The sequence below is a fragment of the Manis javanica genome, chromosome 17, assembly GCF_040802235.1.
Source record: "Manis javanica isolate MJ-LG chromosome 17, MJ_LKY, whole genome shotgun sequence".
NCBI lineage: Eukaryota > Metazoa > Chordata > Mammalia > Pholidota > Manidae > Manis > Manis javanica.
The window spans coordinates 17,440,028-17,559,741 of record NC_133172.1 but is presented as its reverse complement, the minus strand read 5'-3'; the positions used below and the strand labels follow the sequence as shown (position 1 = coordinate 17,559,741).

At 38.4% G+C, this 119,714-nt stretch overlaps 2 protein-coding genes, 1 long non-coding RNA gene and 1 pseudogene across 35 annotated transcripts; 1 reads left to right on the top strand and 3 right to left on the bottom strand.

Moving 5' to 3' along the window:
* Positions 1-14,714: 14,714 nt before the first annotated feature.
* Positions 14,715-48,222, bottom strand: ZNF565 (zinc finger protein 565). Of its 14 annotated transcripts, none has more exons than XM_037021404.2 (7): positions 47,819-47,956; positions 30,166-30,327; positions 29,062-29,324; positions 27,818-27,899; positions 22,621-22,747; positions 21,835-21,927; positions 14,715-16,156 (listed from the first exon to the last, which is right to left on the bottom strand). In XM_037021404.2, exons 4-7 carry the CDS (start codon positions 27,824-27,826, stop codon positions 14,889-14,891), a joined length of 1,497 nt encoding a protein of 498 aa, XP_036877299.1. In that variant the 5' UTR covers positions 27,827-27,899; positions 29,062-29,324; positions 30,166-30,327; positions 47,819-47,956; the 3' UTR covers positions 14,715-14,888. The 14 variants fall into 14 exon arrangements, with proteins under 14 accessions (XP_036877299.1, XP_073082366.1, XP_073082369.1 ...); XM_073226265.1 differs by lacking the exons at positions 21,835-21,927; positions 22,621-22,747 and adding exons at positions 40,553-40,616; positions 46,653-46,703 and having other exon boundaries at positions 47,819-47,936; XM_073226268.1 differs by lacking the exons at positions 21,835-21,927; positions 22,621-22,747; positions 47,819-47,956 and adding exons at positions 46,653-46,703; positions 48,080-48,190.
* ZNF146 (zinc finger protein 146) lies at positions 48,030-70,043 on the top strand. Of its 20 annotated transcripts, none has more exons than XM_073226292.1 (5): positions 48,236-48,383; positions 50,220-50,285; positions 57,459-57,550; positions 64,740-64,782; positions 67,021-67,378. In XM_073226292.1, exons 1-4 carry the CDS (start codon positions 48,302-48,304, stop codon positions 64,743-64,745), a joined length of 246 nt encoding a protein of 81 aa, XP_073082393.1. In that variant the 5' UTR covers positions 48,236-48,301; the 3' UTR covers positions 64,746-64,782; positions 67,021-67,378. The 20 variants fall into 20 exon arrangements, 19 of the variants coding, with proteins under 19 accessions (XP_073082391.1, XP_073082387.1, XP_017524409.1 ...); XR_012126795.1 differs by lacking the exon at positions 64,740-64,782 and adding an exon at positions 63,162-63,297 and having other exon boundaries at positions 48,248-48,383; XM_073226285.1 differs by having other exon boundaries at positions 48,260-48,390; positions 67,021-70,043.
* On the bottom strand, positions 62,399-105,456 carry LOC140843032 (uncharacterized). Its single transcript, XR_012126803.1, has 4 exons — positions 105,056-105,456; positions 103,397-103,610; positions 85,187-85,276; positions 62,399-62,496 (listed from the first exon to the last, which is right to left on the bottom strand). It is a non-coding gene; the product is annotated as an uncharacterized lncRNA (long non-coding RNA).
* Positions 105,457-106,273: 817 nt separating this feature from the next.
* Positions 106,274-111,386, bottom strand: LOC108389543 (uncharacterized protein C2orf78-like; annotated as a pseudogene).
* Between the last annotated feature and the right edge of the window lie 8,328 nt (positions 111,387-119,714).

The following is a 119,714-nucleotide window of genomic DNA, read 5'->3' as shown; positions in this document are numbered from 1 at the left end:
CTAGCATCCTTTCCTTTCAACCTGAAGGATTTCCTTTAGTATTGATTGCAGGGCAAGTCTAGTGACAATGAACTTCAGCTTTTGTTTATCTGGGAATGCCTTAATTTCTCCTTCATATTTAAAGAACAATGTTGTGTGATACATAACTTTTGGTTGACGGGTTTTTTTTTTCTTCAGTACTTTAAATATATTATTTAAAGTACTTTTGGCCTCCAAGGTTTCTGGTAAGAAATCTGCTGATAATCTTATTGAGGATCTCTTGTACATACAAGTAATTCTCTCTGGCTGCTTTCAGGATTCTCTGTATTTTGATAGATTATATCTCATTTGTGGGTCTTTTTTTGGGCGGGTGTTGATGATCATTTTATTTATTAAAGTATCATTGATATACAGTCTTATGGAGGTTTAACATGAACAACATTGTGGTTTCAACATTCACCCATATTATCAAGTACTCACCTCCACTATTGCAGTCACTGTCCATCAGCGTAGTAAGATGCTATAGTCATTACTTGTCTTCTCCATGTTGTACCACCTTCCCCTTGACCTACCTATATTGTGATTGCGAATTATAGTGCCCCTTAACCCCCTTCTCCCTTCCTCCCACCCACCTTCTCCCACCTCTCCCCTTTGGTAACCACTAGTCCCTTCTTGGAGTCTGAGTCTGCTGCTATTTTGTTCCTTCAGTTTTGCTTTGTTTTTATACTTTAATGGGTCTTTTTAAGTTCATCCTTTTTGAAGTCCTTAAAATTCTTGGATGTTCATGTTTTCCACTGAATTTGGTAAGTTTTTGGCCATTATTTCTCCAGAGAATGCCACTGCTCCTTTCTTTCTGCTCCTCCTTGGACTCCCTCCCATAATACATTTTTGGTCTGTTTAATGTTATCCCACAGGCCTCATAGGCTCTGTTCACCTTTTTTTTTTTTTCTGTTCCTCAGACTTGATACATTGTCCTGTGTTCAAATTCACTGATTCTTTCTTCTGCCTGCTCAAATCTGTTTTTATACTCTCGTGAAATTTGCAATTATTGTAGTTTTCACCACCCCATATTTATTTTTGTTCCTTCTTGTATTTTCTGCCTTTATTAAAATTTCCATTTTGCTCATATGTCATTTTCCTGACTTTGTCCCCATCTTGATTTAGCTATTTGAGCACTTTAAGACAGTTTAAAATATTTTTCTAAATTAAGTTTGCCATCTGGTTTTCCTCAGGGATAGTTTCTATTTTTCTCCTTTATTAAGAATGGGCCATAGTTTCCTGTTTCTATGTACATCTTGTAATTTTTTTAATTGTTAAAACTGGACATTTGGATTTTATTGTGTGATAAATCTGGAAACCAGATTCTCTCCCTCCTCCAGGGTTTGTTGTTCTTTTGATGGATGTGGGGTGTGTCTGTGCTAAGGATCAGCCTGAGGTGTCAAGTTAAGGTCTTCTCAGGTCTTTTCTGAGCCTGTATTTTTCCCTGGGCATGTGCAGTGCCTTTCCAAATTCCCTTATTTATTGGTTTGGTTTTGAATGTCCTACTCCTTGAATGTCTGGCTCCCAAAATGGGGAAAAAGGGAAAAATAAAGGGAACAAAACCAAACAAAATAGGCACTATCTTTTTAAATCTCTTGGAAGCCACTTCAGCTGGTGAGTTTGCAACAATGTTGGCATGCTTTTATATCTGCACTTCCAGGACCTGAAGTAGTAATCTGCTGAGACCACAGACGCCTGATGTTTGGGGGACAAGATACTTATTGCCCACCCTGGCTCCCTAAAGCTGCTCTAGGAACACTGGTATGTCTGCCTGTCATGGGGAGATAGAGGATGGGTAGCTGATACTACACTAACAACTGAAATTGATCAAAATTCACCACAATTTGCTTCCTCTTAAAGCCTTTGGCCTTTAAATAAACTCTAGAGCTCCAGAATAGTTACATCAGAAAGATTCTGCCAGTACAAATTGTTGTCTATGTGGAGAGTCCCACCATTTCTGACTCTTGTCATCTTCCTTGATATCACCTGACCATTCTATATTCTGTCTCTATGAATTTGACTACTCTAGGCATCTTATAGAAAGTGGAATCATATGATGTTTATTCTTTTGTATCTGGTTTATTTCATTTAGCATAATCCATGTTAAAGTATGTCAGAATTTCACTCTTCTTTAAGGCCGAATAATATTCCATTAAGTGGATATACCACTTTTTCTTCATCCATCTATCCTTTCATCCATCCGTGAGTCCTTTATTGTTGATTTGTGCAAAGACGAGAATCCTGGTTCACACAAATAAATGGACTGTGATTGAATTTGAGGAGAAATTAATATAATAATGATAGATGCAATGACTCTTGGATCAGTGTATCTCCGCATTTGGGGGAAAGGGTGAGAACTTCATTTGTAAGAAGGGTAGATGTATTTTGTTAGGGAAAAAGATAAAATGATTTTTTTGTTGTATAGTTCAATGTATATATAGGGTACATATGAGTGTTGATTAAAGGGGAAGATTGTGCTGATTTTTTAATTTATTGTCTCTGAGCTCTAAATTCACCCTTTTTGTCTGCTCTTTGAAGATGGGTCTGGGTCTATTAAATTTGTTTTCCTTTGCCTCTGGCAGAATGCTAAACTTCATCAGTAGAGATTGATGGAAAGAGCTGCAGAATGAAAAATGCTTTGCTTGCTGTTTCTGGTGTGCTTAATTATCAGGCTCCTGTAGCATTCTTGGCTTCCCCAATACCCAGCTCCTGCAGTGTAGGTAGTTTCTGTAGCACCAGATTCCTATAGGATTCTCGGCTTCTCCAGAACCAGCATCCTGCAATACATGGCAGTCCGCAGCACCTAGTGGCCAGCTGCTCCCCTCAGCGTCCGCCTCGGTTGGTTTTGTAATAGAGTCCTTCAGGTGACACACTGTCCTTTGAACAGCTTTCCTTGGCACAGTAGAGGTGGGTTTCCAAAGGGCAAGATTCCAAAGGGAGGATTTTCATCAAGATCCACCAGCACAGTACCAAAGTGACTTCTCTGCCAGTCAGTGAGCCATGCCCTCTCCAACAAGGTCTGGATCTTAGCCCTGGGAGGGTTTCTTCCTTGAGTTCTCTATATCAGCCCTAGGGGAGCTATGGAATTTGGATGGCTCCACCGAGTTGCCCAAATGGGATGGAATCTATAGTGTCAACTAGGAATTGGATATAAGCTGCCCTTAGGAAAGGGGTATTACACTGAAGTCTTCCTCTAGCTGAAAGCACTCACTGGGAGGAGGAGGAACGTAGCTGCAACGCATCACCTGCCAATGCTCCAAGAGATGAAAGGCTGAATGCCTTGGTCCTGAATCAGTGACCCAGGTAGCACATCAGTGTCCTACAGACATACCAACAGGTGGGTGTGCCATATGTCCAGGTATCTTTAACTAAAAATGTTTATAAGGATATAATTACAGAGAACATATTGTAGCATATAATTTTCATTGAGTTCCATACATTTGAGAAAGCCGTATTTTAAATAATCCTCCTTATAAAGTCTTGCATTTATTTCCTTTTATAATGCAGCTCAAAAAAGTCTGCTGAATCAACATTTTTCTCAATATTTCCACTATTTATGCTTCCAGATTCAGCAGTGGAATTTGAACACATCTTCATTTCATTGTTCTTTTTTCTTCTGATAATAAAACCATCCTTCATAAGGACAATTAATATTAGTTCAAATAAGGTATATAGTTGGATTTTTAAAGTCTCATATGACAATGTCCTTTGCAAAAATTTCACTGAAAGTCTGTAACTGAAACTCCATTGAAAATTTATTTTTCCAAGAGCAGATAAAATTCTCTTGCATTTCACTTCAAAACTAAGTAGAAGTGCCGATATGCAATTAAACTCAGAACTTTGACTAAAGGGGTGAACTTTTCTGCAAATTTCCTAAAAGCATATTACTAGTCACCATTCCTTCCTTCTCTTTCTCCTCATACCAAGAGCATGGTTGTGAACCTTGTGGTCAAAGATAATATGAAAGATAAGAGTAAAGTGCGGTGCCAAGAGAGTCCCATGGGGGAAAGAATAAGTCTTTTAGACAAATGGTGCCACTAGAAATCCATGTGCAAAGAATTAAGTTGGATCCTACCTCACATCATATACCAAAATTAGCTCAGAGTGTATAAATAAAGTTATTTATTATAAGGAGTTAAAACTATGAACCTTAGAAGAAAACAGGAGGAAATCTTCATGATCTTGGATTAGGCTATGATTTCTTAGCTATGTCATTAGAAGCACAAGCAACAACAAACAAAGTTGAGCTCTTCAAAAATAAAAACATTTGTACATCAAAAGACACTATCAAGAAAGTGAAAAGATAATTCACAGGATGAGAGAAAACGTTTTCAAATCATATATTGATAAGGGCATGGTATCCAGAATATATAAAGAATTCTTACAACTGAAAATAAAAGACAACAAGAAGGCAAATAAATCGAGGTTAAAAAAATGGGCAAAGAATTTAGATAGATATTTCTCCAGATTAAAAAATATTTAATTTTTAAAAATGAAATTTCAAGAACTATTAATTTATAAAAATCTAGGTCTCTGATTAATACCACTTGAACCTCAATAGCACATAAAGCTTTGCTCCTATGCAGCTCCATCTTCTTATGCTGTTATCACAAATTACATCTTTATACAGTGTTCCTATCAACAGATTTATAATCATTGCTTTATGTAGTTGTCTTTTATATCAAATAGGAAAGAGGAGTTATAGACAAAAAATACATGAATACTTTTATATTTATCTTTACCAGTGAACTTTACCTCTTCATGTGGATTTTAGTTACTCTAGTGTGTTTTCATCTCAGCCTGAAGCGTTTCTTTGGCATTTCTTGCAGCTCGCTCAGATTTTGCTTACCTAGGAATGCTCCTTTCTCTCTTTTGCTTTCAAGATTTTCACTTTGTCTTTGGCTATATTTACCAAAGACCTATCTGTCTTGCAATTTTGTAATAGCCAATGTTCAAAATTTATCAGGATTTTGTATATTAAGTTTATATTTCTGATTATGTGTGGTTTTAAACATATCTGATGCTTTTCCAAGACAATATTACTGTTTCCTAAAGGCAGGATTTCCATTTTTACTTAGGAATTTTGAAAATAGAGTACAAATTTAGTTCCCTTCAGTTTTTTCCTTGTTTTCTTATTATGCTTCTTGAAAACATGAAATATATTTAATTTTGCAGTAGCATTTGTGATCATGTAAGACATATATTTTTAATGTTTGCTTCCCAATGGTATTCCAAAAATAACATAACATTTTATCTCTTAATATTATATTATAGTAATTAATACAATATATAGTATATACTATATTATTGTAATAAAATAATATTATTACTCATTAAGGAATACACTCCTGAAAATTTGCCAACCAAATATCTTTTAACCTTGTATACTGTATCCATCATTTTTTATCGCTGCTGTTACAAAATACAATAGTGATTTAAAACAATGCACATTTATTCTCCTACAGTTCTGGAGATAAAAGTACAAAATCAATCTCACTGGGCTAAAGCCAAGATGTTGGCAGGGCTGGTTCCTTCTGGAGGCTCCAGGGAAGACTCTCTTTCTTTCTTTTCTCTCATTTAGAGGCCTTCTGCATAACTTGGCTTGTGACCCCTTGAGGATCACTCCAATCTCTTGCTTCCACTGTCACATTTCTTAATACTCTGATCTTCTGCCTCCTTAGAAGAACCCTTGTAATTACAGTGGGTACACCTGGAAAATCCAGGATACTCTCCCCAGCCCCAAACCCTTAATTTAATCGTATCTGCAAAGGCCCTTTTGCCATTTAAGATTCTAGGCTCAAGATGTGGTCATGTTTGGGAGCTATTGTTTGGCCTAAGAGCCACCTACTTCGGTATGGTGCTGCCTGTAACCCTGTCATTAAATGTGAGTGAAAATAGAAGCCTGTCACAGGGACTGGCATTGGCAAGGGCTTATATAATGTCAAAGGACTGTTTTGGCTTTTAAGCAACTTCAGTTTTGCTTTTCCCATTCTGTTAATATTTTGGCTCTTCCTTTCTGACTGAGTGAGGTACCTTTTCAGGATCTCTAATAAACCCAGTGTGAATTGAGATTCTGGTTCTGCTCCTTCCTTATCTCACCCCAAGTCTGTTTCTTCATTTGTAAAATGGGGCTCTTACAACATCCCCAGACAATGTGTGTATGAGAGAGAGGGGGCTGAGTGTGGGTATGAGGGGAAAGGGCTGCTGGAGTGTCTGGGTGTCAGAGGGGTGTATGGGTACCACAGAGTGAGGACTGAGCCCCCAGATAGTCAGATAGGTGTAGACATATTCGCAGTAGGGGGCATAGTCTGTTGAGTCTGGGGGCCTTTTCTCTGTCCTTCCCTAGCTAACGTGTCTCAAGACCCCGGCCATCCCCAGGAGGAGCCCAGGCCAGGGGATGCCCTCTGGATTTCAATGGCTCTGTCCTCAGAGGCTGTCCATGATCCACAAGGGTGAACATGGGTTTCCTTGCTAAAGCTTGGAGCATCTTTCCTTCCAGGCCCATATCAGGACTCTGGGCATCTAAAGAAGGGTGAAGGACTGCCCTGGAAAATCTATCTTTCCTGGTACTTTTCCCTTTCCTTCAGATTATTTCAGCAAAGTTAATTAAGCCAGGGATGTTCTAAACTGCCAGAGTCACTTTTATTTCCATTGAAGTAAAAAGATGAGCAAGTAGATTGATGACCTTGATACCCTCTCTTAGGAAGTCTACGACTGGATTGTTCTGTCAGGTGAAACAATAGTCATGATTAATTTTCTAACTGAACATTATCTAAATAATGTTTCAAAAAACTTTGGTGACTAAAAGGGACTCTGATATCCTTTTATGTCTGAAAGTATGTTTATTAGCACTAAACTGTTCTTATTTTTACCTTGGGTATCCGAAGCTGTGACGGTCATTACCCTGTACCTTGATGTTTCGGGGTTTTTTTGACTATAGCATTCCTCTTTCAGATGAGATCAAGAGTGAGCCTGTCCTTCTCTCATTTCATCACGTCCCAGGAGGTAATGTGCTGTGAGGATGAAGTGCAAGTGGCTTCGGAAGTTCCAGAGGGAGGGCTGAGATGGAGCCAATGGCTCAGCAGGGTGTGGGTCCCGGGTGGAGGGGCAAGGGGGCGCTTAGTGGTAGCTGAGGGAGCTTGGCCTCTTTTCCTTAAGCGAGGGAAGGCCACTGATGTGATAGAGTAAAATTTCAGGACATTTACAGTATTGAACACTGACTATATGCCGCACGCTATTTTCGGCAGTGTGAAACTAGTTCAGGGTCACACAGCAAGTGAAGTAGCAGCACTAGGATTTGGCTTTAGACCCAGCTCTCTGGTGGCAGGTAAGAGATGATGAGTGCTGAATACAGTAATAAAAATCATGATAAAAAATGATTAGAATATACTGACTAAGAATCATCACTTAATAATTATAAATAGTAACACAACAAATGTATAAATCATTAAGGAATATAATTAATGAGGTAATGACGATAACTAGTAATAACTGTTTTTGCAACCTTGCTCATGTTCTTGATCTCCTTTACCTTGCCGTTTTTTACCTTCATGCATACTACCTGCCAGATTTACCCATTATTGTTGGTCCCTCTTCCCCTATTGGAATACAACCACCATAAAGGTGGGGCTTTTTGTTTTGTTCACCAGTGTATCCCCAGTGCCTAAAATAGCGTGTGGCATATAGTCAGTGTTCAATAGATACTGTTGAACTGAGTTGAAGTAAATGTACTGAAATTTTACTATGTTCCACAAATGTTCTAAGAATATATTATTTATATCTGTACAAACAAAACTACTGCCTAGATACAAAGTATGAAACTAGTTCAAGGTCACACAGCAAGTCGGGTAGCAGCAGCACTAGGATTTGAACTGGGGCAGAGCCTGTTACTCTAATAGATACCTCATTATTGCCCCTCAGGGTGTGCGTGTGTTCCAGAACTGTCCTAATGATCGAAGCAAAGTCTATTTCAAAATTATCAGCAGGAGGGAAGCCAAGGATGATCCCTACGTGTCTGGCCAGGGGAACTGGATGGGCAGTGGGGGTGGGGGAGGGGTCATTTGCTGAGAGAGAGAACAGAATTAAAGGAATTTATTTATGGGACTAGGAATGGCTCAGTTTAGGTATGCCTGAAATTAATTAGGCAACTTTTGAGTTGTTAGGTTAATATCAAACTTTCCATTCTGATTTTAGGCTATTTGCTGGAAACTCAGCTAGGTACTTCATAGTTAAGTTTTCATGGTAGCTCCATGAGGTGTTGTTATGAACCATGAGCCCCAAACTAAAGTTTAGGGAGGCCAGATTATCATCATCAAAGTGTAAAAGTCCAGACCTGATTCTAAAGCTATTATTTTAAATGTGGAAGATAACGTATCCGAAGTCTTAGCTGACAGTCTGTTTCTGGCTTGGAAGACCAGGCAGACTGTGCCATCATTAAGCAAGATATATTAAAATATGGAAGGAAAAGAGGATTCTGGAGCTATAAGGTAGGGAGAGTGGAATTATAAATCTGGTTTTAGATACTACACCTGAGATACCTGATGGATTGCTAGGCGGAGTAGTACAGCAAGCTCTTGCATCAATTTTGCTTACAAATCTGACAAAGGTGAAATATCAAACTTTATTTCCAAAATTAAAATATGTGAATTCTTTGGAATGACTTCTGAAATTCTCCTTTAACCAGAATTTAAGGCTTGGTGACTTCTAAGTGGAAGTCACCTATATCTATACATTTCACCTCTATTCTAAATTTTTCCTTCAGTAAAAGGTTCCCCACTTAGATGTTCTCCCCACAAAAATGTTCTATCATTCGCCTAATTTATTAACTCAAATTTGCTATTATTACTATTATTTTTTCAGCAAACATCTGATTGCCTCCCAGAAACAAAGTAGCAGATAACAATTCTCAACATGTCAAGGATTTAGAATTATGGTAAGAATTGTACCAATTCAATTTTGTTTGGTACAAACTGCAAAAAGACCTTCACATTTCACAATTCCACCTGAAAATTATTCTTTTTTGAGAATAGAATTTGGAATAGAATGTTGTTCTTAGAAGAACCTTTTCCTAAATTCCTAATTCTCCTAATATATAGGACACAACTTTTTTTGCAATCACAATGAGAATCCTATTTTCACAGATTTGGTAGAAAATTGTCTTCCCTATTAATGGTTTGGGATTACAAATTTTTACTGACATTTTTTAAAAAGTACCTTTTAGAGATAATTACTGAAATATTTGTAGATATCACCATTAGATATCTGAGTTCTGCATTCAAAAGAATGGAGCAAAAGGGAAAGTGGATGTGAAAAGAGACAAAACAAGACTAGCCATGGGTTGATGGTTTTTACAGCAGGCTGATAAGAATATAAGGGTTCACGGTACTGTACTTTCTACTTTTGTGCATGTTTGAAATTTTCTATGCATTTTTAAAAACTCAGAAGCTAGAAGTAAGTATGCAAGAGTGATAACATTTATGTTTGAGTGAAGGTACTAAAAATGTTTTTCCCTTATGTTTTTCTCTATATTCTCTGTATTCTTTTATTTGAGCATTTTTACTTTTTATAAGGACAAAACAAAAACAATTTTAAAGATTCTTACTGAGCTCATTCCTTTGTTCCTAGCTTTGCCCCTTTCTGTGTTAGGACAATGACCTGTCTGCATTTTATAAATTATCTGAAACAATACTGATTTGTCCTTTTCACAGTTACACATTCTGAAAGCTGTATACATGAAACTCTATCTTGCCCTTGTCCTTGAATTTAGGATTGTCCACTTAAGAGGCCTCGGGCAAGCAATTTAGCCTCTTTGACTCTCAATTTCTCTCTTAAAGAAGAAGAAAAAAGGCAAATTAAGAGACAAGTGACCTAAATGACAGATCCTATAAAGGGTTCACATCCAAAATATATAAAGAGCTCACACACCTCAACAAACAAAAAGGAAATAATCCAATTAAAAAATGGGCAGAGGAGCTGAACAGTTTTCTAAAGAAGAAATTCAGATGGCCAACAGACACACGAAAAGATGCTCCACATCGCTTGTCATCAGAGAAATGCAAACTAAAACCACAGTGAGATATCACCTCACACCAGTAAGGATCGCTACCATCCAAAAGACAAACAACAACACATGTTGGCGAGGTTGTGGATAAAGGGGAACCCTCCTACACTGCTGGTGGGAATGTAAATTAGTTCAACCATTGTGGAAAGCAATATGGAGGTTCCCCAAAATGCTCAAAATAGAAATACCATTTGACCCAGTAATTCCACTTCTAGGAATTTACCCTAAGAATGCAGCACTCCAGTTTGAAAAAGACAGATGCACTCCTATGTTTATCGCTGCACTATTTACAGTAGCCAAGATATGGAAGCAACCTAAATGTCCATCAGTAGATGAATGGATAAAGAAGATGTGGTACATATACACAATGGAATATTATTCAGCCATAAGAAAAAAACAGATCCTACCATTTGCAACAACATGGATGGAGCTAGAGGGTAATAAGCCAGGCGGAGAAAGACAAGTGGAGTATAAGATTTCACTCATATGTGGAGTATAAGAACAAAGGAAAACTGAAGGAACAAAACAGCAGCAGAATCACAGAACCGAAGAATGGACTAACAGTTACCAAAGGGAAAGGGACTGGGGAGGGTGGGTGGGAAGGGAGGGATAAGGGCGGGGAAAAAAGAAAGCGGGCATTATGATTAGCATGTATAGTGTGGGGGTAGTCATGGGGAGGGCTGTGCAACACAGAGAAGACAAGTAGTGATTTTACAGCATCTTACTAGGTTGATGGACAGTGACTGTGAAGGGATATGTGGGGGGGACTTGGTGAAGGGGGGAGCCTTGTAAACATAATGTCCTTCATGTAATTGTAGATTAATGATACCAAAATAAAAAAAAAAAAAAAGAGACAAGTGACAATGCAAAACAACAAGGCAAGGATCTAACACTTGGTGATTCTGAGGCATGAACTTTACACGCATTTATTCCTTACAAAAATAGCTTTTTTAAGTAAGAAAAACAGGACTATTCTAATATTAAATGAACAAAGGATACAAAATACAACTAATTAAATATTTATTGAGCAGCTGTTTTCAGCACCATACTAAAAGCAATACCAATGGTAAACAAATATGTGAAAAATGGTCACCTATATTAACCATAATCAAATGAATTCAAGTGAAAACAAAAGTGACTTTTCCATTTTTTACCCATCAAATGGCCTATGTGCAAAATAAATGTTTTCTCCAGGGTTAGATGAATGTGGTGTTTTGGGATCTCTTCTGTGAGTATATGCATATATTCATAATCATCCTGAAGGCACTTAAGCAATGTATATAATAAAGAGCTTAAAATGTATACATATATCTAAAAAGTCCAGCCAGGACAATGAAGTACTCCTAGCAAACTAAGTCTGGTTTCTAAATACCATTTGAGAAAGTACCAAAATGAAAGTACTTTCCTTTCCAAAGAGCACCTCATTTCTTCATTTCCGTGACCTCCAGAGTCCTCATTTCCAAAGAGGACTCCTTGGAAAATGGCTACTTCAAGGTGGGAGGTAAGAAATGAACAAGATGAGCCAGGAACATCTTGTTGTGGCAAACAGCAAACAAGTGATCGAAGACTGCTGGGGTCATATCAAAAGGACTGAGGAGCTGACTAGAAAAGGCTCCCACATACTAAACATGGAACAACTTTGAGCGTCAATGAGGATACAACTTAAATGTATTTAAACATACTAAAGGGAAATTTTTCTTCATGAAAGCTTCTAGCTAATAGAGGAATAATAGGATTTCATCATTTTGCAATCCCAGATGAAGATATATTAATCAAATATCAATGGCTGCTGTCATAAAAAGAAAGATCTAAATATTGTGTGTCAATATTAACCACCTATAAGCAGTCTTAGTAAAAAAAACAAAACAACACAAAAAATCTAAATCTGATCAAGCCTCTAGATACCAATTACCAATTTATAGGAAATACTAAGGATAGAAAGCATGTTTAACTACACCATGGGGATGCAGCCAGCAAAAACTAGGCTCTCAGAAATTCAGTAAGGCAATTAACCTAGTTTCTTCAAAAAATAAGTTGCCAGCAAAAACAAAAGGGATGAGGAAGAATGCAGATTGAGACTTAAGAGACATTAACAATCAACTGCAATTTGTAGATATAATTTGGATCCTGGTAACGTTTTCTCAATTGACATCTATGAAAAAGTTAGGAATTGGGACACTGGCTATCAGATATGTTGATAGCATTAAGCATTGTCCATTTTGTTAAAGCAGTTAAAATCTTTTCTAAAGTTGTGAAATATTTTAGAGATACATACTGAAATATTTAGATGAGATAACATATCTGGGATTTACTTCAAAAACAACATGGAGTGGGGAGTGGGTGGGATAGATAAAACAAGACTGGCCATGAGCTGATAATTACTGAAGCTGGTGACAGGGGCATAGCGGGTACATTATTAGATACTGTGTGAGCAGAAAGTTTTAAAAAAGTATATACATCTTGATCTTATATTTCCTCTAGGAATTTATGTTAAAGATATATCACACATATACAAAGGTATTTATATACAAAGATATTTATTACAGGATTGCCTGAAAGAGCAAAAAATAATTTTAAAAACCCAAATTAATAAAGTCAGATTATGAAATCATGACGGAATACTATTCAGCTGTCAAAAATAGTAAGACAGCTCTATGTGTGTGTATATACATACACATACATATATGTAGTTTGATCTTCAAGATGTATGGATAAGGAAAAATAGCAATATATGGAAATTTGCTACCACTTAAGTGAATTTTTTCAATAATGTTATGCATATTTCCATATTTAAGCAAACAGAAAAATAAGGAACAACATATAAGAACTTGATAGCAGTGATTGCTACCTAAAGGGTAATAGGATGGGAAGGGGCAGAGATGGTGCGGAGATTCACTTATGTCTGTATACCAAATATTAACTTAAGAATTTTTATCCTGTGTATGTGTTTTAGCTATTCAAAATGATAATTTTTAATATAAAGCTTTGAGCTCCCCAACTGTACATCCTAGTCATTAAATTATTTAAAGAAAAATGACATACAGAAGGCTTTCTAATCCTTTGTAGGCAGATGTGAAGAATTCAGGTGCTTTTACTCAACACTCAGGAAAAGACTAAGATGGATGGCATTGGGGCACAACAGACTCCCTGCCCCAGACACTGCCTGGCTATTCCACCGGCTGAAGGGATCCATTTCTTAAGATTCCTTAGATTCACTCATGAGCCCTGATCCAGATGTCACTGGGATTGGATCAAGTCTTTTTATCCTGTCATTGTTATCTCCTGGAGGTTACAATACCAAAATTCTGAAAACATAATCCAGAACAGGTGAAATTCCAGACATTTCATTTAAAATTTGCTTGATTTGAACAGATTGGATTAAATTAGCAGAAATTTTATTTATATTTATCTTCACATATGATAATCATCTATAATTTGTCTTTTTGGGAGCTGTCCTTGTTGAGTTTTTATCATAACTTTATTTAGCCTTAAAAATAAACTAACAAGCTTCTCTCTTGTGGATTATCTGTTCCTTGAAGTTTTACAGGTTAGACTGTTTTCTTTAAAGGGACAGTTCTTGGTGACATGTTTTTCTACATTGTTTTATTCAGGTATTCCACATCTTGAAGCAATTTTGGTAGTTTTGTAAAAATCCATTCTCACTGACTTCCAAATATATTAGAATAGTCATGCATGGTAACGAGTTTTTAAAAAATCCACTCCTTCCTCATTCATAATGCTAACTTTTTTTCTAGATCAGTTGTTATTTATCTACCTTACTATATTGTTAAATAAAAACTCGTTAGATTAAGTCTGCTGTTATTTTCTTTTTCATTAGTTTTAGTTTTAATAGTCATTTTTACTATTTGACTTGGGTTTATGTGCTGATTTCCCCCTAACTTTTAGAGTTGACTATTCATTCATTGAACATGTTTAGTATGTGACTGGGAATGACTAGGTGCTAGAGATTCACATTTGAAGAACAAAGCCCTTATCTTCAATCCTTGGGTTGACAGCAATACAGCTTTGGCTATATTAAACTGGCTTTCATATGCAGAATTCACTGTCATTCATTTCTAGTTTATAATTTTAGTTTTGATTTCTCTTGAAGTTATACTTGGAGGTGAATTTATTTTGGTTACTCTAAGGCCACTTGATAATTATACTTTACTCTTATTTTTCAGACTTGAATTATAACAAGTGGCAATGAAGGCTTTTTGACATTCATTACATTCATAAGGCCTTTCACTCACATGACCTCCTTAACAGTAATACTGTTATTAATGACAATAACTAATATTTACTGAGCATAGGCTTTATATAAAATATCTGGTAGTACTCAAGAAACCCGTTAGGTAAATATAATTATCACTGCATAAAAATAACTGAACTGAGGAACAGAGAGATTGCATAATTTGCCCAACGCTATACAGTCAGCAAGAACTGAGATAACGTTAAGCAAGGTGTATGCCATGGCAGAAGGCACATTCACAAAGTATTTTAATAGGGCCATTTCCTATGAGGAATTCTTAGAAGTTTAACACTTAATTTTGAGTGGCAATAGGTTGTTTTTCTATATCCAAATTGTTTTTTTGAGCATAAGTTCTCTGATGTTTAGTAAACAGTGAGTCTAAGACAAAAGGAATTCCCACATTTATTGAATTTTCTTCTGGTATGCATGATCTGATGTTCCATAACAGAAGTGACAAATGAAGGTTTTCTGACATTAATTACATTAAAAATTATCTAATCTTGAGTCAGGTGTGAACTTTACATAAAGCTTTCCTATACCCCTAATATTCAAGGCTTTCTAACCAGTATGGATTCTGTAGTGTTCAATCAGCTGTGAGCCAAGAATAAAGGCCTGCCCACATTCTCTACATTCATAAGGTTTGATACCAGGATGAATTCTCTGATGTTCAGTAAGTTGTGAACTACGAATAAAGGCCATTCCACATTCCCTACATTGATACGGTTTCTCACAAGTATGAATTTGCTGATGATGAGTCAGTTGTGAAACACGAATAAAGGCTTTCCCACATTCTTTACATTCGTAAGGTTTGTCACCTGTGTGAATTCTTTGATGTTCAGTAAGGTATGAACTACGACTAAAGGCCTTCCCACATTCCTTACATTCGTAAGGTCTGTCACCAGTATGAACTCTCTGATGTCGAGTAAGCTGTGTGTGCTGTCTGAAAGCCTTCCCACATTCCTTACATTCATAGGGTTTCTCCCCAGAATGAATTCTTTGATGTCGAGTAACTTCTGAGCTATGAATAAAACCCTTTCCACATTCCTTACATTCATAGGGTTTCTCACCAGTATGAATCCTCCGGTGTATAGTCAGTTGTGAATGCTGTCTAAAGGCTTTCCCACATTCTTTACACTGGTAGGGTCTAGCACCGGTATGAATTCTCCGATGAACAGTAAGTTGTGAGCCACGAATAAAAGCCTTCCCACAGTCTTTACATATATAGGGCTTCTCACCTGTATGAGTTCTTTGATGCAGAACAAGTGGTGAACGCTGTCTAAATGTCTTTCCGCATTCTTCACATTCATATGGTTTGACACCAGTATGGAGTCTCTGATGCAGAACTAGTTCTGAGGTACGACCAAAGGCCTTCCCACACTCCTTACAGTCATAAGGTTTCTCACCTGTATGAATTCTCTCATGTTGAACAAGGTGTGAGGCACGACTGAAAGCCTTCCCACATTCCTTACATTCAAAGGGTTTTTCACCAGTATGAGTTTTCCGATGTTGAATAAGATGTGAGCCACGGCTAAATGCTTTCCCACATTCATTACATTCAACCAGTTTCTCGCCATTCCTGTTGTTCTGGTGTAGAGTGAGGGATGTATGACGCTCAAAAGTGGGGATGTTTTCATACATGTTTTTCACTTGCTTGAAAAAGCACTCCTGAGTAACGTGTCTTTCAAACTGGCCTTTGTATTCCCAGTCATCTCTAAAACTGGAGCCCTCCAAATCACAGCATTTAAGGCTTTCCATTATCTCCCACCTGAATGACTCTACATCAAATATATCCTTTTGTGGAAATTTCTCACAGCTGGACTCCAAGTCTGGAAAATTAAAAAAAAACATTTAAAGAAAGAAAATTCAAGCAGTTTTCTTTTTTAAGAGAAGAACTTCTATAGTGGACCAAGAGTCAAAATAAAAATAACTTAAAAAATGAATGGCCTTACTACACAGATGGACAGTGACTGCAATGGGGTATGGGCAGGGGGAATTGATAATATGGGTGAATTTAGTAACCACATTGTTTTTCATGTGAAACCTTCATAAGAGTGTATATCAATAATTGCTTAATAAAAAAATGTGAATGGCTTATATAAGTCTCAAATATTTCTGTGCAATTTCTAAAAAGCACATGAATGCACAAATATGATGAGAGCTCACATGGTGACAGAAGGGAGCAAGAAAAAATTAAGCCAGGTTTCTCAATTTTAGTATAGATAGAATCATCCAGGAAGCCTGTTAATATAAATGTCTAAGAACAACCCCAGACGGAATCAAAATCTATAGTAGGGCCAAGGTATGTGTGTGCGTATGCCTAGGTGCACATACACATCTGTATCCATATATTAGAAATAATATGTATGTATTTTAATTGAGGTAAAACTTCACAAAATATAAAATCCCCCACTTAACCATTTTAAAGTGTACAATTCAGCAGTCTGCAGTATATTCCCAATGTCACACAACCATTTGCAGCATCCAGTTCCAGAACATTCTCATCATCCCAAACAGAAACCTTGTGTCCAATAAGCAGTCACTCTCCATTCCTTCCAGGCCCTGGCAATCACAAATGGCAGAGAAACCACTAATTCTCTCTTTGGATTTGACAGTTCTGTGCATTTCATATCAATAAAGCATCTATGTTTTTAACACTTTCCACCACGTGATGCTGATGCCAATCAAAATGAAATGTCTGCTTAAAATTTTTCACAACCTTCTCACTGCACTTAGAATAAATTCCAAACTCATTGCCATTATTCACAGACTTCACAGACTCCTAGCAACGAGGGGTCCCGCCTGTCTTTGTTGACTCAACCAAGGACAATGCATCTGGATATTGAACACTCTCCCCTTTTCTCCCTAGGCACCAAAGCATAGGCTTCCTTTGGGCAGCTAGAATAAACATAGGTCTTTCCATCTTAGACCTCTCATCAGGTTCTTCCATCTATCAGGAATTCTGTCCTGAGCTCTTTGTATGGCTGCTTTATCCTTCAGGTGTCGGCTTAAAACTCACACTTTCAAAAAAGTTCTCTGCTTGATAATCCTAAGCATACAACCTTGATTGATTTTCTCTCCCACATTTTGTGCCCTATCTTCGTAACACTTTTATCAGTTGTAATTGATTTTCATTTACTTATTCATCTCTTGATCTTTTGTTTTCTTACTTCTAGATTTCCCCAAAGGCAGAAATATAGCCTTTCTCACTAGCCATGTAACCAAATCCTAGCATATATAGCAAGCTTTTAATAATGGATTGTTTGATGAATAAATATCAGATTCTAGAGACAGACCAATGGAACTCAATAGAAAGGACAGAAATAGATTAAAGTTTATATGGAAACTGAGTTTATTATTAAGCTGGTGTCTCAATGGGAAAAAGGATAGTTTTTGTAGTAAATAATATTGGGGCAACTGAACAGCCGTTTGGAAAAGGATAATAGTGGACTCCAAAGTAGAAAATAATACACTTGCAGTGTTTTCAGCCACTATGGCTGTGGTAATTTGTTACAGAAGCCATAGAAAACTAATACACACAGAAAGAAAAACCTGAGTAATTCATCAATGTATTACATGTGTTCAATATTAACCTTGGAGTCCACCTTCCAAGAAAATGTAGGTTAGAGCCAAAGTACAAAGAAAAGCCAGAAAGTTGGGTCTTTGTTTTTGAGCTTTGAAGTGTAGATGTCTTGGTGATTAAGACTGGTTTAGGTGCATGGCAAGAATAATTTTCATTATATATATATATATATTTCTCCTCAAACATGGATTTGCAACTCTATCTTTAAATCGGGCTGGCAAACTTTTCTTTAAATGGCCAGATGGTAGATATTTTAGTCTTTGTGGTCCAAGAGGCAAAATGAGGATATTATGTAGGCACTTACATAACTAAGAGAGAAATAAATAACCACAAAGTGTTTATTGAGGAAATTCAAAAGTATAATGCCAACTGAGTATAACTTTTTTTTAAATATAGGATTATGGATGAGAAGAACATAATTCATTTCTGGGTGAGATGACATTTTACTTAACTGGAGCTCAAAGTTAGGGTTCTCCAGCAGCACAACTGAGGGCGACTGATCACCTGTCAGTGCCGATCTGTAAGGATATTCTATGTGTTAATTTCATCTTTGAAAATGTTTCATATAGACAGTACTGCCAAATACCGGTACATTCCATGAGCATGGGACTTTAACCTGCATACCTTAAGAGGCATTTACAGAATTTAACAGGCTCACAGGCCATATAAAAACAGGCAGCTGGCTGGACTTGGCCCACAGGCTGTCATGTGCAGATGACAGATTTATATTATTAATGTTAGTGAAGAATGATGCATACTATAAATGAATGAAATATGAGAACAAAGATAGTATGGAACAAATTCCAGATTGTTAAAACAAAATCAGAGTGGGGTGATGGTGGGGGTGAATCTAGGCAAAGGTCTATAAACTTTTTCTATGAAAGACCAGATAGTAAATACTTTAGGCTTTGTGACCCATAAGGTCTCCTCTGTAGCACATATATATTTTTAAATCTTTTCAACATGTAAAAACCATTCTTAGATTATGGGTGGTAAAAAAAACTGGCCATCGGCTGGATTTGACCAACAGATTGCAGTTTGCCAACCCCTAGTCTAGGGCATAGGGAAGTAAAAGGTGGTAAAGGTCTTACTTTTCTCAGAAAAAGAGATTTAAAGGTATTATTTCATACTATTCTCCAATAAAAGAAACTAGGGCCCCTTTGAGGAATGGCTGATTTCAGGGCTGGGACAGAAAAAATACAAGGTGCACTTGTAACATGTTGTACCAGAAAATAAGGAATACTCACAAAAGAATAGGGCACGCTGAAGAGACCCCAGGAGCAACCTGAAGGAGTTCCCAGTGGGCAGAGCTTGAGCAATGAAATAAACAATGACAGTATTGGGCTACAACCCATAGAATACAATAAATACCCATGAGGCTGTACTAATAGAAACAGATCACTGAACAAATAAATGAATGTTGGAGGGGGTAGAGACAGCTTTTCCCTACAGAAGAATTCCAATTAATAATATATAAGGAATAAGGGACATAGAAAATCAACACTAGGCGATTCTACTGTAATAACTGTTACAGACAAGGTTCACCAATGGCTGCTAAAATCAGTAGGCAACATGTATAGTCTCAAAGTATCTCTCCCCAAGATAATTACCAATTATAGTTGGAAAAATAGTAACTTCACAGGGAAAAACATGAGGGACACTACCTTAACCAGGTGATCAAGGTTAACACCACCAGTAACAAGCCATATTACCATCGAGTAACCAGAGATGGTGCACAGAGAACACTGCTTCTGTGGTATTACTGCCAGAGATGCATAATCTCAACCTAATCATGAGAAAATACCAGACAAATACAAGGTGACAGATCATTGTCCAAAAGAATACTCATCAAAAATATCAAGGTCATGAAAGACTGAGGAACTGTCAGATTAGAGGGTGCTTGGGAGATACGGTAACTAAATGCAACATGGGATCCAAAATTGGATCCTGGAACAGGAGAAGGACATTAGAGGAAAACCTGACAAAATTCTAACATGATCTGTAGATTAGTTAATAGTATTGTATCAATAATAATTTCATGTTTTTGATAATTGTACTATGGTTATGTAAAACATTAACATAAGTGGAAGCTGAGTGAAGGGTAATATGGGAACTCTAATAATTTTGCAAGTTTTCTATAATCCTAAAATCATTTCAAAATAAAAGTTAAAAGAAACTTCATTAATGGGAAAAATGCTATTTAAAGTCTTGAGGTGGGGAGAGAAACATAGGTTTAAGCAAATTTTTGAAAGTCAAATTAAAGACTATTCTACTATAAAGCAATAGAAAACACAACTTCAAAATCACTTGAGGGTAGAAAAGAGTGGTAATAAAATCTAAGTAAAAGAGGAATAGTTGGAAATGAGAATGCGAAACATGAAATATAAAATAAAATGGCAGGAATAAGAATAGACACATAATTATCACAATAAATGAGAATAGACTGAATTTCATTATTAAAGTCAAGGAATCTTATTTTGATTCAAAAAGGAAAATATCTTGGAATCCTGATTACAATGGACACACTTAAAACAGCAATAATTTTTAAAAAAAGGTTAAGCAAAGCTATGTCATCATTTCTTAAGCCAACAAAAAGAGGGCATTTGGTATTAACATCAGAAAAAACAATTCAAGGCTAAAAGCACAAAGTGGGAAAATAAAGGATGGACTGTACTGATAAAAGTACAGTTTCCAATGAGGCTCTGTATTTCATCTTTACAAAAATATAAAATGTAGTAGCAACATATATAATACAGGAAGGAGTTCCAGAATTTGGCAGCACCTAGTACAAAGGAAGTCAAAAGCATATGCAGATTTCTAAATAATATAATCAAAAGGATTATAGTTAAACAAAGAGGTGAGTGCCCTATCCAAAGAACACTAGTTTCAAATGTATCTGGGACACTTTCCAAACAACTTGACTTATTAACACTGGAAGAGAAAATTAACAGTGGAATGATTTCTTCTTTGGGCTGAGAAAATTCCTGCCAACACAGAATTCCATACTCAGGGAAAAATATCCTACAGGAAAGAAGGTAGAATAAATAAGAATGAGTAAGAAATACCCTCAGTTTTCATGTGGCCAAAAACAGAGCATTTGTCAGGAGCAAACCTGCACAAAAGGAAATTTTAAGGGTGTTCTTCAGAGAGAGAAAAAATGATCCCTGGTGAAAATAAATAATGACAACAAGAACAGAGAATCAGGAGATGGGTGGCTGATAATTAAGTATTTAAAAGTTCCAATCTTGTCCAGCAAGTGCCAATTAAAAATACTTGGTGACATTTATTTAGTAGTTACTACTGCTGGCATTGTTCTGGGCATTTTCACATTATTAACTCATGTAACAACCACAATAACTATATGATTAAGGTACTAGTTTCATCTCATTTGCAGAGGAGAAAGCTGAAGCACAGAGAATTTAAGTAATTCACCTAAACTCAGATCTAGCGAGCAGAAGAGCCAAGATTCGAACTCAGTCTGTTTGTGAAGTCTGTACCCTTAGCCATTACACAAGTTTACCTCTCAAAAGTTAAGAGAATAAATGAATTGCTAAGGTAGGTAACGTGAGAAGCTATTTTAAGAAAATAAGTATTTTTCTAAAGGGTAAAGTACTTCCAGGAAAAAGGATCCAAAATACAGGTAAAACGGTGGCTTCTGGGGAATGAGGGAGCACATCCCTTTTTGAAGTGGGAGAAAAATGTGAAAGAAGAAAAAACAGAGAGGAATTCACTGGGGGAAGGGCAGGCTCCCTTGGGAGTTGATGCTGACAAGGTTTTTGCTCTTCATGTCTCAGGCCATTATTCTGCAGTTTTCACTTTGGCTTTGAGAGACGCCTCTCAGCGATAACTCATGTTACTGTATCTGCTGACTTACGCTGGGCTATTATTCCCAACAACCTCAGCCACTGATCAGCCCTGGCTCACCTGGGCACCAGGGTCCTGTCATATTTGCAATCATCCAGGGTTCTCTCCCTTGCTCCAATAAGGAAATGACATCAGGCTTAGAAATGCAAAGTCCTGTTTATAGGAAAAGAAATGGGATATGATTATACTGTCTCAAAATTCAAACCCAGTCCCTTGGTCACCAAGGAAGAGAGGCAATTACATGAAGGAAGGTGTTAAGGTTGTCCAGGGGTTTGGAAGACGGAGGTGCCAATGGAACTACCCATTTTCACATTCAGAAAGCACCAACAATTCCCTTGGGAACAGAGAACAGAAATTTAGCCAGAAACTACATCTCCCTGGAAATTCACCAAGAAGATATCAGAAATTCCAGAACACTAGCCCTGACGTACTTAGGGTGGATAACTATGGTGGTTATTCTCCATTTAACCTCTCCCCAATCCATTCCTTGCTGTTCCTGACCCGGCTGTGTCCCAAACAGCTTACCTCTAAGGACAGTATTACCCTGGCCCTGTGTTTCTCATTTGGTTTGGCAGATGGAAAGCATCAACAGGAGGCCAGTGGGCAGGATGAGAGAGAGAGCCCAGGTATTTCTTATCCCGGTTGTCCCTCCTTTCACCCAGGAGCTCTGGAGGTGGCTACAGTTGCTACTGACCAGGCTCGTCTCCGTGACTCCAGCTCTCCTCATCACCCAGTGGCAGTGTTTTTCCTCCTTTACTCCTCCAGGCCAGAGGGGGCAGCCTCTCACTGCTGGAGTCCCTGGGAGCCCTGTTTCCTGGCTGGCCCTGTATTATACCATATCCTTACCTAGTGAGACCAAGTTACTGAAGTTCTCCAAAGTCACATCCCTGTACAGGTCTCTCTGGGCAGGTTCCAGGCTCTTCCATTCCTCCCGAGAGAACTCTATGACCACATCCCCAAATGTCACCAATCCCTGAAATAATAAATCCATGTATTACTAGCAAATGAAAGGACTTTTGCGTATTTTGAAAATTTTTGTAACAAATGAAAAAAAAAGTATACAGAGTAGTATAATGACCCTCATGAATCCATCACTATGTTTCAACAACTAACAAGAATTTTCAAATCTTGCTTCATCATTTCCTTCTGTCTTTTGACCTCTGGTGTGTTTTGAGGCAAATCCTACATCCAAACAGCATAGTATTTTACCTACTAAGACTTTAGTATCTAACAGATTAGATTTTTTAAAAAAATAAAAAGTACAATAACTAGAATATCACTATCATACTTAATTAACAGTAATTTCCTAATAACCAGATCAAGTTTCAAATTGCCCCAATTTTCTTGAGAGCTTTTATATACTTGGTTTATTCAAATCAGAATTCAAACTAGATCCATACATTACATTTAAATGGTTGACTTCCTAAAGCCTCTCAAATTTCTAACAGTCCCTACAAACCCTTAAAAACTTTTTACTGCTATTAATTTATTAAGAAACATTTGAATCAGCAGAATTTCCCACATTCTATATTTGGCCAATTGCATCTTCATTTTGTAGTTTTAACATGTTTCCATACTTCCATATTTTCTGTAAAACATTTCTCCAAGTCCTATATTTTAAGACAAAGATCTGAGGCCTGATTCACCTATTTTTGGAGAGCCATGGATATGTCAGAGATGGTACTGTGTACTTCCTATAGCATCCTCCTAGGAGGTATATGACTGGTTGTCCCATTTTTAATAAGGTTACAACTGATGAGTAAGTGCAGGTTTTAACAACCTGACTAATCCAGGAAAATGTATGTGAAGTGGAAAGAGAGGAGACAGAGAAGGGTGCTGTAGGAAGGAGGCGATGAAACAAGCAAGCCCAACTAGGGCTGAGGCTATGTCATGAAGGAAGTACATTAGCTGTTTTATCTGAGTAAAGGCCTACATGCTCTTAGATACTCCTGTGGCTACAGATAAAACCTTTCATACAGCAGGACTCTTACTTTCCACAGGGGTCTGGGAATAAGCAAAATCTAGCTAAGTGGGGTCTAATAAATAAACAAAACAGCATTATGTGAAACACACAGCAAACATGGGCCTTGCAAATCATAAAGAATTTATTTTTAAGCTTTAAATTTTTTTATACTTTAAAAAGGGATTTTTAAATTACTTTTACCATTTCTCCTTTGAGATAATAAAAAAAGATAGAATCCAAAATGTCTCATAAATTTTTATCTTAAAACATAGGACTTACTGAAATTTAAAAACTATCCTGAAGACAAAGGGTCATAATTAGGCTGTGGATCTCAACCCAGATTATACCTTCACCTTCAGGACCTATTGAGGATCATGCAGGGATAGTCCAGTTGTCACAGTGTTGGGGGAGGTTGGGCTGGGAGGGCAGTGTGCTACTGGCATTTAGTGCCTGGCATCAGGAATGCTAAGGGTCCTAAATTATCTGGGCCACATACCCAAAAGTGTCCCATACAACAAAGAATTGTACTGTTGAAATCAACAGTATCTTCACTGAGAAGAGTCATTAGACATTACAAGCATTTTTTTAATGGAAAATTTTATTATAAACACAAGGATTTTTATTTGTTACATAATTATACACCTTATATCTTGTAAGATATAATCATTCTATTATTTGAGGGCATTTAGTTTAAACAAGATCTATAACATCTTCAATGTTTATTATTATATTTGTTAATAATCTATCCTCCTTCACTGTTCACTTTTCCTTGTTGCTGAAATAAGAAAGCTAATGGAGGGTGTACCTCAGTCACACAGCTGTGGCCCACAACCAACACATACCATTAATCTCAAAATGGACTATTTTATGGTTATTCATCTGTCATAAATTCTCCTGCAAGACTGAATAACTTTCTGTAAATTAGTCCCCAATCACATCCCTCATCCTGAGGGTCTCACAAAACAGGAGATGTCACCACATACTGAGACCAAGACTAACCTCTCCAGCTCTGACCATGTCTATATGAAAGAGGTACGGCTGGCAGCTTCTACTGCAAACACCTAGGCACTGGATAAATTGTAACAAACACCCTATTAAATGCATTTCTAAGCTCTGGAGAAGGTAAGGAAAATTAAATCCCAGAGCTAACAAAAGAAGCAACACATGAACACACATACCCAGGTTGAACCAAGAGAGGTAAATGACTATGTCAGCAAGGCTACAGTGCAGTCAAACATTTTGGGGATCAGCCTTAGCACGGGGCCTGGGACACATAGCAACTGGGGTGTGAACAACCCATGGCCCGCACGTAAAGCTTGGATCCTAGGGGAGTGAAATGCTGGGCTCCAGTGAAAACCTTGCTGGCAGAGTATCAAGGAACTTGCTGCACTCCATATAGAAAGAAAAGGATTATCACTTACAATAATATAACTATCACTTATAACCTATTACTCCTACTAATATAATTTCCTTTGCCAATCTATAACAAAGGTCCTTTTTTCCAGTGAGTCAGGAATTCAAAGTAACATCATTCATGTAGTTGGGGGAAACCCAAAAGAAATATTAAAATGTTCTGAGTTTGAGAACACTTTTAGGTGCAAAACCACTCTGAAGGATGGCATCCTCTCTACCCAGTTCCCTAAGGTCTATCACATACTAAGTCAACAAAGACAATTTAATGGGGAAAGATTAGTCTTCTTAACAAACAGTGCTGAGACAAATGGATATCTGAATGCAAAGAATGAAGTTGAACACTACCTCACACCATATATAAAAATTGACTCAAAATAGACTGTTGACCTAAATGTATAGCTAAAACTGTAAAACTCTTAGAAGAAAGCATAGAAGTATATCTTCATGACCTTGGTCCGGCAATGGTTTCTTAGATATGACACCAAACACAGTGACAAAGGAACAAAAGATAAAATTAACTTCCTAAGTAAAAGCTATTGTACTATAAATAATTGCACCAAGAAAGTGAAAATACAACCCACAAAACTGGGAGAAAATATTTTCAAATCTTTTATCTAGAATGTAAAAAGAGCTCTCACAACTCAAAAATAAAAAGATAATACAATTAAAAGCTAGGCAAAGAATTAATAGAGATGTCTCTAAATACACAAATGGCCAATAAGCATATAAAAAGATGTTCAACATCACTAACCATTAAGGAAATGCAAATCAAAAGTACAATAAGATGGCACTTCATATCTATTATGATGGCTATTATCAAAAAACAAACAACAAGTATTGATGAGGATGTGGACAAATCAGAAACCTTATATTGCTGGAGGAACATAAAATGGGGCAGGCACTTTGGAAAACAGTTTTGACTGTTTCTCAAAATGTTAAACAGAGTTATCAGGTTAACGAGCAATTCCACTCCTAGATACAGAGAAATGAAAATGCATGTCCACCTCAAAACACCCCAAGGTTCATAGCAACATTCTTCATGACAGCCACAAAGCAGAAACAACCAAAATGTCCACAGAATGATGAGTCTCAACAAAATGTGATTTATACATATTTCCATGGAATATTATTTGGTACAAAAACAAATGAAGTACTGATACATGCTACAACATAGATAAACTTGAAAACATTACACTAAGTGAAAAAAAATACAGAAATAAAAGATAAAATATTATAAGCTTCCATTTATATGAGATGTACAGAATAGGCAAATCCATAGAGACAGAAAGTAAATTAGTGGCTGCAAGTGGACGAGGAGGGAGCGACTGGGAATGACTGATGTAGACAGGATTTCTTTTTTGGGTAATGAAAATGTTCTAAAATGGACCATGCTGATGGTTGTACAACTCTGAAAGTATACTAAAAACCACTGATCTGTACACTTACATGGGTGAATTTCCTTGTACATGAATTATATATTCAATAAATAAAACTGTTAAAAATGTTTTACAGAAACTTTTGTTAATGCTGGTTAAATGTATCAATATTTACCAAATTAAAAGTGAGAAATTTAAAAAATACTAACTTATGAAAATGACCAATAATAAACCTGCAACATGTAAACAACATATATTTTATGAAAAATAACTCTATTGTCAAAAATTAATAGCCTTGTTTTATAGTTTTGTAAATCTCTTTAATGACTGGCTGAATAAAAGTTGGATTTTTACATCTGCTTCTGCATTCAGTGTGTTGGGGTAACACATACCACACAGCTTCTGGGAAACTCCATAATACACTCATTGAAGAATGTGAATGAAAAAGGCAAATAACATGGTTCTCAAAATAATACATTATTATAAAAATAATTTTGACCCTCCCCAACCCCTGAAAGGGCCTCAAGTTTTCCTGGGTCATACTTTGAGAACTGCTGATCTAGTGTTACACAATTTAATATGAATGATTTGAAAACATGTTGTATTGAGTGAAAAATGTCTGATAAAAATATAACTTCATGTCAAATTTGAAAACAAAACTCAATAGTATGTTGCTCAGTATGCATTCATATATGGTAAAACTATTATAAAAATCAAAGGACTGCTAAATACAAAATTAAAAGTAGTCAATACTATTGGTGGGAATGTTAATGTGATATGGGAAGGGGTATCACCTGGGAAGGGAATGTAGGATGCTTAGATGGAATATTAATCTGGGTGATGAATACATTGATATTATTTATTCTTCATACCACATATGTTATAGATATGTTTTTGTATATATTCTTTGATAATATGACATGTTTTATGAATTTTTAAGGCTGGTGTGACATTTAAAAATACAAGAAAGGAAACCACCTAGGTTAGTGGAAAAGATTAAAGTTATCTCTTCTTTGGCCCCACTCAACCATGATTCTGATAAGGAAGGCTCTCAGATTATATTAAGAGAATATGTTTTTGATCCACTGGCACTCTGATACGGGCATTGTGCACATATATCTATACTGTTGGAGAAGAGAGAGCCACTAAGTGAAGTGGAGCACCACCATTCACTCCCTGGAATGAAGAAACTGAAGGGATCAGCAAGACAGGGAAGTCTCAGGATAAAGAACACAAATGCTCATACAATGTGGAAGAGATTATTTCAAGGATGGAGGAAATTTCAACTTACCTGCGCCATGGCTTTTAGAACTCCCTAGCAGCTCTGATTTCTTTAGATGGTTCTCTTGGACAAGGGCAGTGTCCTGAAAAAGCTGAGTAGGGGTAGAAAGGGGAAATCTCTCATAAACCAAGCTCACCTCCGCGCCCCTTAATAGACAAGCTTAAAACAATTGTACTTCCAGTGTCCCTGTTCTCCTTCCCTTGCCCTCCCCTTGTCCCTCAACACAACACTAATATCAAGAACTAGAGAGTTAACAAAAGTCAGACCCTCCCTACACTCTAGGGGAACCAAAAGATGGATTCAGAGGAAGTGTACTCCAGCACGGACACAGAATCCATGCACCTCAGCAGGAGGAATTCTAGCCTTGAGAGCCTCCCATTTTGCTGATGCTGACCCTATACCCTAGCTGGCTCCCACCTACTCCAAATAATTTTCCCCTGCAGCTGCAGCAGGGAGGATCACAATTCACTCACTTTACTCTCTGTAAAGATGAGGACAGCACCTGCAGGCTAGGAGTACAGCATTATCTGTCCTGAAAAAACACAGCCCTAAAAACACTCTTAGCTTCTCTGGGCTCACCAGGAAAACCACCTGGGGCACCTCCCTGGCTCTATTTCCTTCTTCATATCTTTGCTGATGTTAAGATGTTAAACAGAGTTGGGTGAAAAAGGTAGGTGATAGAACAGTATGTAACCCTATTTTTATAGGAAGAATATACATGTACACACATGCATGTGTGCAGGCACAGATGAACTGAAAGGATTAATTAAATTTTTATATAACATTTTTCTCTAGATGTATAATTACAGGGGAATCTTCGGTTTTTCTGTATTTTCAAGTTTTCCCTTAAGGCTATGTTTTATAATCACAAATAATCCCTTCCTCCTCATTGTGGAGGGTGGATTATTAAAGGAAATATGAATGGAGTGACTTATGAGTGACAGTGGGGTGCCTTGTATGCTGAAGGAGCTTGATTTTCTCCATAGTTTTAGAGCCTTTGAGGATATATTCTCAAACACTTTTCACGAGGAGTTAAGGTTTCATATCAAAGTCTTCCTGTTTCCTTAGTCCCCTCACTCAGCTGTACAGAGACCTCTCTCAACCCTCTTTTCACAGTCCAGGATGTCCTTCTTGCTCCAAAAACAAATCATAGCTAATTTACAGAAGTAACTCTTACACCTAGAAAAAGAAATGAACTTTAGCCAGTGTCATTAGGTTAGTAATTAGTTTAATTACTAATGTTTCACCATTACCCAGTTTTCTTCTCCTTTTGGGCACATAGAACATAACATTTTCCAGCCCTTTGCAGTTAGGTAGGGCCATAAACTGGTTTTAGCCAACAGAACATGAGCTGAGGTGATGTGTGTGACTTCAGTCTGAGGCACTGGGAAGATGGCACAGTGCTCCAATCTTTCTATTCCGATTTGGTGGCCAAGGAGGCTGTGCATTTCAGATGCTGCAGCTATAGGATGGTGGAGTTTCCTTCAGTCTGGGATCCTACCTATGCTGATGCCTACTGGATACATAACATATTAGGAACAAGAAATGAAGTTATTTTGGAAGTCACTGAGATTTGGGGGGTGTTTTGTACCAGTATAACAGCCTGTTCTAAGTTAAACACTAATTCAGTTATACTCTGACTACATTAAAAAAAATTTTTTTATTTTATATTTTATATGACTCAGGCCCTTGCTCAATGTGAGAAAGAACAATTAACAACAAAAAAAGAGGAAGCTTTCAAAAATAACAGAGCAGAACTGTCCATTTCCAACTTTGTATAACTCAAAGGGAAATTTTCAAACCCACAGTGTGAAACCAAAGACGCTGAAAAGGCAGATTATGAGTAATGGGGCAAGTTGATCTTGACCTAGCAAAACCATGTTCCTCTAGATCTCTAACATCAAATCTTTGTATAAATCCTTCTGAGCAAAGTTCAGTCATCCACACACCATCTGGTAAAGCTTGAAGCTACGTCCCTGGATTTCCCTACTTCTAAATTGACAAGATATTCTTATTCTTTAAAGGCCATGGGTCTCACCTCACACATCAACTGGGAGAAGCTGCCATGGCATGAGAAATACATCTGTATAGGTTATAAAAGTGATGGGCAATTTGTGGTCCTACTTGTAAAATATACACATATATCAATAAAGACGATATAGATAAATTAGATGGAAAATGTCTAGGACGTTTTATCCTTAAAGGCTACTTTGGTTATCTCTGGGTTATGATCTTCAATTTTCTTAGTTTTACTTAAGTATAGTTTTTTCAATAACCATACATTGATTTTTAAATATATATTTTTAAGTTCTGTTAAATGTAAGCTACTCCCAAATAGTAGATGAAAAAGAAAATACCTTTTATTTTTAAACAATCTTCTGTTGAACATGAAATAATAGCTTAGGATAAGAAACAGTTGTATTTTCACTGAATGGCTTTTGTTGTTTCTGCTTTGTCAGCTCCCAATTGTCGCAAACTTCTTGATTTGGTAACTATATTCATGTGTGCTGGAGGTTTGCCTGGAAAAGAACTAAAAGTCACTTGGGCCACATCCTGCCACCAAATGAAATGGTGTACTTTTGTTTCTACCTGTACATATAACAGTAACAATATTATACACACCAGTAATAGTAGTATAAATTCAGATACTTGTACCCGATTCCAATGTGTGTAAGTATGTGTGTGTGGGGATCTTCCTACACATATTACACCAAGCAATTCTCAAACACCAGCAGAGTGTTGGAGAACTCAACTCAATTCTGATGCCATCTGCCTGGAGACAGCACCTGATTCCCCAGGTTAAGGGCTCCATCCTACAAGACTGCCCTCCACCCTGCACTCCAGATGCCTGTCGCAAGCCCCAGGCAGTTCCCTGTGCTTCTGACCTACCGGCTACAGATTGGAGGTTGCTGTGACCTCCCCCTTAGGTTGGATTAATATGCTACTGTGGCTCACAGAACTCAGGAAAACGCTTACATTTACCAGTGTAATAAGGATACCATAAAGGATACAAGTTAACAACCTGATGAAGAGAGACATAGGGCAAGGTTCCAAATAATGGAGCTTCTATCCTTACGGAGCTTGGGGCCTGGCTCAGAGGCATGTGGAGGCGCTCTGGTTCCCCAAGCTTGAGGGTCTCTCTGACCAAGAAGCAGGATCCAACCAAGCAGAGCAGGCAAAGCAGAGCAGAGAGAGCGAGCTCTTCTCACGGGTTTTTATAAGGGCTTCACTGCATAGTCATGACTGATTAAATTACTGGCCATCGGCTGATTCAGTCTCCAGTCCTGCCCTTGGATGGGGGCGTCCAAAAGTCTAACATAACAAAACACCCGTAAGACTCTTCAGTGTTCTCAGGAACTGTGGATGAAGACCAACAATATCTGGGAAATACATATTTGGTCATTCATATGATATGACATGACAATGACTGCTCTGGTCATGCAATATCTCCTTCTTATGAATTCTCACAGCGTATTACCAGGATAAACTAGTGCTTTTTATCACCCTTTATGTTGGAAATTTGTATACTAGTTTTATCTCCCTGATTACATTATTTGTAACAAAAATAGAGACTATAACTTTTTAAAAGCATTTTGTCTCACCTAGTTCTAGATTAGGAATTTGCATATTTACAAATTCTTAATAAATATTTAATATCTCAGAGGAATTCATTATAAAAATACATGCAGTATACTCAAGAATACTTTTAGGACTATTTTACAACTAAAATTATAGAAATATAAATATCCTTTAGTAGGCAATAAAATTAATAAATTAAGGTACACTTCAGTAATAAAATACTATACAGTGATTTTACAAATATAGTATTACCATAACCAATGCATAATTAAATGAGGCAGGCAGGTTATAGAACTTATACAAAAGTGATAACACTATAGAGAATAAAGCAAGATAGGATTAAAGATGGTGGCATGAGAGGAGAGACAGAGGCTTCCTCCTAAAACTGGATACAATTAGAAAATATAGTTGGTGCATCTAATCCTGAGAGAGCAACAGGAAAGAGGACAGCACCAGACTGCATACACCTGGAGAAAAGGGCAGACCTAACAGAACAGGATAACATACCAAAGCTGTGGCTGGGTGGGACCCAAGCCCTTCCCCTACCCCAGCTCATCAGTGGGAGGAAGAGAAACGGAGTGGGGAGGGAGTGGAAGGCCTGGGACTGCTGAGTACCTAGCTCCGGAGATCTGCTCTGGAAGCATAAACCTACATTTCATGGTGCTTGCATGGTACTCTCGTGATCACCGGGTTGGAAAGTTAATACAGGCAGAATTCCTGAGGAGACTGAGATTCCAGCCACTTGTGGAAAGCAGGAATCCATATCCAGCTGCTCTGGGACAAAAGCTTATACCTGTGTGCTTGGCCCACTGGTTAAGGTAGTGGAGACAGGCACAGCAGCCGAAAAGCGTGGAACAGCTCTTTCCTCCCCCCAGGCACCAACACTGCTCCCCTGCAACCCCTGACATTGCTTCAGGGGCTGAGTAGCTCCAGAGTAGAGCTTCTGGACACTAGAGGGCACCATATACAAATATGAAACGCCAAAGGAACCTGGTCCAGAGAAAAATTAATATAATTCCGGAGATAGATTTAAATGACATGGTCCTTATGACTCTTCCTGAAAGGGAGTTCAAAATAAAAATCAACATGCTAATGGAGGTATGGAAAGATATCCAAGAACTCATGAATGAATTCAGGTCAGAGATCCAATCACTGAAGAGCATGATGGGAGGGTATTAAAAGCAGGTTGGATACAGTGGAGATGATACATGAAATAGAAACTAGAGAAGAGGAATACAAAGAAGCTGAGGCACAGAGAGAAAAAAACGATCTCTAAGAATGAAAGAATATTGAGAGAACTGGGTGACCAATACAAACGGAACAATATTTGCATTATAGGGACACCAGAAGAAGAGGAGAAAGAGAAAAGGATAGAAAGTGTCTTTGAGGAGGTAGTTGCTGAAAACTTCCCCTGTCTGGAGGAGATAGTCTCTGAGGCCATGGAGATCCACAGATCTCCCAACACAAGGGACCCAAGGAAGATAACACCAAGACATATAGTAATAAAATTGGCAAAGATCAAGGATAAGGACAGACTATTAAAAACAGTTAGAGAAAGAAATAAGATCACATACAAAGGAAAGCCCATCAGGCTAACGTCAGACTTCTCAGCAGAAACCTTACAGGCCAGAAAGGAGTGGCATGGTGTATTTAATGCAATGAAGCAGAAGGACCTGGAACCAAGATTACTTTATCTGGCAAGATTATCATTTAAATTTGAAGGAGGGATTAAACAATTTCCAGATAAGCAAAAGCTGAGAGAATTACCTCCCACCATTTCTACAGTCTATTTTGGAGGGACTGCTACAGATGGAAGTGTTCCTAAGGTTTAATAGCTGTCGCCAGAGGAAATAAAACCATAGTAAAGAAAGTAGAACAGCTAATTACTAAGCAAATGCAAAATTAAATCAACTATCCCCAAAGTCAATCAAGGGATAGACAAAGAATACAGAATATGATACCTAATATATAAAGAATGGAGGAGGAAGAAAAAGGAGGAGAAAAAGAAAAGAACCTTTATATTGTGTTTGTAACAGCATATTAAGTGAGTTAAGTTAGACTCTTAGATAGTAAGGAAGTTACCCTTGAACCTTTGGTAACCACAGATGTAAAGCCTGCAATGGCAATAAGTACATACCTATTGATAATTACCCTAAATGTAAATGGAATGAATGCACCAATCAAAAGACATAGAGTCACTGAATGGATAAAAAAACAAGACCCATCTATATGCTGCCTGCAAGAGACTCACTTTAAACCCAAAGACATACACAGACTAAAAGTGAAGGGATGGAAAAAGATATTTCATGCACCTAACAGAGAGAAAAAAGCAGGAGTTGCAATACTTATACCAGACAAAATAGACTTCAAAACACAAGAGAGTCACAAGGGACAAAGAAGGACATTACATGATAAAGGGGTCAATCCAACAAGAAGATATAACCATTATAAAAAATATCTATGAAGGCGGAGCCAGGATGGCGGCGTGAGTAGAGCAGCAGAAATCTCCTCCCAAAACCACATATATACATGAAAATATAACAAAGACAACTCTTCCTAAAATAGAGACCAGAGGACACAGGACAACATCCAGACCACATCCACACCTGTGAGAACCCAGCGCCTCGCGAAGGGGGTAAGATACAAGCCTCGGCCCGGCAGGACCCGAGCACCCCTCCCCCCGGCCCCTGGTGGGTGGAGAGGAGTCAGCAGGGAGGGAAAGAGAGCCCAGGACTGCTGAACACCCAGCTCCAGGATTCCAGACCAGAGCACAGACACAGTGCATGCGTGGGGTACTGGACACTAGGGAAACAGGGCGGCAGGACCGGTGAGCAGGTGCCTGAGGCTGATGCCGGAGAACAAAGAAACGGGAGCGGTTTTTTTTTTGGCGAGTGCTTTTTGGAAGCCTTAAAGGGACAGGGACCCCAATACTAGGAAAACAGGGCAGCAAGACCAGTGAGCGGGTGCCTGAGACCGGTGCCTGAGGACAAAGAAAATCATGTTTTTTTCCCTTTTTTTTTGGCAAGTGCTTTTTGGAAGCCTTGAACAGACAGGGACCCCAATACTAGGGAAACAGGGAAGCAAGACCGGTGAGCGGGTGCCTGAGACCGGTGCCTGAGGACAAAGAAAGTCGCACGTTTTTCCTTTTTCTTTTTTTTGGCGAGTGCTTTTTGGAAGCCTTAAAGGGACAGGGACCCCAATACTAGGAAAACAGGGCAGCAAGACCAGTGAGCGGGTGCCTGAGACCAGCGCCTGAGGACAAAGAAAATCGCGTGTTTTTCCCTTTTTTTTTTTTTTTCTCTTTCATTGTTGCTGTTGGTGTTTTGGTTTGGAGAGTGCTTTTTGGAAGTCTTAAAGGGGCAGGACAGGACACTTAGTCCAGAGGCAGGGAATCTTGGGATCTCTGGGCACTCTAAGCCCCTGGGCAACAGGGAGCACAGAGGCCCCTTATGGAGATAAATAGCCTCCTGGCCACTCCCCCTCCAACGGGGCTCCACCATTTTGGAGGAGCAGCCCCAGCCAGGCCACGCCCACAGCAACAGCCGAGATAAACTCCAAACCAACCGGGCAGGTAGCTGAAGCCCTGTCTGTGCACAGCTCTCAAGCATAAGCCACTAGAGGTCGCTATTCTCCCAGGAGAGGAAGGCCACAAACCAACAAGAAGGAAAGCTCTCCCAGCTGTCACTCGTACCAGCTCTGCAAACTGTCTCTATCACCATGAAAAGGCAAAACTACAGGCAGACAACGACCACAGAGACAACACCTGAGGAGACAGACCTAACCAGTCTTCCTGAAAAAGAATTCAAAATAAAAATCATGAGCATGCTGACAGAGATGCAGAGAAAAATGCAAGAGCAATGGGATGAGATGCAGAGAAAAATGCAAGAGCAATGGGATGAAGTCCGGAGGGAGATCACAGATGTCAGGAAGGAGATCACAGAAGTGAAACAAACCCTGGAAGAATTTATAAGCAGAATGGATAAGATACAAGAGGCCATTGAAGGAATAGAAACCAGAGAACAGGAACGTATAGAAGCTGACATAGAGAGAGACAAAAGGATCTCCAGGAACGAAACAACACTAAGAGAACTATGTGACCAATCCAAAAGGAATAATATTCGTATTATAGGGGTACCAAAAGAAGAAGAAAGAGGAAAAGGGATAGAAAGTCTCTTTGAAGAAATAATTGCTGAAAACTTCCCCAAACTGGGGGACGAAATAATCGAACAGACCACAGAAATACACAGAACCCCCAACAGAAAGGATCCAAGGAGGACAACACCAAGACACATAATAATTAAAATGGCAAAGATCAAAGACAAGGAAAGAGTTTTAAAGGCAGCTAGAGAGAAAAAGGTCACCTATAAAGGAAAGCCCATCAGGCTAACATCAGACTTCTCGACAGAAACCCTACAGGCCAGAAGAGAATGGCATGATATATTTAATGCAATGAAACAGAAGGGCCTTGAACGAAGGATACTGTATCCAGCACGACTATCATTTAAATATGATGGCGGGATTAAACAATTCCCAGACACGCAAAAGCTGAGGGATTTTGGTTCTCACAAACCACCTCTACAGGGCATCTTACAGGGACTGCTCTAGACGGGAGCACTCCTAAAAAGAGCACAGAACAAAACATACAACATATGAAGAATGGAGGAGGAGGAATAAGAAGGGAGAGAAGAAAAGAATCTCCAGACAGTGTATATAGCAGCTCAATAAGCAAGCTAAGTTAGGCAGTAAGATACTAAAGAAGCTAACCTTGAACCTTTGGTAACCACGAATCTAAAGCCTGCAATGGCAATAAGTACATATCTCTCAATAGCCACCCTAAATGTAAATGGACTTAATGCACAAATCAAAAGACACAGAGTAATAGAATGGATAAAAAAGCAAGACCCATCTATATGCTGCTTACAAGAAACTCACCTCAAACCCAAAGACATGCACAGACTAAAAGTCAAGGGATGGAAAAACATATTTCAGGCAAACAACAGTGAGAAGAAAGCAGGGGTTGCAGTACTAATATCAGACAAAATAGACTTCAAAACAAAGAAAGTAACAAGAGATAAAGAAGGACACTACATAATGATAAAGGGCTCAGTCCAACAAGAGGATATAACCATTCTAAATATATATGCACCCAATACAGTAGCACCAGCATATGTGAAGCAAATACTAACAGAACTAAAGAGGGAAATAGACTGCAATGCATTCATTCTAGGAAACTTCAACACACCACTCACCCCAAAGGATAGATCCACCGGGCAGAAAATAAGTAAGGACACACAGGCACTGAACAACACACTAGAACAGATGGACCTAATAGACATCTATAGAACTCTACATCCAAAAGCAACAGGATATACATTCTTCTCAAGTGCACATGGAACATTCTCCAGAATAGACCACATACTAGCTCACAAAAAGAGCCTCAGTAAATTCCAAAATATTGAAATTCTACCAACCAATTTTTCAGACCACAAAGGTATAAAACGAGAAATAAATTCTACAAAGAAAACAAAAAGGCTCACAAACACATGGAGGCTTAACAACATGCTTCTAAATAATCAATGGATCAAAGAACAAATCAAAATAGAGATCAAGGAATATATAGAAACAAATGACAACAACAACACAAAGCCCCAACTTCTGTGCAGCGAAAGCAGTCTTAAGAGGAAAGTATATAGCGATCCAGGCACACTTGAAGAAGGAATAACAATCCCAAATGAATAGTCTAACATCACAACTATCGAAACTGGAAAAAGAAGAACAAATGAGGCCTAAAGTCAGCAGAAGGAGGGACATAATAAAGATCAGAGAAGAAATAAACAAAATTGAGAAGAATAAAACAATAGCAAAAATCAACGAAACCAAGAGCTGGTTCTTTGAGAAAATAAACAAAATAGATAAGCCTCTAGCCAAACTTATTAAGAGAAAAAGAGAATCAACACAAATCAACAGCATCAGAAATGAGAACGGAATAATCACAACAGACTCCATAGAAATACAAAGAATTATTAAAGACTACTATGAAAACCTATATGCCAACAAGCTGGAAAACCTAGAAGAAATGGACAACTTCCTAGAAAAATACAACCTCCCAAGACTGACCAAGGAAGAAACACAAAAGTTAAACAAACGAATTACGAGCAAAGAAATTGAAACGGTAATCAAAAAACTACCCAAGAACAAAACCCCAGGGCTGGACGGATTTACCTCGGAATTTTATCGGACACACAGAGAAGACATAATACCCATTCTCCTTAGAGTGTTCCAAAAAATAGAAGAGGAGGGAATACTCCCAAACTCATTCTATGAAGCCAACATCACCCTAATACCAAAACCAGGCAAAGACCCCACCAAAAAGGAAAATTACAGACCAATATCCCTGATGAATGTAGATGCAAAAATACTCAATAAAATATTAGCAAACAGAATTTAACAGTATATCAAAAGGATCATACACCATGACCAAGTGGGATTCATCCCAGGGATGCAAGGATGGTACAACATTCGAAAATCCATCAACATCATCCACCACATCAACAAAAAGAAAGACAAAAGCCACATGATCATCTCCATAGATGCTGACAAAGCATTTGACAAAATTCAACATCCATTCATGATAAAAACTCTCAATGGGAATAGAGGGCAAGTACCTCAACATAATAAAGGCCATATATGATAAACCCACAGCCAACATTATACTGAACAGCGAGAAGCTGAAAGCATTTCCTCTGAGATCGGGAACCAGACAGGGATGCCCACTCTCCCCACTGTTATTTAACATAGTACTGGAGGTCCTAGCCATGGCAATCAGACAAAACAAAGAAATACAAGGAATCCAGATTGGTAAAGAAGAAGTTAAACTGTCACTATTTGCAGATGATATGATACTGTACATAAAAAACCCTAAAGACTCCACTCCAAAACTACTAGAACTGATATCGGAATACAGCAAAGTTGCAGGATACAAAATTAACACACAGAAATCTGTAGCTTTCCTATACACTAACAATGAACCAACAGAAAGAGAAATCAGGAAAACAATTCCATTCACAATTGCATCAAAAAGAATAAAATACCTAGGAATAAACCTAACCAAAGAAGTGAAAGACCTATACCCTGAAAACTACAAGTCACTCTTAAGAGAAATGAAAGGGGACACTAACAAATGGAAACTCATCCCATGCTCATGGCTAGGAAGAATTAATATCGTCAAAATGGCCATCCTGCTCAAAGCAATATACAGATTTGATGCAATCCCTATCAAATTACCAGCAACATTCTTCAATGAACTGGAATAAATAATTCAAAAATTCATTTGGAAACACCAAAGACCCAAAGACCCTGAATAGCCAAAGCAATCCTGAAAAAGAAGAGTAAAGTAGGGGGGAATCTCACTCCCCAACTTCAAGCTCTACTACAAAGCCACAGTAGTCAAGACAATTTGGTACTGGCACAAGAACAGACGCATAGACCAATGGAACAGACTACAGAGCCCTGATATAAACCCAACCATATATGGTTAATTGATATATGATAAAGGAGCCATGGACATACAATGGGGAAATGACAGCCTCTTCAACAACTAGTGTTGGCAAAACTGGACAGCTACATGCAAGAGAATGAAACTGGATTATTGTTTAACCCCATACACAAAAGTAAACTGGAAATGGATTAAAGACTTGAATGTTAAGTCATGAAACCATAAAACTCTTAGAAGACAACATAGGCAAACATCTCCTGAATATAAGCATGAGCAACTTCTTTCTGAATCCACCTCCTCGAGAAAGGGAAACAAAAGCAAAAATGAACTCATGGGACTACATCAAACTAAAAAGTTTCTATATGGCAAAGGACATCATCAACATAACAAAAAGGCATCCTACAGTATGGGAGAATATATTTGTAAATGACATATCCCACAAGGGGTTAACATCCAAAATATATAAAGAACTTACACACCTCAACACCCAAAAAGCAAATAACCTGATTAAAAAATGGACAGAGGATATGAAGAGACAATTCTCCAAAGAAATTCAGATGTCCAACAGATACATGAAAAGATGCTCCACATCACTAATCATCAGGGAAATGCAAATTTAAACCACAATGAGATATCACCTCACACCAGTAAGGATGGCCAGCATCGAAAAGACTAAGAACAACAAATGTTGGCAAGGATGCAGAGAGGGGATCCCTCCTACACTGCTGGTAGGAATGTAAGCTAGTTCAACCACTGCGGAAAGCAATATGGAGGTTCCTCAAAAAACTAAAAATAGAAATACCATTTGACCCTGGAATCCCACTTCTTGGAATATACCCAAAGAATATAACTTCTCAGATTCAAAAAGACATATGCACCCCTATGTTCATCGCAGCACTTTTTACAATAGCCAACGTATGGAAGCAACCTAACTGTCCACCAGTAGATGAATGGATAAAGAAGATGTGGTACATATATACAATGAAATACTATTCGGCCATAAGAAAGAAACAAATTCTACCATTTGCAACAATATGGATGGAGCTGGAGGACATTATGCTCAGTGAAATAAGCCAGGTGGAGAAAGACAAATGCCAAATGATTTCCCTCATTTGTGGAGTATAACAATGAAGCAAAACTTAAGGAACAAAATGGCCGTAGACTCAGAGACTCCAAGAATGAGCTAGTGGTTACCAAAGGGGAGGGATGTGGGAGGGTGGGTGGGGAGGGAGGGAGAAGGGGACTGAGGGGTATTATGTTTAGTACACATGGTGTGGGGGATCACGGGGAGAACAGTGTATCACAGAGAAGGGATATAGTAGATCTCTGGCAACTTGCTGCACTGATGGACAGTGACTGCATTGGGGTATGGGTGGGGACTTGATAATGTGGGTGAATGCAGTAACCACATTGTTTTTTCATGTGAAGCCTTCATAAGAGTGTATATCAATCATACCGTAAAAAAAAAAAGAAGGAATAAAGCAATTATTAAAAAAAAAGTGGTAACACTATAATATCTCACAGAAAAATACTTGAAATATATCCATCAAAATATTAAGAATATCTTGGATGGAGGAAGTACATTTTTAAAGTTTCTAGATTTTTGCATTAAGTTTATATATTTCATAATAAAAATCATAATATATTCTTTCCACTTAAAAATAAATTACCAGAGTTGCAGTTGGTATTTATTTTCTTGGCAGTAGAAAAATTATTCAACAATTGAGCCAATGTCTATGACATGAATGGGGACAAAAAAAGGAAATTAGTGCAATGGAAGCAAATAACAATGGAAAGTTCTTTAACAGTCCTTTAAATGTTGACTCATATTCACTGGTACACTGAGATAACTTCATTATCAAAAACATCCTGTGAATGACCAGTTTCCAAGAAAGTGTAACTTCCAGATTAAGTAAGACCGTGCATGCAAAACAGAAAGCTTGGTATCAAATAAACAGCGAGTTTCTTCTCCAATCATAATTAAACATTTTTTGGATGGGATCTTTGTAAAACCTGAACATGTTTTAATTTACAATTTTGATCATTATTCAGACTCATCATTGATCATTATTTGATTCATCAGATCATTTCACTGTTCTGGTTAACTCTTTGTAAGTATATTTTTTAATTAGCTGGATAATATTCTATCACATGAATGTAATAGATGATGGAACATTCCTCTTCTGTTTCCCTGTTACAAATTTTGAACATCTCAAAGGCTATTACTAGGCTTTCTTTGATTTTAGACTTGTGGCTTTACATTGTCAGAGGTCACAAATCTGAAAATTTTATAAAATCATATATCTTCTTGCAAGAAAAATATTAAACGAATCAGTACCTGCAAAAATTGTGCATTAAATTTCAGGGTATCTGCAGAGCCTGACATTTAAGAGTAGAGACCAGGACCCTCTTTAAAACTTTGCTATAACCACTGACTTACAAACATCAAGTACTACTAACTGTATCCTTTTACTTTTCATGATTTAACCAAAGAACACAGGGATTTGGCCTGGAACAAATTTAAGACTAATGACCCAAATATCAAAATGCCAAAATAAAATTGGATCTGGTCACTGAGACAAACTTTTATCTGAATTCATGGTGAATTCAGACTTCTGTGATAGATCCTCAATCACACTGTTACTCCTAAAAGCCAGGAACAGCAGATCTTGTTTATCAACCCATACTGTGAAAATGAGAGCTACATGAGCTGGGCTATCTGCATGCAAATGTGCAGGGCCATCACTCATGAATCAACAAATCACAACCTTCCAAATGATGTAGATCTATGCTGCCAGAACTCTTGAGCACAGAAATAGTGAAAAGGAGAAACTGAACAACTTGATAATCAAAGATGAATTATCAGAGAACTAGATGTACCAGACTTTAAAATATACAATAAAGCCTCTATAACTAAAACAGTGTGGTACTGCATAAATAGACAAACAGACCAGTGGAGTAGAACAGAAGGCCTAGAAACAGTACCAAATATATAAGGAAATTTAAAATATGATTAAGATGGCATCTCAAGTCACTGGGGCAAAGACAAAGTTTTTAATAAATGGTGCTGGGTAGCCATTTGGAAAATATGAAATTAAATCCATACCTCATACCCCCTCAAAATTAAACTCCAAATGAACTGTAGATCTAAATGCAAAAGATGAAACCATACAGGTATTAAAAAACACAGGTAAATTCCTCTTTAATTCTTGGGTTGGAGAGGCTTTTAAAATCCAGAAGGAATAAAAGAAAATACTGGTAAATTTGACTACATAACACTACAAAAGTTTCATGACAAAAAATAACATAAACAAAATAAAAAGACAACTTGACAACCTGGGAGAAATACTTACATCATATATCACAGATGAAGGACGAATATTCCTAATATGTAAAGAATTCTTAAATATTCAAATAAAACACACACCAAAAAAAAAACAAAACTGAAAGAAAAATAAGAAAAAGATATGAAGAGAAAATTCACACAAATGATGTAAAAATGGCCTGTGAGCATAGAAAAGATGTTCATTGACATAGTACTAGAAGCAGTTAGACAAGAAAAAATAAGTAAAAGGCATTTGGTTTGGAAAGGAAGAAGTAAATTTATCTCTGTTCACAGATGATATGATTTTATAAAGTGTGTAGAAAACCCTACAGATTCTACAAAAAAACTGTTAGAACTAACAAATAAATACAGCAAAGCTGCAGGATACAAAATCAACACACAAAAATCAGCTGCACTTCTATACACTAACAGTGAACAGCTTGAAAAGGAAATTAGGAACATAATTCCATCTATGATAGTGTCAAAAACAACAAAATATTTAGGAATAAACTTAATCAAGGAAGCAAAAGACTTACACATTGATAACTATAAAACATTGCTAAAGATATGAAGAACAGAAATAAATGGACAGATACCCTGTGTTCAATGACTGAAATGCTTAGTATTGTTAAGATTTAATATTGGTCAGCTATGGATTGAATTGTGCCCTCCCCCCGCACCCTCCCCCTACCAAATTCATATGTTGAAGTCCTAACCTCTAGTGTCACTGTATTTGGAGATAGGGCCATTGTGGAAGTAACTAAAGTTAAATGAAATCCTATGGGTGGGGTCCTGCTATGACAGTACTAGTATCCCTATAAGAAGAGACAGCAGAGTGCTCACTTTCTGCCACGTGAAGACACTGTGAGAAGGTGGGTATCTGCAAGCCAGGAAGAACTCTCACCAGAATCCAAATATGCTGGCACCCTGATCTCAGACTTGCAGTCTGATTTGACCAAGATAGATGTCAATACTACCTAAAGTGATACACGGATTCAATGTAATCCTTATCAAAACCCCAACAATGCTTTTGCAGAAACAGAAAAATCCATCCTAAGACTCACATTAGAATCTCAAGGGATCCCAAAGAGCCAAAACAATCTTGAAAAAGAACAAAGTTGGAAGTCTCATACTTCCCGATTTCAAAACTTACTACAAAGCTACAGTAATCAAAACAGTGTGGTACTGCCATAAAGACTGATATCTAGACCAATGAAATAACATGGAAACCCAACATAAATAGTTAAGTGATTTTCAGCAAGGGTACCAAGACCATGCAATGGGGGGAAAGGACAGTCTTTTCAACAAAAGGTATTGGAAAAACTGGATGTCTACATGTAAAATGAAGTTAGACCCTTACCTAATACCATATATAAAAATTAACTCAAGATGGATCAAAGTTCCCAATATGAGCTAAAACTCTAAAGCTTTTAGAAGAAAACACAAGGAAAGATCTTTACAACACTGGATTTAATAATGACTTCTTGGATATGACAAAGCAACAAAAGGACTCTATCGACAGAATAAAAAGACAATCCTTGTAATGGGAAGAAATATTTGTAAATCATATATCTGACAAGGGATTGGTAGTTAAAACATAAAAAGAATTATTACATAACAACAAAAACAAACAACCTGAATAAAAAATGGGCAAGGGGCATGCATTTTTCCAAAGATATACAAATGGCCGGCAAAAATAAGAAAAGATCCCTAACATTGCTAATCACTAGGGAAATGCAAATCAAAACAACAATGAGATACCACTTCAGACACATTAGGATGGCTATTAAAAAGAAAAAAGTGTTAATAAGAATGTGCAGAAAAATTGGAAACCTTGTGCATTTTGCTGGTGGGGACGTAAAACAGTGCAGCTGTGGAAAATGGTACGGGGATTCCTCCAAAAAATTAAACACAAAATTACCATGTGATCTAGCAATTCCACTTCTGGGTATATACCCAAAAGAAGTGAAAGGAGGAACTTGAAGGTATTTGTAAACCTATGTTCACAGCACTATTCACAACAGTCAAAAGGTGTAAGCAACCCAAGCATCCATTGATGGATAAATGGATAAACAAAATGTGGTATATATGTGTACAGTGGGTTATCACTCAGTCTTAAAAGAAAGGAAATGCTGACATATGCTACGTGGATAATTCCTGAAGGCATTATGCTAAGTGAAATAAGCCAGACACAAAAGGATAGATACTGTATACTTCCACTTAAATTTTTAAAGAGACAGAAAGCAGAATAACAGTTTCTGGGGAGTGCAGAGAAAGGGGAATGGAGAGTCATTTGATGGATACAGTTTCAGTTTTGGAAGAAAAAAAGATGTATGGTGGTGATGGCTACACAACAATGTAAATGTACTTAATGCTACTGAATGGTACACTTAAAAACAGCTAACATGGTAAACTCTATGTGCATTTAACTTTTATGTATATTTAAATATAAGAAAACCCAACAAAATAAAGAGATTAGTTTCTTACAATGGGTGAGTGGGAATAGTGTGGAAAGAATCAGGGAACAGGACTGAGAAAGAAGGAATGGTGAAGGAATGATTGAGTAGATCTTTTTGTCTAATTCTGACTGTTAGACTCATGGTATGTTTCATATACTCAAAAAATAATTAAAATCAACCAGGATGTGTGTGTGTGGGAATCCAAAGTAAAATCCAAACAGTAACAAATGAACCTCCCTGCATTACAAGTGACTTAACATTACCATACAAAGGTTGTAGGGAAAACTACTTTCACTGTATACTGTATGACTAAAGACAAAAAAGAATTGTGTGAGGATATGGTAGTATGGGTTAGCAATTCTTAAACTACTTTCTACTCAGGACAGAGCAAAAAAAAAAAAATATATATATATATATATCTCTATATATATAGAGATATAGATATACACCATGGTTAATGTGAGTCGTTTATCACTGTCAGAGAAAGGAGCTATAAAAAAGTAAATAGAAAAAACAAAAAGTAAATGAAGAAGGCTAGAATAAACCCTGTGGTGTTGAATTGGAATTGGAGATATCATACAAAATCATGGATTGTCTGTATAGGTATACATACAAATAGATACAGATGTGTGTTTATTGAAACACAGATGTCATAGTTGAGAGGGACTGAAAGCAAGGACATCCCAGTAGCAATGAGCATATCTAATCTTGGTTTCTAAATACCATTTTCTAATAAATGGAGCCAGTGCTCCCTTGGAAATTTGGTGGTTCCAGGTCTGGGGCTGAAAAAGTACAAAATCAGCCTGGAACATCTTGTGGTGCCAGAAAATAAGAAAGTATTTAAAGAATAAATAAAAGGGACACAATGAAAAGACAGGAATCAACTTGAAGGGGCTTCCAAGGGCCCAATCTGGGACAATTTGAGCAACAAAATGGTAGTAATGGATTACAACCTATAGAATAAAAAAAGAGCCTCTATTTGTATAAATAATTTAGTAAATAAGTAGGGGAGAAGGAAACTCTACACTAGGATTCTAATTAATAAATGTAGAAGGAAGGATGGAAACAAAAAATCAACATTTGCAAATAGCCAGTAGTAACATTTTTAGGCAAGAATTATTATCAATGGATGTTAAGTGGGATGAGAAACTGGGTATTTACATAGGCTTAAAGTATTTCTCCACAAAACATATTAATTATAAGAAAAACAATGACTTTGCAGTGGAGAAATCTGTCAGACACTATATTAACCAACTGATTAAAGTTAACACCACTAATTATGAAATAAATCAAACTCATGGGCTCCTGATATGATGCACAGAGAAGAACACATCACTTTTGGGGTATTCTTGCCCCAAATACATACTCTGAATTTAATCATGAGGAAGCTTAAGACAACCTCAAATTGAGGAACAGTCAGTGCTGCAGAATCTGCAAATTAGACTGCCAGTTCTCTTCAAAAGCATCAAGGTCATGAAAGGCAAAGAAAGACTGAGAAACTGTGCCAGATAAAGAAGACAGAAAAGACTTATCATCTAACTGCAGCATATGATTCTGGATTGGATCCTTGTTCAGAAAAAGGGCACAAGTGAAATTTGAGTAAGGTCTGTAGATTAGTAGTAGTGTATCAATGTTAATCTTCTGGTTTTGATTATGTAAGGTGATTATGTAAGACAGTAATATAGAGAAGTTGGGTTAAGACTGTCTGGAAATTCAATTTTTGTAACACTTTTAAGCCTGGAACTAATTTAAAATGAAAGTTAAAAAATTTTTTTTAAATGAACATTAGGTGTGCAAGGAACAGGGTGGATATGGGCCTTTCAGTTCACCTCCAAGGCTCTCAGTAACTTACTCCAATGGCAAATACAGGAGACCAGGTCACTTTGGCAGGAGTGGAGTCTCATGCAGGAAGTTTCAGAAGAAGGCAAAAATAACATGTCAAGAAAAACCAGAAGGGTTTTAGGGAAAGAAGAAAACTTAGTGCACCTTGAACTTGGCTTTGGATGTTCAACAGCAATTCTTCCCTTTTCTCAAGGTCTTTCTTGGAGAAGAGTTCAGAAAAAGGAATCATGAGTCATGAGGACATTCTTCAAAAGTCATCCCCTACCCTCTTAACACAGTTGGAGGGAGGTCAGAGAAGACTGGACATGATGTCCAATCCCAGTGTCACAGGAAAGGCTGAGGTTAGCACTTCCCAGGGCCACAATCTAGCCTAACTTCACAGATTTTTACAGGGTCTGAGCACTGGAGCCACAGGCATGCACAATGGGCACTGAATGAATGGCCAGTGTCATATGAACACAACCACACATCCACTCTTCAGATACACAAGGACACAACCACACAGACACCTCCACACTCTCATACACAATCACAATCTCACACCCACGAAGAAGACACAGTCACACGATCCCCCACCATGACACACAAAGTCACTCTCACATAGTCCCAGACTTCCTACCCCAATACCCATAAATGCCCCATACATACACAATAACACACCCACTTGGAGAACCCATACAATCATTGGCACTCTACTCTGGCCCACTCAGTGCTAACCAGTCATAACTGAACGTAACTCTGGAAACACACACATAGGCAGACACCTCACAGTTGCACACACAGCAAACATTTCACAGACACACCCTAAGGAAGACAACAGGGATATACACACAGTGTCACCACACCAAGACACACAACTGCACACAATACCATATATGGCCACAATATAATGCAAACAAAACCAAACACACTCCTTAGAGCCATGTAATCATAACCGCACAGACGTCCATACCCGTCGTGGTCACAACTACACTCACACCCAAGAACAAGAAGTACAGCCACATACACAAGGCTACAAGCAGTGATCACCTCCACAGTCACAAGGACCCCACACGCCAACACACAGTATCACACATGGTTGGTTACACAAACACAAGACTTACCCCCTGGAGATAAGCAGTCACAACCCGTACACGTACGTACACACACACACACACACACACACACACACACACACAGGCACCCACACCTGGTCACAGCCACAAAGACTCATTCAGAATGTGGCATCCTCAGCCCACTGCTGCCTGAGCGCACAGACCAGAGACTCTGGACACGCACTCGTCCCCGCCCCGGACTCCCAGACGCCTCACCTTCTGCCTCCCCTTGGTCGCGTCCGGGTCCCTGCGGAGCTAAAGATCTCGCCACGACGTCAAAGCAGACGTCGGGCCGCTGGGGACTCTGGGAGACGTAGTCCAAAGCCAGACAAACCACAGACAAGATGGCGTCCTCGAGCCTCAAAGCCTAGGTTTGGCCCGTTTGACCATATGCCCGGGAGGCTTCCAAGACGGAGCACACGCTCCAAACCTCCCACTAGGCTTGAGCTGATCTTCCCCCAAGGCAGGACTACTCACCCCGAGAGCCCCATAATCACAGGAAGAGGCAGCCAAGTTCGTGCGGGAGAAACAGAGACAGAGACTGTATCGACCAGCAAAGCCTTAAGGGAAGTGTAGTCCAAGGCCGGAAAAGCGGCGTTGCTGCTGACAGAAGGTAATCAGATACCACCCTGGGCCTGGTCGCAGTGACCGTGCGGGCCGCGTCGCGAAGACTTATGGGAGTGCTCACTCACTCTCTGAATGCGCAGGCGCAGCGCACCGAGTGGACATTTTGGTCTTTGTCCGCGGGTCGATCCGGCCCCTGGGTCCACGTGGCGCAAAAGTAGGAGGTGGGATGTGGGCGTCTTGGGCCGGTGGGGTCGGGGAGGTTGAAGGGGAGGATTCCGGATCTGTTGGGGTGCGGCGCGGGGGCGGAAAGTGGGTTTAAGACCGTCTGGCCTACGTGTAGAGTGGGGGTGGGAGCCTCTAAGGAGGGTTCGAGCTCGTGTGACCCGAGAAGTCTGACCGGATGTTCGGGATTATCGAGTGAGAAACTGTGTGGGTGCCGAATTGTGTACGGCTGCGTCTGTGCGGCAGATGTAGGAGACCAGCACTGAGATAACGTCTGAGCCGCACTTCCCTTGTCGAAAGTGCTGATAACGACGTGCCATCTTCCTGGATTGTCCGTTTAACTTGAAGATTAGAAGGGGGAAAAAAGCTAAGTGGTAAATAATTTAAAACTGGCTTTTTATATAAAAACACATTTCTTCTTAATTGGAGCAGAATGCAAATCACCGTTTTTTCTTCCTTTTTTTTTTAAACAAGTAAGAGTATTTCAAAGGAGCTTTTTGTTAGGGGGAGCCTGCTTCAGACGATCGCAAATCTTTGGAGGTGTTTTAAAAGGGCTGCTTTTAAGGCCTCGGCTAAAGATAAGTGTTATACTTTGAAAAGCAGTGTCGTATAGCGTAGAAAGCCCACGATTAGGGAGTCAAGGGTTTGGGGTTCTACGGGAGGCACAGTTATTCTCATTTGAAGAAAATTTCGTTGCTGGAATGCTTACCCATGAGTTTGGACTACATTCCAGGTGTCCTAATCTTAAATGAAACCCAGTTTGTATGGATTTTGTGCAATAATGAAAAAATTGCTTCTATCTGCAAAAATCCCTTTTTTAAGGAATCCATCCACAGTCATTCTTCCCATCGTTTTAAATGATAAGTGAGTTAAATAATGGGGTAACAAGTTAATATCTACAAATCAATAGCCTTCAAATACATAAACAGCCGGGGAGAAGACATAATATAAAACCACTACTTAAAATAGCAATAAAAAATATTGAGGAATAAACTTAAGAAATAAACTTAAGAACTTTTAAAAAGTGCTGAAGGTCATAATGTGAACAAATAGATAAGCCAGGTTTTTCAGTAGGAAAACATAAAAAAGTGTGTGCAAACTTAATTCAATTGATTAATTGTGGTCCAATAAAAAGTCCAGTTTTTTTCTTTTGGAATTAGATAAGCTTATTTTGCACTATATATGGACAAGTAGACAAACTAGAATAACCAGTAAAGCTGAAAAAGAAAGCATTTGGAGTGTGGGGAGGTAGGAGCTCAATGATAAAATTTTTAAAAATAAGTTCTCAGAAATTAAAAGTGTTACTGCCAACACAAAATAGGCCTATGAAGAAAAGTTGGGCAATATCTAACTACAGATGTATTTTCTTTTTAACCCAGCTATTTCACATCTGGAAATTAATCCTACACATGCACCTGTATTTTGCTTGAAATTGTATGATGTACAGGGTTGCTCATAGGAACAGTTGGTGCCTATTAGTAGGAGATAGGTTCGAAAAAATGATGGTATTATCAACACGACAGAGTAATATGCCGCTGTACAAAAGAATGAGGAGGAAGCTTTCTATATACTGACGCTGAAAAACCTCCAAAAATGTATTGTTAAGCGAAAAAAGCAAGGTATACCATGCATGGTATGCTTGATTTGGAGTAAGAAAGGGGAAAAATATGTATTTTCTATTTAAAAAATAAAGAAAGATATGCAAGAAACTAAAAAAAGTGGTTGTCTTTGTAGAGGGTAGTGGTACTAGAATAGATGTGGTAAGGCAAATATCTTTTTGTTTTATAACTATATGAGTTTAGGGTTTTTTTTTGTTTTTTTTTTAAAGATTGTAGGCCATGGAACCAGGCTGCCTCTGTTAACTCCTGCCAATTTCAGCCTCAGGGACCTTCAGGTATTTCAACTTGTACCTTATTTCTCCTCTAGTAATGTAGAGAAAATAACAGTATCTGATCCACAGGGTGGTTGTGCAGATAAGTGAATTTTAAATTCTAAAGAATAGTGCCTGGTATGTAGAAAGTACCAGGTAAATATTAAATAATAGCATTATTACTATCTGTAAAATAATACCTTCTCAGAAAATAGTACAGCCATTTGTACTGTTGTGGTAGAAATTTTTGAACAATTCAGATATGTAGATGCTCTTTCATGTTTATAAACTTTTTTTTTTACATTTACTTTTATAACGCATGAGGAAGTTAGATTTCTGTGTTCAGGTTACATTCATCTTTAGAAACTTGTCATTACCTCCTTCATGAGATTTGATTTGTATCATGGTTCTAATTCATAAACTCTGATGATATTTTTACAAAATTCCAATTGTGACTTATTTTTGGTCAGAATGCATCAGAGATATCTTCAAATTGTACAACATGAGGAGAGACATACTATAATGACTGATCCATCATTAGTGATTGGTTTTTTCCCCTTTATGACCTAACAGTAATCTGGTTTTATTTATAAACTGTAGTAATGGTTTTATTTTGGTACATACAAAAGTCTCCCCATCAATTATTTAATGGATAGTTTTAACCTAAATAAATAATCTTTGGTGAATCAGTAATTTCTTCAGGGATTGCAAAGTGATTTTCTAGTTTTTCATTCCTTTTACATTTAGTTGATTGCTACCTTAAATTTTCCTGGTTTTTGCTTCTCGAAGCATCATTTTAAAGTTGTGTTCTAATAACTGTAACTACTGTAGTTGTATTATCTATTCTATATTAGAACAGTATTAGCTGGTGAACTCTCCTTCAAGCTGACTCCTCTGTCTCAGTTTAACTTGCTACCATTTAACTTTGAAAGCTTTCTTGCACTGCAGGCCCACCCACCTTTTACCTTCCCTCCCAGACTTAGAATTGGCCATTTCTCCAAGGAGCTCTGGTTCCTTTATTGGAGAATGGTATTAGAGACCAAGATCTGGGTGCTGGATGTTCTCCTTGCTTAAGAGGTAACACTGTTTCAAGGCCATTTTAGTGACCAAGCTAGAAAATCTATTTTTTAAAAACATAACTTCATGTTAGTGTTTCTAATTCAGTTTAAATGATAACAGTAGGTTTACCTAATAATTAGCTCCTAATTGTATTTGACAGTAAAAATTTTGAAACATGTTTAACAGAAGTACTTATTTTCTTTGTTTTATATTGTAGTATTAAGAAAATGTTTTCAAAATAACAATACTGATACTTGTAGTAACCATAAACACACTGTATCATGTTACTTTTTCATGGATCTAATTGAGAACCTCTTGAAGACATTTTTGCAAAAGCCCAATTTTGACTTAATTTTGGCCAGAATGCATCGGAGGTGATTGTCAAATTGCATAACATCAGGAGAAACATACTGAAAAATTTCTTTGTAGCTGTTTTTGTCCCTGGAATGCATCCCACTAAAGCATGTGTAGTCAGAGTTGTCTGTTTCAAAGTCATTTGAAATCCTTTCTTTGAAGAAAACATTATCAAGTTAATGTACACTTGGGTATGTATGTTTCAATTTGTTTTCAAGTTCAGGGACTTTAAAAAAAATGAGTGATTATTTAAAAAGTAATGCATTTCTATGATTTAACAAAAAAATGTATCTCATAGATACCTTGTCTCTGCTCCCCCCTACCCCTTGCAGTCTTCTTGTCCCAGTTAAGTATATTATGGGTCACTATATTTATTCTCTCCTATCCCCCACCCTCTTTACATAAAAGGTAGTATACTATATAAATCTGTTTCTCACTTCCTTCACTTAAGAGTATGTCCTGGAGATCTCCTAATTATTCGATGTTTTTTCCTTTTTAACAACAGTGTAAATAAGATGCCATTGTGTGCATGTACCATAGTTGAGTCAATTATACATTTTGTTGTTTGATATTTGGCTTGTTTCCAATCTTTTGCTATTACTAACTGCAGTAATAATTGTTTTTATCTGTCATTTTGTACTTAAGCAGGAGTATCTCTAAAGTGGATTGCTACAAGTGCAATTGCCCATATAGCTAGGTACTTACTAGCAATGTACAAGAGCACCTTTTCTCCTGGAACTTTGCCATCAGAGTTCAGTGTTGAAGATTTGATCTTTTGCCAAAGGCATGAGTGAAAATTGGTATCTCTAAGTTTAATTTATATACTTTATTATGAATTGTGGTTGAGTATCTTCCATGTGTCTAATGGCCATATCCTTTTCCCCATTTTTCTATGGCTTCCTTTTTCTTTTTGGAGCTGTTAATGTTACGTTAGAAAGGTTAGCCCTATGTGAAATGATTTGGGATTCTTTTTCAAGTTTTAAATTGTGTTTTGATGTTCTTTACAGTCATCTTTTTTAAAAAGATGCAGAGTCAGGAGGTTTTTATTTTTATGTAGCTAGGTTTATCAGTCTTCATATGTGGTTACAGTCAGACTTAACCACTCCAGGTTTCACCTCTACTTTCAAATTCTTACAAGGTTATGTTTTTTATAGGGTTTCATATTTATAATCCATTTAGAGTTTATTCTGGTATATGATAATTAGGTGTGCATCCAGGTTTATCTTTTTACAATTGGCTACTCCAGTTCTTCCAGCACCATTTATTAAAACATTTTGACTTTACTATTTTAAGATTGGATTGTAAACTCAATTCTCATATGTATTTGGTCTATTTTGGTCTTTATAGTCTCATCCATCTTCTAGTCTGTATTTGTGTGCCAGTACTTCTCTTTTTATTATTGAGGCTTTGTAATTACGTTTAGTATCTGATAAAGCTAGTCTCCTCTTACTGTTTGTCCTTTTCCCAGTTTCCTAGCTGTTCTTGCTTTTTATTTTCAACACAAACTTTAGAGTCAGCTTGCGCAGTTCTAGGGAAAAAAATTATTTTTATTAGTATTTTATTACATTTACAAAATAACTTAGGAGAAAGGGACATTAGATCTTTATGATTTTATATGTTCCGGTTTCCTTTAGGGTCCTCTGGAGTGTTAAAATTTTCTTCATTAAAGTTTTATATACTTCTTGCTAAGTTAATTTCTAGGTATGTTACTTTTCTGTTGCTATTAGAAATGGAGTCATTGTATATATGATTTCTATAAATTTTATTTCCTGCTTAACTGAATTGCTTATAATTATATTTAATAATTAAGGCAGTGGATATCCTTATTTTTATTTAGAATTTAATAGAAATGCCTCTGATGCTTTGCATTAGATATGATGCTGGCTTTTGTGGTCAGATAAAGATAATGATTACCTACATATAGATTATCCATGCACCTAGGTTTCTTGGGATTTGAGTACAAATTTTCAGGCTGAGTTCACTGTTGTTGCTCAGGTGCAACAGCTGAGAAAGATCATGTTAATCAAGGAAAACAAAAATCCCTGCAAATTCTGATACTTCAGTCTTTTAAAAAACAGAACAAAAACAAGATGCCTGGTAAGATGTCCATTCCTATTGTTTTCTTTCCATTCCTTCTTTTTGAGTGACCCTTTCTTTGCACAGTTCTTTTGTTTACTTTTGTGTTTTTTCATAGCTTTGCTTCTTGAAGTTCTTGTGTTTTTTTTAAATTCATTTTGTTACATTTTTTCATTTTTTTATCTGCTTTAGCAGTATTTTCAAGGTGAATTTACTTAACTTTTGGAAAATTACCTGTTGTTTTTCACTATTTTTCTTATAGTATCCTTGTATGGACACACAAAAATATTACTTTATGTTACTTAGTGTTTGTATGAGATAGGTTTTCCTAGACAAGTACCAGGAAAAAGCAGGCACAGTAGCATTCTGTGCTTCCAAGCTCTTGTGCCTTTTCCAGTACTTAAAGCAAGGGACTTCCCCACTTCTGGCTTGATGATCCTAACCTGGGTGAGGCTGACATTTATCTCCATCTTTCTGTTTTCCATAATTCTGCACAGTACTTGCCTTCCAGGATGATGCATGCTTCTAGAAATTGCTAAATCTGAGGACACCTCACTCCCAAGTACTTTTTATTTATATTTATATTTATTATTTTTATTTTGCTATCATTAATGTATAGTTACATAAACAACATATTGGTTACCAGACTCCCCCTATTATCAAGTCCCCACCACAAACCCCATTACAGTCACTGTCCATCAGCTTAGTAAGATGCTATAGTATCACTACTTGTCTTCTCTGTGTTATGCTGCCTTCCCTGTGTTGAGGAACCTCCATACTACTTTCCATAAGAACTATTTTACATTCCCACCAGCAGTGTAGGAGGGTTCCCCTTTCTCCACATCCCCCCAACATTATACATGCTAATCATAATGCCCCCTTTTCCCCCTTATCCCCCCCTTCCCACCCATCCTCCCCCATCCCTTTCCCTTTGGTAACTGTTAGCCTATTCTTGGGTTCTATGAGTCTGTTGCTGTTTTGTTCCTTCAGTTTTTTCTTTGTTCTTATACTCCACAGGTGAGTGAAATCATTTGATACTTGTCTTTCTCTGCCTGACTTTTTCACTGAACATAATACCCTTTAGCTCCATCCATGTTGTTGCAAATGGTAGGGTTTGTTTTCTTCTTATGGCTGAATAATATTCCATTGTGTATATGTGCCACATCTTCTTTATCCATTCATCTACTGATGGACACTTAGGTTGCTTCCAATTCTTGGCTATTGTAAATAGTGCTGCGATAAACATAGGGGTGCATATGTCTTTTTGAAATTGGGCTGCTGCATTCTTAGGGTAAATTCCTAGGAGTGGAATTCCTGGGTCAAATTGTATTTCTATTTTTAGTTTTTTGAGGAACCTCCATACTACTTTCCATAAGAACTATTTTACATTCCCACCAGCAGTGTAGAAGGGTGCCGCTTTCTCCACATCCTTGCCAACATATGTTGTTGTTTCTCTTTTGGATGTTGGTGATCTTTACTGGTATGAGGTGATGTCTTATTGTGGTTTTAATTTACCTTTCTCTGATGATTAGGGATATGGAGCATCTTTTCATGTGCCTGTTGGCTCCCTAGTACTTTTTAAGCCTACTTTTCTGCTTCGACCTACAGTCCTTTTCTATTTAATCTAGGTCTTTCATCAGTTCCCTCTAGGGTGAGGCCTCCTCGTGCTGTAAAGAAATATTAACTGCAGGTTTCTGAACTCTTTTAAGTCCTTGGAAACCCCATCAGCATGGCCAGTTATTCCTAGGCTTCGTTGCGACTTCTTGTTTTGGCTCCCTGTTTGGGTCTGCATTTGGTAGAGTTACATGGAGTTTGTTTTTTTATTAGACTCAGTTTTAACAGTTCTCTCTCAGTGTGAATCCCTCATTCTGAGAATGAATATGTTCTGAGATCTATTACCTCAAAGACGTCTCACCGTTATCTAGTCTTAACTGTTATACCTACCACACTGTTGCAGTGCCTGCACCACTTCTGCTGTTTGGGGTGTTTGGGCTACACTTAGCTGTAATTTAGAGTGAACATATATTCTCTATATTAGTTTCACTAAAGATGTAGTGTATGGATTGGCTGCCTGTTGTTCCTTCTCTTCGGCCATTATTCTTGATGTTTTGTATGGTTTTCAGAAGTACTAGAAAGAGTCAAAACTAAGCCACCGAGCTCCTTTGAAACCTTTCCTGACTCCTTGACTGTTGGTATTCCTAGGATTCTGGCCTTGACCATCTTCACGTACTGTGTATATTCTCTATAAGCAGTCATAGTTACTGTGACTTACATACTTATATTCCACCTATGTATTCGGCAGCAGTGATATTCTGACAACTGACAAATTCCTATTTCCATTCAAGGCCTGTTCTGAATTCCTCATGTGTATGTGTAGTTGCCTACAGATTCTGCCTCCATGTTCCCCAGAAACCTGACACTCTCAATCCCTGGAGTATCAAACTTGATCTCCTTTCTCCTGAAGGTTTTCTCCAGCCAACTCACCCCTCATGTTTCTCTCATGTTTAAATTATTCTCTAGGCATTCCATGTCTTCCACATCCCAATGCAAACTGGTGACTAAGTTTTGTCAGTACACACAATATACATTGTATATGTGTTGGAAGTAACATGTTTAGGATTTTACATTTTTTATGATTTCAGCTTTATAGAGAAGTTGGGATAATACACAGAGGTTCCTTATATTCTTTTTTTATTACAATTTTTTTTATTAAGGTGTTATTGATAAACACTCTTATGAAGGTTTCACATTTAAAACAATGTGGTTACTACATTCACCCAAGTTCCTTATATTCTTTTAACCCAAATTTACCAATCATTTTCATTCTGGTGGGGGTTTTTTTTTTGCTTTATTTTTCCTTTTCTCATTCTCCAGATATGTGTGTAATTTTTTTTCTGAACCTTTTGAGACTAAGTTGCACACATACTCCTTTTATCTGTAAATACTTCAGCATGAATTTTCTAAGAACAAAGACTTTTTTTTTATAACCACAGTACAGTAATCAAAGTCAGAAAAATTTTAACGTCAGTACTATTATTTGATCCAAAGCCCATATTCAAATTTTGTCAGTTGTCCCAATAATGTCCTTGAAATTTTTCTTAATGAATGGATGGACATATGTTTACAGGACGTTTCTAATACATAGTTTTCGTTCAGAGTATAATATAAGCAAAGTAAGTATTAGGACTCCAGGAAAACTTCTTGAGTTTTCCTGAATACTGTCAGAACAACTTCCTATGCATTGTATCCTTGTGGCTTAGTTCTGATAGGCATATGTTGCTGTAGTCACAGATATTTCATATGGGAATAAGGGGCATAGTTAAAATCTCAGGAATCTATGCAGGGGTGTCATCCTGCATATAAGGTATGAACAGTTTTCCTGTGTAACTAAAATTCTGAAAGTGAATTCCTTCCCCCACCCTCCCATTTTTGTATGTGTGGAGACCAAAATGGCGTAATGAGGGTATGGCTTTGAAATTCAGAATTCAAATATTCTTAGTTCCTTTGCTCATGTAATTGTGGGTGCTTTAATCTCCGGGCAAAAGGTCATTACTTTGTTCTTCTTCACAGGGTCGCTTCCTTGTGTCCCCCTGGAAACTGCAGTTTCATCCTTCAGAAAGCCAGAAGCCCCAGGGCTCAGCCTGGGTTACAGAATGACACTTTGGCCCCAGCATTAACATTCTAGTGATGTCATTTCCCCAATTGCAGGTTATAAACTGACCAAGCTGTATGTGAGCCTCTGTTGGAATAAGAAGACAAACTGGATGGTGGAGAAAGAAGTGAAAAGGAAATTTGTCCAGGTGAGTGAGTGACAACCTGGCGTCTTGCAGTTGTTCAAGTCAGCCTTGATGCCTCTAAAATGCTTTTAAGGGTGTTTTTTACAAGCACTAGTCTAGGAGTATTACTTGGTATGAATTATTTCGGTAACTGAATGACATTTTGAGTCATCATTTTTTTTATATTTTAGTACTCTGCTTCTTTAATCACAGTATAGAAGGGCCAGGTTCCCCTCTAATCTCTATTCTGGATGTCAGTACTTTGTACTTCAGTCTTCATTTGTACTGCATCTGTGTGATTGTTACCTTCTGTTGATAATTTCGTGCTCACATCCTCTAATGTGTGTAGATTGCTTTTCTCATGCATTGTCTCTTACAGGTCTTAAATCTTTACCTATTGTCTGACATTTAAATTCATTTTATTATTTAACACATTCTCTCATTTTTTCAGTGGTTAAAGCCTCAGAATTACATTTTATATCTGTAATCATGCTTTCTGTTATCTTTGTATCCACCTCCCACATGACACATCAGCAGGATGCTCCCATACCTCTCTCAGAAGTTGTTGCTTTTGAAATCACTTCTGCCTTTCTGCTGTGTGTGTGTGTCTATATAAATGTATTAGTCTATTTTGTCTTTCATATAATATATCAACGTGTAAAAATTTTGAACACCAAGGCATATGGTAAAAAAGTCTCCTTTTACCTCTTCCTACACTGTAAAGGAGTGCTGAGAGCATCAAGAGTCAGGAAAAAGAACTAATGAACCTTAGCCTGACCCTAGAGCAAGAGCCACCCAGTTTTTGTATAAACTACCAGAGGCTAAGTTAAGGAATGCGCCTGCCCTAAATTAGATAACTAGAAGTGGGTAACAGCCTGGGGACGTAATCCGTGATAAGCCACGTAGACAGGCTTGTGTAAGCAAGAGATAACATCTGGAGCGGTTAGGCAACTGACACGCTCCCTAAAAGGTTACAATGTTTTCCATTGGTTACAATATAGAATGTGTTTTGAAATTATTGGTTGTAGAAATGCGCAGGCTTCGGTGCAACGGCTGTGAAAACCCTATATAATCCATACCCAAAGTTGCCTGGGGGTCGGCAGCTCGAACTCGGTCTGCGTGTCAGGGGAGGTGCTGTCGGCCCCAGCTTGCTGGCTGAATAAAGACTTTGCTTGGATTTACATCTCCGTGTTGGTGTGGCTTGTTCTCTGGGGAACCCCGGAGTCCTGGACCCTAACAACAGTTCTTCAAAGTTCTAGTTGCTTTTAAGAATTTCACATGTATCCTTCTTGAGGTAGTCTGTATAAATAAACCGGCGCACATTATGTGTCTGCTGCAAATATGAACATACACAAGTCCTTGTTTTCTTCTTACTCATATAAATAGTGGTATGTATTCTGTTGTGCACATAGTTTGTGGGTTGTTTCATATTTTGTATTTTTTTGTTTCTGGGAGAGATTCTCTATCAACACATAATTTATTTAACCTATTTCTAATCTATGGACATTTAGGTTGTTCCCAGGCTTATGCTATTAAAGATACAAGTACATCCATACTTGTTTATATTGCTTTGCAGAGAGATGCAGATACCGCTACATAATAATTTACTCTTCAGTGAACATACTGAGTAAAAGTTATATTTATTTATAGATTTGATGGAAATGGGCACAATGTTCTCAAAAGGAAAAAATCAATTTATATTTCTACCAACATAGTGTTTTCATACATTGAATAAGTATATATTGAATATGTATTAGGCACCATTTCAGGTACTGAGGAAGTCAGTGATCAAAGCATTCAAAACTTCTTCCATTCTGAGGCCTGTATTCTAATTGGGGAAGACAGACTATGAGTAAATAAGTAAAAATATATATTCTGTTAGATGGTGAGGTGAGTGCTATGGAGAAAAATAAAGTCAGGAAAACTGGCATAGAGAGGGCCAGTTGGGGTTATATTTAAATAAGTTGGTCAGGGGAAGAACTCATTAAGAGGATCACATTGGAAAAAAAGAAGTGTGTGAGAGTGGGGCATACAGTATTTGATGGGAGAGCATTCAACCAGAAGGGACAGACAGTATTAAAAGCCCTGGGGCTTGCTGTTCAAGAATAGTTATCAGGGCTGTGGGCTGGACAGAGTGAGCAAAAGAGAATAAGAGTAGGTTTCGTTAGGTGATGGGCCAAACATAGATTTTGGCCATTACTTTAAGTGATTTGAGAGACCATAAAGAGGTTTTAGTCAATGGAGTGAGGAGATCAGAGTTAACATTTTAGTGGCTGTATAGAAAATAAAGTATAGGAGTCCACAGGTAGGAGATTAGTCAGAGGCTTTTGTAGTAATTTAGGTAAGAAAATGGTAGTTGAGCTAGTGGCAGATAGATTGTTAAGATATTGTAAAGGAATTCCTGACATGATTGGCTAATAGATCATATATCAGTTATGAGAGAAAAAGGAATCATTGATAACTCTTGAGGTTTTAACTAGAAGTGAATAAGATAGAAAGACATCTACTGAGATAGAAACACCAGGAATTTTGGGAGCTTGATCAAGAGTCTTCTTTGGACTTAACTAATTTTGACGTATTTACTGATCATCTAAGTGTATGTTCACAGAGGCAGTGGATATACAACTCAAGAACTTAGGGAGTTAGAAAGTTGTGACCTCTTCTGCTTTTTATACTCGGGAGCTGCTTTATTAAAAAATGGTGTCTGCATTTCCTTGCTCAGTTCTACTTTATCTACCATTCAGGGATTCCAGTGAGTTTACCACATGTGCATCCAGCCTACGTTTCTGGATTGTGTTATAAACAAGGACATGGTGATTTGACCCTGGAGGCTGTGCCTTATGTTTTAAATAGATTATGCATGACAGCTGTTCTTGAAAATGAGTGGCAGCTGCTCACCCACATCCTTTCTCATAAGACATTAGAATTATAGCTACTTCCTACTCTTACCAACAATGCATTTTCCTTTTTTTTCCCATTTCTCTTCTTCACCAACATGAAAAGTAGGCAGAGATATCTTTATTTTACCATTATAGAAGAAAGGATCTGTTTATGTTATGTTTGAGTCAGTGCTCTAGGAATTCACTCCCACTTTCTGTTTGATTGGTGCTCTGATGATCTGAGATGTTACCTTTTTAAGTTTTTTCTCATTCTCTGCTTTTTTTTCCCTCCTTCCCTCTGTCCTCTGACTGGAGGTGACTTCTAGAATACCGCATTCTGCCTTTCCTCCATCCCTTTATAAATTAATTCCCAGAAAGGACTCATCTATTCTGAAGTTAGAAATCACTTTTTCTATAATATTTTTATTTTGGCACCTCTAGCTTTTCTGTCTTGCCCACTGTCATTTTACCTGTTTATCAATAGCTGTCTGACTTTTTCATTCTTACTGTGTCAGACAGTGAAATCATAATATCCTGTCCAAATCAGAGATTTCAGCACAGTATTTAGGCCCAGAGGTTACTTCAAACCAGTTTAATATTAGGTTTGGGTTATTTATTTTCTTACGGTCCTTGTAATATGGTCAGTCAAGCCTTTAAAAAGATATGCTTCAACATCTTGTCCAAAAAGAGGACATATTACAATTAAAGAAGAGTACAGTGATCTCCTATATACCTACTATGTAGATTTGGTAATTGATGTTTTGCCATGTTTATTGTTTATGTGTGTCTAAATCCCTGTGCATGCTCATTATATTTGCTGAAAACACTTTACTCCTAAAAAATTAAGTATGTGTTTTCTAAAAATAATGACATTCCTTGCCTAACTAAAATACCATTATCACACCTTAGACAAATAGCCATAATGCCCTAATGTTATGTAGTATTCAGTCCATATTCAGATTTCCTCAGCTATCTCCAAAATACCTTTTATACCTTTCTTTAAAATGCCAGAATCCAGTCAAGGTTTAAACTGTAGATTTGGTTTTGTGTTTTTAAATCTTTAAAGTCTAAATGGTCCTCCCCTCCTTTTTTCCACCTTCACATTGCCCTCAGTGTTAAGAGAAAAAAAAAAAATATGTTCAGCCATTCAAAGGAAAGAGCAGAGCCATTAATGCTATCCAGCATCTCAGGTTATAGTTAGGATGTTAAGATCCAGGTACATACAAATTTGTGTTTAAAAGTATTTCATATGAAACATACATTAGGGAAAGTGAATCTGACTGTGATTAGAAGTTCAGGGAAAGGTACTTAAATGAGAGATAAGAATGAAGAAATCTTTTTAGACATATGTTATTGGAGCTGCTTTCAGGAAGTTCTGTAGATTGTGAGATGGTTAAAAAATAGGAGAGGTCAGGCTAAGCCATGAGGAACATAATATATGTAATTGTGACTCTGGTTGCATATTTAACATGTTTGGCATGTTTCTTCCTCAGGGCCTTGTGCACTTGTTTAAATTCTGCTTAGAATGCTCTTGCTCTAGATATTGGTAGGGATCACTCTTACTTGCTTCATGTCTTGACTCTTTCTCAGAAGCCACCCTATCTAAAAATTAAAACTTTACCCTTTCCCTAATTTTTTTTCCAGAGTATATATAACTTTTTAACAAACCATCTCCTTTGTTTATTTAATAGTCTGTGTCCACTGGAATGTAAACTTGAGGGCAGAGAATTTTGTCAGTTTTGTTCAATACTGCTTATCCCTAGAGCTTAGAACTGTGTCAGAAATATAGTAAGGAGAGGGAAAAAATTTGTTGAATGAATAATGAAATGTTTTGAGTAGGACTTTTGGTCCTAGGAACTTCTACATTTATTTTTTAATAACAGCTTTATTGAAATACAATGCACATAACATAAAATCCATACTTTAGGGTTTGGATAAAAATCCAAATTCAGTGGTTTTTAGTATACTCACAAGTTGTACATCCATCACCACTGTCTAATTCCAGAATATTTTCATCACCACAAAGGAAACCCAGTACCAATTAGCCATTATATTCTTAATACTTGAGGACCACTTGGATCTTAAAAGTTCCTGTAACAAGAAAAAAAAATCTGTAAGTGTATATGGTGACAAATGTTAGCTAGACTGACTGTGGTGGTCATTTCACTGTTTGTATATTTGCAGTGTATACAAATATTAAATCATGTTGTATACCCGAAACTAATATTATATGTCAATGATACCTCAATTTTAAAAGGTTTTAAAAGAGGATTTATGGTAAATTTTAAGTTTGATGGATTTTACCACAATTAAGTATAAACAAACAAACTCGAGGACCCCCACAGCTGGTTTATGTGGACATTAGTGATATTTACCTTATTTAAAAGGAAAATGGAAAACTTGTAAGAAATACTTATTTAAAAATAACAATAATAATCCTATTACATGTAAACTTAAATATTTTTCTTAATAAAAATAATCTTCCAAAATTAAAAAATTTAGTGAGTAGAATGACCATTGTTTTTCATATTTGTAAATATCTTTACTATTTGAGTTAATAGAAGACAGCTTGATTATCATTTCTGATGTTGGGATATGGGTCACCTAAGTGTAGAGATTCATGACTTAAGAAAGTTTCTTTGTTGTTTGAATATTTTCTTAATTATTTTTCTCCTTTCCTTTCTAGAATTTGTTTTACTCAGCTATCATATTAACTAGGTTTATCCTTTGATTTTGTCCCTTTTTGTTTTTTTTAGGTATAATTGAAATACAACATAAATGAAAAAATGTGGCTTCACACAGAAGTAGTTAGAAAGGAGAGAAGTATTTCTGTAGCCTTTTCAGATAATTGTGGATATATTTCTTTGGTACTACATCAACACCTGAAAAATGGTAATTTTTTTCAAGATTAGCTGCAGTGTGTGGAATCTGAAACTTTATCACTATATTTTTTTGTTTTCTTACATAAAATCCACTTGTCTGTCTGAAACTGAATGGATCTTTTACCCATACATGATTTCATACCATAATGCATTGGTCGATTGAGTTAGGCAGATCTTTGAAATGTTGACATATCTTGTTATATGATATCAAAACAGCATATCACCACCACCAGTCGCAGTAGATAAGTCCTTTAAGTATTGGGAACTTACAACTCTCATGGCAAAGGATACAGGTTTTCCAAAATTCTAATTTTTGCTTTGTTCCAATTTTTGCTTAAAAACTCAAATTTTATCATTCTTATCAATTGTTCTTGAAATGACTGTCTCCTTTCTGTCTGAAGAAAGCACCTGCCAAATAGTATCCACCTGAAAAATCAGGTGTAAAGCAGTTGTTTATTAGTTAGTAAATTAATAGTGCTCCATGAAAAAAATGCCCATGAAATAAAATAAAAATGGTGCTCCAAGAAAAAAATGGCAATTTAGCTTACAACTTAAATGATTTGACCAAGTGCTTTTCTTTGAGGCAACTATCATTTTTTGGTGTACAACAGAACTTTATGTGAGATGCATAAAATTTTATTCTTATGTACATTTTTTTCCTTTTTGTGGAGTTGATACTTGTTTAGTTTTCTGTATTTACCACACACTCCCTTGTTCGTCCTCAGAAGAGTTAAAAGCCCTCTCAATACTAGTTTCCATGTGGTCAAATGTATTGGGAAATTTCTGGTTTTCCCTGTGGAAATACTACTCAGAATTTTTATCCTCCTGCTCCAGTCTGGACTGGCTGTACTTTTCATCTGATAGTCAGCTTTTGTAGTTTTTTATATCACCATTCTTAAAGAAATTTTCTTCATTGTTTTCTCTATGTTACATCTCTTTTTTGGGTGCTGTATCTATTGTCTTCTCTGTCTACTAATTTTGGTGGAGCACATCATCTAATAGCATCCTGAGAGGAAAGCTGTATTTGAGGTACCATTTTTGAGTATTTGCCTATCTGAAAAATGCCTTTGACTGTTCCATTAAATTGATAGGCTAAGCTTAGAACTTTTCGCTCAGAATTTTGTCTTCTAGCTTCCCATGTTCCTGTTGAGAAATTTGATGCTATTCTTACTTCTCTTCCTTTGAGTGATAAATGTTTTTTCCTGAAAACATGGCCTCTTTACTCTTTTGAAATGTAAACAGTAATGTGTCTAGGTATGTGTCTTCTGTTATTCTTTGTGTAGGGTACCAAATGGGTCACCTAAGTGTAGAGATTCATGACTTAAGAAAGTTTCTTTGTTGTTTGAATATTTTCTTAATTATTTTTCTCCTTTCCTTTCTAGAATTTGTTTTACTCAGCTATCATATTAACTAGGTTTATCCTTTGATTTTGTCCCTTTTTGTTTTTTTTAGGTATAATTGAAATACAACATTATATTAGTTTCAGTTGTACAAGGTAATGAGTTCATATTTTACGTATTGTGGAATAACCACTACAGTAAGTCTAGTTAACATCACATAAGTAATTACGTTACATCCTCATGACTTATTCTATAACTGGAAACTCATACCTTTTGATCCCCTTTAACCATTTTGCCCACCCCCCACCCCCACCTGCCTCTGGCAGCCACCAGTCTATTCTCTGTATTATGAGCATGTGTGTGTGTGAGTGTGTGTTTAACATTCCACATAAAATTGAGGTCATACAAGTATCTGCTCTCTGTCTGACTTGTTTCACTTAGAATAATGCCCTCAAGGTCTATCCATGCTGTCACAGATGTCAAGATTTTATTCTTTTTTATGGCTAAATAATAATACATTGTATGTATACCATATTTTCTTTATTCATCCATCTGTGGACACTTAGGTTGTTAATATACCTTGGCTATTGTAAATAACGCTGCAGTGAACATGGGTGCATAGATCTTTTTGAGTTACTGTTTTTGTTTTCTTCAGATAAATAACCCAGAAGTGGAATTGCTGGCTTTATATGGTAGTTCTGTTTTTAATTTTTGGAGGAACTTCCATTGAATTTGCTTTGTTAAAGCATCTACCAGGAAATTACACTTGTCATTTGTACTAATATTTTATTGGCCAAACAGCCATGCCAGAGTTTGTTAGGGTGAAATAGTGTAATTGCTTCTGCAGTAAGAAGACTCTGTTATTGGTGAATGATAATACAGTCTACCTTCCCCGTCCCAACCCAGTCTCAATTCCTAAGTGAACTTTTTGTTTCCTGCCTACAAAACTCTGTTATTTTTCACTGATAAAATAAGTATCTTCTCATAACTATGATTAGTTTTAGGGTTCTGTTTGCTGTGTATTACCTTTATTTCCTCAGGCTTTCTTTTTTCTCTTGACGTTGATCTTTCATGTTAGTGGAGTTTTTCAGATGTGTATGGAATATTGGCTATATAGTCATATTTAAGGATGATTTAGTAAAAGGTGACTGATAGCTCTTTTGTTTCTAGATACTTCTAGTCATCTGGTAGGCTTCAATGGATCAAAGTAAAATGCCTCATGGACCCAGGGTCTCCTCCCTGCAAAAGGGTTATATTACTGCCTTACTCCCACTAACTCAGGCGTGTCTGGGTCATTTATTTCAAGAGAAAAAAAAAAGTACAAGTGACAGTTGTCAATTTGGGGTCATTCTACTGATATTTTTCATGGGCCTTTCAGCTGCTCCAGAAAAGGATCCTTTCAGAGCCTGCTCACAAATATATACACTGGTTGCCAACTTTTGGCCTCAGCTGCAGAATATGCTAGAAATCTCACTATATTATGTATAGACTTAATCCCATTGATTTCAGTATAGCAGTCTTCCTCTGTCAGTCATTTGCTGGCTGTTCTTGAATCTGGAGTTTCTCTAATTAAATTTCTGCAAAGAATAATCTCCATTTCATACAAAGGAGTAGTCTTTTCTCCTCCTGACTGGGAGGGTAGAGGTCGGATTGCATCTTGTACAGTCTTTTTTCAGCCACCATCTTTCACTCTTTTTGAGGTGCTTAATTCCCTCCATTTCCTGAGTCTTTCTGACATTTTGTTGCACAAATCAGCTTGCTTGACAGTGGCATCCTCTTCTGTAGTACCGTTACACATTTGAACTTCAGCTCTGCTCTCTGTAGAAAATCTTCATGTGCTTTACGTTACTGAAAAATTTAACTCCTGTGTGTATTGATGTATGTCCCTTATCCTTTTTATTTGTGAGCTTGTACATTTTACCTTCTGTTGTCATTTTAATGGAGCTCTGGGATGAAGCAGTTGTTGGTTATTCCTTTCCTTTTCTTAGGCATCCCAGGTAAACATTCTCAATTTTATGTTTTTATCTTTTTATTCGATTAGCTAATTGCTCAGTGTTTGTTAGAATTTGCTGAATTATGAAATGAGAAGTTATTTTTCAAGAGTAATCTAAGCTTTGTGTACCCATGAATGTTAATTTTCTACCCAGATATTTTCCACAAGAGTTTCCTTCTCAAAATTTAGTTGGAGTTATTGGTCATGAGGATTCTTTAATAGTGTGAGTTGGGCTACCAGAGTTAATCCCAAAAGCACAATCTGTACTTTTACTATTAGTAAAAGAAATAAATAACATAAAGCTAACATTTATTGAGACTTAACATTTGCCAGCCACAGTTCTAAGTGCTAATTTATATATTAATTCTTTTGAATGATGGTTCTTTGTACTCCATTTTAGAAGAAGCCTGAGAAGATGATGAGCAGATAGAGAGGAAGCAAGACTTGGGAGGCAAGTTGCATCCATCTCCAGTAAAGTACAGACTGAGAAAAAAAGCAGTGAATATAAGAAAATTGGAAAAAATACTTCCTCTTATGTCAGACATTGTATATTTTAAGACAACACCTTCTCAATATACCTAGAGTTTGAAACATAATTTAGACTTAATCATAAAGGAAGTTGTGTAGGAAAGAATCATCACTTTAATTAGTTTGTAAGTCCTGCTACAGCTTACTTTATGGTAATCTCCTTGAATTTTAAATCAGCATGGAAATGCCTTCAATTAAAAAAAATTGAACCCCATCTGATATCTGAGCATTCACACTGGAGAGAAACCTTGTGAATTTACTGAATGTGGGAAAATTTTTACTCACATGTCACACCTCATTGTATGTAGAGATCAGGCTGAAGAGAAACCCTGTGCTTCTAAGGAATATTGAAAAGCCTTAAGGTAGGTGAAAAATCTCATTGAGCAGAAGAAAATTGGAGACAAACCAGTGAATGTAACAAAACTTCGTTGAATATTAGAAAATTCATACTCAGAGAGAAAGCTTTGTGCCGCATATGATAAAAGTTTTCTCTTGAACCTTGTCCCTCTCAGTACCTTTGAAAGGCCATACACAGAGAAGTCCTATAAATGTAAGAAATGTGGAAATACCTTCAGCCAAAAGTAAATCTTCATTCAAGAAATTCATACTGGAGAGAAACCTTGTGAATGTGGGAAAACTTCCATTCAGATGTCACACCTCAGTCATCAGAGAATTTGTAGTGGGGAAAAAAACTCCTTTGCTTGTAAGGTATGTGGGAAAGTCTTCAGCCACAAATCAAATCTCACTGAGCATGAGCATTTTCATAACAGAGAGAAACCTTTTGAATGTAATGAATGTGGAAAAGCATTCAGCCAAAAGCAGTATGTCATTAAACATCAGAACACCCATACAGGAGAGAAGCTTTTTGAATGTAATGAATGTGGAAAATCCTTCAGCCAGAAGGAAAACCTCCTTACCCATCAGAAAATTCACACTGGAGAGAAACCTTTTGAGTGTAAGGATTGTGGGAAAGCATTCATTCAGAAGTCCAACCTCATCAGACATCAGAGAACTCACACAGGAGAGAAGCCCTTTGTATGTAAAGAGTGTGGAAAAACCTTCAGTGGCAAATCAAACCTTACTGAGCATGAGAAAATTCATATTGGAGAGAAACCTTTTAAATGTAGTGAATGTGGTACAGCTTTTGGCCAGAAGAAGTACCTTATAAAACATCAAAATATTCACACTGGAGAGAAACCCTATGAATGTAATGAATGTGGAAAAGCCTTCTCTCAACGAACATCGCTTATTGTACATGTGAGAATTCATTCAGGTGATAAACCCTATGAATGCAATGTATGTGGAAAAGCCTTCTCTCAAAGTTCATCTCTTACTGTGCATGTAAGAAGCCATACAGGCGAGAAGCCCTATGGTTGTAATGAATGTGGGAAAGCTTTCTCTCAGTTCTCAACCCTTGCTCTCCATTTGAGAATACATACAGGTAAGAAGCCTTATAAGTGTAGTGAATGTGGGAAAGCTTTCAGCCAGAAGTCACACCACATTAGACACCAGAAAATTCATACTCATTAAAAACCTTGTGAATATCTTGAAAGTTGGAAAGCAAAGGAATTTGCACTTCAGAAATAGCCATTTGGAAGGAAAGCATCACAAGTGAGTGAAACAAGCTAAAAGCTAATGGGACATCAGAGGATTTATACTTTAAAGAAAGACATTTGTATGATAAAAACCCTGTGCCCAACAACAACAAAAACACAGGTAATGCTGGAACTGTGGGTATGTTTCCACTAAAATTGAGAATGGAAGACATGCTTATGATCATTGCTATCTACATAGATTTGTAGATCTTTACCAATGTGATTTAAAAAAATAAGTTGCAAGTACTGGGAAGGAAGAGACTTATTGAATTAACAGAATAGAAGAGATTCTGGAAATATCTATGCATTTTAGAATACAGTAGATAAGGAATCAGGAGGTGAGAAGATAATGGAACTATTTAAAAAATGATTTGGAGGCAATTTATCCTCCAAGGAAAAAAAATGAACCATGAACTATATACAAAGGTAAGATCCTGGGGGATTAAAAAACGAATATGAAAAAGCTGTATACAAAAATGGTTATTATCTTGGGAGTAGGAAAACAAATCTTATAACAATTTACCTAGTGGTTCTATGCTGTTTGTATGCTTAGAAAATAAGTACCAGGCTATTTACTGTGGCATGATTTATAGTAATCATAAATCAGAAACAAATGCCCACCAGGAACAAAATGGTAAATGCTTATGATGGAATGAATCTGTGTATCTGTAAAAGGTAACATGAGATCTACATGTATTACAGAGAAAGATCTCCAAAATCATGTTGAGGGGGGAAATGAAGTTGCAGAATGACACATGACATTTTTGTAAATTTGAATTAAATCTTTCCTCGTAATTCAGTACTATATTATTAATAATAGATATATATGTATGTATGTTTTTAAAATGTTTTTGAGATGGATTGGAAGGATACAGATTAAACTCTTGACAGTGGTTGCCTGTGACGACTGGAGAAGGGAAGGGGATGAGTGGGAGGCATAGGGTAGGGATTAAGGGGGACTTAACGTTTTATATATAAACATCCATTTCTCTTAAAAGCTAAGACTGAAGGTAAATATAACAAAATACTGGATAACTTTCAATTGGTGGTATATGGATATCTTGTCTTATTTTTTGTACTTTTCTGTATTTTAAATTTTTTCTCATTACTAAGAATGGGGGTGAGGATGGGAACACTGTACCTGTAGAAAACATGTTCTAATGGATTCATTCCCAATTAAATACTAAGCTTTTTATAGAAAATATTTCTAAAATTTTATCAATGATGAGTGGATGGATTTGCTTTGTGTAATTTGAAATTATCTATTTTACTAAAATTAAAAATGGCAGAATAACCCAAATCTGTTTTTACATGTTATTGTGTACACTATATGGTCTGCATGTTTCTGACGTTATTTTGCAACATAATCATTCGAGTTCAGAAATTTTTAAGAACTTTAAGGATTTATGCACAAACTTCATACAATTATTGGTCTTTTTCAGATAAACTGATACTGGAGTGTCAGTTTTCCTGTCCTGTAAATTTCCATGGTCTGCATGTGAATTAAAAATAAGGTTTTGGTCATTTCACTTTTAAAATATTAAAATAGGTTCCCAGAATTTCCACAGTTTTAGATAAATGTCAATACCTATCTCAGTTTTAACTTGCAAACTATTTCATTCCTCTTACTGCTTCTGAAAACACACCATTTTTCCCCATATTTTCTTTCCAGCTTTATTAAGATAAAATTGGCAAAATTGTAGGATACTTAAGGTATAAACATGATGATACATATAAATTGTGAAAGCATTCTCCCCATCGAGTTACTGCTTGTGTCTTTTACAGAGGTAAAAACAAAGAGATGGGCATGAGGAACCTGGTTCAGATTGTGGACAGAATTGAGTTTTCTTGTGTCAACCAATCCTTTCTGAAAATACTTTTATTTGGTCCCTTAATTACCTGATAATAGTGTTATTAAAGGTTGTCTTGAATAATGGTGAACATCGGCAATACAGCATTTGAGGTTGATCTCAAAATCTGGTTTAAAAAACTCTTAAACTCACTGGTTAAATGCCATGAGATTACTGTTTTTATTAGCCTTTTTGGAGGAATAACCATGAACTGTATACTTAAATAACTACATAAATCTTAGTTCTTTTTAATAGGAAGTCCCCCACCCCAACTTTAAAAAGGTTATCTATACTACATTAATGAATCAACACCAGATGTGTGTAGTTTTTAAATTGCCTCCATTTACCACTGATAGGTAAAACATTGTAAATATTTTAGTCAAAAACATATTTTCCCAAATCTGTCATTTTTTTCTCCTTAATGTCATGCTTCACTTAGCTCTTAACTGTGCTCCTGTGTTTGTGCAGCTTTGGAGTAAATCAGGCTGATCCCAAGATAAAACCAGGGGAGTACCTTAATGTGTCTGTTGGTGACCCCCTCTCCCCAAACCAGCAAGATTGGCTGTGTTCTCAGAGGAAAGTTGAATCTGAAATTCAGAATTATTTCATAGGGCATGTTCAGGAGGTAGATGAACCCTAAGTACACCTGTCTTACTCCATCCTAATTGGTAAGAATGTAGATAGATATGACTTGACTGTTGGACACCTGGATCATTAGTCAAGGTTTATAAGTTAAATCTTGGTCAATTCCACAATGCCTGGGTACATATTAATTGCTACCTTATATATTGCTACCTTATATAATATCCAAGCCACATGAGGGCCCACAAAACCTTACCACAAGCCCAGCAGAATCTCTAAAATGACTTTAATTTGCAGTCATAATGTGGCATATACTGTTTTAGGGGTTCCTTAGTTGGATCTGTTACATAAGGAATACTATGTCAGCCTTTCTTGACAGCATATGTATTTCATATTTAAGGTGTTCTTTGTTAAAAATACTGTAAACCAACAGGCTATTTTATGAAAAACCTGGCTTTGTAACTTCTTTGCTTACCGCTAATGATTAACAAAGATAAATGTGATTTTTGTTACACAGGCAATTAACCTAGCATTTAGCTCCTTTTCCCCCTTCCAGTGTTTTCAGTGGTTCTTAAGCTTTAGTGTGCATTAAAATCACCTGAGTGGCTTGTTGCTTGGGCCCCACTTCCAGAGTTCCTAACTCAGTAAATCTGGGATGGAAAGCTGAGGATTTGTATCTCTTAACATTGTTAAGTCTTAACATTAAACTTCCCAGATGATGCTGATGCTGCCAGGGACCAACCACACTTTGAGAACTGATAATATAAACCTACAGTCTATTATACGCCAGACATTAGATATATAATAAATAAAAACAACATGCTGCTTCTCTTTTGAGAATATTACTAGTGCTCTCATGTGTGGTTGGGAGAATTTAAATGTTCATTTTGTGATGAACATAATGAAAGAGAACAATGCGCTATTAGGAAAGGACAAAGTGGTTGAAGGTACAGGCGTGGAGCATGTGATATAGGGTCCTAGGTCATTTGTGCCAAAAACATGCTATTTTTAAGTGCAGAGAGAATCTACCAAAGGAGACTTGAGTAAGGCCTGGATATGACTGACAGTTTGACAAGGTCATGTGATGCTTTGTGATGTGTGGACTGAAAGGAACGAGTAGAGGCAGAGTGATGCTTTAGAGGCTGGATAGTGACTGAAGCAAGTTTAGGACATGTTGCATTGGGGATGAATGGAAATGGATAGTTCTGGGATTTATTTGGAGATGAGTTGACAGGACTTACTGAAGTAATATGATAGAGGAAGACATCAAGTAAAATTCAAAAAAAAATTTCTACAAATAAGATGTTGGTTGTGGAGAAATAGTTTGGGAGTGAATAGAATCAAGAACTGGTTTTGGGTACTGTCTTGCCTGAGGGTTTCAGCCTCCGGCAAGTTCACTCTGGATTCATAGAGACTGTGAAATGACAAAGGAATGTTCTTCGGGTAAAAGGGTATCATATACCCAGCTTTATTCTTGTGGCGGTTGGTCAAGCACTAGAATCACATCTGCATCCAGAGGTCTGCAGGTCTATAATCCATCTCTGCCTCTGCCCAGAGCGCACTGGGTGGAGTGCTTTATATACTGACTCAATCAATAATAGCTTCTTGCCAATGGGTATGGAAGCATTAGCCCGGCATTAGGCCAATTACATCATCGAATAGTTTAGGGTCAAGTGAAGAACCTGGCAATAGGAACTTCCTTTTTCCCTACAGGTACATTAGATTTGAAAACTTTGTTTGACACAGAGTGGAAACAACTCGGTGAAACTGGCATCATAAGCCTTCAGATAGTATTAAACATAGGATAAGGTCACTTAAAGTATGTATTTAGAGAAAACAGGAAAGCCTAGATTTGAGCCTTGGCACTCCCCAATATTTAGAAGTCATAAAGGAAAAGCAACCAATCTCCTATGCTAATGACTAGGGGGAAGTTAAGAGTATGGTGTCTTAGCCGAAAGAGCAAAGTGTGTGAGGCTGGAGGCATTCGATTGATTGCCACTACAGAAGTAAGATGAACCCAGTGTCCTTACTTTTGACAATATGTAGGCTATTGTAGCCCTTCTCAGAAACTCTTTTTGGTGGAGGGCTGGGATCATAAACCAGATGGAAGCGGCATAGGACATACTGATAAAGAGCATGACTGCTGATCAGCTGCCCTGGTTTTGAAGTCTGGTCCTACCACTATTCTTGAGGCTTTCTGCAAATTTTGTAGCATTTGTTCCTCTGCTGAATTATCTCTGGTACATAATCTCAGAGTTTTGAGGATTAAATAACTCATTTTTAAAACAGTACTCAGCGCATAATAAATGATCGGGAAATATTTCATCATTATTAGACTGAGTTAAAGAGCATAAAGTGAGGAAGAAGTGATAGCAAGTGTAGACAACTTTAAAATTTTTTGTTGGAATCCAAGAAGTGAAAGAGCTTGAGGCAGATGTGAGATTAAAGATATTTTTGTTTTTTTATTAAACTAAAGATGGACTATTTATATTTGTAAAGTAATGGTAATGACCCAATAAGATAACTTTATGAAAAAGTATTTGAGAAAAGAAAATAAGCTGTTGCATAGATAAACCCATTAGTGGTTGATAGGAACTGGGTTACTTTCTCTGAACAGGACAGGTGAGAGAATATAAATGTCAATGTAAGCAGATCAGGGAATATGATGGTGAGGGGAAAAAGTTCCTATCTGATTACTGTACTTCCTCAATGAAATATCAGATAAAGTTTGGTTAGAATGAAAGAGGGCTTGTGCAGTAATTGAGATAAAAGGACATTGTTATGCTTTAGAGTTGAAGCATTGCTCATCTGTTCCCAGTAAAATGTATCTTGAGTAAAGCTGAAATTTTTCAGTAAAAATTCCTTTTTCTTCATCAGGCAACCATCATTTAAGACATTCCTAAAATGTGTCCAATTCAAACTGCATGCAGTGGGGATTTTGTGGAGTTCACATGTGGATGTCTTTTCTCCAATGATTATTTTTCTACCCTAAGATGAGTATCACACCTGAGAGAGACTTTTATTCAGATATCCTCCACAAGAAAGGGAATTTTGAGAGTATGTTAAATTGAGTGAAGGGGGTGAAGGCTCAAGATGGCAGAATAGGAGGTCAAAACAAATCTCCTCCCACACACAGAAAGCAACTACAGCAAATACAACAAAACATGAAAATGAACTGAAGACTGCAGAACATACCATCTCTACCTGGGGAAGAAGAGAAGACCACACAGAAAAGGGTAAAGAGGCAGAGCTGCGAACAAGTGGGATCCAAGCCCTCACCCACCCCAGCCCACAGGGAGGGGATAGGTGCCCAAGAACTCTGCACACCTGGACATGGAGATCTCCAGGAATGTGAATCCACATTACATTGGGTTCTGGTGACTAATGGGACTAGACACCAGGGACAGTGGGACACTGGGAGGCTGAGAAACCAGCCACCTGTGGAGGACAGGCACACTCTGCTAGTCCCATGGAGACCCAATACAAAGGTAGCAGTTTGAAAGACTTGGCAGCAGTGGGAGGGGAGTCAGAGAGGTGAGGGTTGGATGGGGCTGTTTCTTCAGGAGAAAGAGCAGGTGGATGATAACCTCCCCAGTCTTTCCTCGGCCCAGTGGGTTAAGCACTCAGGAACCACAGGTGTGCCATCTCCCTTGGTGATTCAACCCCAAGGTGCCTCCCTGTGCGCCACTACAAGGCCAGACCACTCAGCAACTTTAGACTTGGCTGCCTGACAGGCAGAGGGAGACTCCCAGCTTTCACAACCCTGTTTCAGCCCATCTAGGGAGGTACCTGCAGGGGTCAGCTCAAAGAGTTACTTTCTTCCCACAGGTGGTCAAGCTGGGTGCTGCATGCCTCAGTGCTGCTAAGGGGAGCTGGTGGGACTCACTGCAGCAGCAGCTATGTGCTGCCATGGCATGGCCTCCCACTGTACAACTTGCTACAGCCCCTAGCCCACATGCCCCATACTGAGCATGTTGCACCACCACCTTGATTCCCTGGGCCCTTCCACTGTGCAACTTGCTGCCTCAGCACACCTGCATGCCCTCCAAGTGAGCAATTTGCCACTGCCTCTGCTGCTGCATGCCTACACACCTTCCTTTTTGACTTGCAGCCAGAGCCGAGGATTCAAGGGCTCCACACCAGGTGACTTGCAACCACTGGGAGCCCATGCACCCTGCCATTGTACAACTCGCCCTGTGATGGCCCCGCCGTCTCCATTAATCCAGGAGCCCCACTATTGCTGCAGGGCAGGCAGAGAGCAGCCCTGCTCACAACAATCCCAGCAGAAACCCCTTCTCTGGTCACATAGGCCAGGCTGAGGCAAACTAGCCTCAGCAGACAGATAAACTGCTGCAAGCAGAAAGAAAGGCAACTCTGCCCATTGCCCACCAACAGAAATGGGCTCCACAACAAAGGAGAAGCAGGCACTGGAGAGGAAAGACTCCTTAGCTTCTGGGCACCACAGGATGCCTTCCTCATAAAGCCATTACTCTCTAGACCAGGAAGCATAGCTGATCTATCTAATACAAAGGCAGAAACAGAAAACCTGACAAAATGAGGAAGCAGAGGAATATGTTCCCAACAAAACTGCAGGACAAGACACAAGAAAGAGGGTAAATGAAATGGAGTTCACCAATCTTTTCAATAAAGATTTCAAAGAAAAAGTCAGAAATATGCTCACTGATCTGCAGAAATGTATTAAAGATCTCAGGGAGGACTTCAACAAAGATACAAGAGCTGAAGAATACAGTAACTGAAATGAAACACAATGGAGGGAATGAACAGTAGACTGCTACAAGTAGAGGAGACAGTCAATGAGATGGAAATTAGAGAACAGTAACACAATGAAGCTGAGGAGCAGAGACAAAAAAGGATCTCTAGGATTGAAAGAATAAGAGAGCTGTGTGACCAATCCAAATGAAACAATATTCACATAATAGGAGTACCAGAAGAGAGAGATAAAGGGATAGAAAGTCTCTTTGAGGAAACAATTGTTGAAAAATTCTCCAATCTGGGAAAAGAAATAGACACTCAAGTAATGGAAGCACAGAGATCCCTAACAAAAGGAATCCCAGGAAGACACCACCAAGAAGACATAATAATTTAATATGGCAAAGATTAAGGACAAGAAGAGAGTATTGAAAGCAACCAGAAAGAGAAAAATGATTACTTACTTATAAGGGGAACCCCATAGGCTATCATCAGACTTCTCAGCAGAAACTTTCCAGGTCAAAAGGAGTTGCATGAAATAATGTGCTGAAAGAGGACCTTCAACCAAGAATCCTCTACTCAGCAAGATTATCACTTAAATTTGAAACAAATATTAATTTCCAGATAATTGAAGGCTCAAATAATTTATAACAGCTAAAACAGCATTACAGGGTATGTTAAAGGGACTGGTGTAGATGGAAATGTTCTAAGGCTAAATAGTTTTCACCAGTGAAAATAAACCTATAGTAAAGGTAGTACACCAATTAATTACCAAGCAAGTATGAAATTGAAACAAAAGTAGCAAAACCAACTATACACAAAATCAATCAAGGGATACACAGAGTGCAGATTATGACATATAATACATAAAGTGTGGAGGAGAAAGAAGGAAACAATACTTTTAGATTGTGTTTGAAACAGAACAATCAGCAATTTAATATTAGACTATTATATAGTCAGGAGGCTATCCTGAACCTTTGGTGACCACAAACCTAAAGCCTATAATAGATACACAAAAATTAAAGAGAGCTCCAACCACAACACTAAAGAAAACCATCAAATAACAAGAGAAGAAGAAAGGAACAGAGAGAAGGTATAAAAACAAACAGAAAATAATAAAATGGCAATAAGTTACATACCTATCAATAATTTAAATGTTAATGGACTGAATGCAACAATCAAAAGACAGAGTGGTAGAATGGATAAAGAAACAAGACCTCTCTATATGCTGCCCTCAGGAGACGCATTTCAGACCCAAAGACATACACAGACTAAAAGTGAAGGGATGGAAGAAGATATTTCATGCAAACAACAGGGAGAAAAAAACAGAAGTTGCAGTACTTAGACAAAATAGGTTTCAAAACAAACAAAGTAACAAGAGTCAAGGAAGAACATTACACAATGATAAAGCTATCAGTCCAAAAAGAGGATGCACCCAACTTAGGAGTACCTAAATATGTAAAACAAATATGAACAAAATTTAAGGGGGAAATAGATAACAAAACATTCACTGTAGGAGACTCGAACACACCACTCACATCAATCAATAAATCAGACAGGAAATAAATAAGGAAACAGAGGCACTGAACAATACATTGGATCAGATGGACCTAACAAACAGTTACAGAACACTCTACCTAAAAGCAGCAGGATACACATTTTTAATGAAACTAAAAGCTGGTTCTTTGAGAAGATAAACAAAATAGATAAACCCCTAGCCAGGGGAATCAAGAAAAAGGGGGAGTATGAAAATCAGAAATGAAATTATCCTCACTGTGGATACCAAAGAAATACAAATATTTATTAGAGAATACTATGAAAAATTACATGTCAGTTAATTGGACAACCTAGAAGAAATGGACAAGTTCCTAGAAAATACAACCTTCCAAGACTGACCCAGGAAGAAACAGATAATCTGAACAGACCAATCACCATCAATGAAATTGAATTGGTAATCAACTCCCAACAAACAAAATTCCAGTACCAGATGGTTTCACAGATGAATTCTATGAAACACATTTAAGGAAGAGCTAATACCCATCCTTATTAAAGTATTCCAAAAAGCAGAAGAGAAAGGAATACTTCCAAACTCATTCTATGAGGCTAACATCACTCTAATGTCAAAATCAGGCAAAGACACTACCGGACCAATATCCCAGATGAACACAAGTGCAAAAATCCTCAACAAAATATTAGCAAACTAAATTAAAAAAATACATCAAAAGGATCATTCATCACAACCAAACAGGATTTATTACAGGGAAGCAAGGATGGTATAATATTCATAAATCAATATCATACACATTAACAAAAAGGATAAAAACCACATGATCATCTAAATAGGTGCTGAAAAAGCATTCAACAAAATTCAACATTCATCCATGATGAAAACTCAACAAAATAGGCAAAAAGGTATGTACTGAACATAATAAAGGCCATATATGATAAACCCACAGCTAACATCATACTCAATTGCAAAAAGCTGAAAGTCTTTCTTCCAAGATCAGGAACACAACAAGGATGTCCATTCTCACCATTTTTATTTAACATAGTATTAGAGGTCCTAGTCACAGCAATCAAACAACACAAAGAGATAAAAGGCACCCAAACTGGTAAGGAAGAAGTCAAACTCACTATTTGTGGATGACATGATATTATACATAGAAAACCCTAAAGACTCCACCAAAAATACTATTAGAACTAATAACTGGATTTAGCAAAGTTGCAAGATACAATATTAATACACATAAATCTGTTCCTATATACTAACAATGAACTAGCAGAAAGAGAAATCAGGAAAACAATTCTTTTTACAATTGCATCAAAAAGAGTAAAATACCTAGGAATAAAACTACCAAGGAAGTGAAAGACTTATACTCTGAAAACTAAGACACTCATGAGAGAAATTAAATAAGACACAAATAAGTAGAAATCTATCCTGTGCTCATTGATAGGAAGAGTTAATACTGTCAAAATGACCATCCTGCCCGAGGCAATTTACAGATTCAATTTGATCCCTATCAAAATTCCAATATCATTTTTCAATGAACTAGTTCTAAATTCATATGGAACCACAAAAGACCCCAAATAGCCAAAGCAATTTTGAGAAGGAAGAATAAACCTGGGGGGATTCCACTCCCTGACTTCAAGCTATACTACAAAGCCACAGTAATCAAAACAATATGGTACTGGCACAAGAACAGACCCATAGATCAATGCAGTAGTATAGAGAGCCCAGACACAAACCCATGCATATGTGGTCAATTAATATATGATATAGGAGCCATGCATAAATAATGGGGAAAAGGCAGCCTCTACAATAACTGCTGTTGGGAAAACTGGCCAGCAAAATGCAAGAGAATGAAATTGTGTTACTGCCCAACTCCATACACAAAAGTAAACTCAAAATGGATCAAAGACCTGAATGTAAGACATGAAACCATAAAACTCTTAGATGAAAGCAAAGGCAAAAATCATAAGTATGAGCAATTTTTTTCTGGGCACATCTTGGGCAAGAGAAACAATGAAAAATGAACAAGTGGGACTACATCAAATTAAAAAACTAAAAGGCTTCTGTACAGCAAAGAACACCATCAGCAGAATAAAAAGGCATCCTACAGTATGGGAGAATATATTTGTAAGTGAGTATCTGATAAAGATTAACATACAAAATACAAACAATGCATATGCCTCAACAACACAAACAAATAAAAGCCAAATAACCTGATTAAGAAATGGGTGGAGAACCTGAACAGACATTTCTCCAAAAGAAATACAGATGGCCAATAGGCACATGAAAAGATGCTCCATGTTGCTAGCCATCAGGGAAATCCAAATCAAAACCACAGAGAGCTATCACCTCACAATAGTGGGAATGACCACTGTCCAAAAGACAAGAAATAGTAAGTGTTGGTGAAGATGTGGAGAAATGGGAACCCTTCTACGCTGTTGGTGGCAAAGTCAATTGGTGCAGCCACTGTGGAAAGCAATATGGAGGTGCCTCAAAAAAACTAAAAATAGAAATACTATTAGACCCAGTAATTCTACTTCTAGGAATTTGCCTGAAGAAAACAAAATCCCTGATTCAAAAAGGTATGGGCACCTTTGTGTTTATCACTGCACTATTTGCAATATCCAAGATATGGAAGCAACCTAAGTATCCATCAATAGATGAATGGATGAAGAAGAAGTGGTACATATACACAATGGAATATTATTCAATCATAAAATGAAAACAAATCCTCACATTTGGAACAACATGGGTATTATGTTCAGTGAAATAAGCAAGTTGGAGAAAGAAATATCAATTTCTTATTTGTGGAATATTAAAGCAAAACAGAATGAAGAAAGCAGCAGTAGTCTCAGACACTGAGAAGTGACCAGTGATTATGAGGAGGGTGGGGTTTTGGTGGGTGAGTGGGGAGGTTGAATGGGACAAAGGGGAACAATACTCATTCACAATATAAGTTGGTCATAATGATAGTGCTACAGAATGGATAATATAGTCTGATTTTGTAAGATCTTCCTATGTTGACAGATAGTAGCTGTACTGGGGGGGTAATAACATGGGTAACTGTTGAACTAATGTGTTGTATATGCGAAACTAATGATTGTATATCAACTATACTTCAATTAAAAAATGATATTGAATGAGAAAATGGGAATTCAAATAAAAAAGTTATAAGAACATAAAAATAAACCTAAAATGAATGTATATGAAAAAAGTGTAAAGTAAGAGAAAAAATATTAATCAAATAAAGAACAAAAACGTAGACTCAATTCAAATATATTTCCAAAATTCAGGCTAGATTTTGGCAAGTCTGATTAGAGATGGAAAAAAAACTGATACCTGTAATACATTATTATGAAGGAAAAGGGAATGTGAGCATAGAGTTGTATTATAATTAAAAGTAATAAAATAGCACCATGTACTGTTTTCTCTATTCACAATCTCTCTATTCTCACATCAATAGCCAAGACTCACAGTCTATGCCATTTGGATTATTTTATGAACCAATGTAAAACACCAAGATAAATTCAAGAAGATGTAGAATGTCAGAGGAGAAAAACTGGAAAAATCTGGACAAGAATTTTACAGGCGAAACCTTGGATAAACTTACTATTCATCTCGACAGTTTGTAAGTTCATACATCTTATACCAAAACTGGGTGAGGATATCCCCTCAAAAGAAATGTGAGATCAATATAACTTACTGTTTATAAAGCCTAAATATTAGCAAATAAATCTAGTAATTTATTGAAAGATTCATTTAATAGCAAATAATTTATTTAGTATTTTCATAATCTCATGTTTTCTCAATTGGTTTTTCCATAGTATAGGAATCCTAACTCTAAGGGATCACAGTGATTAAAAAGAAAAAAGAAAAAGACTTGATCTAACCCCAGTTTATAAAGACAAGTATAAGTTATGAATACATGCCCATGCACCAAGAACTGAAATTCAAACCCTTTAAAAGAGTTATCCCCTGCTTCTAGGTAATCACTGTGAAGTACAACATGTATAATATCAGCCAACCTGATCTGTGCCTCCTTGTCCATTTTGCCTCCACACAACTTTTTCATTTTCAGGACCAGTCTGAAGAAAACACTCCTACATTGCCGCACATTTTGGAAATTATTGTTTTTAAAACTTTGAATAGCAGAATATGCTGTATTCCATGCTGTAATAAAATTAATCATTGATAACAGGTCATTGCTATTTTCCAAGCACCATATTTGTCTATTAATAGGAACCTAGTTTCCTTTTGATAACATTTAATCTCCATACCAGCCTCAGACAACTTAACCTCAAATGTCTTTTTACATGAAGTAAATTAAATGTGTTTGTGGTAGTTTTCTCTTATAGGCAGCTGATTTCAATCCTGATTTAATGCCTTAATTTAGCATTCCCCAGAGTGTATCTCAAGAAACACTAACCCCCAAGGTGGTTCCTGGTAGAAAGATTCTAAGAGCAGTATATACTATATGCCCTTCTAGAAAAAAATAGTTGTACATGGTCTCATCAAAGAGCTATGAGAACTGCAGGAAAAATCTATTTTGCTTAACTCAGTGTATTACCAAATTATGTGACAACGAAAGTCATTTATTCTCCAAATATACATTAACATCTTTGAGAAATTCTACCTTTATTATCATCTTTACTAGTTCTGGTGTAGTAATAACTCCAAGGCCTCAGTGATTCACAAAACGAAGGATTTTTTTTTCTCACTTCTGCAGATTGACTGTGGCTCTGCTCCACATAACTTCTTCATTTTCAGGTCCAGTCTGAAGAAAAGTGACCTATTTGGGGCATGCTCTAATGGCAAGGAGAAGAAAAGAGGAAGAGCTGGCAAAAGTATATAGTGACTATTAACGTTTTTGGTTGGACTTTTGCACAATATTTGCATTCTCATATCAATAGCAATGGGGAAATGACAGCCTCTTCAATAGCTGGTGTTGGCAAAACTGGACAACTACATGTAAGAGAATGAAACTGGATTATTGTCTAACCACATACACAAAAGTAAACTCAAAATGGATCAAATACCTGAATGTAAGTCATGAAACCATAACTCTTAGAAAAAAACATAGGCAAAAATCTCTTGGACATAAACATGAGCAATTTCTTCACGAACATATCTCCCCGGGCAAGGGAAACAAAAGCAAAAATGAACAAGTGGGACTATATCAAACTAAAAAACTTCTGTACAGCAAAGGACACCATCAATAGAACAAAAAGGTATCCTACAGTATGGGAGAATATACTCATAAATGACAGATCTGATAAAGGATTGACATCCAAAACATATAAAGAGCTCACGCACCTCAACAAACAAAAAGCAAATAATCCAGTTAAAAAATGGGTAGAGGATCTGAACACACTTCTCCAAAGAAGAAATTCAGATGGCCAACAGGAACATGAAAAGATGCTCCACATTGCGAATCATTCAGAGAAATGCAAATTAAAACCACAATGAGAAATCACCTCACACGTTAGGATGGCCACCATCCAAAAGACAAACAACAAATGTTGGCGAGGTTGTGGAGAAAGGGGAACCTTGCTACACTGCTGGTGGGAATGTCAATTAGTTCAACCATTGTGGAAAGCAGTATGGAGGTTCCTCTAAAAACTAAAAACAGAAATACCATTTGACCCAAAATTCCACTCCTGGGAGTTTACCCTAAGTTTGCAGGAGTTCAGTTGGAAAAAGATGCACCCCTATGTTTATCGCAGCACTATTTACAATAGCCAAGAAATGGAAGCAACCTAAGTGTCCATCAGTAGATGAATGGATAAAGAAGATGTGGTACAAATACACAATGGAATATTATTCAGCCATAAGAAGAAAACAAATCCTACCACTTGCAACAACATGGATGGAGGTAGAGGGTATTATGCTCAGTGAAATAATCCAGGTGGAGTAAGACAAGTGTCACATGATTTCATTCATATGTGGAGTATAAGAACAAAGAAAAAACTGAAGGAAAAAAACAGCAACAGACTCACAGAACCCAAGAATGGACTAACAGTTACCAAAGGGAAGGGACTGGGGAGGATGGGTGGGAAGGGAGGGATAAGGGAGAAAAGGGGGCATTACGATTAGCACACATAATGTAGCGGGTGGGGTACAGGGAAGGCAGTATAACACAGAGAAGACAAGTAGTGATTCTATAGTATCTTATGCTGATGGACGGTGACTGTAATGGGGTATGTGGTGGGAACTTGATAATGGGGGGAGTCTAATAACCATAATGTTGCTCATGTAATTGTACACTAATGATTCCAAAATAAAAATAATAAAAATAAAAATAAAGAATTTAAAATAAGTGAAATACTCAATTGTATTCAGTAGTGTTCTATGTCAAGTTTTGAAGGTGAGAAGCATTTTTCTAAGTGAGTAAAACATGCACAAATTACAGAGTTAACAGAAGTTTGCAAAAGTAGCTACAATTGACAGTACCCTAGTTTCTAACTTAGCAGTTTTTACTTATATTAAAAATTAGGAAATATGTTATTAAATTTCTCTTCCCAAATTACATAACTCATGATTACTGAGACTAGTGACATTTTCCAAAGGTATTTCAGAAAAATTCTCCACAGTGCCCAAAGCAATCAATTTTAAGAGTCTGGTGAGTGTCCTTTCTTACCCCTTTCCTTGTTCAAACATGCATATGTATGTATATTCAATGACTTTTGTTTTGTCTTTAATAGATTCATAAATACTACTTTTCTGCATTTTTCTTTCTGGCCAAAGATATGGACATCCTTCCATGTTAACACTGCAATGAACACTTGAGTTTTTTCCACTTTTTAACTATTGTAAATAATACTGCAATGAGCACGGGCATACAAATATCTCCTTAAGTTCCTGCTTTCAATTTTTTTAGTATATACTCAGAAGTGGAATTACTGGATTGTAAGGTAATAATATGTTTAACTGATGAACTGCCATGCTGTTTTCCATAGTGGTTTTGCCATTTTACATTCCGACCAACAGTGCACAAGGGTTCTAAATTCTCTTCATCCTGGTCAATGCTTGTTTTCTGTTTTTTGATAGTAGCTATCTTAATGGGTGTGAGGTAGCATCTCCCTATAGTTTGATTTGCATTTCTCTAATGATTAGTGATGTTCAGCATCTTTTCCTGTGTTCTTGTATTTGTATATCTTTTTGAGAAATGTCTATTCAAGTCCTTTGCCCATTTTTGAATCAAGTTGTTTTTGTTGTTGTTATTGAGTTTTAGGAGTTATCTATAAATTCTGGATAAAGATCCCTTATCAGATAGATGATTTTCAAATGTTTTGTTCCATTTTGCAGGATGCCTTTTTACTCTGATGATAATGTCTTTTGATGAGCAAAATTTGAAAATGTTCATGAACTCCAGTTTTTTTCCTTTGTTGCTTGTGCCTTTGTTGTCACATTCAAGAAATGATTGTCAAGTGCAATGTCATGAACCTTTGTCCTATGTTTTCTTCTGAGTTTTATAGTTTTAATTCTTACATTTAGGTCTTTGATCATTTGAGTTAATTTTTATATATGGTATTAGGTAAGGGATAACTTACCTACTTCATTTAGTTAGATGGAAACTATAAAAAAGAATCAAATGGAAATGCTAGAAATGAAAAACACAGGAACAAACATGAATAATATCTTTGAAGGGCTAATTAGTTTTGACACAGCTGAAAAAAATCCAGTGAAATTAAAGATATATCAATAGAAATTATACAAATTTAAATTGAAAAAAAACAGTGAAAAATACAATAAATGCATGGTTTTATGCACAAACACCCCCATTTAACTCACCTATTTGGTCTTTCAAAAGTCAGAAGGATCTTGGATCATGACTGCTGTCTTAAAAGTTTAATCGGGTGATGTATTAGTTTCCTGTTGCTGCTGTAACAAATTACCACTGTTAAATTAAACAAGGAGGCCTTTAGACCAAGGTGGCTTTAACACTTTGGCAGCCTAGGCAGGCAAACCAAAACCTAAGCTAGAGTCAATTCTTGGAAATGCTCTAAGGCCAAGAAATTGAAGCTTTAGAATGAACAATCACAAATAGCCAACTAGGTTTTCTCAAGTAAGGTGACTTCTTAAGTTATAGCCGAAGAATTTCCTTGCTTTGCTTTCACATCTGCTCTACAAAAGTCCTTCCCTCAGCCTCTGCCAGTGGAGCACTCCTAACCACTTGCAGTTTGGCACTGCCAGATTCAAATTGATGTTTGTCCAAATAAACTCCTAATTGCCTCAGTTTACCTATCAACACCACACATTTACAGGTTTAAAACAACACAAAATTATTATCTAATGGTTCTGGAGATCAAAATTACTAAAATCCAGTTGTCAACAGAGCTGCATTCCTTTGGGAGTCTCTAAGGGAGAATCTGGTTTTTTTTTTGTGTGTGTGTGTTTGCCTTTTCCAGCCTTTAGAGGCTGACTGCATTTCTTGCTCATGACTCCTTCCATCTTAAAAACCAGCCATGTAGTATTTTCAAATCTTTCTCTTTCTCCTCTGCATCTATTGTAACATCTTTTCTTACTCTGATTTACACTGGGCCCATTTGGATAATACAGGATAATCTTCCCATCTCAAAATCTTTAACTTAATGGTATCTAAAAATTCCCTTTGTCATAATAGAGTAATATTCACCTATACTGTGATTCCCCCTTGCCCTCTCAGATGCCCTGGGCTTTAACCAACACCTCTTGCTTGTCTACCCATCTCACAGAAATTACAGCTCAGGCACTGCAAGTCTGAGGCTGCTGCCCTGCCACAGAAGCCAGCTAATGACCTAGGCTAAGCAGATAGATGTCAAATACCACCTGGGCTAGAGAGTCTTGGCTCTGAGTTAAGAGGTGTAGTGTTGAGAGGCTTTTTGCATGTACCAGGATAGGGCTGTGGCCACCGGACTGATGGACTTTTTATTGCTGGGCTAAGCCAGTGGTGTCTAATAGGGTGGGCAGCACATGTGAACAAGGAAATCAGTGATGGAGCTTTCTTTATTCAGTGAGAGGTTGGATTTGAGAACAGTTTGTAGAAACTTATGGGCAAGCCCAGTGTGACTGTGCACTTACGGAGAATGAAGTACAGGTCTATGGCATAGATGTATTTTCTGGCCTAAAAACCACCTGGTCCTTCATCAGATGGGACCCAATGTCCTAACCTAAGCCCCTCTCATGCTCTAGTGTTGCAGTCCAATTGTGACCATTCCCTTCCCACCTCCCCCAGATCTGCATGTATCTAGACAGGATGGGGAAGCAACATGACACCCTCTTCTGTCCTGAGAAGTGAGCCATTTGGCCCATGGTCACCTCCTCCTGACACATAAATTAATCTCTGACTAGGCAACCATATGCTCTTAGCTCCCTCTAACATTAGAATGGGGTCTACTGTTGTCCAGACAAAGATGGGACACATCTCTGCTGTATCTACTCCCTCCTCCATGCTCCTTCTACCCCTGTAAGTGTACACAGTTACACTGGAGCAAAGAGAGGCAGTATGCTTCAAACAACAACTTCCAGCTGTTAGTATCTGCATCTTTGTGTTTAAGGAACATTTTTATAGCTGTGAAATACTGCTCTGGACATGAGTGCACAGCAGGTCACAAGTGAAGGGGAATTAATACACCCTGGGCATCATTGGTTTATAAATATCCCAGCTTCCTCACTGTTGAGAGAGATGGAATAATTCTGAAGCATGTGCTATTTCAGAAAATCTTAGAATTGTTTGAGAAAAAAAAATAGTCTGTAAAGTAAGATTTAAGCTGAGATAAATGGGTTGACATTTAAATGGTTGACATTTTATTAAGTGGCTTAAAGGCAGGCCTAGAAAGTAGAACTATTTTATTCATTTAAAACATTATAATAAAACACTATTTCTGAACATTTACTATTCAAATTAAAGAGAACAAATCAGGAAATGCATACCTCAAAGTCAGTTTCTCTGAAATACTGAATTCTCTCCACAAAGACCCTGCATCTATCATTATTTAATGATAAGTTCAACCAATCTGCTGCAAAACAATGCTGGAAATGATGAGAAAGTAGACTATGCATAATATCCCATGACAGCAAATTGTTTTATTATACTGCTACTCTGATTTCATTTTAAATAAGTAATTTAATTTTATACAGTAAGCAGTTAAAAGTTTTAATAAATGCTTCCTATTAGAAAAAAACATTTTCTCCCCCATTAAGAAACATAACTGCATATAACTGAATCTAACAGTTTTAAGTTACCAAACTTCACCACTATAGGAAGCATTTAGCTACTATGAGCTAAAACTCAAAAAAAAAAAAAAAAGACTGTAAACAATCATACCAACAATGTCAAAGTTATCCCAGGAGACAAAAGGAAGAAAAATGAATATAACAGATACAGAGAATAGGGATCAGAAATATAAACTAAATAATTAGATATTCATAAGGAAGGTTCTAGAGCAACTGCAACAGAAACAGTTGAAGAAAACTTGTGAGCTGGGGGAAAAAAAACCCTTTGGATACAAATTTTAAAACATCAACACAGGCATGATAAATGCAAACATAATCACAATTAGTAAATCCTAGAATTTGTTTTTAGAAACAAAACACAAAAAGAAATGATTTGGTGTAAAAATTGTGAATCAGTAGATAATACCTTAGTGTCTGCGCACTGCAGAGTCATTAAATAAAAATCACAATATAAATGAAACCATACCAGTATAGAATATAAAGCATAGGACTTCACAACGAATGAGAAATCCTGGTGTGTCCTCCAGTGTGGCACGCTCCTCTGCTGCCTAGTAGATCTAAAAGTGGAGAATCACTGAAGGAGCAAGTCCCTCACATAAATTATCTCCAGACTTGCTGACTGGGAAATCAGGTGGTGAAGTGCCAAAGATTTCAGCTTTTCTCCCTTCCAGATTTAGCTTTCTAAATATTTTTTACCCTCCATCTCTACTCAAAAAGGTTAAATTTTTCTGCCATTTATTTCATTATGTACTATTTAGTTACTGCCTTTTCATTGATCCCAATAAAATAATGATAAATAATAAATACAATTAACTGATGTAGATGCTTCACTAGTATATTTCACTTCTTTATGTTATTTTTACAAAAGCACCCAGCGCACGGATCACTCAGCTTTTGGACATCTAAGACATTTGTTATAATTCTTACATGCGTTAGCAGTATTTCCCATCTTGCTGCAAGATAGCTAATTTTTGTTCCTAAAATAACTATCCTCAATCATAGTAAGCTTCATTCGTATTCTTGCCTTTACTTAATGGCATTATATTTATGTATTCTTTCCAGTATATTATTAAAACCTATAAAATAGTATAGGACTCTCAATTGGCACGTCACAATTAAGTATATCTCCTTGTAAAAAATAGTTTAGCAAATACATATCTTTGATATAAGAAGAAAAAGAGAAAATTGTGTTTTTAAGATTTCCCAACACTGTTAAGATTATCCTATGTCATGTTTCCAAATTTCTTTCAAAGCTTATGGTTTATACTGTTCAATAAACATGATAGCTTACAAAAACTTCTCAAAAAAAAAACAAAACACCTTCAGTATCTGCCTGAAAATGGAGACTACTGTTACATTATTTCTATAGGTTCTATAAAGTCCACCATTTTTTAAACTATGAAAAACCTTACAAACATAAAAGATAGTTAAGACAGAGAGGGGATTAAGAATGGTGGTGTGAGAGGGGAGACAGAAATCTCCCAAAACCACATATAATATGAAAATATAGTTAATACAACTAATCCTGACAGAGAAACACAAAAGAAGGCTGCGCTAGATTGCATACACCTAAAGAAAAGAACAGACCTCACAGAACAGGGTAACATACCAAAGCCATTATCCAGTGGGACCCAAGCCCTTCCCCCACCCCAGCTCACTAGTGGGAGGAAAAGAAATTGAGAGGGGAGGTGGGTGGAGGCCTAGGACTGCTGAACACCCAGCCCTGGAGATCTGCTCTTGGAGCCCAAACATACATTAAATGCTGCCCTGGAGATTAGTGGGGCTGGAAAGCTAAGACAGGTGGAATACTTGAAGAGATTGAGATTCCAGCCACTTGTGAAAAACAGGGATCCATATCTTGCCACTCTGGGACAAAAGAAAGGCGAACAGTCTTGACACTCTGGGACAAAAGAAAGGCGGGCAGTTTGAGAGACTTCCTAACAGCGAGAGAACTGCTGAATGGGCAAGGATTGCACAGAGCTTGCTGCTCAGGAGAAAGGACAGGTGGACAAAATTGTCCAGGTGCACTCTGCCCAGCAGGTTGGGAACTTTTAGGAGCTTCAGGTGCTGTATCCCCATGGCTGGCTACACAGCTCTGAGGTCCCCCATTGTGATACACAGCCTGCTGCACCTTCCTCCAGCAGCACCAGCTCAAAAACAGTATGCCATTGCCCTTGCGCCAGGCCAGCCAGAGGGAGGGCCCACCTATGGCAGCTACAAATGCAAAGCATAGAGGCCTCTACCTGTGTGCTTGGCCCACTGGCCCTGGCAGTGGAGACAGACACTGCAGCAGGGAAGAAGGAAATAGCTCTTTCTTCCGGCAACACCACCACTCTCCTGTGACACCCCAATTGCTCCAGGGCCTGAGCAGCTCCAGAGAGTAGAGCTTCTGGGCAGTAGAGGGAGACACATAAAAATATGAAAAGTCATAGGAACCTGGTTCAAACCCAAATCTTACAAACACCAGAAATAGGGCCAAGTAAAACTGAATTCAAATCTTCCCACAAGAGATTTCAAAATAAAAATCAGGAACAAGCTCATGGAGGTACAGAAAAATATTCCAGAACTCAGGGAAGAATTCCAGAATGAGTTTCAATCATTAAATAATACAGTATCTGAAATGAAACATACAATGGAGGTATTTAAAAGCAGATTAGATATAGTGGAGGAGATGGTAAATGGAATAGAAATTAGAGAAGAGGAATACAAAGAAGCTGAGGCACAGAGAGAAAAAAGGATCTCTAGGAATGGAAGAATATCGAGAGAATGGTGTGACCAATACGAATGAAACAGTATTTGCATTTTTGGGGTACCAGAAGAAGAAGAGAGAGAAAAAGGGATAGTAGGTGACTTTGAGGAGGTACTTGTTGAAAAATTCCCCAATCTGGGGAAGGATATAGTCTCTCAGGCCATGGAGGTACACAGATCTCACAACACAAGGGACTCAAGGAAGACAACACCAAGACATATAATAAAATGGCAAAGATCAAGGCTAAGGACAGAGAATTAAAAGCAGCCAGAGAGAGAAAAAAGATCACATATGAAGAAAAATCCATCAGGCTATCATCAGACTTCTCAACAGAAACGTTAGAGGCCAGAAGGGAGTGGCACAATATATTTAATACAATGAAGCAGAAGGGCCTCCAACCATGAATACTCTCCACGACCAGATTATCATTTAAATTTCAAGGAGGGGTTAAACAGTTTGCAGATAAGTGAAAGCTGAATTTACCTCCCACAAACCATCTCTACAGTGTATTTTAGAGGGACTTCTATAGATAGAAGTGTTCCTAAGGTTCAGTAGCTGTCACCAGGGGAAATAAAACCACAGTAAAGAAAGTAGAACAATTAATTATTAAGCAGATGCAAAATCAAATCAATTACCTCCAAAGTCAGTCAAGGGATAGACAAAGAGTACAGAATATTATACCTAATATATAAAGAATGAAGGAGGAAGAAAAAGGAGAGAAAAATAAAAAAGAACATTTAGATTTTGTTTCTAATACCATACTAAGTGAGTTAACTCAGACTGCTAGATAGTAAGGAAGTTACCCTTGAACCTTTGGTAACCATGAATCTAAAGGCTGCAATGGAAATAAGTACATACCTATCGATAACCACCCTAAATGTAAATGGTTTGAATGCATCAATCAGATGTAGAGTCACTGAATGGATAAAAAAACAAGATCTGTCTATATGCTGCCTATAAGAGACTCACTTCAAACCCAAAGACATACACAGAGTCAAAGTGAGGGGATGGAAACAGATATTTCATGCAAGTAATAGGGAGAAAAAAACAAGTGTTGCAGTATCTGTATCACACAAAATAGACTCCAAAACAAAGAAAGTCACAAGCAACAAGGTCATTACATAATGATAAAGGGGTCAGTCTAACATGAGGATGTAACCATTATAGATATCTATGCACCCAACACAGGAGCACTTACATATGTGAAACAAATACTAACAGAATTGGAAATATAATGCAATGCACTCATTTTAGGAGACTTCAACACTCCACTCACTCCAAAGGGCAGATCAACCACACAGAAAATAGGTAAGGAGACAGAGGCACTGAACAACACATTAGAACAGATGGACCTAACAGACATCTACAGAACTCTACACCCAAAAGCAGCAGGATACACATTCTTCTCAAGTGCATATCAAACATTTTCCAGAATAGCCCACATACTAGGCCACAAAGAGAGTCTCAGTAAATTTAGAAAGATTGAAATTGTACCAACTAGCTTCTCAGACCACAAAGGTATGAAACTAGAAATAAAACAAGGAAAACGAAAAAGCCCACAAATACATGGAAGCTTAATAACATGCTCCTAATTAATCAGTGGACCAAATAAAAATAGAGATCAAGCAATATATGGAGACAAATGACAACAATAACTCAACACTGCAAAATCTGGGGGACGCAGCAAAGGCCACAACTCAGAGCGAAGTATATTGCAATACAGGCCTACCTCAGGAAAGAAGAATAATCCCATATGAACAGTCTAAACTCACAATTAGTGAAACTAGAAAAAGAACAACAAATGAGGCCCAAAGTCAGTAGAAGGAGGGACATAATAAAGATTAGAGCAGAAATAAAACTTGAGAAGAATAAAACAATAGAAAGAATCAATGAAAGCAGAAGTTGGTTCTTTCAGAAATTAAACAAAATAGATAAACCCTTAGCCAGACTTATCAAGATAAAAGGGGAGTCTACACACATAAACAGAATCAAAAATGAGAAAGAGAAAATCACTATGGACACCACAGAAATCCAAAGAATTATGAGAGAATACTATGAAAAATTATATGCTAACAAACTGGATAACCTAGAAGAAATGAACAACTTTCTAGAAAAATACAACCTCCCAAGGCTGACCCAGAAAGAAATAGAAAATCTGAATAGACCAATTACCAGCAATGAAATTGAACTGGAAATCAAAAAACTATCTAAGAACAAAATCCCTGGACCAGATTGGTTTCACTGCTGAATTTTATCAAACATTTAGTGAAGACCTAATACCCATCCTTCTTAAAGTTTTCCAAAGAGTAGAAGAGGAGGGAATACTCCCAAACTCATTCTGCAAGGTCAGCATCAGTCTAATACCAAAACCAGGCAAAGACACCACAAAAAAAAGAAAACTACAGACAAATATCCCTGATGAACATAGATGCAAAAATACTCAACAAAATATTAGCAAACAAAATTCAAAAATACATCAAAAAGATCATCCATCATGATGAAGTACGATTTATTCCATGGATGCAAGGATGGTACAACATTCAAAAATCCATCAACACCATACACCACATCAACAAAAAGAAGGACAAAAACCACCTGATCATCTCCATAGATGCTGGAAAAGCATTTGACAAAATTCAACATCCATTCATGATAAAAACTCTCAACAAAATGGGTATAGAGGACAAGTACCTCAACATAAGCAAGACCAAATATGACAAACCCACACCATCATACTGAACAGCAAGAAGCTGAAAGCTTTTCCTGTAAGATCGGGAATAAGACAAGGATGCCCATTCTCCCCACTTTTATTGGACATAGTCCTGGAGGTCCTAGCCATGGCAATCATACAACACAAAGAAATAAAAGACATCCAGATTGGCTAGGAAGAAGTTAAGCTGTCCCTGTTTGCAGATGACATGATATTGTACATAAAAAACCCTAAAGAATCCACTCCAAAACTTCTAGACCTAATATCTGAATTCAGCAAAGTTGCAGGATACAAATTAATACACATATATCTGTTGCATTCCTATATATTAATGATGAAGCTACCAGAAAGAGAAATGAGAAAAACAATTTCATTCACAACTGCATCAAAAAGAATAAAATACCTAGGAATAAACCTAACCAAGGAAGTGATAGACCTATACTCTGAAAACTACAAGACACTCATGAGAGAAATTAAAGAAGATACCAATAAATGGAAACACATCCCATGCTCATGGATAGGAAGAATTAATATTGTCAAAATGATCATCCTGCCAAAAGCAATTTACAGATTCAATGCAATCCCTATCAAAACACCAACAGCATTCTTCAATGACTAGAGCAAATAGTTTTAAAATTCATATGGAACCACAAAAGACTCTGAATAGCCAAAGCAACACTGAGAAGGAAGAATAAATTGGGGGTATTATGCTCCCTGACTTCCAGCTCTACTACAAAGTCACAGTAATCAAGACAACTTGGTACTGGCACAAGAAGAGATCCACAGACCAGTGGGACAGAATAGAGAGCCCACATATAAACCCAAGCATATATGGTCAATTAATACAAAATAAAGGAGCCATGGATATACAATTGGGAAATGACAGCCTCTTCAAAAACCGGTGTTGGCAAAACTGGACAGCTACGTGCAAGGAATGAAACTGGATCACTGTCTAACCCCATACACAAAAGTAAACTCAAAATGAATCAAAGACCTGAATGTAAGTGATGAAACCATAAAACTCTTAGAAGAAAACATAGGCAAAATCTCTTGAATATAAACATGAGCAACTTTTTCCTGAACACATTGCCTCAGGCAAGGGAAACAAAATAAAAAATGAACAATGGGTACTCCATCAAGCTAAAAAGCTTGTGTACAGCAAAGGGCACCATCAGCAGAACAAAAAGGCATCCTACAGTATAGGAGAATATATCTGTAAATGACATATCTTACAAGGGGTTAACATCCAAAATATATAAAGAAGTCACACGCCTCAACATCCAAAAAACAAATAACCCTATTAAAAAATGGGTGGAGAATACGAACAGATACTTCCCCAAAGAAGAAATTCAGATGGCCAACAGGCACATGACAAGATGCTCCACATTGCTAATCATCAGAGAAATGCAAATTAAAACCACAATGAGATATCACCTCACACCAGTTAGGATGACCGACATCGAAAATACTAGGAGAAATAAATGCTGGTGAGGATGCAGAGAAAGGGGAACCCTCGTACACTGTTGGTGGGAATGTAAACTAGTTCAACCATTGTGGAAAGCAATACGGAGGTTCCTCAAAAAACTAAAAATAGAAATACCATTTGACCTGGGAATTCCACTCCTAGCAATTTACCCAAAGAAAACAAGTTCTCAGAATCAAAAAGATATATGCACGCCTATGTTTACTGCAGCACTATTTATAATAGCCAAGATATGGAAGCAACCTAAGTGTCCATCAGTAGATGAATGGATAAAGATGTGGTACATATACACAATGGAATACTATTCAGCCATAAGAAATAAACACATCCCAGCATTTGCAACAACATGGATGGAGCTAGAGGGTATGCTCAGTGAAATAAGCCAGGTGGAGAAAGACAAGTACCAAATGATTTCCCTCATTTGTGGAGTGTAACAACGAAGCAAAACTGAAGGAACAAAACAGCAGCAGACTCACAGACTTCAAGAAGGGACTAGCGATTACCAAAGGGGAGTGGTGGGGGAGGGTTGGTGGGCAGGGAGTGAGAAGGAGATTGAGGGGTATTATGATTAGTACACATGGTGGAGGGGGAGTCATGGGGAAGACAGTGTAGCACAGGGAAGACAAGTAGTGACTCTGTGGCATCTTACTACACTGATGGACAATGACTTCAATGTATATTGGGGGGACCTGATAATATGGATGAATGTAGTAACCTCAAATGTTTTTCATGTGAAACCTTCATAAGAGTGTATATGAATGATACCTATATACTTTTTTCCATTCTTTAAAAATGCTGAACCATGTAATGGAATCTAGTTGCAAGTAAAGATAAAACTTCCAGACCTGTGCATGAGTACCTTTCTCTTGTTTTAGCAACTATAGTTAATTTTCTGAATGGGGCACAAAGACAGAAGGTTCTCTTGAAAACAGAATGAGCAACATATCCCACTGGCCATAGCAGAGGCAATGGAGCTCAGTGGTTAAGAGACAGGCTCCACAGTCACCCTGCCTAGACCCAAATCCTGGGTATTTGCCCACTGTGTGACCTCTGGCAAGTTACTTAATCTTACCCTCCCTCAGTTTCTTTATATACATAAATTATACATATGGAGACAAACTAGTACTAGCTGACAGGGCTGCTGTGATGCTAAAAGAGATTTTAAAAATAAAAAATAAAGTGTGAGCACCACCTAGCACATAGACCACATTTGCTATGTGCTTATGTGATTGTTTTTACTAATAAACAAACAAAAAACTGAGCAAGAAGAAGGGCTGAAGATGTCAACACTAGGCCTGGAATAGCTGTGGCCCAGATGCATATTGTTCTCTAAGCTTAGATCTGGCTGCAGCCTGCAGAGGAGAAATGTACCAAAGCAAACAAAGATGTATTGGCAAAAACACAAGCACAACAACCTAATAAAGCAATAGGAAAAAAAAGACATACCTGGAAAAGTAAAACAAAAGAATTGTACTCAACTTTACTTATAATGAAAGAAACTCAAATTAAGATGAGATATCATTTTCATCTATCAGATGGCAAAGGGTTAAAGACTAATTATAACCGGTGTAGGTTAGGGTGTAGGAAAATTAATGTCCTTGTACACTTTTATCAGGACTATAATTTGATAACATCTTTTTTCTTATGGGTGGAGAAGGATGAGAGATAACTACTCAAAATTTTAAATGTGTATATCCTTTAGACTCAGAATACCACCTCTAGGAATTTATCCTATACAATAAGGACAAAAATACATGCATAAGACTATACCATATAGTTTTGTTCATGAAAGTAGGGAAAACTGACAACCTAAAAGTGTATCGATGGGGAAGTATTTAATAAATTATCTTACCCTCTCTCAGTTTCTTTATATACATACTTAATACATATGGAGACAAACTAGTACTAGCTGACAGGGCTGCTGTGATGCTAAAAGAGATTTAAAAAATAAATAAAGTGTGAACACCACCTAGCACATAGACCACATTTGCTATGTGCTTATGTGAAAAGCAACATAATCATTCACTCATTCATTCAACAAATATTTACTGAGCATCTACTACAGGATAGGGCATTACTGTAAAGGCTGGGGATTTGGCAGTAAATGACGCAGTCACTAATTCTTCCCCAACCTAGAGTATACATTACTCTGTTGAAGCAGACAATAAACAAAATTAAAAGTTTGGAGATCATCAATGCTGGGAAAAAGTCATTAATAGAGAAAGGAAATAGGCAGTGACAGACGAGGGACTGAAATTTTAGATGGGCATGTAGGGAAGGCATCTGAGAAGTTAAATAATGTTTGGGAGAGGGTAATGGAGAGATCTAGGATAAGACTGCCAGGCAGAAGAAATGACCCTGAGGCAGAATGACATGAATCAGTGTGTCTTGATATGGAAAGACCTGACTGTAAAGAAAGCAAGCTGTAGAACAGAAGATATTCTATGATCTCATTCATGCTTTAAGAAAAAAGAATAAACACATGAGCCCATGCACTTGCGTGGGCATAAACATTTTGTACATACAGGAAATGTAACAGTGGTTATATTACTTGTGGGGAATGGAACTTTTCACTTTAGTATTTCCCTTGCTGTATGCTTTGAAAAAAACTATTTATCGTGAACATAATTTTATACAAAAATAACTAATTTGAAGAAGTCAGGCAGAAATTCTGTAACACAGGTACACTAAGGATTCTCATCATCTCATTTCTTCCAATCTTAAAAATTAATGAGCAAAGTTATCCTGATCACAGAAGAAAACCTTCTGCGGTCTATAAGCCCTGATCTCAGTGGTAAACTTTTTCAGTGCAGGTAACAGATCATTTTTGGGGTTCGCATCATAGGAGCAGGCATTGACTACACCCTCAGTAACTCCCTTCTGTATAGCATAGTCAATGACCATAAAAAGCTGTGAAAGAATCCACTGCCTGGATTATGGCCTGTGCTCATCATGAAAATATGTACTGATTTAATGTGCTAAAGATCTTTCTTCTATATTGGGGTCTGCAAAAGGCAAAGCATTCCTGCAGTAGAGAAAACCTCCGGTTGGGGAAATGTGCTTGAGATCATTTAGATGCCTGAACTACTCCAGGGAAAAGATGAAAATGCCTTTTAAAACCCTGAGTTAAAGTACCCACAAAGGTCTAGAACAATGACTCTCAATAGTGGGAGGCAGGAGTGGGTGGGTAGATGCCTACCCTCCTCCCTCCTCTCTCCTCTGTGGTAGTAACTGCCAGAGGGACCCAGTTACTGACAGGAATATACCAACTAAAAGGCAGTAGAAAAACAGAGAATGCTGAGCTAGAACTTCTCAGCAACTCCTAGCAGTTGTCAGTTCACAGAAGTGAAATTAGGCTCTTGAAGATACAGCCACAAGAAAAATGAAGGCAGCCACATTTATTGCTCCAGGACAAGCCAATCCAACAAGGTCCCAATTAAACCCCAAATCCAACAAATTAAGTAAATAGCTGCTACATTTCACCCTACTTAACCTCACTACATCTCACCTCACTTAACCCTCCTCCAGGCCTAATTTACCACATTAGCTGGCCCTAGAAGGTGAACACCATATACAGGGACAGACTCCCCATATTGGTCTCACTGTTAACACTGATTTTCATGTCACTCAAAGTAACACCAAGTCACAAGAAACAATCAATTTCTTAAGTATCTCTGAACTTTTAATCCTACCCCCCCTTGCCTATTCAGACGTTTATAACTACAGTTAAACTGTCTTCTGTACAATCAACCTCTCCTCCTCCACGGATCCTTCCCATCAGCAAAAAATATGCCATCTCTCATCTTAATATACACAACACATAATCATGCACTCCTTGTCCCCTTCAATTACTTCCTCACTTTTCAACTTTACCTCCTATCCAAACTTCAGCAAAGAGTTGTCTATGCCAGGGCTTAGCAATAGCTAGATCAGCTGGTTTTGTAAGTAAAGTTTCATTGGAAGTCACCATGCTTTCATGTATTATCTGTGGCTGTTTTCAAAACAGAGGCTGCAACAGAGATCAAATAACCCAGAAAGCCAAAAATATTTATTATCTGGCCCTTTACAGAAAAAGTTTGCCAACTTCTGGACTATATTCATGGTCTCTACTTTCTTCTAGTCCATTTGTCTTTCAACCCACTCAAATCTAGTCTCTTTAATCCTTCTAGTGAAATCACTGACCAACATCACCAATGACATCATGACACCAAACCCAAATCTTGACCCATCTGTCCACTCTCCTACAAATACTGACCTCACTTGATTCCCATGACACCACTCTCTCTTGGGTTTCCTCCTGCCTCTCCAACCTTCCTTCAAAGCCCTGTCAGCTGGCCCTCTGTCCACTAACCAATCTCAGGGTTCAGCCCTAAGCTCCTTTTCTTCTCATTCTACAGTGTCATTATCAAGGGTTCTTGATCCTATGTCAAGGATCCTTCTGACATCTGATAAAGCCTATGGACACCCTCTCAGAATAACTTTTAAAGATGAGACGTAAAATGTGAAGGATTACAAAAGAAATACAGTTTTCAAAACATAAAATTGTGATATGTATTTCTTACTCATGCATTTTTGATACATTAAAAATCAGGATCTACTACAAGAAGATATGTCAAAGAAATAATCAATCCTCCCATGTTTCCTTCCATATGCTACCTCTATAGCTTTTCTTCTTCCTTCCTAATTACAACCCTTAAATAGAATTCGTGCCTCATATCGAATTTACTGAGTATCATAATTCCTCCAGGTGGTAAAGATACCTCGAGACAAGTGCTGGGCATAGAAGCCACAGGGCATAAATCTGCAAAGAAGTAAAAAGCTAACCTTTTCAAATAATATGGCTTCTCTCTCACTTACCAACTTTACATTTCCCTGTATGGCCCCGGCAGATGACTGGTTAGCCAGAGACGGGTAAGATACCTCAAGGGAGGAACAACCTAAGACAGGCACAGTCGCATGGGGGCCATCAGGTGAGAATTTGGGGATCAACAGAGGTGAGGCTCAGAACCTCACCCCCCCTGCTTTGAGAGAAATCTTCTGCATCTGTGGATGTCTTGCTGCCCTTGTCTAGCCTAGATTAATACTTAGTCCATAGGCACACACCTGATCATCTGATCATCTACATTTGCCCTCTTACAGCACTAAACTGTTTTCTACCTTTATCTTGCATCTACCTACCACTTCAGCATTTTATTAAAAATAAAAATAATAATTATAATAGAGGGAGAAATGTGGGATCAACATATAAATCAAGTACAAAAATCAAATGAATATTCATATTTGACCTGATTGTTTATGGGTCATAATGCGTGATCAAAACCGAAAGTTTCTGTGATGAATGCCCTTGTACTGTTCACCATGTAAGAATTTATTCACTATGTAAGAATTCGTTCACCATGTAAGAACTTGTTCATTATGCTTCAGAAGATTGGAGACTGACGAGAATTAGGCTTGAGATGGATTAATGATTGTACATTGAGCATTGACCCCCCTATACTGAATTTTATTGTTGTTAACAACCATTTGATCAATAAATATGAGAGATGCCCTCTCAAAAAAAAAAAAATCAGGATCTAGTCATGGGTTTAGTAACTCTGTACTATTATTTCTAAAGTAGTGATAAATGTCAATGCTATTTTGACATATCAGCAATAGTTGTAATGTGATATGAAGATCTTGATTTCTATTGGTGACAAAACTACAAATATTAATACTGTGGTTTGAGGCCCATGTTCAAAATGGAAGGAAATGTTAAATTTCAACTAGAGGTTAGTAGAAGCAAGAAAAGTTTTTCCCAGCCAAGTTCATGGACCCCAAATTCCATAAATGAATCCGTGTGGGGTTCCTGGATCCCAGATTCAGAACCTCTGCACTGGAACATCCCAGTGGTTTGCACAGCTTCAGAATCATCTCTAAGTTGAGGACTCCTGGGTCTGTTAGCTCTAACCCAGACCTTTGAGTTCAGACTGGTATATCCAACCTCTACTGGACATCTCTACTTGGATATCTCATAAGACATCTTAAACTTAACACATGAACACATCAAAAAAACTCAGGTCTGAACTCTTGAATCTACCCACACCAACACTTTTTCAATGCCACTCTCCCCATCTCAGTAAACGGACCAGCACATCCTAAGTTACTCAAGGCAGAAAGCTGAGGTCAGCCTTGATACTATCTTCTTTCCAAAACTATCTGTAAGTCCTGTGGACTCTACCTCCAGAATACCAAATCCATCTGCTTCTTTCTAGGCCACCACATTCATTCAAGCTGCCAATCTCTCTCTTGAGCTGCTCTTAAGAGTTTCCTAACTAATCTCCCTGCCTTCTCTTTACACTCTCTCCATCACTTACCACGAAACAGTTAAAACCTTACTGAATACTCTTCAATGGCTTTCTGTTGCTCTTTAGAGAAAATGCAAACTCCTTACCATGGCCCATAATATCCTGTATGATTCAGCCCCACCAGCCTCTCCAACCTCACTTGGAATCATTCTCCTTCCTCTCTTGCTATGCTCCAAACACAACAATCTGCAGAACACTAAGGTCTTTGCTACCTAGGAGCTTCTGAACAGTTATATGTTTTAAATGCTCTGCTTTATGTTCTTGGCATGACCAACTCTACAAGCATCCTTTAAGTCTATTTAATTAGATACCCTTGGTTATTTTGTCATAGCACTGTATTGCTTTCATAGCATTTTCCTTATTGTGTGACTATATATTTTTTTGCTTACCCGTTTATTATGCTAATCAATTAGGAAGGTACACCAGTAAGGTCAGGGCCCATTTTGCTTACTATGTATCCAAGACCTAGAGTAGTACCAAGTAGATAGCAGGCTTATGCAATATTTATTTGTTGAATAAATATGGTCCTTGCTGTCAAAGCACTTTCTTTGTGGGGGCAACAGCACACAGAGGCCCTCAGAAAATACCTGGTAGAGTGATTCCATGATTCTACTGAACATTACCAGTGATAATTCCCCAAAGCAATTGTACCCCTAAGTCTCATTCTGAGAGAACTATCTACAAGATTACTGGAAATATACAAGAATACTATTTCTACCAGGATCAGAGTACACGAAAAAAGGAACAATAGCCAAAGAAACTCGAAGTAATTTTGTGCCCATTGTGCCTAGGAATGAAAAACTCATAACTGCAAAGAGAGGCAGAATGTAATTACAATTCTATATCAATTTATCAACTTTTAAGTCACATAAGAGAGAATAGTGACATGGATGAACTGCAAAGTATCTGAGTAAACAGGCAATAGTTCTAAACTTAAAAATAAATAAATAAATAAATAAATAAAAGACAACAGCAGTCCCTTTCTCCCGCCTCCTGTTCTTTAGGGCACTGGTTCTCAACCAGGGCAGTTTTGCCCCTCAGAATCCATGAGGTCATGTCTGGAGACATTTTTGGTTGTCACAGTGGGGGAAGAGGGGCTACTGGCATCTGGTGGGTGCAGACCAGGGACACTGCTAAAGACCCTATAGCACACAGGACAGTCCCCACAGCAAAGAATTATTCCACCCCAAATGTCAATAACACTGACAAACCCTTCCAGTAGTGTATGATGTAATTGCTACACATAAATCATCTCTGGGAGGACATATAAGAAACTAGTAAGAGTGATTGTCTCTGGGCAGGGGAAATGAGGGTTTGGGGGAAAAGAGGAGCAGTAGGGAGACTTTGATTTTTAAATATATATATTTTTATACATATATACTCACATATATATATATATATATATATATATATATATATATATATATATATATGTATATATACCCTTTTGTGCTTTCTGAATTCTGTATATGTACATGTCACTTATTCAAAAAAATAATTTAAAAAATAACCAAAAAGTGGTCAGTGTGGCTCTAGACTATAATCTCCAAAGACTACCTTCAGCCCACAGAGAATTACCAAAAGGAAAACAAAAGGAATGGGGTCTATAATGTTGAGTGAATCGTGAGTGGATAGCTAGAAAATCCAGGTTTTGTTACTCCAAAATGTGGAGCAAAGCATGTCACTAAACCCAGAGAATGGTTCCTCATTTACAGAATGAGAGGATAATGTGCCCAACTCAGAGCACACCAAACTGTGAAGACCAAATGAAGAAGGTAGAATACTCTATGAATTATTAAAAACTACACGAATACATTGTTATTATTTTTTAAGAAGGTCCTAGTATTATGAAAGAATAAGACTAAGAATGATAAATGAGACCCTTTAACATTATTCCCTTCGTAAATTACACATCATTTCATTATCACTGGGGCTTTAGGAGTTGTAAATCTTCTATTTATGCTGCCTACCTAAGATCTAAGTAACTCAGGGGAAGGTCTTACGATAAGCCACACAATCTGTAGGTGCTCAATACTTATTTGATGATTTGCATGATTACGATAAAGGTTAAAAAGAAAAAACTTCTTCCTAAATCACTCGATTTGCTACAAAATAAGCAGAGGTGAGGAATCTTGGCTCTGCTAATCTTAATAATAATTCTATGACGGGCTGCCTTAACAGAGAAAAACAATCAAAACAAAACCTGTGTAATTTAACCACGAGCTCTCTTGCCTAACCGCTGGGCCATGTGGGCACAGGCCAAAGAGGTAGGTCTCTTAACTCACGAAATTATTGAGTCATGAAAATAATACTTACGGTACCCATGTATTTGAATGTCAAGGAGAGCCAGTACATAGGAGTTGACAGTAAAAATGATTAATGCTAATGATGGTGCAAGTTCTCCAGTTTTAGCAATTCTGAGCAGAATAAATGAGCACAAGAGCAGAATGAGTGAGGCATCAGTCACCGGAAAAGAAAAAGGAAACTGGAGGTGTCTTACGTGATGTGCTTGTTATAAAGAATGAAGGCATGTTCAGTGTTGCCTTCCTCAAAGTAAATGGAGGCTATCATCTTGACTCCAGAGTGGAAGTACCGACAGGGTGGAATGTCTTCATATATTTCCACTGTGCTGCCCATCTGGGAGAGAGCCCTCACCCAGTCTTTGGGTGGAAGGCTCAGCTCACACCTCTATGGTCAAACATCAGGACCAAGTTCTGAGCAGAAAAGAAAAAACAGGTGGCATCAACCAATGGCCCCATTATGCCAGCACAGCCTAGCACACAGTGTGTTCATCCCACAAACCTCTACGTAACAAATTAAGAGAAAAATACCCTGTTATGGCTTGTATCAAATAAGGTCTCTTTCCCATGAAAAGGCTGAGACCCTCATGGAAGCCCTGATGACAAAGGTGAAAGGATAGGCAGACTCAAAAACTCAATCCCTAAGCCACAAGTAGGTGGTACAAGGAATAAAATTTACATTTCTTTCCATGCTAATCATTCCCTATCACCAGGCGGCCCTGCCCTCAGCATCATAAAAGGAGGAACAGTATTTTAAATTTTTTGCATTATTTCTCTTCCCGGATACCCACTTCAATCCACTTCATGGCAGAGTATACTCAATGAACTGTCATGATAATTGCTAAATGACAAAAGTTTGATCATTGGTAATTAATTGACAGCAATTGACATTTTTCTATGATGTCCTTTTTTCATATCTGAGCACAAGTTGAAGGAAATGGTGTGGGAATGAATGCTCAAAATTCTAACTGCTCATTAAACCACTATTCCAGTCAATCTATAACATTATATTCATCATATCAGGGCAAGGAATTTAGATCTTGAAAACAATTCATTCAAATCTATCTTCAAAGACTAAGCATCTTTGAATAACAAAAGTGCACAAGGTAACTTGCAATGCCAAAGGCAAACGAACAAAAAACCTGGGAGTTTCCCTCTCTGGGTCTCAAGCTGCAGTAATTTCTACAATCTTTCTAGATACTGTTTCTGTTAGAATCAGATTCCAACCTCTAATCAGATATGTCTACATCATTTCCAAAAAGTGTTAGGGTCCAGGACTCCAGGGTTTCCCCAGAGAACAAACCACACGGACACGGAGATGTAAATCCAAGCAAAGTCTTTATTCAGCCAGCAAGCTGGGGCCAACAGCACCTCCCCTGACACGGAGGCCGAATCCGAGCTGCCGACCCCTGGGCAACTTTAGGTATTGCTTATATAGTATCTTTACAGCCGTTACACCGAAGCCCGCGCATTTCTACAACCAATAGTTTTAAAGCACATTCCATATTGTAACCAATGGGAAACATTGTAGCCTTTTTAGGGAACGTGTCAGTTGCCTGACCGTCAATTGTTATCTCTTGCTTACCCAAGCATGTTTACGTGACTTATCACGGATCACGTCCCCAGGCTGTTGCCCACTTCTAGTTATCTAACTTAAAGCACGCGCATTTCCAAGCTTAGCCTCGGGTAATTTATACAAAAAACTGGGTGGCTCTTGCTCTAGGCAGTCAGGTTAAGTGTTATTCTTTTGATGCTCTCTACACTCCTTTACAAAAGAATCTGGGTATCTGATACACATCGAAGTACAGCACACCCTAGCATTTCGCGTGTTCAAAAATAATACAAGCTATTGAATTCACCTTGGAATTCAAGGCCCTGGGAGATGCAGCGTCCGCAGATACGGGAGGAAAGTGGCCTGAAGGGGGCAGGGGGCCAGCGGAGGGGACGCATACTGTCGAGAGGGGCCACCTGACAACTGCTTGAGGCTCCCTTTTCGAAATGCCCAAGTTGCCAACCCGGGGCAAAAACATTCAAGGTTTTCGGGTTCCTCGAGCGCGGCAGGCGGGGACGCGCTGGGCCCGGCTGGGGATGGGAGCCGCGAGGGGCCTCCCGCACGGCGGCCCGGGCAGGGCGCTGGCGGGAGGAGAAGGCTGCAGCCCCACACTCACGGCGGCCGCTCGCCTCCTCAGTCGGCCTACGCTCCTTGCCCGGCCCCCGCCATATTCCCGGGATCTTTGCCCACCTGCCCCTCGGACGACACTCTGAGCTTCCGGGAACGTCACATCCGGCGCCCGCCCCTCCCCTCCCCCGCCTGCGGATTTACGCCTGCTCTCGGCAGAATTTAAGACCCAGAGGGTAGAACCGCCGCCAGAGGAAAGTCCCGCCTCCGAGGAGCGAGCGCGTTGGCGGCCGTTTGGGTCCAGTTAGATCGAGGCGGTAGCGGGGGAACCGGACCGTTAAACGGACTGATACTCGAGCCGTTAAACTTTCCGTTTTAAAATAATTTTGATTGGGGTAGGGGTTCCTGCTAGATGCCTCTCTGCCACACACACACAAATCCAGGGTTCAAGGAGGTGTTGCTGACCCGAGTCCTGCCTCAACTACCCAGGGTTTCTAAATCGGGCGAAGGAAAACTAATGAAAATTTCCATTTCTTTGTGTTACACTCTACACAAACTTGATTGCCTGAGGTATTCAGCAGTTCCATTTACTGCCTCAAAGAGAATGTAAGACTAACTTTTTAAGGTCAGAACACCAATAAAACAGTGAAAATGAGTGTTTTTTCATTAAGGGGCACTGCGAGGTAACGGGGACACAAAGATATGTTTGACACAATACCTGCCTCTGAGAAGGTTATTTACAGCAAATTCAAACAGTGGCACTTTCTGCGTGTGAATGTGTGTATGCACGAATGTGTGCACAGCTTCTTTCCAAAATGGCCCTTCAAGACCGCTAATCATTCTGTCTCAGGAGACTTTGTATATAACCACTCTGAATCTTTATGCCTTGGTTTACAAGTTAAACTCTCTGGGGATACTCTACACCCAAGTTTTGGCAGCCTCTCTGTGTGTTTGTTAATGTGGTGACATGGCCTCTCCATCACCGTCCAGCTTAAACCCCAAGCACAGGTATTAACTTCCTCCATCAGGCCAGTGTTCAGATCGCTACTTTCTCCCACTCCCTGCTGTGTATGTTTTTCTTGGATCTCCCTGAACTGATTCTCTGTCGTCAGCTTTTCAGGTAACAGTGGAAAAATACAGTAGGTAGATACTTTTATTGTGGAAATACAGGCAATTCTTCTGCCCTGACTTTGCTCTTGGACTGCTTACCCTCTTCAGCTTTCATGGAGCTGCCTGTTGTGGTTCTTTTGGTCTTTTCCTGTTCACCGCTCCTAGTTTTGCTGGTCCCGCCTGATGCAGTTCCTGCAGATTTGCGGTTAGGAGCCTTGTCACCGTCTGCTCCTGTTACAGATGCTCACGTCTCCCCCTAAGAGACCCTCCGGGTCCTTTGGCTGGATTTTGGCCTTCGGAGCAGCACTGAGAGGCTCAGAGGCCTTATGTTTGGTCTTCCTGGCTTGACCAGAGGACCCGTTTTTGGTACGTGACCTTTCCCACAGCTGGTTTAAGTCGATGGCTCTGGTATCTTTGGCTTTGACCACCTCGGGACCTTTGGACTGATCGAGGTCTTTCAAGGAGCTGAAGAGCTGAGGGAGGTGACTGTCCTCCACCAGGGCAGCAATGTTAGCAGAACCGCCGCTCGATTCAGCCTCATTTCCAAGTGTCCCTTGGTCCTCAGGGCTCAGGCTGTTGTTTCCCAGGTTAGTGTCTTCAGAACCAGGCTGCCTCTCTTGGCCAAGGGGATCAATGCAGGCCAGGAGCTGGTGAATATCAGGGATTTGTAAAGGGAGGAGTGCATCGTCTTGGTCTTCTGTGGGGATCTGGGAGGGGAGGCATCCAGAGGCTTTGAAGGCTTGGTTTTAATATCATGCAAACTGTTGTTCTCCGTTTCTTCCTTATTTCTACCTGGAGAAAGCGCTGAGGGATTACTGGAACTCTGGACTGAAGCTGTCACTGAAATGCCTCCAGCCTCAGGTGGTGGGTTACTCTCCAGTGTGTGGATATGTCTGCTGCTGCAGGTCTTGGGGAATTCTGGACCTTGCGGCAGACAAAATGTCTGGCTTGGAGGCCGCAAACCCAGGGAAGTCTCCATCCCCAGCAAAGTCTCCATCACTACTACCAAGGAACAAGAAAGAGGTCAGTCTTTGGTAAGTGAAGTGCTACTAGACACCACACAGCAATCATGCACTGTTCAACACGGACAAGACTTTTGTCCTAGTTCTTAAGCATCATGGGCAGCACCCTGTGCTGGGAGATAGAGGAGGCAGCTTTTCCGGCTCTTACTGGTGATCACTTGATGTCACTGTTGCTCGGTTTCGTTTGTACTTGGTAAGGTTTTTGTAAGTCAAATAAAAGGTAAAAGTGATTTTTAAAGTATGAAATGTTTTACAAGGCTTAGTCTCCAATCCTGTCCACTTTCCTGAGAAGTTAAGAGCAACTCACCCCATAGACTAAAAGAGAGAATGGAGCCCTTCCTGACGAACTATATAAGCAGGGACAGATGCGTAGCCTGCTTGCTTTGGACAAGATGCCAGGACACCAGGTCTTAAATCCTGGTGTCAGTTAAGGGAGTGAGAGAAACTTAAACTGGTACTAGCACAGTAAGTGAAATAAATACCTTCCAAACATCAGGAGTAGATGAGGAAAAGGGAGTTCATTACAGTGTGGGAGTATACGGGGGGCACTGATCGGCTGGGGCCGTAAGAAGCACGGTGTCCCTTGGTACGCTCTTGGGCTTCATGTGCCTGTGGCATAGACGGCCGTCACGGCGTCCTGCCTTCCCACCTCTATTAGGTCTGAAAATGAAGAGCACTGAGAGTGGTGGTCACGAAAGTCTCAGGACTTAAACTCCACCCATCTGTGGAGCTGCGGAGAACTTGAACCTGTCTTTTGAATGCTCACCTTATTCCTCTCCCTACTTGCTGTTTGCCCTCACCTTGAAAACGTGGTTCTGTGATGGGTTGAGCAGACGCAGAGTAGTAGATTCCAGATGTGGAGCCTGGTGGGAGGGTATCTGCGGGCTGAACCTCCTTTAGCACCATCACCATTCCTGGTTGAGGGGCAGAGGCCCTCCTTCCTGTATGAGACACAGAGCCATAGGGCTGCAGGCAGGGGCCAAGTCCTCCAGATAGCAGAGGCCCCGGTGTGCCTTGATTGTAATAACGTACGCGGCTCCCTTGCTGGTAAAGAAGTGATAGGCTATGTCCCCGAATTGGCATGTGAGATGGTGTTCCCTGAACAAGGCTTGCAGAAAGTGATGGATACAGAGGGACCATGTTACTGGCATCTGAAGCCTTATCATATTGGGCCGCCATAGACATGGCTGTGTTCTGGTCAGTGACAGTCTCAGTGAAGTCTCCAAGGGAAGAGGACTTCTTTTCCGTGCTTCCTGTGATGTTCCACTCAAAACCACATGGGTAGGAAGCAGCTGAAGTGGAGAGCTGGCTCTGGCCAGTAACTCCAGACAACATGATTGTGCCAGAATGTTGGTAAAAGTAGGCACTACCCGTGAGTGGCTGGAAAGAGATGCCAGAGGCTGATGACAGTGGCCACGTCGAACTGGCGTTGGGAGCAGAGACCCTGGGGAAGTTTCAGACACTTCCTGTTAAGGAAGAAGCCGCATGGCTCCCCATGGGAAGAGAGAGCTGCAGAGAACTTGGAGTTCCAAGTAAAGATGGATTTTGGAAATTTTCTGTAGGGGAAAAAAATCAGAGCGGTTGAAAACTTTCTGTTGGAGGAGTAGCATTACCTTAAGGTCGCTGCTGTCAGGAAGACTATAATACCAACTCACGGGAGATAGCGAGAACCAGTCCGTTTCTGATGGTTCTCGGTGCCGGAGCCGTCTGGTACTCTTTGGGACTCACTGCCCGTGCTCCTAGCTTGGGCAGATGTGCGGCAGACCCAGGAGAGGGGTTCCTAATGGTTCTCTAGGCTAGAAGCAACCTTCTCCCTGCCCTTCTTCCCTGTGAGCCTGCATTAGTATCTTCTCCCATGCTATGTCCTAGAATTGAAGCATTTTAGAAGTGGGAGGTCCCTCAAGAACTGCTAACACTCCTGTGTTACAAGTGAGGAAACTGAGGCTTAGGGAGGTCAGATGGGCCTGTTGAAGTTCTCCCATTCTGGTAGTGTCATTACCAGGTTGCGGGACCCTAAGTATCTGAGGCAGTGGGAAAAACAAACAGTTGTGTGTGACTTCTGATAAGCTCGTGTTTTCTGATGCGTGATATACCCTATCTGGCCTGGCTTTCCTTCTGAGTCTACTCATGGAAGCATTTGCTTAGATCAACTATGTTCTGCCCTGCTCTGAGCAGATTTCACTCTGTGCTTCTGCTTTAATTTAAAATCTTTGATTCCTTCAACATCCCAGTCAAACTGCTCCTTTTTCTTGAGAGCTGCTCCATGCTTGCCTTCATTCTTATATTTTCTCCACCCTCTTGGTTCTTGTGGGCCTGTGCTGATGAAAACAATCTTCAACTTCCTTTCTTTGAATAGCCCAGTACTCTCCGTCCTCCCCCCCTACTTTCTCTTTTCACCTGGCTTAGATAGTAGACATTACTTTTTGAACATCATTAAATTACAACATAGTAAATCTGAACCACTAGTGGAGGGAGGCCACTACAGGTGAGACACATCTCAGTGTATCCTGCCAGTTTTCTACACCACCTTGTTTTCTCTGTTTCTGTGGAAACACTTTCAAGATGCCTCTGATTTCATTTTCTACATGGGTGCCCTTGAAGACTCAATATTGGAAAAGAAAGGGACCAGGGAGAACCAATCTGCCATCCTAATGTAACAGATGAGCAAAAACCAGATTTTCTTGGAGAGTCAATGACTTGTCCAAAGTCACCCAGCTAGTAAATGTCAAAGTCAAAAGTGATACCAGGTCACCAGATTTCTAGTTCAACACTTTCTCCCATTATTTCATGCTATTTTAAACCTGCTACTACATTTAGGGGCAAAAACATCTAATGAAAAATCTCTTAAGAGTTTCTTTCCTTACCTGACATGGTCAGAGAAGAAGAGGAAACACCAACTGTAGATCCAAGAGATGAGGAGAAGATGCTAGAGGATGTCTGAGTGGCTGAAGCCAGAGAGCACGTGTGTCCAGCACGAAGATTACCGGTCACTGGTCACTTGCCGTGCTCCAAGTCTGTTTACAGACAACTCCGTGGAAACCCCAAGATTCTACAGGTGGTGATAGGTTGGTGGGAGAATGATGTTGCAAGCAGGCAGTTTAAAGGTACGAGGTAGCCAATAGGGAGGTCAGCTTCCCAACAAGAAGACAGGATTGGGTGGAGGCAGTAGTAGGTGAGCTAAAACAACACCTAAATGGCTGAGCTCTGTGAAGGGGGAATCCTACAGGACAGGTGTGCTAGCCCCCCTGTCCCCCAGGATCTTATGTTAGGGAAATCATCTCAACGTTTCTTATAGATGTTCATTAATATGAAAAACTAATAATTACTTATAATACATTTTGTGACATATACTACCCATTTTAGATTATATGTACTGTTAATTAATATCCTTAGGAAGGAGCAGCATTTAGGTTGAACACTTACATTTGTTCTGAAATCGTATCAGTTGATCTGCTTAATGAATTTGCCGTTTTTTAGGAGCACAAGAAGGGACTGAGGAGCTCTTCTTGTAACTTGGTCCAAGAATTGGATGAATTTGTTGAGTGCACCTTGTGAGGAAAGATGTGGTCCAAGGATCTTTCCATTTGGCTTCCTGTCCTTGAACCCTATCTTCCCTGGGCTGGTAGGGGCGAAGCCAGGTTGCACTTGCATCTCTCTCTCTCTTCTGCTTTCCTTATTTTCTTCCTTATAGGCATAGTTTCTGGGACAAGCCTTGATCTGGTTGGTGTTCTGCTCATGGCTGTTACTTTCTGTCAACTTCCAGCCGCAGGGGTGCTGTTTCTCAGTGCCTGGTGCTTCGCAAAAGGAACTCTGCCCATTAGATACAAATGCCAGACAGCTAGAAGACACCGCTGATTGCAGACCTTTCCTCTTCCAGCCTTTGGTTGCAGTTCTTTTGCCATAATTTGTTACCTCTGGCTCCTTGGGCTTCACGTGCATCCTGCCATCCCACTCTTTTGTACACGAGAGGCGCTGCTTTATCTTCCCTTTTCCTTCTCACATAGTGTACCCAGTGTGGCAGAGTAGCCTCCTCGCACCTTGCAAACAGCCACTGTAGATTCTTGGATCCCAAGGATTCTCTCCCTGCCATGCTTGGGCGCAAGGCAGGCAACCTGAAGAGGAGAATAGTTAGAGAAAGAGGAGGCCCTTCCTGGAGAATAGGGAACAGGCAAGATGAACAACAGATAGAGGAAAAGAGAGATTCGTGTGGATTTTTCAGTTTCTGTGAGAAGCAAGTTGACACATTTTTGGCCTCGTGTTAACAGAAGAGACAGTTCAGTATATATTGCATATGTTTTAGGTAGCCTGGTAGTGCAGCAATTGCCACGAATTCTGTACACTAAAGAGAATAATCTTAAACATATTTTCCCTCTTTGTGTGATGTTAGAGCACCTCATTGACTCACTAACTGGCAGGTGTGTACACTATGGGTGGTTTTTAAATGCTCTGATTTTGTCTACATGGTTTCTCCTTGTCCCCCCATTTTTAAGGAACCCAACATTGTACGACATAGTGCATGTTTTCCTCTTGATGGTTGTTCTGAAGCATCGTGAACTAACCTGGCTTGATGGGTTTAGTGGAGAGATTTCAGAGGAGTCTGTGAAGGGGTCGTTTTGGTGAGTCCCAATGTGCCTGCAAACATAAGGACAGATGCCTGCAGCCAGTGGCTGGATTGCTTCTGTTTTTGCTCCCCTGTTTCGTGGAACGCATTAAAGGCTCTGTGACTGTGACGAAGTGAGGTAGGGCCAAGTTGCTAGCGATCTGTATATGTGGTGTAAGCTGGTTTGGTGGAGGAAATCTGTGGATCTATTCCTTGGTGGTACGCTTTTAGAGGTGCCTGGATTGATCTATCTGGGGACGTTTCCGGTGTGATGAGCAAGAGGTATGTGATATGAGGTGCCAAGAACGCACATTAGGATAGAGCGTAGGCGGGGCTTCTTTTCCATTTATACGTCACATACTCACTTGCAGACACATATTTCACTTGTAGACTTACTTTTCCTATTAGGAGATAAGAGATTTTCAGTGATGGAGGGTGATGCTTATCTGTGAAGAGCTTGTGAAGGGTACTGAAGTGTAGAGATAGACCTTAAGGCTAGAAATGTTTCTCACGATTTTCTCTCTAAGCTTCATATCTCAGATAGCCTTCTTTGATGATATTAGTATGTAACGTGAGGCTAATGACATATGGTAGATGTCTGTAAGCCACACCAGTCCTCTCTCTCCTCCGCTTCCTTGGGAATCAAGGGCATCGATAGGTAATGCGGGTTAGTTTGGTGGTGTAAGATTAGGGTAAGTGTGGTAAGACAGATTCTGGGAGCTGTAAAATGTTTACATATTAAAATATTCACTTCCAACATTCAATTCTATTTAGGCAAATCCTTTATTAGGCCTTTCCTGGTTCCCAGCCTTTGTAACGATTTTCTTTCCGTAGATCCAGCCTTTTGATGTTACCTGCAGGCTGAACATATCTTAAGCTCTGCAAGACTCTTAAATGTAGGAGGAAGAACCTAAAGAGCTTTGGTCTAACACTCTGGAACTTAGCATTAAGCCCTACCCTGACCTAAAGGCTTATTTTTATGGTTACGTATTGTCTTGTCCCAGAGGCCCACCTCCTGTATTTCGTACTCTTCGGGATAACGGGGAGTGTCTTGGTATGTAACGTAACAAGTCCATCCACCCCTGAGGTTCTTCCTTTCTCCATTGTCACTCTTTGATTTGATGAAAGACTGGAATCCCTTAAACCCCTGGGGTTTGGTACCTGGGGGCCCTCCCAGATACCAGTAGATTTTGTTAGTGTCAATTATTTGGTTGTTCAGTGCTCCAGATATCCCTCATTCCTATATTTTCCATTCAACTGCGTACCTATTAAGGCATTCTTTTACCTCATGTTGAATGGAGTCCCATCCAAACACCCAGTCTTTGTTAGTTCGCATTTCTGGAAACCCTGTTATGCCTCAGTCTGGATTTGCTTGTGTCAGCTGTAACTGAGTCTGCCTCTACTTGGAACTTTGTCTTTTAGCAAAACTGCAAGTGCAGGATCAATACAGCTTTTCTGGTTTCTGATAGATTTGTGTCACCGTTTGTATATTGTCATGTCTGTAGATATTTGTACCATTTGTTCTTTTTGGCTTTACAATGACTATTGGTTATCTTTTTCATGAATTCTAATATTTTATGATTTTATTCTAAAAGGGTATTTTTTCATGAATTCTAAAAGAATATTTAGCACCAAAGTTGAATTGCCTAATTGTAACTTTGCAAAACATGCTAGGCTAATTTATGTCTCTTCCTTTTCCAAATAGCAATTTACTAACATTGACCCCTTTTAATTAATATAATTAAAATTGTAAATGCTTGTGGATTTAAAATTGGTCAGAATATGACTGTCCCAGCAAGGTTAAAGCTAGTGGTCTTTTTACCCATTGATTGATTGATTGATTGATTGATTCATTCATTCATTCAATAACCCTGACTTCTGTGTCCCGCTGTGGCAGAATTCAGAGTTTTTCTAACAAGTAGAGATCCTTATGCCTGCTACTGTGTGCAGATTTCAGACTCAAGCTTCATTCTCACACCGCTCTGTTACTTCTTGATACTTTCTAAAATGTAAATACGTACTTGTCCACCTCTAGCGTGATACCTGGCACATGACAGGAACCCAAAAGAGGCTTCACTAGGAGTGGCAAGGTAGGTTCATGCAGTATTTTTGGAGAGTAGTTAGGCACTATCTCGTAAAATTTTAAGTTTGCATATCCTTGATTCCAGCTATTCTACTAGGAATTTCGTTATAATTGTATACATGCGTAGGGATGTTCACATTGCAGCCTGTCTTTAAGGAGGACAAAAAATTGAAAACAACTGAAAGTTAATAAGTATTGGGCAGATTATGTAAATGGTGGTGCTTATGATCAGTGGAGTACTTTTCAGCCATTAGAAAGAATAGAAAGGCTGTTTGCATAAACTGACCAGGAAAATCAGCGTGTAAGATAGGTTGAAGAACATATATATCTAGTGTGGTGCTTTTATATAAAACAGAGGACACAAGTAGGTACTTATATATTTAAATACATATACAATCAATGATACAAAAAAAAGCCAAAAAAAAATCAGTTTACAAGCTTAGAAAGAAAAAAATACATGTACAGCAAAAGAGCGTGTAGGCCCTTGAAAACTGACCGAAGAACCGCGCAAGGAAACGGAGGGGCGGGATGTCACTGTGCTTCCATCCGTGACCCGTGTGCTCTTTGGATTCTGAGGGGTCTGCAGGTTCATCGACCTGCGCTACCCACCGCCGGCTGAGGAGGGCGCTGTAGCCCGCAGAATCCCGTCGGCCGGCGCGGGGAATGACAGCACCGCGGGCGGTGCCGCATGCGCAGCAGCAGGAGCCGAGGCGCTGCGGCGAGAAGTCTTCCCGTCGGAAACCCAGTTGTCGCCGAGGGCGCCGGCCCGGCGGCTCTGTCGCTCTTGGCGTTGTGTGGGCGGCGTCTTGGGGCGCAGAGGAGCCAATGGCATCGTGCCCGCCACCGCTGGGGCCAGAGACGCGTCTTCTCCGGACGGCCCCCCGGCAAGAGGAAGGGTGCAGGCCACGCCCCCGAAAGGTGAGCAGCCTCGGCCCGGTGCGGGCCCGTCCCGCCCGCAGCTCCTGGGCCTCGGTAGCTGCCTGAGCGTCGCCGCCGCGCGTGGCCCGCCCGCCTCTTCCCGGGAGGCTGTGACGCTTTCGCTCCTCCGCTCGCAGGAGGTGATGTGGACAGCCTGGTTTTTTGATTTCTCCCCATCCTTCTAGACAGGAGGCGCGGGCCATGGTTCCCCGGGTGAAATAGAGAGACGGACTGCTCTCTAAGATGGGCCTGTCAGTGTTGGGGACACCCCTTACTTACCGAAATGGGGTCCGCCGCATTCCTCAAGCTGTGCTATCTTGGCACAGAAAATAGGAGTAAGAAGAGCAAAGGTTGAAAGAAAAACCCACCAGTACAACCAAACTTTTCACCGAAAAAATGTGTGTGTTGTTCCCAGGAATCGCCAAGGGCATCCTGTTGCTTTCTAAGAGGTCTCATTTGAGAAATCGGCTTCCGTATATTCCAACGATTAATTTTGAGGCTTTGCTTTTATGTTCAGTGAACCCGTCTTCCTTGAGACCTTGCTTTCCTCCGTCTCATACCTCATTCAATCCCCTTCCTTCGATTTATGTCCTGAATATCTTTTGAATCTGTCCTCTCTCCTCCACCAGCATCCTAATATAGAACTTGCCTCATCTATTTGTCCTGATGAGTGTATATATTGATTGATTCTTGTTTCCTTCCAGTCCATTCTTCACATAAGACATTTTTTTAATAGGTAACTTGGAAAGTTCTCATAAATATCGCACAAAACCATTGCTTAAGAATAAAAACAAACTCTTTTCCATGACCTTTAAGAGTCTGCATGGTCTAGAATCCCCTCTCTTTGCACAGCCCCATCTTGTGTCACTTTTGCCCTCACTTTGTATACTTCAGGAATGCTGAATTAACCTTAGTTGATTCTACATAAATCCTACCGAAGGCAGCTCAAATACTACCATTTTACTATCACTCCTAGCCTTGTTAAATGAAGTTCACGGCCCCTTTTTTATCAGGTTTTTCTTTTAAAATATGGACTTGAGGTTCACTACTGGTTGCATTTGATGGCATCCGTTGTGTTAGGACCAAAAATAAAGTGTAAAGTGAAAGAATTGGAGTTAAAGGGTTTCAATCCACATGTGTGTATTTAATGATGCCTTAGTGCTCACGATTGGGCTAGATTTCATTGGGGATGCAGGAGTTCTGGCCACCTGTGGTCTTAGATGTGTCTTATTTGTTGAGCCCTTTGCACTGTTCTGTTGCCTTGTCTGTTTTCAAGACGGGGAAGCAGGCACATCACGTAAGACACCTCCGGTTTCCTTCTTCATTTCCGGTAACTGATGCCTCACTCATTCTGCTCTTGTGCTCCTTTATTCTCCTCAGAATTGCTGAAACTGGAGAACTTGACACCATCGTTAGTATTGATCATTTTTACTGGCAGCTCCTATGTACTGGTTATCCTTGACATTCAAACACATGAGTAGCACAGAAGTATTATTTTCATGACTCAATAACTTCATGAGTAAGAGACCTAGCTCTTTGGCCTGTGTCCACATGGCCCAGCTGTTAGGCAAGAGAGTTGGTGGTTAAATTATACAGGTTTTGTTTTGAATAATGTTTTTCTGTGTTAAGGCAGCCCATCATAGGATTATTATTAAGATTAGCAGAGCCAAGATTCCTCATCTCTGCTTATTTTATAGCAAATTGCGTGATTCAGGAAAAATTTTTTCTTCTTAACCTTTATCGTAATCATGCAAATCATCAAATAAGTATTGAGCAACTACAGATTGTGTGGCTTATCATAAGACCTTCCCCTGCGTTACTTAGATCTTAGGTAGGCAGCATAAATAGAAGATTTCAGTGCAGGTGATAGGCAACAACTCCTAAAGCCCAGTGATAATGAAATGATGTGTAATTTAGGAAGGGAATAATGTTAAAGTGTCTCATCTACATTTTTAGTCTTAATCTTTCATAATACTAGGTCCTTCTTAATAAAAATAATAGTGTTTTGTATAGTTTTTAATAGTTCATAGAGTATTTCACCTCCTTTACTTCATTTGGTCTTCACAGTTCAGTGTGCTCTGAGTTGGGCGCATTATCCTCACTCTGTGAGTAAGGAACCATTCTCTGGGTCTAGTGACATGCTCTGTTCCACAATTTGGAGTAACCATACCTGGATTTCTAGCTCTTCTTTCAGGATTCACTCGACATTATAGGCCACATTCTTTTTGTTTTACTTTTGGTAATTCTCTGTGAGCTGAAGGTAGTCTATTGAGATAATAGTCTAGAGCCACACGGACCACTTTTTGGTTATTTTAAAATTATTTTTTGAATAGATGACATGTACATATACAAAATTCAGAAAGCACAAACCGGTGTGTGTGTGTGTGTGTGTGTGTGTGTGTGTGTGTGTGTGTGTGTGTATTTAAAATCAAAGTCTCCCTACTGCTCCTCTTTTCCCCCAAACCCTCACTTCCCCTGCCCTGAGACAGTCACTCTTACTAGTTTCTTATATGTCCTAGAGATGATATATGCATAGCAATTAGATCACATTAGATTTTTGATCACATACTACTGGAAGGATTTGTCAGTGGTATTGACACTTGGGGTGGAATAATTCTTTGCTGTGGGGACTGTCCTGTGTGCTATAGGGTTTTTAGCAGTGTCCCTGGTCTGTACCCACTAGATGTCAGTAGCACCCCCACTGTGACAACCAAAAATGTCGCCAGACATGACCTCATGGATTCTGAGGGGTAAAACTGCCCTGGTTGAGAACCAGTGCCCTAAAGAACAGGAGGCGGGAGAAAGGGACTGCTGTTGTCTTTTTTTTTTAATTTTATGTTATTATTATTATATTTTGAATAAAAAATTTTAGAGTTGTTTATTAGGACTGTCATTAAAAAGTGAAAGAGTCTACATTCTCCAGAGGGAATGATGTTATTTATGTATTTATTTTATTAAGGTATCATCGATACGCAATCCCATGAGCAACATTGTGGTACCAGATTCCCCCCATTATCAAGTCCACACCACATACCCCATTACAGTCACTGTCCATCAGCACAGTAAGATGGTATAGAGTCACTACTTGTCTTCTCTGTGCTATACCTCCTTCCCTGTGGCCCCCCTACATTATGTATGCTAATCATAATGCCCGTTAATCCCCTTATCCCTCCTTTCCCACCCACCCTCCCCAGTCTCTTTCCCTTTGGTAACTGTTAGTGCGTTCTTGGGTTCTGTGACTCTGCTGCTGTTTTGTTCCTTCACTTCTTGCTTTGTTGGATATGCCACAGATGAGTGAAATCATTTGGTACTTGTCTTTCTCTGGGAGTCTTATGTCCCTGAGCATAATACCCTCTAGCTCCATCCATGTTGTTGTAAATGGTAGCGTTTGTTTCCTTCTTACGGTTGAATAATATTCCATTGTGTATACATACCACATCTTCTTTATCCATTCATCTACTGATGAACACTTAGGTTGGTTCTGTTTCTTGGCTATTGTAAATAGTGCTGCAATAAACGTAGGTGTGCATGTGTCTTTTTGAAATTGGGCTCCTGCTTTCTTAGGGTGAATTCCTAGGAGTGGAATTACTGGGCCAAATGGTATTTCCAGTTTTAGTTTTTGAGGAACGTCCAAACTGCTTACCGCAGTGGTTGAACTAATTGATAATTTACATTCTCACCAGCACCATAAGAGGGTTCGTCTTTCTCCACATCCTCACCAACATTTGTTGTTGTTTGTGTTTTGGATGGTGGCCATCCTAACTGGTGTGTTCTGATATATCATTGTGGTTTTATTGATTTATTATTTTTTTTATTTTGGTATCATTAATATATACACTTACATGAGCAACATTGTGGTTACTAGATTCCCGCCATTATCAAGTCCCCCCACATACCCCATTACAGTCACTGTCCATCAGTGTAGTAAGATGGTGCAGAATCACTACTTGCCTTCTCTGTGCTATACTGCCTTCCCTGTGCCCCACCCCCCACCCCCCATACATTATGTGTGCTAATCGTGCTGTGTCTTTTTCCCCTTATCCCTCCCTTCCTCCCTGGTGCCTTTTCCGTTGGTAACTGTTAGTCCATTCTTAGATTCTGCAAGTGTGCTCCTGTTTTGTTCCTTCAGTTTTTGCTTTGTTTTTATAATCCAGAGATGAATGAAATCCTATGATACTTGTCTTTCTCTGCCTGGCTTATTTCACTGAGCATAATACCCTCCAGCTCCATCCATGTTGTTGCAAATAATAGGATTTGTTTTCTTTTTAAGGCTGACTAATGTTCCATTGTGTATGTGCACCACATCTTCTTTATCGATTCATCTACTGATGGACACTTAGGTTGCTTCCATTTCATGGCTACTGTAAATAGTGCTGTGATAAACATAGGGGTGCATCTGTCTTTTTCAAACTGGGCTCCTGCATTCTTAGGGTAAATTCCTAGGAGTGGAAATCCTGGGTGAAATGGTATTTCTATTTTGAGCTTTTTGAGGAACCTCCATACTGCTTTCCACAATGGTTGAACTAATTTACATTCCCACCAGCAGTGTAGGAGGGTTCCCCTTTCTCCACATCCTCACCAACATTTGTTGTTGTTTGTCTTTTGGATGTTGGCCATCCTACGTGGTGTGAAGTGATATCTCATTGTGGTTTTAATTTGCGTTTCT

Excerpts from the sequence above, each read along its gene's own strand:
- ZNF146 (XM_017668920.3), top strand. The coding sequence starts at position 67,797 with ATGTCACACCTCAGTCATCAGAGAATTTGTAGTGGGGAAAAAAACTCC.
- ZNF565 (XM_073226269.1), bottom strand. The coding sequence starts at position 29,256 with ATGCACAGCCTCCTTGGCCACCAAATCGGAATAGAAAGATTGGAGCAC. Across the intron at positions 27,900-29,061 it reads CAAAAGGAGAAGAAAACTGG|CTTTTTCAGGACACTGCCCT; the intron begins GTAATGGTGAAA and ends ACCCCTACTCAG. Across the intron at positions 16,157-27,817 it reads TTCTAAAAGCCATGGCGCAG|ACTTGGAGTCCAGCTGTGAG; the intron begins GTAAGTTGAAAT and ends TTAATTTTCCAG.